This window comes from Anomalospiza imberbis, chromosome 14 (assembly GCF_031753505.1).
Source record: "Anomalospiza imberbis isolate Cuckoo-Finch-1a 21T00152 chromosome 14, ASM3175350v1, whole genome shotgun sequence".
NCBI lineage: Eukaryota > Metazoa > Chordata > Aves > Passeriformes > Viduidae > Anomalospiza > Anomalospiza imberbis.
In genome coordinates this window covers 106,190-249,035 of record NC_089694.1, presented here as the reverse complement: position 1 = coordinate 249,035, position 142,846 = coordinate 106,190, and the positions used below count along the sequence as shown (strand labels likewise).

Sequence of the window (142,846 nt, the reverse complement as noted above, 5' to 3'; positions counted from 1 at the left end):
TTTCCAAATTAAAACAATCTTTTCTATCAACACTAAAGAAATTTTGCTGAATTTTAATCTACTGTTTTGAAGGCTGTTGCATCACATCACTACTTTAAATTTCCATATTTGTCAATGCAAAATTATATTCTGTCGACATCAAAATATCTGGAGAACACTAGCTGACATTTCTGCTTGCAAGTGTGTTTGGGGAGCATTTATACATTTATTTGCCTGGAAGAAATATGGTTTTAACTGACTCTTGAGTTGCTCAGTTTTCAGAAGAGATTATCAAAACACTGGATGAGAAGCTCAGCACAAGGCTTGGAAGGAAACCAGAGCAGAATTATCCTATAGGAACTGACCTCATATATCAAATCAGACCTGCATGTAACAGCCCAAATCATTGCTGTGCCATTTGTATTTCTTTGCATCACCTTATTCTTCAGGGAGTGGGGGAAAAAGGGCCACTTTTTCAAAGAATAGATGAGCCTGACCACAAAAAGCTCCTCCCAGTGTAAGTTGTTTCGCCTGGGAGAGCTCTTCCTGCAGCAAAGGAGGCCGGAGGGGAAAGGCGGACCCTTCCCCAGGAGAAAAGGCTCCCGTGGCTGGCACTCCCCTTGTGCCGGAGGGTTTCCAGGGCTGCAGACCCGGCCTGGCACAGCCCTCCCTGCCCAGGGAGCTGCCCCGTCCCCCCACTGCCTTCCATCATTTCTGACACAAAAGGGGAAGATGCAATGTTGCACCAAGCTATTTTTCAACCAAAAGATGGTTCCTTTGGAATAAAAATAATTCTTTTCAAATCCTTTCCATCACATTTTACTTCTTATGGAGGAAAAACTATATATGAAGTTACTTTTTCTCACTCTAAGGACTAGACATCACGTTTACCAATTCATTATGAGACAACAGAGCATTTTCTCACTCTGCAATCCAGCCAGTTTTGCTATGACTACCACTTCCTAGTGCCAAAAAAGAGGAGGGGGTTTGGGGGGAAAAAATCACCTGTAAAGAATTAGGTAACAGAGTGTGAAAGGTCTCTGCTATTCAGGAAATACTTACCACTGGATTTAATTACAGATTGCAACTAAACTCCCCTTCCTTTTTCACTTTTTTTTTGAACTTCAGACATACAATAACATGACATTTATTGAATGTGGTAGTGTTGCAGTGCTTGGGATACTAAAAAGCCTGTAGAATGCTGTTGCTTACAATAAACTTAAAAAGTATGCTTTATACACAAGATTAATGAGAGCTTTATGGAGAAAGCAGGTTTCATCCATCTGCATAAGGAAGTACCAATTACAGAAAGCAGAGGCTGCAGGGAGCAGTGCCCAGACCTGCCCAGGTGCCAGGGCTGTGCTGGCAGCAGCACTCCCCAGCCACATCCTGGGGGCAATCTGTCTCTTACAGCTCAGCAAACTCCCTCCCTGCTCCCAGCACAGCACTTGGCTTCAGCCAGTCCCTCACACATTTGGTCTAAATTGCATATTTTCCTCTCAGAATCTCAGCTGAGATGAGAGGTCCTGATACAACAGTATTAAATGTCAAACGAGCAAAAAACAACGTGCAAAGCCAATGCAACTCTGCATTTAATTTAGGCAGTGTCAAAGCATGGAGCAGAAAGGAATGGCAATTTTTTTCTTTTTTTGCACATTTTTCTAAAACCACCAAATCCATCTCATATATGAGGCTCCTGTCCTAACCACCTCACCAGAGCCTATTTCTTCCCTCATTCCGTAACAATATTAAGTTAATCAGCAGTAAGCAAAAAAATCTAGCAATATCTGCCTACATTTTAGTCACTAATTACACATGAAAATGTTAACATTTTTGCTCTGCTGTGCATTTAATTTGCCCACTTTGGAACGAGACGTTAGGACTTCATTTCTAAATGCATTGATTAAATTGTGTCTCCACTTTTGCAGCCAGAAATGCAGCAGTTTTCCTCTCCGCGTAGGTAATGAGGCATCCAACGCCCTGGAACTCATTTAAAAATTTGTGTTCCATCATAATTATCTCCAGTCATTGTCCATAATAAAACAATTTGTTATAGATCAAATACTGTGCATACAGATACATGGATTTGCTATCAGGAGTATCTCTTAAGCTCACAAAAGGGAATAAAACTCAGAGTCCAGGCAAAAAAATCTGTTCCCTGGAAGATGTTATCCTGTCAGTGCTATGGGGTAATTTACAGGGTCTGCCACATATAGGAGCCTGTGGCTTGACTTTTTTGGCTTTTATGAGCTGAAGAATAGAAGAAGGGTCACTGGAGAGATTAAGTTTCCTTTCTGCACTAACATTAGGGAGGGAGACACAGAGAGACACAGCAAATAAGTGCTCTGCTCTACCCTGAAAATTAAAATACAGCTGGATTACAACTCTCATGATGCCAGCTTTTACAGGGCTCATAGACTCCCAACACAGCCACAGGAACAGAGGACTTGTATCCCTTGCATTTAACCAAACAAGGAATTGGAAATTGTTTTCTTGCCCTTTTTGCTTCTTGATTTGCTTTTTAACAAAACAAAACACTGCTCCCGTTCCTGCAGAGCACAGTGGAAATCAGCAGTAAATTCTTCTGCCGATACATTTATCTGCAAGAAGCTGGGTTCAGTGAGGTACTAATGCCAGTGGAGTAGCACGAAGGCAGATTTTTCCCTTCCTCTGTGCTACAAACAATACAAAATTCAGGTGATAATTTACTCCACAGTCCAGCACCCAAAGCAGGAGCACAGGTCCTCCCACTGCTTAAAAAACACACACGAGGGGAAAGGAAAAATAAAATTCGAGGCATATTCAATTTTCAGATATTTTCTTTTGATAGGTTATAATTGTAAATCAGAGGGGAAATCAGATTTCAAATTCTGCCTGTACTTTTTATACATCTGCATTTTGATTTACCCAAGTAACATGGGAGCAAAAGAGGCAATGTTTGCCTCTATGCCTCTGAAATGAAGAGACAAAACCTTATTTTGCAATTACAGCAAGATATGTAGGAAAAACTAAGAAAGTTTGTTGCTTTGGTTTTTTTTTTAATTTTATTTCCCCTCTCTGTTTCCTGAAAAATAATTAATAAATTTTACATTGCAAGTCTATTCTAAAGCAAAATAATATTCATTGCGGAAAGGGACTTTAACCTGATAAATCAGCTTTCTGCAGCTCTTAATTGAAGTGGTTCATGTTAATGTTTGAATGAGTTTTCTTTACCTACACATTTTTGTTAACTGGTTTAATAAATGATGGCAGATCCTTAAAACATGATCGGAGCTGTACAAGGTACAGCCAAACAGGGCAGCAGAAGGTAAAGGCACAGTATTTTACTGCTTTCAGTAGAAAGACTCTAAATTTTTTTTTATTATTATTATCATAATAATTAAATAAATAGCTGAAGTTTAATGCTCTTTAGTGGTTATTTTTCAAAGTAAACTGCAAAACCAGAAGGAAACCTTTTAAATCTAGAAACTATTTTGAACTAATTAGTTGGAAAAACTAAATTAAAATATTGTACTAATATGCTCAGATCATGGAGTAATTTAAAACTGCAGCAAAAGTGCAGGAGGAAAATTAGACAAACAAAAGACTTTTCCAACTAAATTCTTTGGGATAGTTTATGGTATTAAAGTCTCTCTTCTTTCCACACTTTCTTACAAAGCATTTGCTACCAAAACATCAACAACTTTGCATTTCTTGGGAGGTGGCTGATGGGATCAAAATGCCATTTCTTAAACCAGAGAACAAACCAGGTTCGTGCCCTGCAGTTTTGTAGGTGTTGTTATTTAATGATGGATGGATAAAACAAATGTACTCTATTGTGAACAAATTGTGAGATAGCAAAGGGATAGTCCCTTAAAAAAATACCATGTTATTTATATTTTAAAAGTAAATTTCACTATTTTGTATGAATAGTTTTATTTAGGTATCTACAGCCTTTAACATTATTGCAAAAATCTAAACTAGATATGTAGATTCTGCTTTTTTTTCTTTAATTTGGATCCATAGAAAATACAAACTAATTAGCCACATGTATCAAAATTATTAATGTAACCTCAGCTATTCAGTTTACTTGCATTATGCAATATATGATCCAATAAATTAGGCAACATAAAACCAAAAAAAAGGCTTAGGTCTCAGTACAAATTAAACTATAAAACATTGTACTCAATGCTTGAAAACACCCCATCTTTCATTTCTAAATTATTTAAAAACTAATAAAGGTGGTTTCAAAAAATAAGGAAAACAAACTTATTCCAATTTGGTGTGAAAAAGAATTGAATCTGAAAATTTTATGAAAGGACTTTGTCTAAACAGGGCTACAAAGCACAAACAGAACATAGTGATAACAAAATAGCAACAATCATCTGACTGGCATTTTACATGCTAGATGCTTGTAAAAAATTAAGATTATAAACAGAGCACCATAAACCTCCACACAGTCGAGAGAAGAAAAACCCTCAGACTCAAGAACACAATTGCTCTGCACCCTCCCTGTGCTGCAGCCTTTCACTGAGAGAAGGCTTTTAACCAAATCTGGCTACAGGACAGGAATGGAAAACAGAAGAAATACAGGTTTGTTCTGCACTTTCATCCCTTTCTCGTAGCAGTGCAAGAGGAGACCCTTGGGGTCTTGTTTGTCACAGGGCAGAATTTCTTCCAGTGCCTTGTCCTGGTCACAACGCTGAGCTGAGCAGCCCATAAACGAGGCTGTTTGTAACTAAAGCTGGTTTTTGCAATGCAGAGGGTGGCACTGTCCCTACCTGCGCCCTCCATTTCATGCCACGGCCAGCTAGGGAGAAATCCTCCTATATCCAGTAAAGGCAGAAATTCATACAAAAGGAAACAGCAAACTTCCATTTAAAAGTAGTGACAGAGGCAACAATGAATACACCAGAAAAAGCAGACAGCCCTTTAAGAATTTATGTAATTAAATTAATCTGGTGCTTATTCTCTAAAACATCACTTCTGAATTAAGAAAATCCATTCAACCCAAATCCACATTTAAAAACCTCTACAAATCTTAAAAAAATTAAATGATGAGGATTAGGAAAAAAAAGACCAGAAGAAATCCCCAAAGCAGCCTTCCCCAGCTGAATCAGTGTCACATCAGAAGAGTGAAAATACTGGAAAGTCCCATAAAGTTTGAGGAGAAATTTTGTTGTGGTGGTTGTTTAGGAACTGCGCTAAGCAAGAAAGCTATGGTAGAAACCGCCACAGTTTACGAAGGTAAGCTACCCAAACGCCGCTTTTTTCTATTTTTTTTTTTTTAATACCTTGGTGCCCCCTTTTGGTCTATACAGTTCAAGGCATTTTTTCCCTGTTTAAAAAATTAATCATAAAAATACAGTAACTTTTCACTGGTGAAGTCTTAATTGAGAGTCTCATGGCTGCCCCATCTAAATGACAGTCCACTGTCCCTGCGATCGATTCAGCCCCTGTGAGCACACACGAGTAGCAGCTAAGGTCAAAGGAACGGGCTGATTTCCATTAGAAAAATTGCCCCAGTGCAAAACCCTGCTTTATATAGTTATATTTATAGACAGTAGGAAAAAAATTTTAAATAATAAAAAAATTATAGAAAAGAAAAAAGAAAAGAAGAAAAAAGAAAAGAAAGAAAAGAAAAGAAAAGAAAAAAAGAAAAGAAAAGAAAAGAAAAGAAAAGAAAAGAAAAGAAAAGAAAAGAAAAGAAAAGAAAAGAAAAGAAAAGAAAAGAAAAGAAAAGAAAAGAAAAGAAAAGAAAAGAAAAGAGAAAAGAAAAGAAAAAAAAGAAAAGAAAAAAAAAGAAAAGAAAAGAAAAGAAAAGAAAAGAAAAGAAAAGAAAAGAAAAGAAAAGAAAAGAGAAAAGAAAAAGAAAAAAAAAGGAGAAAAAAAAGACCCATTCATTACCTTTGCTACAGTACACTCAATGGGGGAAGGCTGAGGCGGGTGTGCAGATGATAACTTTGCCTTGCTACATTTGTATGTGCAACACTGAGGAGAGGAAGGCTCCCCAGCAAGCGGGAGCCTGTGCTCAGGTCCAGATTCTTGGCATGCTGCTAGCACCCAAACCTCACCAATCTTTGAGCAGAAGAAAGCAAAGTTAGATATATATTAATTAGACCAAAAAAAAAAAAAAAGAAGTCTCATCCTGACGACTTTCATATTGCGGTGCTAATAATTATGCCACAGAAACAAGATCTTTCCACGTTCAACATCACTGTGTGAAGACGAGCTTATTTCCAGCAGGGATATTGAGTCCTGCCATCTGAAGGGCCAATCAAGTGTGAAGTACAGTATAGTTTTAGACTCAATTGAAAGGAAAAAGCTTGACTACTAGTTCATAGCATGACAACTTTCATGGATTAGCTCAGACCCTATTCTACTCCGTGAAAGGGTATCACAGCATGAAGACAGTTTTCAATGCGCTAAACTTTAATAGCTGAGTGGGGGAGCCAAAGCTTCCTTTTGGTCTCTATAGAAACAGTATAGCCAAAATTTGAGTCAAAATTAAGATTCCTTGGTTTCAGTCCTATATTTACCCTCCAAGATCCCTGTTCACAAGAAGTCTTCAGACTATATATATATATATAGATGTAGATATAGATACAGATATACACACATATAAAAATAATTATAGAGAAAACTACATACGTGCTTCTGCATGCCATTTTTCCAGTGGGAGATGAAGTGAGTTAAATACAAGTAATTAATTCCCCAGAGCCCCACCACTGCTCTCCAGTGTCCCCAGAGTCCTGGAAGGAAGCAGTGGATACAGAGAAGCACCCGAGAAGGCATCACCAGCACTCGCTGGCTTTTCCCTCCCATCCCAACTGCAAAGCTGTGCACCCTTTATATTCCCATCCCACCCTTTATATCCCCATACCACCCCTTTAGCATCCTCCAGAAAGTTGGAGATTTTATTTAGGCACCAGCTCCTCCACTGAGCATCTCCATAGGGAATGCCTGTTTTGGCTGTTGATGCCAGAGGCTTATGGAAACTTAACCTGCAGTGGCAGAGGACAACAGTGTTCAACCCAGCAGTAGAAGTTCCCTGTCTGCATTTTAAGAGACACACTCTCATGATGAAATTAAGTTCTGAGAACAAGGGATAAAACACTCTCCCACAACAAACTCTTCCCCCACTCCTCTTGCAGGAGCGGGGAGGGTGCAGGTGGGTTCCTGCAGGCATTGTGCCTGCAGGGCGCACGGGATACAGGGCCAGCCTGTGCCACAGTGGCTGTGCCCATCACACAGGGGTGCAGAGCTAACAGAGCCAGCTCCTTCACAGCATTAACCTCGTTCCTCAGTTCACACTTAGCCATGCATTTCCTAACTACAGTTCCCAGCAAACACTACCCCTGCACACCGACATGCAGGCAAGCACATTTTCTCTTCCCACCTCTCTTTGCAATCCTTTGATCTGTGCTGTAGGACCAGGGCTGGGCCTCCCCCGGGATGTGACCTGCAGGTACATGCACACCATGCTTTCCACCCGTCCTGTTCAGGTTTGGCACCTGTGCCTGGGCACTGGCAGGGGCAGTCTGGCTCCTTCTGTAAACCTGACTGGGCCACAGATGCCTCTGTCCCCGCTCTTCCCTCCCCACACCATCAGTGCCTCCTATGGAGAGTCTACATTTCACTATAATGCTCCTACCCTCCCTTTCTGGAGCACTAATCCTGAGTCACCAGAGCCAGACACTTGCCTTCCTTGGCTAGAGAAGTGATTCAACACCCCCCACTTTAGGTCTGAAGTTAATCCAGCTCTGGGCAAGGTCTCTCCACAGCATCCATGCTATCAGAGCTGTGAATTTCTGCACAGATGCAGGTTTTGATTGTCAAGGCAGGGCCATTCCTGGGGTTCTAACAACCCTGACCAGCCCTCCTTGGCCATGCAGAGAGCCAGGATCAGCCCAAGGCCATCTCCTATTGGGCAGGGAGCTGGTGTGGGAGCATGGACTTCACCACAGGGATTGCAACTGGTTGCACATGGAGGGGTTGCGCTGCCCCAGCTGCCCTGCTCTTTTCTCCCAAGGGTCTCCCAAGGACCTGCTCTGCTGTGCCCTGGGAGTCCCACAGACCCTGGCATCACCCTCCAGACCTCATCTCAGCAGCATCCCAGCAAGATCCAAGACTCCCCATAAGGCTAAGGAAAGTCCAACATCACCTGTCTTCTTCCAAACCCCTCCCTGAACACACTCTACCATGTACATCTGCTAAAGGGGTACTGCAAAGACAAATTTTGAATAAAAAGGGCACCTACTCACAAAGAAACAGAAATTGCACATTACTTCTTTAAGCCAGCACAGTTCCAAGCTGCTGTATCTTCTTTCTTCACTGTTGCAGAGAGTCACAATGTCCTAGGACCAGCAGCTTCACTACTGTCCCAGAACATGCACTCAGAGGTGCAAAGAGCTGCTTGCTGTGAAACACCCCTCTCCTTTGGGAGCCTCTGTCCAACTGTTTCCAGGTGAAAAGTGAGGTTCTGGGGCCACAACGAGCAGCCAAAATCAACAGACACCTAGATGTCCTTAAAAAATTTCAGTCATAAGCACATGCCATGTAGAGCCTGCCTACTTGGGCATCACTTCAGAGGTTGAGTGCAAGGCTCCAGTTTTCTGAAGATCCCATCTGTGTGCTCCAAGGAATGCTGACAGGCACCTCACAGGTGAGCAAACACCTGCACCCAGGAGAAAAAGCATCAGCACCATTGCTGTGTGACAAACAAACTCACATTCCCTCCTGTAGGAGACACCTTCTGACCAGCCAGGCCTGCTCAGGTGCTTGCTGTAAGTAAAGGCTGTGGTGGCACACTGGGCAGCTGCTGGAAAGCTCAGCAGTGTGCAGGCTGGAGGGAAAGTTGCCTGGTCACAGCCCTCATGCTTCAGACTGGACCACAGCCTCCAAGACCATCTCCATCTGGAGAAGCCTGGACTAGCATCAGCCATCTGGGGGAAAATCTGTCCTTAGAAAGCAGTGCCCTTTCTTGTCCCCTGATAAAAGGGATGAAATCCCTGTGGTCTCGGCCTCAGCAAAGTTGCCTTTGATGTTCAGACCCACTCATCATTAGGACTGTAAGCAGAAATTAGAGAGACATGCTTATGGTTAAATACTATTTCCTCTGTTGGTTAAATACTGCCTACTTCTCTCTCCATTAGGAACAACATTTCCAAAGCCCCGGGGTGTAATAATAACCCTGAATGGAGACTTTTTCCTTTGTGCAGTGCTCAGCTATGGAGGGAAACAATTTGCAGTTTAAATTATTTCATTTCAACAGATTGGAGAAAGCCATGCTGCAGTAATTACACACACAGTGGACAGGTCCTGTACCCCCCAGTCACTTCCTGAGCAGCCAAATATTTTTCCAAGGCTTGGATCAGGCCCAGTGCACCAAGACCAGTCATTTTTGCACAGGACAGGAAGACCAAAACATGGTCCATGGGCACACACTGACAGCTCAATCGATGGCTGGGCTCCTGCCATCACCAGTCACGTGCACGGGTGGACAAGTCAATGGTCTCATTGAAACCTGCTCCGGGGCCTCGGGCCCTGCATGTGTCACTGTGGTACATGCCATTGATGCTGCAGCAGCTTCCTTGCAGGACATCAAAGCATATCGGAGCAAACCCCTCATGTGTGAAGGGAAAGCCAGCCTTTTGCACTGAGGAATCCCCTCTATTCAGCCCCAGAGAGGTTTGTGTTTGGAGTCAAACCAGACAGACACCAGTGTGGCCAAGCCCTACAGGCAGGGCGAAACAGCCAGCCTGAGCATGCCACTGCCACCCAACCCCATCCCTGGGCACACATCGGAAGAGGAGGATTTGGGAGCTGGCAGCAGAAGCTTGCCTCTCTGCAAGCACCCAAAGGGGAGGGAGCCCAGCTAGGCTCATGCAGGATGGGTGAAAGTTGGCAGTGCCATCCCCAGAGCAGAGCAGGGACCTGATGCTGGGAAAGCCCAACCTCTCTGTTTCTCCAGCCGAAGCAAAGGCAGTGCCTGCTCAAGGCATCTCTGCCACTGGCCTGGCTCAGCAGAGATGTCTGAGAGCAAAAACCACCCAGCACCACACAAGTTCTGAGAAAAGCCAAGAATGGTTGATTACGGCCATAACTGATTGGTGCTAGCTGCCACGGGCACAGGAAGGCACTGGACCTCACTACAGGAGTGATGCCTATGTCTTGTACCTACAGGTACATTTGCAGGTCTTGGTTTGGTGCTATGAGACACTGCACTGCCTCCAAGGACACCTCTGTGCCAGAAATGAAACACTGTTGGAAGTCTCACTCTGCTGCAGTTTTTCCTCCTCATTCAGCTGCAGACTCCTAAATGGCTCTTAATCTGATAATCCTTTTGTCCAAGGCACATCTGCTTCTTGTGTTCTCTGTTCGATCTGCAACCCAGCCTTCCCCCACGTGGAATCATCTAAAGGATCTCTCACACTTTTTGCTGCCCAATTTTTGTGGTATTTGAGGCATAAACTGTTTGATAGATTCTGAATGGTTGCTTTTGTTTCCCCAAAAAGGTGCTATTTTGTTCACAAACACTCCAAGGAGCTCAGCAGTCTCTTTTCCTACATGTCTTTTCATCATTTTAACACAAAAGCAAAAGCTTTTGAAATCCCCATTTCATGTTGGTACATTAGGTATCTGAATTCCTCCCACATGTGAAGCCTGAGTCTGAACATGAACTCACCCCAAAAATCTCAAGTTTGCAATTTAGGCATTTTCCTTTGAATCATTATTTAAATATAAATTTTAATTATTAATTGAGACAGCTTAGCACTGCAATTTAATAGCCAAACCCTGCATTGGGACAGATTCTCACCTGCTGCAAATCCAGGCTGCTCCCATCCCAGCACCCCAGCTTTCCTCCCCCTCCATCCTCCACTCCTACCAAAGCACTTCATTGAATTACTTCAACAAGCTTCTCTAATTGGAGTTCAAAGAATTCAGCTAATGAAATATTTAAACATTTTTGTACTCAAAATTAATCAATTTAGAAAACACCTGGAGAAAACAAAATGATAGTTTTATGGAAAATCATGCTTCACCATGAATCTCTGGGGAAAAAACTATGCCCCTGCAGTTTAATTTAAGGAGGAAACAATCACCTATTACTTTTCTTGACTTCATGAGAAGTGGGAGATCTCTACATACGTTTTACCCTCTTTGTTCCTATATTTCCCAACCTGTTTGCTTGCAGTCATCATTCCTCCAAGAATGGAGTGATGATTTTTCTATTCCTAGCCCAGATGAGTTCATCCTTCCTCGGTGCCATGCTGCACCAAGAGCAGAGCAAAACCATTTCCATGGTTTCTCCATGTGTGGAGAGAGCCCCAAGCAAAGTCACACTCTCTTGCTCATCTGCTGTCCCACTGGGGCTGGAGTTCCTCCTCCTCCAGCTCCTTTCATCAAGGTCCGTGCTGTGCTTGCAAAGTTTAACAGATGGGTGCAAAGGAGCAACGTGCATCATCTGAGGCAAGGAGAAGGGGAATGCTACACCCACCCTGTTCAGTGGGAAGAGTGCTCAGGAACAGGACTGTGACTCAGGCTGGCAGGAGAAGGGAGCAGCCCTGGAAAAACTGCAGGTGTTGGGGTGCATGCAAGGACTCACCCTGCCTCTGTGCCCCCAGATCCAGGGAGCACAATTACAACCACAGCTAAGGATCTTGGGCACTCAAATCCAGGATTCCTGCTGAATTTGGAGTGTTGAATGGGGAGTTTCAGGGTGCTGAGTGAACTGCAGGGAAGGCAGACTGCTGCACCCAAGTGGGTCAGCCCTGCCTGCAGCAGGTGCCCAGGGGTACAGTCACCTCTGCTCAGTGGAATCTCCTACATTTCAGCACTGGAGCTCTTAGAGGGAAAAAATAGAAGACCACATGGCCTTCATACATCCAACAGCAACCTACTTCATCCTGGCCCCCAGACAAATCCCTGTTTATCCCAACAGATGAACAGGAGCCTGGATCAGCCACACCCATGCCACAAGCACTGGTTTAACATGGGCCTCTTAGCATTTCAGGCATCTACCTGATGAAGATCTCTGCTGTCCACCAGGAGTTGCTAAAGGTGATCAGCAAGCAGCTCCCTGGCATTTCCCAGGGTATCCATGTTATCCCTTCCTGGGTGTGCACTGATAGCCAGGAGAAGCTGCTGCCTGCAGTGCTGGAAAAGCAGGGGCTGTGGAAAAAACAGACGTTGCTGCTGCTGGATACCCACAGAGGAGTCAGCGGGTTGATTTATTATGGCTGTGCTTTGGGTTAAAGTCATATACTCTCCAATCCATAATTAACTGCCATGCTAAAAAAAATTAAATAATAAATTACACTAAACAAAAGCCCAGGGGCTGCCTCAACATGATGCACTTTGTGTGATTACCAAGCACAGCACGAGGGTTGGACCTCACGGGCTGGAGTCACTCATCATGTTCAACAGCACCAAATTCATTCACCCTAAATCTCCTGTCTTTCATTTCTACTCCCTGGGTTGCCAGCCGCAAAGGGATCTGAGTATGCAGGAGGGTTCGCTATCTCCAGAAGATGCAACAAACCCCCACCCTGGGGAGCACTTCCATTTTGTCTCACTGGTTGTAAAGGAGGGTTCCTATTATTGCTGCCTCTTCGTCTGCCCTCGGCCCCTGTCAGCTGCCCATGTCTGGCACTGAGCAGATATGATTTGCTCACCCTACACACACTCGCCAAAAGTTAAGGCAATTGCAGCAAAAATTTCTCTACCTGCAGTGGACACTAGTATGCCCACAGCACCTAAGAATCTGGTAAATTAGCTGCATGCAGTGAAACTGAATTTGGTTTCCTTTCCACAAAACCATGAAGATATTTATATATAATTTATCTTTCTAAGTTGTCATGTGGCAAAAGACCTCTCGCTGTGAGGCAAGCTTCTCTTCCTACTTAGAGAGAATTACGTGATTAAATAGAGACCTGAAAAGTTGTGAACAAGCATTGAAGAAGAAAAGGTTTCCTCTTAAAGCCTTAATGAAGTGGGTTCATTCCTCCTCCAACATCAACTTAGCCTTGTGTAGTTTGTTTTCACTCTGGTTAATCACTGACCAAAGCTGTAGTGCGGACCACCAGTTTCCAATAACCCATAAAAGGCAGATCAGAAGCTATTGTTCTTTTCTGTAGGGCTTAGCAGACAACAGCTGAATAAACCTGTTCAAAGTCAGAACAGTCAAGGAGGAACAGAAGCCCAGCCATCGGCTGCAGGGAATCCTGAAAAGGAAATTCATTTATTATGACATAATTGATAGCACGCACGCAAATATAGCATGTGGACCTGGTGCAGTTCGGGTAATTAAATACAGAGCAATTACTGGGTCGCAGTTAGAGATGGTGATGCTGTTGCACAGGAAAAATTTGTGCCTGCTTGCTCCTCGTGGATGCTAACACTTGGTGGGTGCTCCTGGCATCCTGTGACTGCAATTTTGGGAAAAATCTTTCCATGGGGCAGAAGAGGTGAAAAAGGGAAACCCATGCAAGTGTGTGTTTGGAAACAGCACCCCTTAAAACTGTGAGAGCTGAGCAAGAGATGGGAAGGGCTGGAATGTGCTGGGAAAAGAAAAAAGTGGCTGCTCATGGTGAAGGATTCAGGGAAGTATGAACGCACCCTCCTAAGGGAGGCACATTTGGTCTTGTTTCGTTTGGATTTGCAGCACTTCTAAACATGCACAGGGGGTTCTTGGGGTGCAAAAGTTCATCCCTGTCCTACAATCACCTACCCAAAAGGAAAAGTTTTGCAACAACATAACTATCCCCTGAAATAAAAAAAAAATCATTAAGTGAAGCACTGAGATGGTGCCTTTGCTCCAAATTTACTTCTGTCCCTTCCCAAAACATCATGTGAGAGCCTCTCTGGTGGCTGTGCCCCCTTCAGTTCACAGCAGTGACTCCATCAATCCTTTCTGCCCTGAGACATTTCTCAAGCCCCATCCCAGGCAGGGTCCAGCTGAGGGAACAAGCCTGCTATAGCAAATGTAAAGAAAGGGTAAACCAGCTGCATAGCAAGCCTGAACAGACACGCTGGTGATAACATGGTGAGGAGGAACCTCCACCCTCCAACCCACAGAGCAAGGTCCAGCTCAGCCAGCTGTTCTCTGCCCCCTTGAAAGTGGCTCATCCCCTGCACCGGCACCAGCACCCAGGGTGAGATCTCATGCTCTTATGGTGGGAGGGGAGGATTCTCATCCCTGTGTCTGAGAGGGAACCCTCCCCACTGTCCCTTACCAAGGCAAACAACAGCATCAAGCTCCCTCCATCTGCTCCAGCAGCTCCTTTTTCCTGCTGGGTGTCATTTCTATTCTCCACACTGCTGACAGTGAACCCTGCCCGAGCTGCTCTCCAGTACAGCCAGGGCAGGACTTGCCTTCACCACTACCTTTTCTGTGCAGCCCAGTACCAGCTTGTCTTTCAGCTGGGGTAAAGGATTTCCAGCAGCACTGAAAACCATCCAAAATAAATAGCAGGACCCTTCCTAGTGAAGGTAGATACCAGGCTCTGCTCTTCCCAGGGGATCATACACTCAGGTTAATGGGAAATTTATGACACACAAAACTTGTGATTTCAGGGAACATAGTAGCCATGAGGGGAAAAGCAGGCACCAGAGGGACAGGCTGAAATCCCTGTGGGGAGTTGTTCTGGAGTGATACAGGCAACAGATTTTGGACATCCCTTGGGAGAGACGTAGCACTGCTTTGGTCTTGGTGGGGGGAAGAAATAAGTGGAAAGGTTCAGGGAAAACCAGCAGGAATCAAAGCAGCTGTTCTCTGACCCTATTTCTTGCCTGAGATAAAGCAAAATAAATAAGTGAAATGTGTGGGCAAAAATAAAGATTAAAGAATAATAAGCAGAGGCTGATGAAGAGCAATTAAGTATTTGGCTGAAACAAGGATTTGTTGTTGCTGCTGCCTGGAGCAGGGAGGGAGGGAGGGATCATGGGGGAAGAGCCATGGTTTGTTGAGAGCACCACAAACTTTTAGACATAATTTTCTATTTTTCAGCAGTTTATTCCTCTCACCTGCATGCTCCATGGGGAAATATTGGTTGCTTTAATTCTAACATTTGGAGTGGAACCCATTCACGAAACTTGCTGGCTGTGTGATTCAAACGAGCCTTCTCTTTCCTCTTTTTGTTCTCACAAGAAAATCAATTCACTTGAAGAGCCTCTTAATCCCATTTTTACAATCAACAATTGCCACTTGTATATAGCTCTAATAGATTAAGAAGTGGGATGATGCGGTTGTCTGGTCTAATTCAACCCTATTCAGGTAACTGCAGCCTGAGGCACTTTGTAGTGCCAAGTGTAGAGCTCTACAGGAAGACTTTTGCTATCATAATTTCCTGTGGAGCTATGCACTGCCCCCACTGAGTAGCCTGAATTACTTTGAATTAGGCCCGACAACCACAGAGAGCAGAAATCCAACAAGCAACAATAACCAAGTCTTTGAGCATGACTTGCATGGGTTATTTTTTTTTTCACTTTTTTTTCTTTGCATTCGAACAGAAAGAAGGAATTTCAAAACGTGCATCTATTTAAATGACAGCGACCTGCCATAAATCAAGTGGGAAACAAAAGGGGAAAACAGTTTAAGTGAGAGAGAAGTTGAAGTGGAGGAAAAATTAATCAAAACAGTTTTCAAAAAAAACTTCGTCGTAAGAGCCTGTGAAAAAAAATTCAGGCCTACAGCATCTCCATGGCAACGGAGAACAAGCACATGTTGGATACCAAAATCATAAAAGGTTTGTTTTGCAGGAATGAAACAGAGACAGATGGATCCATGTTAGTTTTAGTTTAATTTTTTAAAACATTTCAGGCAATTTATCAGCCAGCATGCCCAACTAGTAAAGAAATGCCTAGAAAATAATAAATAAAGCTTTAGTGACAGTTCTGCAACATGCCCCACAAAAAGAAGCACCAGAGTGGATTTAAAGCCATAAATATAAGGCTTAAAACTGAGATGTGACTTGAAAGTCAGGCTGACATCGTATCAGGTAAACTAGGCTAACACTGCTTTTCAAATCATAAAGGCAGCTTTACAAAGGAGTAATTCTGTGTTTAGGGGGAAAAAACAACCCTGGCATATGTTAAATTGTTGTCTGGTTCCAGAGATTGAATAAATTGGATAACAGAGTTAAAAATGTGCGTCTCAAGGGGTACAAGTTAAAAATGCTCTGGGTAGCAAAACTCTGATCTCAGGGGAGTGAAAAAAGGTTTCTTTCCTTTTCCTTTTTTTCTCTCTTTTTTTTTTATTTGTCATCATCCCTTAATTATTACCAACATGGCAAAAAATGAATTAAATCTAAATAAATATCGAAGGTTTCTCTTCTTAAGAGTTTCAATCGGTATTCCTACTCTTTTACCTTTCTGTGTTCAGAAAATAAAGAGAACAAAGCAGGAGCCCTACTGGTTCAAAACTACCAGAACAGACAAACAACAGAGCACAACTGTTCCCTCATGCATGCCTGGGATTAGGATAAAAGCAGAAAAGACTTCTGAGAAAAAGAAAACAACAAAAGAAACAGGAGTGCTGACAAAACTTTTTTTCTTTCTATTGAGGCAAAAGAGAGAGAAAAAAGGAGCCCAACTAATAAAAAAAAAAAAAAAAAAAAAAAAAAAAAAAAAAAAAAAAAAAGGAGAAAGAAGGAAAGAAAGAAAGGGGGAGAAGAAAAGAAAGGAGAAAGATAGAAGAAGAAAGATTAACAAACAGAAGTAAAAGGGTTTCACCTCCTGTTTTACTTTTTACTTGTAGTCCAATCTGGTCAGGGAAACAAGGCACAGGAGGAGAAGCAGGTCCTACCCAGGGCACACGAGGAGAGGGGACGGTGCTGCCAGGCTGTGGATCTATCCTGGCTCTCCAGCCCCAGAGGCACATCCCAGCCCTGGCTGTGCTCTGCTCTGACTCTACCCACCAGGAGCAGCTCCACATCCTGCCCAGATGCTCCTATACACCAAACTCTCGAGTTTCTAAATTAACTATTAAATTTAAAAATCCAAGAAAAACCAGAATTGTTCCAAAGGGACCCAGAGGTCAAAGTGGCTAAGGAGGAAACAATTTAATATCTTATAAACTGAAAACTTCAATGAAATGAGTCAGTCTCAGTTAAGGTGACCAACATTGCAGTTGGACATCATATCACTGGTAGCTGCAACTCACCAAACTGAGACATACAACACATTTGCACTGGGACAAGAAAGACCAAAAAGTTTTCCCCAAAACTTTTTGGGTTTCAGCAAAATTTGCCTGTTGTGACCCAAAGTGTTAGAGGGGCATCACAGGGGCCTGTGGGGCACCTTGATCCAACACCAGCCACTGCACAATCAGAGTCAATAACCTTGGCCTGCCTGTGCCAGCTCACAAGGGTCTTACCTTTGTCCTAAGCTCTCAAATGTCCAGATCTTGCAAATGGCACCTTAGTGGCAGTCCTCGAGCTGTTCAGACCCTTGCTTATGGAACTACAGTTTCCTCTGGATTATCACCAGATATCCACATCTGTGTCATCTACAGATTTGAGAGCAGCAACAAGGAGCAGCAGCCTTTGAACTGCCAGACGTGCAGGCGAAAAGCAAATGCTGCCCTCCCCCATGTGCCCTCCCTGCAGTGGCCCTGGGAAGGGATGCTGTCACCTCCCTGGGAAAGGGACCAAGGCCTGCCCAAAACAGATGGTAGACGTGGAGCAGGAGGACCTCAAGCCCCGCCAGCTCCCACACAGCCCCAAACTTCTCTTGAGAGGGGAAAGACTGCACGAGGATGATGTGCTAGGCACAGCACTGAGTCCTTGGGATGCTGTGAGTGGGATACAGCAGTGCCCAGGTGGAGGCAGGCAAGGGAATTTCTGCTTTTCCCTCAATAAAAGTGTTTGGCCAGCCGTGGGGTTCTCTGCACACAAAGAGCAGGACAAGCACTTTGGGGTCTAAATGATTTCTTTGAGTCTGAGGAGAGGGAAAAACAAAGTCTTACATGAGACATTCAACTGTGTACTGTTTTGTGCTGTGTCTGAGGTCATGTCCATTTAAGCACAAAAGGGTGCAAATAAGGAAATAAAGTTGTTGGAGGTGAGGCACAACTCCAAATATAAACTGGTATCATTAGAGGCTTAACCCTTCTCCCACCTGTGCTCTGCCCTCTCCTACCATTTACCCCAAATGCCCTCACATTATGCTCCAACTGCTGAGTGCTCAGTAGCAGAAATTCAGCCCCAAAATGCTACACTAACATTTCACCCATTAGCAATGTGGAATCATGACCCAGAAGATGGAAACATCAAAGACTGCCACGCTCAGAAGCCTCTCAGGTGGGATAACCCCCAGTGCCTGGAGAGAGCTGTGCAAGTGTGACCCCAGGCCCCTCTGGGACCCAGAGTCCCAAGGTACCCGGCTCTGGTTTGGAGGGATGGCACTCATCCCGGATTAGCCCAGCTGGCCACTGGTTGTCACTGTTGCACTATTAAAATTGAGCTATGGCCGGTTGATCCCATCTGTACTTAAGGCAAACTTTAATGGCAGGAGCTCCAAAATGTTCCTGGGAACATGGTGGCATTTATTGCCTCCAGTTGTGATGCTGGATTAGGTGTCTGTGTCATGTACTGGTGCTGACATGCAACACTAGAAACACCAATGGGCACAGTATCCATCTCTCATCTTGGGTGTATCTGGTTCCCAAGGTTTCTCCTAAAATAGCATTGTGTTATGCACGTGGCAGCAGCGCTAAGATTTACAGAACCACCCAGTGCTGGCACCTAAACTTTGCAAGGTACCCCATCCACACAGGCCCCTCTCCTTGCCACCTTCATCTCCCGCACCATGGAGAGCACTTTCCTTTCACTGCTTACTGCTCCATCCTCTTCTCTCATGTTGTCCTGAACCCAGTTGATAATATAAAAATCCCTCACCCAGAATAACTCCCCTGAAACCAGCAAGACCGAAACACCAATCACAAAACCATCCAGAAGCACTAAGTCCAAGCCACACAGCAGTACATACCCCACTGCTGCCTGGAGTATCACTTGTGTTCGTGGTTTCTCACCAGGTTTACCCCCTGAACTTTCTACATCCTCTTTTCTGCCTGCATCTTTCTGCTGGAGAAAACACACTTGCTGTGCCCGTCACCAAAGAAGAAGCTGTCATAGGGACAGCAGCTCTGTGGCTTCAACAAGGTGGGCTTGGGTTTTAAGGAGTGGGGAAAGAGTGGAATAACTCTCAGGGATGTAAATCAAAATTAAAATAATTGCTTGCCAATACTTTATAAATACGACTCTGGGAAAAGCCACAGGCTCAGATCTCAGAAGTCCTGCTGCATCACATCCTATATGGGGCAATGGTTACGTTCGTGCCTTTTCCACCACAAACAAACAGTTAGCAGGTGGTTAAAGAGCAAAATTCAAAGACAGTGGTTACAATCATGACTAACTATTCCCTCTTCATGGTCCAAAATCTCAGGCCTTTTAGAAATGCTAGTAATTCTTATTCCAACAGTAGATTATTCTCTGTCATCACTCCTATGAACCAAACACATGCATGCCTTTACTTTTCGAAAGACTCTCTAGGGGCTTTTTCTCCATCACACGAGATTCCTAAAGGACTCTAAGGTGCAGGGAGGAACAACAACTATCCTGCTGTAATTAAAATAAATAAGCGTGTAAATTGAGATTTCAGTGATTTTTGCAGAAGTTATCTTTTTTTTGCAATATTCTACTTTGCTGAACTTCATACTCTATGAGCAGTGCTCAAAAAATTGGTAGGAGAAAGAGAACAATTCCACTGAAAAGTAAATATAAGGACCAAACACTGAGGCTTCATCCCCCTCCTCTGATTATCATTAGTTCATACAAAAATTAGGGAATAAAAAGTCTGTTTAAAAAAATCACATGTCAAAAACCTCAAATGTGAACTATTTTGTCTTTGAAATGTTTGGGATCTAGTCTGACAGATCCTCAACAAGTACACATGTGCATCCCACTCCATGGCTGGAGATGCTCCAGGTTCCTGTGCCACAGAGCCCTCGCTGAGCTTGAAGAGGCTGATGAGAGCAGTTTCCCACAACACCCACTCAAGGGATGAATCATGCCAGGGGTGAGACCACAGCCTGGTGCTGCCCTGACTGAAAATGCTGTGGGATGGAGAGGGGTTACAAAGCTGTACAGACAATAATGGAAAGAGAACAAGGCAGAAGCCAGACTGGAAGGGAGATAAGGCACCACAGCAATGGCTGGGCACAAAAGGGAATATCCCATCAGGTGATGACACGTTTGAAGAACATGTACTGAGACCATAATGCTGTTTGTCATTAATGTGTCGTTAAAAACATCCCTGTTCATCAAAACACGAGCATGTACTGAACTGCACCAGAGAGCTCAGTTCCAGTGCTGAAATGCTTTGCTGTATGTGGCCTGGATGATGGGTAGCTCTGGTCCAGGATTTCTGCAGGGAAAGGCCTCCATCACAATCTGAGCAGGATGAAATCCTTCAAACTTATCCCAGAGCCCATGGAAATTTCACTCACCTTTCTGTCTGGATTTCCCTAGAAAGCAAACCCTCTCAGTGGCTCATCTCCTGGCTTTTAAATCCAGTATTTGAATCACATGCACACAAAATCATGTATAACTATCAATATTAATTATGTAATCAGGCTTCATTTGGGCAAGATGTCATCTTGCTTGTACTAATATTTGATTTCCATTACAGATTTCTCATGCTGCTAAACCTCCCCCTCCAGACTAGTCAGTACAATTTGGTGCTGAGGATGTACATAGGAGTGGAGAAGGAAAACACCAAACCCCCACACCAATGCAAATTTCAGGTAATTATTTAATGCATTTACATAGAGATAGTTCTAGTTTTACAGTAGGCTAAAACACTGGACTATGTGCAGAATTAATCTGACATAATGAATATAATTTTCTGCATTTATATAGCTCATATCTCTCTGAGAGGCAGATGCCAGAAAGGTTTTCAGATGGCAGCAATGCTGCTTGGTAGGCAGCAACTGAGCACTTGTTTCAGCAATACTGATGCAGCTACAAGTGATGTATTAACTCCTGCTAGGTGATCTGGGCTTGATGCCACATGCTTCTTTAATAGCAGTAGTGTTTTTCAGGGCAAACAAATTTTACTCCTTTCATGTTCAAATATGAAACACTTTCATGCCACATAAAACTATGTTAAAACACCCAAACTTACATACTGAAATTTATTTCCACCAGAGAGGCTTCAGACACGTACAGATAAAATGGAAGGATATTTCTGAGTTGTATGTTATAAATGTTCATTGAAGTCAAACAGAGTGGCTTTCACTGACTTCAGCACACACTGGATGAGATCTTTGAAGATCAAAGGGTGCAATTATATCTTACTTGCTGCTGTGAATTTGAGTCTTAAGCAAATTATTCTGTTGGTCTGTGGTGGTTTTTTTTGTTTTGTTTTGGGGTTTTTTTTTTTTTTTTGGGGGGGGTTGTTTTGTTTTGTTAATAGCATAGCTTGTCCTGAAAAAGAAAGGACAGCTTTGGGCTTGGAAGCCTGCAAATAGCCAAAAAAGAGAGTTGCTGTGTTACCCAGAAGACATCAGTGATACCTGCCAGACTCCTTTAGGGTGGGAAAATTTATCTTTAGAGCCATATTACAGCTAAAATGCCTCAGAAAAAATGAGTTGTGGATGTAAGCATGCCCAACCACTCTCCACCAGCAGGTATTTGTATGGTAAGTGACATCCCTGGCACTCACACAGTCTGGGGACACCACAGCTGCCAGCCCCAGGGTGCCCACAAGGTGCAAGTTCTCACCAAGAGCAGCAGAGGGTGGAGGTGTAACAAGGCTCATCATCCTCACATTTGACAGTGGGTGCTTTTTATTTTGCCACCCCCAAGAGCCGCAGTGGTTTCAGCTCAGTCGACACTGTCACCAGCAGAGCTGTGCAAGAACTGCAGCCCAGCTGCAGCAGCGGCTCCCGCAGCGTGCAGGGACAAAGCCGGAGCCTTTGAGAGCTTTCAGCACTCGAGGGGAACTTTCAGCCGTCTCAGAGAAGTGACAGCTGTGCACAGGGACTGCCCTCTCCCTGACCCAAATCAGAGACTCAGTGCCACCTCCCCAGCAGACACCCTGTTAGCTGGAGCCTCTGCACTGGTGCCAGCCCAGCCACCGCTCTGCAGGGCAGGAGCAGCAGAAATCCCACCTTGGGCAAACACTGATGACAGAAAACATATATTGCAACAGACCCATATTTTGTCCCAAAATGAGGAGTGCTAGCAGCAGACTCTCAGCAACCAGTTCTCACTTTACATGTGTGGCAGCAGCCAGCACTCCTCAACCTGGCTGGTGAAAACAGAGGGCAAATCACTGACAAACAAATCAAATTAGGCAGGATTAATTAATCACCATCTGTAAAGAGGTTTGAAGATGACAAGGACTTGTAGCTGCTCTGTGTTGGACTCCAGTAGACCCTCCTCAAGGTCAAAGCCACTTTGCCATCCCCTTTTGCTCCCACAGGCAGTCCCACAGATACGACCCACAGCAGTGCTGGGAGAGCTCCAGGGGCACAGTGCCACCACTGGGATGTGCAATTGCCCAGCTGTCCAAACAGCTGTTTAAACCAGAGCAGGGAGAGCAGAGCCCCAGAGGTGCTGAATTTCCCCATGATGCTCGTTCATCCCCACATTCCCTGCTTAGGAACTGTGATTCACCTGCACCCCAGCTGATGGCAGACAGAGGCAAAAGAAATTTGCATTTATACAGCACCCTCCATCCACCAGTATTTCCGTGCTTTGATTTAAAAAAATAAACAAATAAACCCCACCACAGCAGAGATGAAAAAGCTCTGAGGAGAAGTGCAGTCAGCCCTCACAGTCCCCAGCTTCTCACAGAGTCCTTGTCTTTAGCTTTCCCACTGCCCCACGCAGGCTCACCTTCCACCTGCAGCTGGAAACATATTTAAAGTCCAGCCTTTAAAATAAAGTCCCAAAACTTTCCCTGAACTTGGATCAAATCCTGTAACTATTAAGTTTTCTGGGACGAGCACAATGAGCTTCATCTAATCAAGGAAATAGAACAATTTATTGCAATAATACAGCACCAGTTTCAGTAGAAACGTCCCCAGTTCAGAGATTTTCAGATCCAATTGTCCATTCAACAGCCAGGTTTGAAGCAGATAACACAGCTAAGATTAGCATAATTAGGTCCAAAGTAAAGAGTTCCTTGTTAAGTGCATTTTACTGCCATTGCCTTGAACTCTTTTCTAGACAGAGCCTGAACCTCTTCTTTCCCCCAGCAGGAACCCCCCAGATTGTGTGTATTCATTAAAATCCTGTCCTAATTGCTCCCTCATCAGCTATGAATCTTAAGTAGTTTAACTGTCAAGTGGTAAAACTGTGTTTACTGACAGAAAAATAGAGTATTCACTAATGATGAGACGGTGATGACTCAGGATTACTGTGGGGCCTTCACACCTAAGGTTTCAGCGATGAGGCAGTAATGCTTACACTGAGATTTTTGTCCTTAAAGATGACAGAGAGGCTTTGACTGGACTGTACAGCACAAAACACACCCTGTGATGCCACTGTGTTCCTCTCCAGCCAGGGGAGGCTGGAACAGCACCTTGCAACCCTAAAAAACATCTTCCCAAGGCACCTCCCTGCCCTGCAGGGAAGGGCCTCCACCAGCCCAGCACAGGGTGCTCCAGTTTGACAACACCTCTCCCATTTCTGGGCAATGTGCACATCAATGAGCTCAGTTTTTTCAGATTTAACCCAGCAGAAAGAACACAAATATTAGTTTAAATTTCAAAACTCCCATCCCCTGGCCTTGGCTCAGTGATGGCTGCTGTGGGGCATCAAGTAGTTGATCTATTTATGAAGTCCTAACTTCCAAAAATATTGCCAGCAGCAGCTCATAATTCCCTGATGTGTGACCTATGGTTTTTAAATACTGACCTGAGAAGACTGGCTGCTGGGAATAGATGTGTTTTTTTTTTCTTTCTCAAGTTCTCCTCTGAGACATATTTGCTGAAATACTTTATTACCTCATCACTGAGCATAATTTAAAACTGCAGTTAAGCACTCAGCATTTAAGTAAGAGCATGCATCATTCTGACGGTGTTCAGTTGTGAGGGTATAAAAACTTCACAAACAATAGTCCCAAAATTCCTTAAAATCCTCAGCTATTTGCTCTGCAAAAATGCTCTGACTTTGGCACATTCATTGACGTGCATTTCAAAGCTTTAGGTTCAGCCTTCTGTGTTTCAAGGTAACTGTTATGGATTGGCAAAACGTGTGAATTTAATTAGTGTAATCTAAACAAAAGAAGCATTTCAGAGCTGCTTTAATCCATATGAGACCAATATGCTGATTTGTCAATGTGAATTTAATTAGTGTCTTCAAGTCTAAACTCCAACTCCCTCTTCTTTTATGTAATTATCACATTTATAAAAAATATTATCACATATTCTTTGGCCTGACTGCTTTGCCATGCAGTCACACTGAAATCTCAGAGTCAACATGCACTCCTAATAAGCTCAGTATGTTTCAAGGTCACCACACTGAGCACAATATCTTCCCACACAGCCATTGCACACTCCCTCTCCCAGAGGCCCGGGACAGATCCTCTAGCATTGCATCTTTTCCTCATATTTGCCATGCAAAGTGAGATCCTTCTGGCGTAACCATCAGTTAAGTGCATCAATTATGCACCATTCTGGGGATGTCCACCACAAGGCATTCACTTATATAAGAATAATTAAGCAGAGAACAATTGCTATTGCTTTCACAACTGGTTCCCAATGGCTGCAAGGGGACTGAAGCAATTCACTCTTCATCGAGTAAACATTCAAGTCATAAGCCTGACCCAAATCTCTGCAGTAGTTAAAGATGTTCTAATTTCTCCTTACAGCCCATATTTGTTAAATCCAGCAAGGCAGCTCCCAAGGCCAATGCTTCAGCTGAAAGTGGGATGCCAGGCCCTGGGGAGTGGGCAGCCAGAGCCAGGCTGCACTGGACTCACACTGTGACCCCAAAGCCCTCGGTGGCCAAGGACCTGCACAGGAGCCCAGGGCAAAGGAGCTGCACCTCCACTCAGGCCACCCAACCAGCAGCAGGGAAGCTCTTGCATGTGGAGGGAGACAATTTGGGAAGTTCCCACCTGCCCACCCTGACCCTCCAAGAGTGCTGCACACAGCCTCCATTACTCTGCATGCCAACAGCACCAGGCTCCAAAAACTCCTTTCCATCAATTGTCACAAGTCTGCAACCTTTAGCTTTTAAGATAAGCAGACAAGCCTATATTACAGGGAGCAAAAAAATATGTACCTGGGCAAACTCAACCTGCTGGAGCCAAGCAAGGAGTGGGTGATGGCTGCACATCTGCACTAGAAGCAATGAATTCCCTTATCCCCAGCTCCAACAGCACTGCACCTGCCTTTCCCCAAAGAAGAAAAATCCTTCTGCAGGTTATTCTTAGGAACTGCAGCAATATTGTTAAAAGAGGAAAAAAAATTAGACCCAAATACTATTTTTCTTTTAAAGTTAGTCAAATTTCCCTAAATGCAACCCACTGAAGGTCATTCAAATAAATGTGTAATCAGTGATCCCAGATAATTTTTTTCCCTTCCACGTTAGAAATTTGTAAATAGCCTAAATTGTCCCCTTTTCCCCATAATAAGCAAAAATCCAGTGGGGTAAGGTCAAAGGATGGATTTCAGACAAGCCCTCAAAGCCTGTACAGCAGCAAACCATCCTTCAGGTCATCCTGCTGCCCACCCTCCTTAAGCAGGGCAGCAACTGAGCATCATGCTCAGATTTTTTTCTTCTGCATATAGTTGTTGCATTTTAAGATAAGCTGTCCTTGCTTGGTCAGGTTGTGATTATCAGCCAGTTTGGCTGATAAGGAATTTAACCACTGGACTACTGAAGAAAACAGGAGCTTTACAAGAGCAGTTGGATCAGGTTTCTGTTCAGAAACAGGCAGACAGCTCTGCCAGAAGAGTGAAATCCTTGAAATGTTCTTTGCTGCACTTTAAACTAGTGCCTGGATTGCTCATCTGAGGTGGTTGCCTTGCCTGTGCTACCAGCAGGGATCCTTCAGTCTGTGCCAGGGGAGAGGAAGAGCTGGCCTTGTGGAGGCAAACTGCAGGCCCAACTCAGAAGCTAGAGAGGAAAACTTGAAAAAAGTGGCCTGGGAAAGTTATTTAGGTCAAAATTCTCTGAAAAAGTCTTGAACCACAAAGAACTGAGGAGTTGTTGCCCTCTAGAGACCTTGCTCCATATACACAACTCTTGTGAATTTGGCCTCCCTGAAGTCAGTCTGGGCAGTGGGAGAGGGTGGAGCATTTTTGGGAGTTCACTTATACAGCTGGTACAAAGAGAAAAAGCTTGGTCCCACTTTGGATGGAGAGACTTAAAGAAGCATCCAAACAAAGCCAGATTCAACTGATGAACAGCCAAATCATTATGAAGCTTCCCAAAAACCAGTGAAACCCCAGGAGGCCAGTGCTGGGAGCAGGAGAGCTGTGCATCTTCCTCTAGCACCTGGGTCAAAGTTGCCCAATAGACAGCTTAGAAGGTACTGGAAATCATAGGAAATCGAGCTAGAAAAGATGCCCTAGTCTGTTCCCCCACTTCAACACAGACTGTATAAACCTGCATGGCTGCAAACACGCTCAGCACGCTGCTCTCACCCCACAGTGCCACAGATGTCCTGGGCAATCCCATCCTTTACATTTAGGAAGGGTTTCTCAGCATGAAGCCTACCCATTCCTGCTGCAGCCCAAACCCTGACTTCTCACCTTACCCCTTGCAGATACAGGGAACAAATTACTTGTGATCCCTGCAGCAGGGTTGGGTATATGACTGCCATGTTCCTCTTGTATGTGTGTGAGATGGGGTGGCAGGAGAGGGGGAATCTCCATCAATGACAGCCATTTTTTTTTCACGCAAAGAGATTAAATTCTGCATTTTTGGCAAAAGTGAACTTTCATTAATTCTCACAGCTGGAGGTTCACCATTTTCCAGAGGAATTTGGCCATTTTCCCAGTGTGCAAAGTCTCTGTGGGTTAGCACCAGCAGGGTTTCATTTTCACAAGATCAGACTCCAAATACACAACACAGCCTATTGTCTAAATACAGTATGAGCACAGCTCAAGTCACCTGATCAGGGCCTGGTTTCCTGGCATTTACTTTCCCCATCTGTTGGCTTTTAGTACAAATTGAAGAGCAAATGCCTACTAATGCTAGTCTCACATATGAACGTGCTCACAAAGCCATATTCTCTCATGCAGAGAATATTGGACCCAGTTCAGTTTGTGTGAAATGTAAGGCATATCTCAAAGGCAGAACTGGAATTGCTTTGAGGGCGTGCTCCTTGCCCAGACCTCTCTCTGCTGAACATACATATGCAGGAGACCTCGTTTGGAAAAAAGAGAAATGCATGTAAATGGAAGTTTCCCTCAGGCTGGCTCTGATCCTGCTTCATTTCTCATCTGACCCCCAGACACGTTCCACATGAGCTTGGACAAATCAATCGTGTTGTGTGAGAGAGACAGAGTTTTGAATGATGATGCCCCAAATTTCTCTGCATGTAGACAACAGGGATGTGCGAAGAAGCGATGCAGCAGGATGGCTCCCTGCACAGCCACATGCCATCCTACAGCCAGCCTGGCATTTCCAAGCTGCCCACAGCTTTTGTGGCCTCCAAGGATCCTCTCTGCACAAGGGCTGCAATAAACCCAAGCTTCTGGACCACGTTAAACCTCTACCCCCCTAAAAGTGCAACGGATGGGTACAGAAACCAAAGCTAGTGTTTCACCACCAGTCATTTTCAAAGGATCCTCTTTAAGCATTCCAGCTCAGTGCTGTCTTGGGAAATTAGGAGTCAGAATAGGGATTTGTCCTGTGCCCTTGACCATTTCCTTCAGTCTTCTGCCCCGTGTCACAGCCCTGTGGAGGAGGGTCCCTCGCATGCCACCACCCAGCCTCAGGGATTGCCAATGCTCATCCCTGACCCAGGTTTCTGAAGGTCAGTTCGCCCATAACCCGGGCAAGGAGGGATCATGCCCATTAAGAAGCTTACCAAAGTCAGCACCTAGACCTAACCCACAAGGCTTTTCTGGATTTGTGTGCCTGTAATTTCAATAAAGGAGCTTCTTCCATATGTGCACTTTCTCAGCATCTCAGTTTGCCTTTATCTCTTTGATTCATCCTTAAAAAAAGCTATAAAGTCTTGTGTCACATTTCATCTTCTGTTTCTCAGAAGCACCTCAGAAAGCACCAGCTCCGTTCTCAAAGATGGGCAGTGTTTGACTCCTCAGATGGAGCTCATACATTGCCATATCTACTCTTGGTGATATATCCAAGGGCAGCTTCCAGGCCTCTTCTCTTTGAGCATCCAAGCAGCAGCACTGTGCTCCTGATGGATCATGTTCAGGACATTTTTTTGCTTTCTCCACTCCCAAGAAAGTGTGCTATTTTCTACTTTATATTCCTTGGCAATTCCAGACAAGGTCTTAACCACATCCTTTCATGTAGACAGCAGACAAAACTCCCTTCTGAGCCTAAATCTCCATTCACCTGCTTCCTCCAGTGCCACATGCAAATTTTGTTCTCCGTCAGCGTTGCGTGTACATGAGAAGCCAAGCAGGCACACAGCCAAATGGGTAACAGAGGCCTCAGCAGGAGGACTGGGAGCAGGTTTGACGTGGTCCCAGGAGAGCTGCAGCAGTCAAGGGACAATGGTGACACACAGACAACAGAGGTGGTTACATCCACAAGCCAGTTTTGTGGCACTTCCAGGGCTGAGGCAGATGAAAATCAAACTGGAACTTAAAGGGAGCTCCTTCAGAGTCTTTCCCCTCCCTTCCCTGCTCCTGCCCAGGGAAGTGTTCAGGTGTATTTTTCTAGAGGAATTTTCACACTAAATCTGGAGCAAAAGGAAAAGGCTTAGGTACCTCACATCTCCTGAGTCTCTGGCTAGGCAGCTGCTTGCTCCCAGCAGCCTTAGCACAGGGTGCTATTCACCCAGAGAATAGGGCTTGGCAGGGAACGTGCTGCTCCTCCAGAGGAGCAGCAGAGGGATGTGTGTTGGAACAGTAGCACAGTTACCTCCCTGTACAGCCAGATGCTGTTCTCACCACGCACAGCCCCTGTGCTCATGTGCTGCATGAGGCACAGCCAGGGAATTGCCAGGAGTGTGCCCAGGGCACCACAGTGAACTGGGAGAAAGCTCCACAGGACCAGGACTGTTTTCCATGCCCACACAAGCTGTCTCACAGACTCCAGCCCTGCTTTCACCAAGAGCTGTTCACTAAGTGATGCCACATGGACTTTGTCCCAGCAAAGATTGTGCAAAACTTGGCCAAGCATTTCTCCGAGACAAAGCAAAAGGCTTTTTGACCTGCTCATGCCCAGGGCAGCTCCCCACAGATGGAGCCTCAGCTCTGCACATCAGCACTGGCCCTGTCTGGAAACAGTCACTGCTCTGCAAAGCCAGGAGATTTGTTCGCCAGCAGAACCCACCCCGGGGAGTTTTGCAAGAGGTATAAGACCAGCCCCAGGAGCACACACCACTTCTGCCCCTTGCCAAACATCCCCTTTAAAGCAAAAAAAAAAAAAAAAAAAAAAAAAAAAAAAAAAAAAAAAAAATACACCTCTCAAAGTACAAGGAATTGCTTATCAGTGCATCTAACACCATCTTTTAATGTAGTCAAATGGTGTGGCTGGGAGTGCAGCCCCACAGTCTGGCCCCAGCACTGGTGAGTTTGGAGATGCTGTTGCTTCGCTTCACAGAATGAGAAGAAACCATTGATTTTACTTCCCTCCAACAAATGGTTTTGGTTGAATCTTGTTGATGCCCACCACCTTTCTGACAGCAAACCAAAATCTCAGCTGCCAAACTTTTTTTTTTTAATGCTGAAGCCATAAATTCCTCCCTCCTGTGAGTTTCTTATGGCAGGGAAGATTTTGCTGGGGTAAGAAGGGGTAAAAAACTTACACCACCCCAGACCTCCTCAACTAGAAGAAAGCCACTTTGTCACTAACTCATTTCAAGATGGGTGGTTTTCACTCCACAACCCCTTGTGACAACTAATGGGCACCACAGCCCATGCCAAGGGCACAGTCAGAAACAGGCTGGGTTCTGGACGCTACAGCTGTCCTCCACACAGCAGTCCCATGCAAAGCACACCATCTAGCTGTCACCCCGAGGATCCCAAGTTCTGGTCCAGTCCTGGAAAAGATGTTTTGAGTGTTGGTAAAGACACCTGTATTACCCTGCTATGAACAGTCTCTTCAGACTCTGATGTAACACTTCTTTCCAGCACAGTAGGGGGTTGTGTCCTACTCCAAGCACCGGCAAATATTACAAGCTTTTTAAATACAAAGTGCAGCATCCAGCCCTCAGGCTGAAGTTTTTAAAATAGTCAGTGTGATGTGGGCCAATATGCATTATATTTAGATGCATATGTGTCACATATAATGAGTCTTAGTCCTTGATAATCAAGACTGAGCAACTATTTTATGAGTTTCTAGCTATGAAAACACCTTTCAAAGAGCAGCTTTGTCACAACAGCATCTTTCCACTATGGCATAGAAAGAGGCAGCCAGCAGACCCGGGACTGAATACTTGAGGAAGTGCTTTGCACACATAGCGTGCGGAGAACCCAAGCTCCTGGAAAAGCCTGCCTCAGTCAGACAAATCAGGCTTATAAACTCACCCCTTTAGGGGAGGAGGGAGTGCAGAGAGGGGGCTAATGGCTGCTTTATTGTATTAGGCAATATCTTCATTAAGGCAGAGAAGAGTAACCAAGGGGAATGTGCATGTAGCGTGACTTCTTTGCTAGAACCCCACAAACCACCAACTGGCAGCTCCTTGGCTCCTTGCCACCCAAATCCAAGACACCATCTGGCAACTGGTTCAGTTATCCCTCCCCAGTTAACAGATGTACACTAGATGGTGTGGGAATGGCATTTTGCAGAAGCAATTAGTTTAATCCTCAGATAAACAGTTTAAATTCCAAGTGGTTTGAGGAAAAGAAAAAAAAAGGGAAAAGAAAATCCAAAAAACAAACCAAGTTGTTTCCACTTTCAGTGAGAATAACTAATGAACAGCCAATACAGCTGGTTTCACCACCAATGTGTACTCACGGGGCTTGTTCCTATTTCCAGCTTCATGTGCTGGACAACACAAATCCACCAGATTTATTTTGAGGCTGCAAATGCATGGCCCCCACTCCCACAGCTGTGCAATGGCTGCACCCACTCTCCCACAGCCAAAACCCAAATGGGTAGAGGCTGATCTCTGAAACACAGCTCTTTCCTGACTTCAGCTCCTGGTCTGGCCTTGGGCAAATCATTTAACCTGGTTAAATCAATTTGGCTGGCTCACACACCTCTCTGTCTCCAGAAAATGAGGTAAATTATGTGGTCCTGCCACAGGGAGTAGTAAGGTGGAATCAATTAGGGTTTGTGAAGCACTTGGAGAGTTTTGAATAGGAGAAATTATCGAAACAGAGAACATCCTTATTAATTACACTAACTGATTAATTATTATTAAATTAGAACAATTTTGTTCTCTTGAGAGGAAAAAAACATATTTTCTAGCCATTTCTTTTGCTCACATCCTTGGAAAAGTGACTTCCAACTGAAGAAGACTGAATAAGGAGCTTAACCCAAATAAAATAAATTGCCAGTAATTTCTGGTATTCCCTATGCCATTATTGAACAATTTGCATTTGAATCAAGGCTTTTTCTATCACAATCCAGCTTCACCTGATCCTGCTCTATAATCACCATCCCCATTTATGAAATCCCAGCATGTTGCCATAGAAATTATGTCACAAATTCATCATTATGACTTCCCCAGCAGGAGCAATTGGAGCTGGAGATTGGCTGTAAAAGTTGCTTTCTTACCAGTCGTGCTTTAAAGATATTTTAATTTTTTTTTTAAGGTAGGGAAGTGAGATTAGCTACCGTGTGGAATAGACAAGCATGCCATGAATATCCCAGGGTACAAGATTACATCCATAAGTCACAGGAACCATAAAATATGATCGAGACTTTATGGAGGATGATCTTTGAAATTACCTCCTAATCACTGAGCAGTTTACATAAAATCGACTATTAGTTTAAAAAAAAAAAGTGATTCAAAAGTGAACCCGACTAATAATAGCGAAGTTGCAGCTATTCCCATCAGGAAGGCTTATCTGTCAATTCACTCCAAACCCCCGGCTTATAGGCTTGCACACTCCTTTGGTGACATGATAACTGGTCAGGTACTGTGGCAAGAAACATTCAGAGAGTAAACTTTTGAGGTAAGTTATTTATATTTAAATATTTTAGACTTTTCTTGTGAGGCTACACTCCTCCCACTGCTGCTTGTCAAAGGCTGGCATGTGCTGCATTTCCTAATGAGAGCTACTGAGGAGTCTTGACACAGGAAAACCTCAAAACAAGGACTATTTCTGATACAAGTAATGCACTTTGCCAGCTATTGTCTTATTATACCTCTTAATCATTGAAAAAAAAAATCAGAATAAAAGCCTCTTTTTATCAGCATTAAAACAGAAAATAATTCAGTGAAAAAATAGCACCTTATAGAGAGTGTAACACCCAGTCTGAGGGCCCCACACATGAGCTTGGGGCTTGTCTGGATGCATTCACACTTTCCCTCCTTCCTCCCACACACCCATCCCTCCACGCAGCTGGAGCCCACCGCTCCTCTCAGTTCTGGCAGTGAAGCCTGGGTGATTCAAGAAGCGCCTGCTCCTGTGGCTGAGGAGATCAAAGCTGCCATGTGCCAGGTCCTCACTGCATCAGCTATTAACTCAGACTGCCATCAGTTCTCACTTGGGCAGACACAAATTATGGCAGCTGGAAAATTACCCAGCCATAAATCACCACCGCTTGGTTGTCAACCAAGTTCTCCAGTTGGATGCACAGAATTCTCCTCTTCTCCCCACCAGCTTTGCACCTTTTCTAAATTTAAAACAAGCAAACTAGGCAGCTGATATGTCCTGTATTTAGTTAGAATAAATGGTTTTGTAATGTTGTTGAGTAGTCTGGCAGGTTAATTTGTTCTCGGAGGTATCCTAGAGAGCAAGGTTTGACTGGTAAGGGAGACACCATCCATTTTAAACCAACTAAAAACATTGAGGATGAGCAAGAAACCACAAGATTTTGCAAAAAACAAACAAACAAACAAAAAACCACCAACTGAAGAAAAGGCAAGTATGATACAGACAGGGTCTTATGCCTCCCCACGTCCCCAGAAGAGCAGCTCTACAAGCAGAGGGGAGCAACCACCAACCTGCAGGTAAATAACAAGATCATTTAGCACCAGTAAGCCTGTTACACTGCAACTGAGCCCTTCCACTTCTCAGCAGTGACAGGCAATAATTAATTAGTAGCGAACACTCTGATAGGTACTTGGTCCTTACTCCAGCAACTAGACTCTTTCAGCCAAGACATCTGTCCCAGGGCAGCACAACTCATTAAGAGAACGAGCAAGAGGAAACTTGGGAGTCATTCAGGGCTGGAATAAGAGGGAAGTAAAGAAGCAGAGACATACCTGGTTCCACACCTCCTGTGCCAAGATCCTGAGGAGCTGGGTAACTGGATCACACTGGTGTGTCGTTTTCTACCCAGGGAGCCTGTGTCTGAAGCCTGGTCACCTCTGGACAGTATGTAAGGAGCATTGCATGTAGTACACAGGAACAGTGGTTTAAAGTTATTAACAATATGGGAAGGCACCCTGTGCTTCCTGAAGGATACCTGCATTGGGCCAGGAAAGCATGGCTGGGCTTACAAACTACACACTGAAGTACCTGTCACTCAAAGAGGGATCTGAAGATAAAAGCTGCCCACTGAATCTGATCCACATGCCATGGACCTATTCAGAACCTCTAAGAAATCTTCCCTAGGGTTAAGTCAGAAATCTGGGGGGGGGGGCAAAAGGTATCCTTCTCCCTACATTACGCAACACAATGCTGTCCTGCAAGGTCTGTAGGAGATCTTTGTGTCCACAGCCACCCCAATCAGCCCTTTCACAAACTCCAAACACAATAGAGACATGTCTGCCCTAGCCACAGCACAGGCCACAGTGTGACAGCAGAGGAGCTGAACAGAATACATGTCCTGAGAGCCTTTCTTGGGCAATCATAGGCTGGCCACCCATGGCAGGGACAGGCCTGTCCATCCATCTCTGTGGGATAAACATAGTACCAGGGACAGGGGCCACCCTCCTGGTTTTATACCCAAGGCACAGAAAAACCCCAGCTGATGGAAAGATGACGGGGCCTAATTCCCTGCTTTAAATGTCCCAGTTCACCATAAAACACTTTGGTCTCAAGAAGCACAGGACAACTCATTGCCCCAGCTGCAGCACCAGAGTCCTGCTGTTTTCCAGACAGCATTTATTTGCCAGCTCTTGGAGAGGTACATAGTCTGTGGAGGACAACAAGCTTGTTTTGACAGCAGCACCACAGCTTAGGGGCACAGCCACCATCCTGCCAGCCCCCAGACACTCCCTGCCCCAAGAGAGCCTCAGAAGCCAGCCCACTTCTGCCCAGAAAACCTTTACCCCAAGCCAATGGCATAACAATTACTGCCACAAACACCTCCCTTTCCCCCCTCTGCCCTCAGAGAGGGGAAGTTCAAAAATTGTGGATTTTTTAACTGACATCTTTTCCTTGTTTGGGATCGAGGAGCAGCAGACACTCCTTCCCCCAGCTCCCTCATCACCACACCTGAAAGCCCTAACAATCCCTGAAAGTCACCGGTTTTGCTGCTTAACTACCCTCAGCTGCACAGGCAACACGAGTTCACTCAGTTCCCTCCTTTTTCAATGATGCTGAGGTTACTGGATCTCCCCAGCCTGTCCTGCAGGAAGCTGCCCCTGCCTCCCCCGAGACTTGTGCTAGATCTGCTTTTCCTCTACCTCTTCTTCAGCTTCCCCAGTCCCCACAGGACTTCTTCCCTGAGCATAAGCTCACCCTGCAGGGCACAGAGGATGATGGGCAGCTGTTTTGGATAAGGCATCTGCCTTTTTCTTTTCTTCCTTCTTAACCAAAGCTTTCCTGCTGAGGCAGCCTCCAAAGGAGGTGTTTGGAGAAGAGAGGCAGGAGGAAGATGGAAGCCAGCTGAGGCTGTGTGGAGACCAAGGAATCACAGTCAGCTGTGTCACCCCACTTCCCTGAGTCTGGCAGGGAGCCTCCCACTGCCATCCTGTCCACACCTGTGCCAGAGGCATGCCTGGACAGATGCAGACATTTCACCCTGCTTAAACATCACAGGAGCCTCGCAAAGCTAACAGTACTTCTCTTTCTGCTCACAGACCACTGCCATTAAGAAACCTGGAGGGATTCTGCTGCTGCCTGGGAGAACCAGAAAAACTCTATTTGCTGCACCCCACATGTCTGTGGCATATGGATGACTGGTCTAGAAAGAGTAGCTGTAACAGGCAGGATGGAGATGGTCCTGAGACACGCAGTGCCAGCAACAGCAGGAATTTTGTTGGAAAAAGTACTTCACGCTAAGCTCAGGGAAAAGCATGCTTTGGTTCCTTCCATTCTGATGGATTGCCTCTTAACTGGGACAAAGTCTAACCCCAAGTGCACATCCAGACTGTACAAATCAACAGCATGAGCAGCATCTGCCAGATGAGGTGAGCTAAGTGCAGCCACAGGTTCTGCAGTTTGGGAAAACCCCTTTCTGCTCGTCACCCCACCTCTAAAGTCACAGTATTTCTCTACAACCCCTCCCAAAATGCTCAGATGTTACACTGGTATTGCAGAAACCCCCAAGAGGCAGGGCTGGGGCAGCCACAGGGATCTCAGGACAGTGGTGGGAAGAGGTCTCCAGGCAGAGGGAATATCTTACTGAGCCAACCAAAACAGCCAGGACACTCAGCTCTGGGATGTCCTCCCCAGGTCCATTCCACTGGCCAGGCTCTGGCCTATTTCTCCCACCTGCTGGGGTCTGATGTGAGCCACCTAGCTCCAACTTTCCCTGTACAGCCATTCCGAGCTGCCTTCTGAACAGCTTCTTTAGTTTTATCTCTTTTTACCTGCAACCATCATCCTTTGGGATGAGCATTTCTGAGGTGCTGGCATCCCACTGAGAGCTCCAGCAGTCTGGGAGCATCAACTCTTGAGCCACTCACTGGGATTTCCTCTATTGCCATTCTCTAGAAGTTGCAGCCTGATAAAGAGCTCAGTTTTATATTGTCTCTTCTCTATTAACAGAGGGAGATAAACATCTGCTGGACAAACAAATATATTTCTTCTCCCATAGACTCCAAAACCTTTTGCCAAGGCACCCAGGACTCTTCTACTGCTGAGTTTGTCAAGGAGCCACAGGGAAACAAATTCAGAAAATATGGGAGACACATGTGCATGTCTGATTAACTAATAACTTCACAGAAAGTCTGCAGGTTTGCTCTTTGTGTGAGCAAAACTAATTAGTGTGTGGAGCTTGTAACTCAGAGGCATCAAGATGAGGAAGATGAAGCACCAAACTGGGAACTCCTGAACTGTAGCTACTTTGGACACCAAAATAGATGGTGACCCTGTGTTGGAACTCATCCTCATACAGGCCCCCAATTGTTGGTGTTGGTACCAATCGATGGTGGAAGGAACCTGTCACTGTTTGTTTATTATCTTACTATAAGACTTTCATACCTTCTCTCTGTGAGGTCTCATGGGCAGTTCCTCACAGCACAGACTCCTTTTCTCTTCCTTCTGCACAACTGGCTGACTTCTTCCTATCCCTTGCACAAATGCCTGACCCTTTCTGTCCCTAGCAGACATAGTAACCCTTACTGTCCCTAAAATGAACACCTGACCCTTTCTATCCCTAGCAGACACACTAACCCTTACTGTCCCTAGCACAATCGCCTGACCCTTACTCCTCACAGCAGCACAGCCAACTGACTCCAGCTCTCTCTTAACCAACCCACTCTTTTATAACACCCATCCTTATTGGACCATCCTTATTGGACACAGCTGTGACTAATAAGGGCAGGCCTGTTCCTACTCTTTGGTAATTAGTCCAGCTGCAACTCCTCAGGGGCGAGATTGCCTTCAGCACTATCTCTATTCTCCTACAATCCATCCTCCCACAACCCTGACCTGAAGTTTTTGGTTGGGGGCTGTAGCATCTCAACAGAACATGAAAGAAATCCATTCTGCTATTATCCCAGCAAAGTCAAAGATACCCCACCCGGATGCAAAGAAACCATTCTAAGAAGGAAGAACTGTGCCTTTTGGAGAGCTGCATTTCTGCTTATTATCTCAGGGAAAGACTAGACTGTTGTTAAGCCTTTTCCCACTGTCTTTGCCATATAAAAGTCCACTCTCCACAAGGAAATCACACTGTGGGCAAATTATGACTTCAGCATTAATGAAGGAGCCAAAATGGTTTGACCTCTTCTCATGTGCATGAGCCCTCCAACACCTGCAGGGGTTGTGCCCTCCAGGAACTGCTCTGGGCTTGGTTCCTGCAGCAGCGCACTGGAGAGCTCTGGGAAATGAAGTCAGATCCTCTTTTTCACATTTTTCTGACAAAAGGAGCTCTTCTCAAGGCAAAGGAGTTGCATGAAAGTGAAAGGGAAAATAGAGGCCACAAACCCAAATTCACCCACATGGCCCTAAATATCTTTTCTAAAAATAATGTTGTGCACACAATTCATATTTAATGAAAAGTAGAAATATTGAAATAACTCATCTCCACAACTTAAGTTTAGCTGACACTATTTTTAGATTTAGATTATTTTATGAATTAGAAAAGTCATAGTTGCAGGTGAAGAGCACAGCTTCATCTCTCCATTCTTAAGCCTGGAGGCACCAGCAGCTGCTCTGTAGAAATTATTTCAGTCCTGCTTTGCAAGTGTAAATGCAAAGTGGTATCACACTCAGCAGAGAAACAGCAACACCTGTGGTGAAATTTACTGCTCCATTTCCATTAGATTCAGTGATACAACTCATGAGGATAGGACTGGACAGCTGAACACCTGGTGTAAGACTATGGAAGACACCGCACAACCAAGAATCGCTCTTCACAGTTTGTGACCAACATGGCCCAACTTTTTCCATTTGCTTCAGCAGTCACTGGACTTGGTCCTAATTATTATGATGCAAAAGGTGCGAATATTCTTTTTCTTATGTGTGATTTTCAATGCTGGATCTTCACATGGTGAGTTTTGTTAAAGATCCCACTCATAGGTTCCAAAAGAGATCCCATGTCTGCATTAGCATTTAACTGCAGGCATATTTGGGTCAGACCCCCTCTCTCCCAGTCCTTTGACACAGATCTCTGTAAACATTTGAGCTATTGGCATAGCAGACTTAATTAGGAGACAAATTTTAAACATGAACAAATTTTAAATGCGGACTCAAACAAAAGCACAATTGCTATAAGGGACATCAGCAAGCCACTGAAGTCAAGCTTATTGCTGCTCATTAAACAACCTTCCATCACAACTTGTCAATGTGCCACATCTTCCCAGCTCCCCCAGAGCAACACTACTCATAGTCCTCAGGAATGTTCACACAGGGGTGGGCATGGATCCCACGTACACACCACCCCCAACTCCCCTCCTTCCTGCACATGTGCATCTTGACACTTCCACTCAAGAATGATGCTGTAGCTGTTCAACACTGTTCAAGAAAGTGGAATGAAATGACACCTGGCACCTTTTCTGTAGTCAAAAAAAGATGCCAGAAAATTCTGAGGGCATATATTCAGATTCTCTACAAAACAGCACAAATCTTAGATATGGAGACAGCAGAAGTATTTGGATATAGAGGACCTCAGGAGGAAAAAATGGGTGGTTGTCTCTTTGGCAGGGGGAGTGCAGCAGCAGTAGCAATCTCACACACACACACAAAAGTTCACTGATAACAGTTTGAGAACAATCATTTTACTTCATGGCTTTGGCTCTGGACTGACTGGCAAGTTTCAGAAACCTGTTCAACCCACTTTCTATGTTTTAGCTCAGTAGTAGTCACAGTAAAAGCATCACAAATACAATTTAACAACACATTTTACTTTGCCTCTTGTAAAATGCATATTTATTAGTCTGGCAAAATTTCCTGCTGGGAGTTTATGGCAATTGTAGCTCCAAATTCTCTCATTATTTAATTTCCCTTTGTAAAATTTAAAAGCAGCTTCATGGAACATAAGTATCCAATAAAATCCCTCCCAATTTTAAATATAAAATTTAAAAGGAAGGACCTATATAAACAGAGAAGCACCAATTCCAAGAGCATGAAATCTCTAATAGAGTGGTGCTCTTGAACCAGCTGATAACCAACCACAACCTGATTTCTCTGACAGCAATGCTGTTGTTTTCCACCTCTGTCAGGGAACAAAAGGGAAACGGAGGTTTTTCTTGGTAGGAGGGGAAAATATCTGTGAGGCCAAGTTGCCATCAAGAGCATATCTGAACCTCTTTGGTAACTATGTTTACTGTAGCCAGCTCCTCCTGCTGTACCAATGCTTGACACTTTTTGTCTACAGCTTCATTTTTATGCCACAGGTGCTGTTCAAAAGATGTGGCCTGGCAGTCATCCCACCTGAGCTAGGTGATCTGTCCCAACATTTCAGTAACCTCGAAGGAACAACTACACATAGAGATGAGACTTGAAATCCTCATACCAAAGATCACACTATCAAAAGGATAATAAACATTAACTGCAGTTACGTGGTGTTTACATGACTATGAAAAGATACAGAGTCATTTTGGGTGTTGTTAAATTGTGGCTTTAGGTACTGAAAAGTAGCTTCCAGTGATGAACGTTTCCATATGCCATTTAATAAGCTTTGAGTATTTCACCCATTAATCTGAGTGAATATCCCCCTACTCATCTCCAACAGCATCTGTAACACAGCCACTGGAATTATACGTCTGCAGTGGCTCTGCTCAGATTCCAGAGCCATTCAAGATTTTGAGGAGCCTCTTTAAAACTCTGACATTCCTGAGAGAAGAGCCCTTGCCATCTTACAGCTGAAGAGGCTATTAAGATGTTCCATTCCATGCAATCCAGCATTGAAGCATAAGCTCTGCAGGGGAAGAAAAATGCTTCACCTTTATGAGACACCCATTTCCAAGCCCACTAGATTCATGTCTAAATTTCTCAACAAGCTCAATTAATCTTCACAGGATGAAGAATAAGGAGACATATGTTTCAGATGGCTACAAGAAGAAATAGGGGGTAAATCTTTGATAGAAAGTAATGGTTTGCCCAGCAAAAAGTATTTTGGGGTAAGCTGGAGAAAGCACAGAGATGACACACAGGTGCAGAAGCCCATGCCCATTCTACAGCAAGATTCAAGAGACCCACCAGTCCTTGCACAATCTGCACCAAGGCCACAGTCAAACTCTTATGAACAATATAAAACTCAAAACCAATCAACTGGTCCAACTAATATGATCTGTGTCCAAGTAGTGAAGACCTAATTAATAAGAAAGGAAACACGTCAGCTGGAGTTGTGCAGTTTTATTTGAACAAAAACCAGTGTCAATATTTTTAATAAAGTCTACATTACACTAAATGCATGTACACTTGTAAGAAGATAACCTAGTTGTAAAGAAGGTGCAGGATAATATGTACAATCATAGTTTAGTTAAAAAAATTCACATTTTACATAGATTTACTTGACAGTCCTAGGCTTTCATGGTATATAAATGGTAACCAAAAGAGGTAACAAAAAAACCCAAACCCTAGTCACAAGGAAATGCAGCTGGAGGACTGCAAAATGCACTCAATTTTTCAAATAAACTGTTTCACAGAATTCTTATTCGTCCTAAATCAAATTTTGGATATAATTTTTGAACTACTAAAATGAACATGTTCAAGGAGTATACTGATGTAAACATTTTTGTTTATATCAAAATGGCAATGGTGCCATTTTCTTCAATAAAAATCTGCATTTTATGTTGTGGTCTGGTCTTCCACTTTTACAAATTAGAATAGTTACATAGGATGTTTCTCAATACATGGTAAAAATTATCAAACAGCAAGGAGGATATGTTCAAAAGACACTTTGAAGCTTTTCAGTCCACCTTCACAACGCTGTAAATCTTACTTACAAACCAGAAGCAGGCAAAAAATCCAATAGTCCCTGAAACAAGAAAGTAAAAATGGTTAGTTTATCTCCCAGTTTGCCCTGAGAGAGAAATCTAACATGTACTTCCCAGCTGGACAGAATATAACACTGTCATCCAGCTAACTACCCAGAAAAACACCACTTCTTAAATTTAACAACAAACATTCATCCTCAGGCTAGGTTATTGATTTAGATCAAAGATGACTTTTAGGGACCAGGCTGCTTCACGTACATTTAAGCCGCCGATGACCATGTTGCCATCACTATGAGCAGGGCCACAAGCATCAATTCAGAAACTGACTTTTATAAACACGCCAAGCCAGCCCCTATCTGATTTTTTTAAGTTTACAATACTTCATTGCTGCCTGTGAATTATGACACATAAGTAGGCCTTGGAAAAATTCACCTGTCCCAGTTTTATATTCATCGTGCTCTATTTATACTTGAGAATAGAAATTTCTTCTTCTGTGTATCCTGTTGCTTCCTTTTGGCAAAGGAATGCTCTGTGTGCTACAGCAGCAGGAAGCAAGCAGCAAGTGAAAGCAGCAGTGACAAACCAAAACACTGAATGAGATTAGTATATAACAATTTTCTATTTTTAAACTGACGAACAAATTTGTGGTTTTCATCGACAGTCACTATTACTGAGCAACTGCAAAGACACTGTGTGTTGCCTTGTTCTTTTGAGAGTTTTAAAATTCTTCTAAAAGTTTTATATACCTTCTGATGTTTACCTATTTCTACTGAATTTTCTCACACAGCTCATGTAAATAATGATTGTTTTGCATTCTTCTTTGTGGGTGAAGAGAATTGATGGACTGTTGGTTGAACCAGTGTGGTTGGAGAAGTGGCAATTTCATCCTCCAATCCACTGTCACTTTTGACATTCTATATATAGTGGAGTCAGAAAATAAAATCCTCTCTTTTAGTTCTTTTTCTTCCCTCTTTTACATAACATGCGTCTCTGAGTTATTTCGTGCCGTAGTGTAACAACTGTCCATCATGTTTACTTTTAAATTACTTTAAGAACTTCATATGCAAGGAGACAGTCCCAATTAATTTAGTCTTCAGCCTCTAAAGGAAGCAATGCACTGCTTGTCACACGTTTACCTAGTTGTAAACTGCCCAGAGATGTTAACCCTGAACAGACAAAGAAAGGGAAGACCTCAGTTGCACTGAGGTCCCTCTCAAAAACACCGCTACATGCCAGCCCTGGGACAGCGCTTCCCAGCTCCACTGCAGGCAGTCGCAAGATTATGCACTCAGCTCCTTCAGCTTTATATTATCCTCTTCTGTCTGTACAGCCCATGTTTAACATCAGCTCCAAACTCTTTCACTATTGTGACTGAAGATTAATAACTAGAAGATTCTTTATGAAGCATTCGGGATTTTTACATGAGTTACATTTCTGTCCTTCAGACCACATCTACACATTTCCCAAGCAAGCAACCCATCTTGGGATGCTTATTATCTCTATGCCAATTCTTACATTCCTCATGCTACCATGTATATTTTCAGTTAAAGGCTTTTTGACAGACTATTATTATATAACACAAATTACCCTTTCCTTCGAAGTTTGCAGTTGTTGTTCTCTGAAACAGTAGGAGACAGCAGATTTATGGCTGTTGATAGGAGATGAGACAGCAACCACACAAGGAATGTAATTCCTTTGTAGGCTTGACATCACTAAGTCTTTGCAGTTCATGGTCATATCTCACTCTTTCCTACTGTGTCAAATACTCCAATATTTTGTTACTCTACACCTTACTCTCAGAGTTTTGTTCCAATAATGGTTCTCAGTCTCTGCTGCCGGGTTGTTTTTATAAAATAGCCCACTCCAAGCCTTTTATGGCTTTGAAAGCAGTTTCTTCCAAATGTTTAACAGATTAGATACCTTAAAAATTTATCTGCTGTTCTAGAACAAAAGTGTACTATCATAACAAAAATGTACAACTATCCTAAGAATGACAGCTACCATAGTTTTCTGAGCATGCCACAACTTAGTATGGGAACACACTCTAAATCTACATATTTTCCTCCGATACTTGTTAGTCTGAATCTATAGAATACATCAGTTTTCTATAAAACATTGCCTCAGTCATAACAGAACTTGAAGACTTCACACTGTGAACAATCATTTTATCTATAAACAGATTTTCACAGGTTTCAGTAACATTGATTTTCAACTCCCCCTCCTAAAAAGTCTGTTTAGCAGATCAAAGACCAAGTACACCCTGCTCATTTTGCAAACTTTATCAAAAATTTTGCCAATGTAATGGAAGCAGAGTAAGACACTTTTTAAGTGGTAATGTTTGTCAGATACCAGATTTGAATCATATATTCAGGAAAGAAAGGCAACACTCATCACCAAGACAGAGGTAGTCAGAACCTTCTCTGATGAGCACAGATTCCTTCTGTTGCTACCTCTACATCAGTAACTGGGGCTAAACAGCACCGTAATTTCTTCTTCCCTCCCATGAACAAATATATCTACAAACTCCATATATGGATAGCTCTAAGGACCAGAAACATCAAAAACAGAACATCATACTAAAGACCCCATCATCTGTCAAAGGTACGTCTCCTAAAGAACCACTTGATGCTCTAAGACCAGAATGGTTTAAAGGTGCTGGCACAAAATAGGTTGAAAACTCGTTTTCAACTAGGTTAAAAATTCAACTGCAGATTTAGGAGTGCAAATGAATCACACCAAATCAACAACTGCACATGGGCCAGATAGACTAGAAGCTTCTAAAGGCTCAGGTCAGCAGAGTTGTGTTGACATTACAACCAGTATTACTGGACAGAAATTAACATAAGGTAAGAGAACATTATTTATAAGGTTCTCCTGAACAGTAGCTTTACCTACATGATTGCTTATGTTAGTGCAAAAAAAAAAAAAAAAAGCTAATTTTTTGCCTCTATTTTTAAGAATATGAACCACAGCACAGCACCTGGTTCCACTGAAATTCTGTGTTTTCCTCCTCAGCCCTTGGGATGCTTGTGATTCCATGAACACTATAAGGCCCAAAAACGGTAAAGCAGTAAAATTGCTTCTGATTTCCTACACAGCAATAAATACTCCAGTCAAAGGGATCTGCAAATGAATAGCAAGTGGGGAAAAAATAGCTCTGAACTAGTGTGGCTTCTTTGAAAATTCTAGCCAGAATGCTTTCCACATTTTCTGTGTTTTAACCCATTTCACAAATTTGTCACTTGTTCCAGATTTGAGCACTTCATACTGAATCTTTAGGCTGGTGCGGACAAGTACCACAGGTTTTCAGATTCTCCTTTTAAATACTTTGACTAAAGCCATTCTTAAAACACAGATAACTGCAAACTCTCTTTCTTACACCCCAATCTCTACACAGTAGAATTGCTATTATTAGTGGCACTAGTTAAAATCCAGCCTTGCCATATCACATTGCATGGCTTGAAATGTATTTTCTTGAAGAGCATAGGTAGCACTTCAATCTTGACCATTTTTCTAAGCTCATCTTGCACCAAAATTAAAATCATCCCTTATTAAAATGAGCCTCTTATTAGAACAGGAGAAGTATTTAGGTAAGGTTTAGATAAGACCATACCAGGATGTTGCTTTTATTTGTCTCTTTCAAAACACATTCAAACTGAAACCCAAGTTTTGAAGCACTATCAACAAGAAGCACACCTGTGCAGCTCAGGCTTCTCTGACAGACACCAATGAACAAAACATTACAGATACCCAAAGGCATTTTTGGGAAAGCTGTTAAAAAAAATCCTAACACTAAGTACTTAAAAAAAACCCCACCAAAAAACCACAACAACAAAAAAGACCCAAACAAAGCAACAAACAAACTAAAATCACAAACAAATAAGTAAAATACCCCCCTAGTTGCAAGAGTTGAGACCATTACATTTTCTGATTAGTCTAAACTCCTTTACCTTTTAAGGTTTTTACATCTTTCATATGCACATCTCTATCAAACGACCCAGCACCAAACCTAACACCAATTCCTCCAATGAGTCTTTATAATCCGTTTGTTTAGTTTAATCCAATATAACACATTAGTTTCTTGGCTAGTGTTTACTTCACCCAATCTTAACTATTCACCATCTTAAACTGCATGTAAAAGCACTTGAACGGTCTGCATTGAAGAACTCACTGCTGTGGGATAGATCCTTATTTTTCCCCTAAGGAGGTGACCTGCATATTTTAAGATTCTACCTTTTAAAATAATCCCTACTAGCCTAGGAAAGTGATGCCATCTCAGTGTGCAGCAGCTCGCTGCATGTCATTGACCATTCTAGGGAGGTAAAGGTAAAAGACCTTTTGCAGGAGCCATTTAAAACTCACAAACCCAAGACACTTCTTTAGCCAAGAAGCAAGGTATGTCCAAAAATCCCATTATAGGTAGTGGGGAGACATTGACACCTCCATTGTTTTTTGATGATCTTGTCCTCTGCTTTATATTCTGCTGAATAGTCTGGTCTGCAATATATACACTACCATTTTCTGATACACAGAAACAAGATGCTATACACAAAGCCAGCATCTGAGTAAGGGACAGTTATTAGTAAACCAGATTAAATTCAAAATTAAAAACAAGGATTATTGCAAAGAATAATGTTAAAATACATTAAGTAGACTCTTCTCCTCTACTCATCTCTTCTAGCTTTATTGTTTAATGAAGAAAGAAGAATTCAAAGCACGAGCAAATTGTAAGAAAGCAAACAGAAAAGCACTCTGCACTTGGCTGATACTTCTCATGTACTTTAAAAGCTCTCTGTGTCATACTGGTTTCAATCACTGCACAGTGGTGGGTGCTTCAGAATCTCAGATTCGAAACACAATCTACCCAGAAGATCAAAACTCAATTTTGAAAATGGCATTAACTCACAAGTGAAAATGATGTTCAAAAATAGAGGTCACTGTAAAGGAACATGCTTTGACTATGTTCAGGATTTTTTTGCCTCCACAAATAAAATACATGTAATAATGTAGCTACCCCCACCCAACCACACTTGTTATTTCTTCAAAGATTAGCTGCACTTTGTACATTAAAATCCAATTGTCTGTTTGGGTGTGCACACCATCAGATTTCACTAGTCAAATTGTATTACTGTTGGTGTTGGTATACAAGCATTCAGTTCCTATTTACTTATTCATTACGATCCCTTTTGAAATGTCTTGGGTAACACAATGCACTGCCATGGAGGAGGTGTTAACACTGCCCCTTATATTTCTGTCAGTGTTGCTGAGACCTAGTAGGCAAAAATAGAGAAAACCAAAATATCTAGTGCTAATTTAAGTGGAACAGATCAAGGTCCCATTTTTGGAAGGCTATTAATACAAACCATGTGTAACATTACATTAGCAAACTCTTTCATGTCCAGAAACTATGAAGGACTGAACCCTTATTTTCTAAAAGCATGCCTGCTAAGGAATATTTTACAAAACAAAGCATAACTAGGTGTCTACAGTTTGTGCCATTTGTCTAGAACAGCTTACACTTCAGGCCCAAAATCCATCACCTAACTGAATATGGAAAAATTATCACAGCATTTTACATTAGCAAGGATTTATTATGCACTCCGTGTATCTGTTGTACCCATTAGCCTTCTAGTGACTAGCTGTTCTATTAAATGTAAAAAAACAAAAGGAGGGCTATGTAGTAGCTTTCCTCATGAGCTACAAAAACAGCTTAGGGAGCACCATTGTGGGTTTTTTCAAAAGAAAAAGATGACGCTGCAAAAGTAACAGCAGCACAGTTTATTATTGTACTTCAGGGGCCTCACTGGCCTTCATACCAAGAACTCCAGGATGAGCAAATCTGAAGCTTTGATTACCATTTCAGCAGCTGCCATGACAATTTCAATTATCATTTTATATATATGAAAGGGACATTTTTAATTCTACCAATTTGCATATTATAAGTGGTATTGAAATTGGCAGGATAGCAACTAACCTATGCTAAAACCCAGACACATAAAAGTAAAAAAAAACATTTTAGACTATCATTTTTGGGGTTTTTAAAATATAGATCAATATATATATATTATAGAAGACATCTGGAGCTTGTCTGTTTCACCACAATTTAAGCAGAGGTTTAACTGGCAATATGTAAACTTCCAAGTTTGCCTTCTAATAATTACAAAACAGAAAAATTGAATCCTCCTTGTTTTTTTCCCCCGCTTCATTTGAGAACTTTTATTGTCCTCCTTAGAAGAGACACATTTCTAAAGAACAAAAATCAGCAATAAGTGACAGTTACTATTATTCAATATCATTTCTACAGCATAACTGCTTTGTTCAAACACATACAGGAATTTTCTTCAGGTTTTTATGAAAAGTGGTTTTTTTTGCCTTGTGTCAACCAGTACTAGGAAAATTAAATACATAAGGATGAAAGAGGTCCTTCTCCCTGTACACTGACAAACTTGAAGTCTGTCGCTAAGACTTATCTTCATTACCTATTTCAGCCACTCTTTTTCAACTGCATTTAACTAAGAGATGCATTTCACAAAGTGAACACAAAGTAATCACAGCAGCTTTCAACAAACAGGCAAAAGAAGTTAAAATGTAACAATATAAACTACCATGCCATCCACAGAGAAATCCTCTATTACAAATTTTTGGACTGACTATCACGGCTGTTTTCATCCACAGCCCATCATATGTGAACAAGCATTTTCTCTATTTCTGCCATTGCAGTATTTCATGAAGCCAAGCAGTGACCTAAAAGATCTGACTTCATGTGTAAAATCTACATATACAACAGCAGCAGTACTTCTCATCAAATCAGCCTCAAAATTATTGTTTCAGTCAAGTGACTATGAACATTAAAATAATCCTGTGGAAGATACTTTGTCTGCATGATTTACATCAGAAAAATTGGACAACACTGGAGAGCCATATTTCAAACGGGTTCCTCCAGTTAAGGTACATTTCCATCATTATGAAGTGGTTTAACAAGCAGGTAAGACAACTCTAACAGTACTATCTTGTCAGCATTCACTTCTTCCCCAGCACCAGCCTCCTTCACTTGCTCATTGTGAAAGCTGAAAATATCTTTTATCCTCCATAGCAGAGTGAAATTATCTCTATAACTACAGAACTTCTAGAACCAACTGTGAAATCCAGAATCAAGTTAATACCCAAAATTAACAAAAGAAGGCCTTTGAAAATATAAAGGTTTGATATTCAATAAAGGAAAATTAATTCTACCATAAATAAATGTAATTTCAAGTTAGGAATAAAGTGTAAAAAAAAAAATCTTACTGTGCTGTGTGGTGTCACAAACCATGTAAGTAACACCACCTAAAGAGTCATAAATTGTATTTAATATTTCATGTAATCTAAATTTCACCTAATGTTTCTCATTTCAAAACCAGAGCCCTCTATATTAATTTTAGTTTGAACATTGTACTTACCTGTGAAAAGGAAAAAAATCAAGACCATGATCATTGTGTAACCAAAGTATAAAATGGTGCTGGCAGTTCCTGTGATTTGGAGTTTGGAGAAGAAGTAATGGACTGCATAGATAAAGAGATAAACTGCTGTAAAGCTGCTGGTCAAGAACGACCTCCACCACCAGTGATAGTCCTGAAACAAACAATAAACTGCTCACTAAGAATCATCATGTAGGAAATGGAATATAGGAAATGGAAATGGAATATAAGATGGTGAAAAATTAACATTGTCTTATGAAACACATTTAATTCTGTAAAATTTAGCTCAGAAAAATTCCAACATGACGTATAGATATTTTCTTTCTTCAAAGTCAGCTGCATAGCTTCCACTGGGAAGATGACACCACTCTAAGATCAAAGCTGTTTAAAGCAAAAGGCACATTTCAGAAGAGTGGCTAAGACAGGCATGCCAAGGCTGAACATGCAATCAGTTCACAGTGTCCAGCACTTCACAGTGTATGTGAATACCTCACCTGTATTTCTAACATCTTCCAGCTACCAGTCATATCTACATCAGAACTGCAACTTTTACCTCTGCACACAGGTGGAAGTAGCACAGCAAAACTGTAGCCTCCGAACATGTAATTAGAAGAATTATAAAAACTAGGAACAGGAATCCAAACATGTAATACATCTGATGAGACCTAAAATTAAAAAAAAAATAAAAACATGAATCTCATTTTTGGTTGAAGTTCTGAGTTAATTTATAGTATCACATTACCAGATTCTGAGTTAACTTTATTGAGTGAAGGTGACAATTACTGCACTACAGGATTTGACAGAGGGAGTATTAGTTGCATACTCCCTCCATGCTTCCCTTTCATAGGATAAAGAATGAGAAAATTTAAGAATTTGCTAACTTCAACTATGAAAGTCCACAATATACCTGTTTGTCAGCTGAATATGTTTTTCAGCACAGCTACATTACCCATTTAGAAAACTGTTCTGTAAGATCACTCAACCTATACATGGTTTTAGATGACATCATAAAAACCTGGCACCTTTAGGATAATATTTCCCATTGAACAACAATGTATTAGACATTTCACATTTACATTGTGAAACTAATGAAAGATTGCACTGATTTAATTTTTCACTCACAGCTTGATTAGGTCTTTCAAGATTTAGGAGTGGAGTGGATTGTTCATAGGGAGTGGAGTCTTGTTTTGCAGAACATGGAATCCCAAGACCTTGACCTGATACTGATCTACACAGTTGAAACTGCTAGATCACATTAATTTCATAAATCATAATATAGTAACACAATGGATTAGGCTCTACCTAACCACAACAGTATGAAACCACATTAGTGCTGTACAGAGCCAGGAAGATAAAACAAGGAAATAGGACTCTCATATAATACTTTGAAGTTCTCCCTAAGAATAATTAGTTTTGTCAATTCTAAGCACAGAAATAAATATAAATACTCCGGAAATTCCATAAAATCTGCAAAATTATCAAAAACTTTCAAAACTGGTTTATTCCTTATATTATTTGCTTTGGGATATTCAAACTCACCATGTGTATTATCAAACCTGTATAAATAGAGGGGAAAAAAAAGTGATACTCACCAAATGCTATTCAGGATGAAAAAAAGTTGAATAAAAATACAGCCAAAAGGTAAGATACCACCCATGATGATACCAGGCAATGGCTTTGTGAAAAATGACTGCTCTGGAATTTGGCGAGGAATCTGGTTTGTACGCACTGGATGTTCAATAGGCTGCAGAAAAAAAAAAATAGAAGATTAATTATTACATCATAAATAAGATTACTTTTCCCTAGTATTAGCATATAACAATTTGATAAACATAACTATATTTTCATTCATAAGCCACCACAAATTATCAAATAAAAAAACCTACAAAGTTGATGTCCATCACTAGGAAAAAGCACATGTGCTTTAGATATTCCATCTATGGGCCAGTAATCAAAGCAGAACACAAAGGAAATAAATCTGTTCAAACCCTAACTAAAAACAAAATAAAATTTTAAAAAATCCAATAACATTGCCTTTTTCTTAGCTATCTGGCATTACTTCAAACTACTGAAGTAAAAAACTGAAGCCTCTCAGAACTCAAACTCAGCAATATTACCAGCAATACTACTCAGCAATACTATTACTATTGCTGAAGCACAAAAAGCAAGTAAGAGCTCCAAGAACGTTACTAAAACCTGATTCTAGTGAATGGACTGAAAAAAATGGTTTGGTTTGGTATGACATTGCAAATACACACTCTGTTTCAATATCAAGACAGTAAAATATCATTTTACAATCATGGGATCACAGATGCTTCAATCCAACCAGACCCTGTCAAGAACTCTTGCTTAGAGATTCAATGGCTCAATTACAGAGGACAGGTGTATTTCAAATCTGTATTCAAAGGGCCATACCTTCTCTTTGAAGCCAAAATAGGCACCAACAAAGGTTAGCGGGACTGAAATTCCAAACCACATAGCAAGGATAGCAACCAAAGTGCCAAAAGGGATGGCAGCTGAGGAGCCTTTCACCCACAGAATGAGATTCATAATGAAGAAATCAGCAAAGACAATCCTGAAAAATAAGATCAGAAAATATATTAAAATATTCAAGAAAGAAGAAATATCACTTAGTATTACAAAATGTAAATTAGTTAATTAATAAATGTAGCTTCTTTCAATTTATCAATTTCCCAACAGTCCTAGTTTTTTTCACCACTGGTGCAGGTAAAGTAAAAATGCCTGCACCAGCCAATGCTTGCAGGTACCAATGGTAAAGCCATTATTTAAATAAAGACTCTGTACATAACACCAAAAAGTAACAGAATCATGCCACTGAAAAAATCTATAAAAAGAATGGAAAAATATAGAATAAATGTAAAAACTCCTTATCTGTACCTTGTTTCCTATTAAAACCATAAATTTTTTTTTTATTTATGTCCCTTATAAATAGTAAATTCCTTCTGAATAAATACAGTAATAGCAAAATCTCCTACTTAGGAAGCCCCATGGACTCTCACAACATGGACTCCAATGTGCTGCTGCAGTTTGTGTCACAAGGGGAAGGGGGGATTAAAGAGGGCTCTGCTCTACAACAGAAATATTTGTATAAGCATGGAGTTACACATACTAAGTAGCCCATGCTTCTGGAGAATTTAAATAAAGAGTGCATCAGTCATGATTTGTCTCCAGACCTGCTCTTCCCTCCCCCGTTAAACACATCTGCCTCATTTTCAAAATATCCTGGACAAAAACTAGAAACAACTCAGAGACAAGAATCAAGGTGTTGCTGAAACAAGGTGAGATGAAGATTTCAAACATCCCATTCTGAAAACAAAGCAAAATGTTCATTCTGCAAAGGAACCCCATATAAAAAAAGCTTGTGCTAACTGCCATTATTCCTGGATTCAAATATACACCACAGAAAATTCAGCCTCAGAAAAGGTCCTGTAAAGTGCATCACAGTCTGGGTTTTGTTAAAAAAGTGTAACTGTGACAGAATTTAAGCTGCCCTGAAGTGAACACTCGCCCTGTATTTAATTTAAAAAGGAAAAAGGAAAGATTAAAGCAATAGACAGGCTCTTTCTTTTCCCTAGGAGTGGCCTGACACTTGCCAAAACTGCTTGGGGGAACAGACTTGTTCAATAAGCACACCCAAGCGACCCCTGGTGTAAGCATCTTGTTGAACAAAAAATAAAAATCAAATCCATTTTAGAAGTCTTTCTAATCTTTATCATCTATCCAGGCTCATAACACAGACCTCACTTACCCCCTCCACAAGTATAAAAAATACTGCAAATATGAACTCCCATCAGTCATCTGAGATTAAAAAGGCCTTGGGCTGTTTATGATATCATGCAAATTCACTGAACTAGCACAGTGTAATCAGGGCATCTGTTCATATTCTGTCAGCCCCAGTCATTTTACTTCCTCTGTGAAACTCAATTTATATGGGAGTTTAACTGACTAACACAGTATTCCTTCCTTCAATATATATTTTCTTCTCTCTGCTGATAACATCTAAATGACAGCAGGGAGACTAAAGCACATTCTGGTATGAAGTAAGATTTCTCACAGAAATACTAGACTTGGTTGTTACTGAGTACATTACCTTTCATTCGATGAAATTCTGTTTTACTTGAAGCCAAGTCGTGTTTTATTTATTCTGAGGTTTTTGGGGGGAAGAAATAACCTTAAGAAACTTATAATCTTTTCTTCCACTTTTGCCAAAAATATTTGCCAAGGGATGACTTCATGTACTCAAAGTTGCATCCAAGAAACATGGAAGACTTGCAGAAGAAAACAGTTTCTGCTCCCTCTCCCCACTAATTCTCACAAAAGGTCATAAGAGCTAAGAGAAAACAAAAGATTGAAGTGCTACTGACCTTCCCAAGCACAGCACTGCCCAGACTATATACTGTAATACACACTACAGCCACATCCCAGACTTCATGTAATGTTATAGATACATATTATAATACTGGCTTTTTGCAAATATTAAAATGTATTCTAGATGTGTGGTGTTAAAGTAACTTTGCTATAAAGATATCACTTTTATTTCTGTTGTTAATTAAACTTAGACATAGTATTGAAATAGCTGATATAAGTATGCTTGTGTTAAAATGCTGCTTGGATGGGATAACATCCAATGAACATATGAGGAGGACACCTGCTACAGATATGCCAACTATCAGCACTCACCCTCTGAAGACAACGTGCACCAAGGCCCAAACTGGAAGTGATAAAGAGAAGGAGCCAAAACCCCAGCCAAGAAACATGCATGCTCTAAAAAGATGGACCCAAAGAGGGGCCATCTAAAATAGCTCCTGGAACATGTAAACTAGTTTGGGGAAAAGTTTACTATGCATAATTGTTTATGAATATGTAACAGGCTGATGCAATAGAAATACTATATATAAAGGGTGTTTTCCAAAATAGCAGGTGTGCTCTTGGCCGAGTGCCAAGACACACCCAGCGATAACATCTTTATTTATTGTTTTTGTCTCCTATTGTCCTCTATTGATCTTTCTAAATTTTTACAGGAGAGTGAACTGTGTTTTTTACATGTAAGAAGATCATAACCAGAATTACCTGGTATCGCAGTACCAAACTGGAATTACCCCAGCACTGTGCCCAGTGTTCTGGTGCAGTGATTCCCAAAGGCTGTGACACAACCTTGCAAGAGAGTTGCCCCATTCCTTCTATCCCCACACCTGACAACAAAACAAGAAGCCAAGAAGCTGTGTTCTAAACTACCAGGCTCCAGCTCCTCAGAATTCACTTTTCTTTGTATTCACAGATAGGCAATGCACAATAGGAACAGCAGCTTAGGAGTACCATAAACAAAATCACAGAGACAAGCATCATAACAATTGGCTTTTCCCAACTCCTTCCCATTTCCGATTTGTTTACACTTTAAGAATAAAAGAAAGAATGAGGGGAAACAATACTAACCCAGGGCAGAGCAGAGCTGTAAGCAAGACATTGGTCTTCCACTTCTCACCTCTGAATGCTAAGGAGAAAAAGTAGAAACAATTTCAAGGTCAAGACCATTTCCAACTGTTTTGCAGAATGGCAGCAAGAAGCAGGATATGCTGTCTGAGACACCAGCTCCAACTGGAGGCATATATTCAGCCCAGCAATTCTGAATTTAACATGTTGTGTCACATTAAATAAATGCATGTACTTACTCTTGTACATTCTAGCAGACACATAACCAGCTGGAGTTCCCAGTAAGACCCACAATACAACTGCACAGGTCATCAGAGCACCACGGTTGGCAGGAGAAAGGAAACCAAGGCAGGCTAGGACTAAAGAAACAAAAAGATTTAGTTATTTGTGGACACACGTCAAAACATCCCTGTAACACAGATCACTGTGAAGGTTTATCCCTTTCACTACCACATATTTAAATGAAGGCTGAGTGCATAAGCTCTTGTACAACCTCAACACATGAACATACCCCTAATGACACTGTTTCATTCAAATGCATTATTTCCACCTCATCTCTTAAGTAGAAAACTTCTCATAGCCAAAACGCTGAAAAATAAAATGCCACCATCCATCATAAGCATTTTCTCTTGCCACCAATTTCTTTCTATACTACTACACTGATTGCACAGGAAACTATCATTGCTAAGCAAGACACAGAGTTATAATCAACACTGATAGACAAGCCTATCAAGAAAATTCTAGTAATCTTACAGTATCATGCAATAAATAGAAAAAAGCAGCTCCCCTATGAAAGACCAAAATCTGAATTAAACCTGGAAAACAAAATTTGAAAGATTCTTCTTTTGTACTAAGAATCAGTGTACTTTCCAATTCTACTGTACAGTAAAAAAAGAAATGCTCATAAACTTTACAGATAACCAATAATAAAATACCATCTTGTGACAGGTTACATAATCACATGCACATACAGCTATTTATGGTAGGCTGTCATTATCTCAGCATTGTGTCAGTACTATTTCACTGGTGTGCATTCTTGCTTGTACTTCTGCATGTCAAACATTTTGGACAGAAAGAGTTCCCAGAACATTAAAGCTTTGATTACATCTTTGAACTTGCATTAATGGACCCTTAGATAATTTACACCATGCAAAACTGTGTTTTTTAAAAAGAAACTTGTAAGAAGGAAGTTTGATTTCTGAATTAATGAAGAATCAGCATAAGCCCAGATATTATAACATCTTCAATGACAAGAATTACAACGGCATTACTAAAGCTATCTAATTACTGTTATGAAATTGCCTTAATATTTTATGTTACTAAAGGAAGAACTTTATTTCCAAAAGAAGGTTTCTATAATTTGTTTAATAATATTGCATCTTTCTTACTACTATTACACTACATACACATCACCTTAATGAAGTTACTTACATAAAGTAATAAACGTCATAATGAAAATTTGGGTTCCTTGGCCCAAAAAGACAGACAGTAACATTCCCTTCCTTGGAGGTCTAAACACATCTCCATGAACCAGCTTCCAGCCAAATTCCTCCTGGGCATCTTCCTGTATAAAATCAACAATGTCTTTAGCAGCAATACATAATGCAGTAGTGAATTAACACAAACAAGATGCAAAACACATATTTAAAGTTTGATAAACTTCCAGTTAAGATCCAAAGCCAGACTAATTGCATCTGATTCATCACTCATTGATTTTATAACCTCCTAATGGTTCAGTGAAAAAGGCAAGATTTATCAAGAAATTTCTCATCTCCTAAAGCAAGAAAAAGCAAATGTAATCAGTCAAACCATAGAACATCATTCTAAATTTAAACTAAAACAAAGCATTCAGTTTAGTTTTAACTCCAGTCTAGTTCATGCTTTTTTTTTTCTGTTTTGATTTCAAAGTCCATTGGTCTCAATGACAATACTGGAGAAGAATAAACTGTCTCTGTACTCCAGCAGGAAGTTTGCACCCTGGAATCGTGAGGGACAAGTACCAACACTCTGGCTGGCTCCTGCCAAAGGTGAATGGATGAAAGGATGGAATGGGGGGGGGAAGCCTCAGTCCAGTGGCTCTAAGGAACCACTGCTGAAGAACAAAACTTGAGTTTTGAGTGACAATAAAGACACTCAAAACAGACACCTCCTCTCACAAAAAACAACAGACAACAAAATTAACACGCACAACCGCAGATAATCAATCCCACAAGAAGACCCTCTACTCCTCATGAAGTTAAAAGCTACAGGTTCCATTCAGTGTAGAAATAATAAGTTCAGTTCAAAGGACTGCTTATCACTAGGATTAAAGCTTGACAAAAAAGCAGGGTAAGAAAGAAAGCAGACCACACCTGTGAATGACATAGAGCACCTTAAATTACAACAGATTATATAACTTTTCTTCTTCTTCTGGAAGACAGTCTTTGCTTTCCCCATACTGATACCTCTGCTTGCTAGAAATGACTCTCAAAAGGCTGATATATGAATACAAAAATTGAAAACTATTAAACACAAGATAACGCTGATTAAAATACAAAACCATACCTCACACCTGATAGAAAACTATACCAGATATCCAGGTATAATTCCAACATATCAATGTTCTTCCAGCAAAGAAAGATTTGTTTGGTCAAAGAAGCATAAATACAAAACTTCCTGTTCGTTCAAGTCTGAACTTGAACTAATTGTGATAATGAGGAGAAAATCGTTGAGGTAAGACAGAAGAAAGGTTTTTCCCAGGTAGTTGTAAGTAAGGAATTAAAGAGTTGCAAAGGTTACCACCTGAAGCAAATCTCTGTTTCCAAAATGGTGAACACTAAGCAGGAACAAATGCTCAGTACTTCACTTCCTGAGAGAACACAGAAAATGTTTACAGATTTGAAATGACTCATACAGAATTCTTGTCAACAATTCATCTGGGAAATGCACTCAAAAGATACCTTCTGGTTCTAATGCGAACTTTAAAACAAATAGCTACATAGTAATTATCTTAATTTAAGAAATAAAGGGAAACCAAGTCTGGCAGATCGAGACCCTTGATTTATCCCGTATAAACCTATGCACCACAGTTTGTCTCAAAGCTTTGTTTTTAATTAAGTTCTTTCATTACTGGCTAATTAGCTGTGAGTCAGAGTATTTTTCAGATTTCTGTTCAAAAAATTCAGCAGTGTTTCATATTGCTAACCTTAGAACATAACGATAAGAACTGTACAACAGAACAAAGTAGTAAGCTATATTTTAGAGTTTCAAGAAATATTAGAACAAAATTACTCTAAACTTTTCAAAGGTGCAGTAATCCTCATCTTACCCATTAATTTAGCTTAGTTCTCAAAACATTCTAACAAAGATTTAAGTCCCCTACATTCAAGCAGTCATTATCACAGAGATTTTAGGGGAAAAAAAAAAAAAAAAAAAAGAGGAGTGCTTTACACTGACATGAGTTCTCTTCAGTTCAGGAACCAACTCTTAGTCATAAGACCCTTAAAGTAATCTAATGATTTCTGAACACTTCACTAATGAATGTCTCACTAAATCCACATCACACTAAAAGCCAGCTAGCATCAGTTGAAACATTAAATGCACATTCTGAGACCACAGTCATTGGCTGGTGCATCGATCTCTTTTGAAGTACAATCACTAGCATCCCCTAAATGTGAGATACTACTTTGCTTCCCTGCATCTTCTTCAGGCCATGTCCTCTTCTGCACCATTATTTCACACCTTTTTAAATAAGCTCCTTGAGCTGCAACAGAGCTTTAAGTCTCTCACACCTGGCAAGAAAATAAAAAACTGTGGCTTTCTGAAAGTCACACCTATCCCTGCTGTTACTCATGAAAACTAATCAAGCTTCTACCAGTCTTGCTCTTTATCATATTAAGAATGATCAACTAATAAAGGCAACACAGTATAAAATATTGAACACAATTTAATTGAGAGATCAAACAAAAGCCTCACAAAAACTATCAGTTAAAGGATGTGAGAAAAATCATTCCACTTTAAATCACTGTCTGGATTTACATTAACAAAAGATATTCAATATTAAAACCACAAAGAAGAACAAAAGTATTTTCACACATAATTCACAGAAGGTTGTTTTAGTTTCAATATGAAACATTTTTGTGTATTTTGAAGCATTTCTTTAACCAGATGGAGAGCAACAAAAGTGAAAATTCACATCTTTGTTGCATCTGACATTACTTCTCATCTTTGAGCTGCAGATACCACTTTTACCAATGAGAAAAAGGCTGAGTAAAAATCACCCTCGGTCTACTGCTCAAGTATTTCCAGCTCACAATCAGTTATATTCTTTTCCACTATAGAAACCTGCAGCTTTCCCATTTTAAGGAGTACATATCTCAAAAGAACTCACAACAGGTTCAGTCAGATGGTAATTTAAACAAACTAGACTCAGTTTAACACAGCGATTACCACGGGAATTGTATTTACAAATAAAATAAAATATCATTTACACATATACCAAGTAGCTCTAACACAGCTATAGGTCAGAAGTTGTGTTGCACATGAACCGCAATATTATGATCTCCTAACTGAACAAAGTGATTCCACCACAGTTTCCAGCCACAGGTTAACATCAATTTGTATCAGCCTATGTTAATCAGAATATCTCCAATAATTTTTAACCCCCAGAGACATTAGCATGTATCAAACTCATCATAGATATACATCTCTCTAGACTGTACTCAAAACTAAGAGACAGACACCACTACGGACAGAAAAATGTGCTCATGTAAAAGCTGTAAATTTTACTCACAGAAGAGTCGATCTGGTTGTATCTTGCAATATCTTTATGAAGAGTCCTCAGAATGATCATAGCCACCATGCCAGATAAGAATAGAACAATTACGAGGGAATTCATTATACTGTAGATAAAGAAAAAGTCAAACTTTGAATCCAGTTATTCCCGTTTCAGGAGATGTACCAGTTCATACTACATGTATACAACTCAGATCTGGGGAAAAGCCTTAGATATACAGACCTTCCAGTATTTTCCCATGTGGAGAAGATAAAGGTACACAACTTAAAAGTCTGTGACTTCTTAGGAGACAGAAGTGAGGAAAACAGTATTTCATGATACCTTGCTCATTCTGAACACAGTAACATATTGCTTTTCTTTTTTTTTTTTTTCTTTTTATAGCTAAGAAATAATCTCCCTGGTGAAACAGCAACAGTTCTTAAAGCAGACTGTCAAGTAGGTTTCATCCAATCCTATCAACCAATGAAATCGATTTTGTGCCATTTAATATTTTGTAGAGAACAATTTATTTGGATTAGTCTTTTCAAGATTTACATTGCAAAACATTAACACTTCAACACAAATTATATACTTACTAAGTATCATTCCCATGCTATGGAGGGATATAAAATAAGCAAGAGCTTTTCACATACATCTTTTACTCATAAAAAAGACCTTTTTACTGTAAGCAGCTGCTGAGCACAAAATACGCATTATGTATATGTACCTCTCACTTGGCAGTCAAAGCCAGACAAGTAACAGTAAGAACACTGTAGAGCTGCAATGACTCAAAACTTCTCCAGAATGGAGATGATAAAGTAAAAAAATGCAAGCTGCTTTCCTTTTCGATACTGATGATGCATTCCTTTCACAAAATGCTCCCAAGAGATGAAAATTTAATTTACATATGAACGCAAGAAATTTTCTTGACTGAAAACCTACAGACATTGTTCTATCTCCCTAGAAGTACAACTAAGAATTGCTCTCCCCTGCAAGGTTACTCACTGAATAAATGCAACTCTTACCTAAACCACTGGATGTTTGTATGTGGCATGGACTCCAAAATGTAGTCCCACCTGGAAGCCCACTTAATATTATTCTTTTCCTATAAGGAAATGAAATAGTAATTAACAGAAGCAAGTACAAGTTTGTTGCAGTCTCCAAGAGGAAATAAGCATACCATACCTCTTCCCCAAACCCTCCAGTCAGCATTCATTTCTAAGCTTGGTGTCCACCCTGGATGTAAGACCTGTCTCTTGCATTAAATAATCTCTAGAGACTCTAAAAGAGTATATTTTCATTGAAATCTCCTATGCACATCTTCTACCTTTAAATTAGGCTTCACTAAGCCTCACCTTTCCATGATTTGGCATGTAGCTGCCTGCAGATCCCAACTGCTGAAAAACAATTATGCCATCACTAGAAGAATGTCCCAGCATAGCACACTGATCTTGAAATTTCAACTTTGTCAAACATACTCCAGAGAAAAATTCCAGGGGAAATTAGAAATATGTTTTTCTCATCACTTTTAATGGATTTAGCACAGGCTTCCTTGCTCTCTGCAATAGTGTTGGCTGACACAGACTATTTTCCATTCTGATTCCTGGCAGACAACTTTCATTTCCAGATATTCCTGTGATGGACCTTCACGTCTACAACTGAGGACTCTTTCTGACCCACAAGCCTTGTCCTCCCCAGTTGTTCTCTTTGGATGTACACACATGTTGTCCTGCTACTAAACTCTATCCCCTGACTGGCATGAAGTTCTGCTGATCACAAGGTGCTAAGTTTGTACAGCTAAGTACCAAACTCGTCTCATACTTGCATTTTTGTACACTTGTGTACTAAACGTTAGAGACATGATGATGTATGCTTTTCACACAGTGCTAAATACCTTGTCCATGTCAGTTAATTAAAGCAGACACCATAACTTTCTCATCAGAAGTCAGCTGCCATATTAGAAAGGACCATAAAACAGTTATATATTTTACTGCTTTATGTAGTCAGGCTTACTTAAAATGATGTTTTCCTATTTAAAAACACTTCTCACTGATAAACACTCCACTTTCAAGTTATTTCAAAACTACTAATAAAAAGTAAAACACACAAGGTATTATTTCAAACCAAGGCTTATGGATGACAAAGAGAATAAGCAGATTTGAAGTGCCACCTGCTGGAAGTATCCAAACCCACTGGATGTGAGCCATACCTGCTCCACAACAGGGAGAAAGAGTGTGGGTACTCAAACACCTCACCCATTGCGTGAGTAACCAGACAAAGTTCATACTGAAGTTCTGAATCATGATTTACCTCAAGATTTAAACATAAATGTTCATGAAAGAAGGCTCATTCATGTAGGAAAATCAGAGCTGAAGAAGGATTGGGTGTCTCAAGGGAAAAGTAACAGGCTACTGAGCCTTGCACCTCAAGGTCACTGGTTCAAATCAAATTCAATTTGGCAGGATGAAAGCTGTTGCCATATCATGGCTGCTTCACTGTCTGTACAAAACAAGCTTCTGGTCTCAAGCCAAACCCTCTAAGACTGGTGTCTTACATCAGAAAAACAACTACACTTTCAGGACAGACTGGAACAGAGGTACCAAGGTTTGAAGTACATTGAATCAAATTATAATCACACCCACAGGAGGCTCACTTTCCATGCTGGGGTAAAGACTCATTTGCCAGAAAGCAACTTCCTCCTACCTCATTACAGGCTGAATAAAGCATTACTGTATTAGTAAACATTAGAGTATTAATTATAAAAAATAAATTATCACCTACTCAAGAAAAAGCCAGTGAACAAAATAAAAACCACACAAAAATGAGACAAACCCTGCAACTTCATGAGACAGAACTTACAGTCAACATTTAGCAAAGAAAACGTCCCCAAATATAAACAGTTCTTTAACTTATGTTAAAGGATCTCAGCAGCCTGACTGAAATCTGAAAGCAGAGTTTACCTCAAGAAAGACAACTCTTCCAGGTATTCAATCTGCTAATTTTCTATTAGTAATAAAACACAGGGGGGAAAAAAAGGCCTTCATTTATATTTTCATAGTGTCACTTAAGTTACAGGAACAAAAAACCTGTTAAGATTTTCAGAAAAATACTTCACGAGACCATCCTTACAGAATTTACACTGCTGTAATCCAGTTACGGCTATTAGCAAGTTATCCAATTGCTCTGATTTCATTCTTTTGTGGATTTACATATTCATGTAACAGATTTAATACTTACTTCAAATGTCACAGAGTAGGTGTAAACCAAATTCAGTTTATTGGTGAATTCTCCAGGAATCTCCATAGGTGGACCTTCACAGCTTAAGTTGTTCTCATCTGTATGCTTGTAGCTAATGGGGAAAAGAAGTTAAATAAAATTTTTAAAAACTTACATTTTCTTTAAAATCATTTAATATTGTGCTCCAACCACAAATACTCCCCCATCAGGAGAGCTTCAAGGTTGAAGCAAAGCACCTGGTCAGAGAATGACAAAATTAAGGTTATGTGCAACCTAACTGCCCCCTCGTGGTCTGCACTGCCAGGGAAAAGGCAAATTCTCATTTTTCAGCCATTCGGGATGCTACTGATAAAGGATTTGTGAAAAAATGAATATGATTGGAAAAATCTTCCTGGCACTCATGGAAGGAATAAACTGGCATAGCAAGTATAATTCACTAAAAAAACACTGTACCTTTGCAAGAGAAAAACCAAGAACAATCAAGTTATGTTGTACCAAGCATGTCTGTATGACTTCAGAAACTGTAGTAGTGCAATTTATTAACTTACTTAACTTCTACAGAAAAGGGGGAAAAGTTTAGCTATAAAAAAAACCACCTACTGTGAAATTCTATAATTGGGCTGCAGTTTTCTAATATAGATAAATACAAACTGTGCACAAACAGATTTACCAGAGGCCAAAGTAATTGCTCCAGTGTTCTTCTGACCTCTGAGTTGTTGCACCTCCACTCTGGTCAACACAAAAACTAAGCAGCTACTGTTTGAGAAAATGAGTTAGTCTTCTTAGGAAATTAGTTGCTGTCATCTGCAGTTCTGAATAGCAGCGTTAACACAGTATTTCAACTACACCTCTGTAAACAAACTTACACAAGAAAAAATACACCTGTACATTCATCCAAAGTACATTTGGCAGATAGGTAACAGATCTGACATGGGAAACTGTTACTCAGGGAAAGGATGTTTCTCAGTTTATCTGAAAACATGCATACCCAGATACAAATCAACCAAAACATGAAAAAGGCTCTGTTGTTTGGGTCAGGTTCTAAAAGTCTGCATAAGCAGCTTTCCCATCACAAGGGACTTCAGGAAAAATTTTAAAAGCAAAGTTAAATGATATTTACAGTTGTGGAACTGTCCTTGTAAACAGCTCCAGACATAAACCAGCACACTGAAAGCTTTACCAGAAGTCAAAACAACAAGTTCCTCAGAATTTATTAACTCCAATAACATCTCTAAGGAACTGTTCTCTCTGGAACTGCTGTTAGGACTCCAGAGTACCAGAACCTGATGCTTTAATGCACAATTACCTTTGTGGTCTCAGTCTTGCCATCACCAGTCTTGCACCAGGCCAGTTTTCATCCTTCCCGCTGTGGTACATGATTGTTATGTCAACGTGGTTGAAGAGGTAGAAAGTGTTCTTCTTGTTAAACTCTGACTACAAAACATGACCAGGAGACTGAGCAACTTCTCCAACAGGAGAGGGCGCAAAAAGTCAAGAACTTCCTCATGCGACTGGCTTTGTATGAAGGAGCAACAAAGGGAAACACTTCAACATTAATATACCTGTATAAAAGATCACTTTCAAGAGCCTAAGGAGTAACTGAGTTGGAAGGTCACTGAAGCCAGAGTAAACTGAATGTGCATGATAAATGCAACACCTCAAACGAACTGACTGCACTGCACGCAAGCAGCAGATCAAGTGGTAGAGCAGAGTCATGAAAAGCTCTCTCCTCACCAAGAGGAGTGCTGTCCCTCACCCAGGAGGGATAAAACTATCACTATTATCTGTAATTGTACTAGTTCACAATGGAACTCCCAGGATGACTGACACATTTCCAACTGTCAACATAATTTTCCCTGTCACAGTTATGTTTGTTATCCTTCAGCCACCTGGGAAAACCCTGACACATTTAACTTGTAAACTGTGGTAGACATGACTTTTGCAACTAGAACACAGAGCTCATTTCTAGGACTTCACTAGAAAGCTTCTATCTGATACTGACAAAAGAACATCTTGCCCATGAACATGACACAGACAAAAAATGAGTAGGTACTAGGATGGATACACATGAAATTTCAGAATAAAACCCCAATTTTTAAAGGCTTTTAAACACCCACACCATTATTTTATAGCTTTATATATTAGTCAAAGACCTGTAAGAACATTTGGAAAACTTTATCAGTGAGTCACTGCACACGCTAGCAGCACTCAGCTCTGTCAGTGCCCACAGTCTGAACATTAAGCATGTTTACAAACATATGTTTACGAACATGTTCTTTCTCAGGAAAATAAAGCTTGAAAGTAAAACCACAAATTAAACCACCCTATACTAACAAAAAAAGTTCCACCACTTACATTTATAACACAAGCATCTTTAACTCTACCATCTGGAGTAACAAAACATCCTACTGGAAATCCTGGATTACAGTATTTTTGTCCATCTTCCACATCATAACACCACGTTACAGGCATGTTATCGATAATCCTAGACAGAAATCATCAAAGAACACATCCTTAGAAAGGGGTGCACCTCACTTCACAGTGATATTTCACATTCATGTAATGCACACACTTTCCAGTAGTGCCTACAAGATGCGCAGTAGAGAGACAACTATCACACAAAAGGAAGAAAGCAACCACTTAAAACATAGCTAACAAATGTCCAAATGAAAAATAAATAAAACCAACCTCAAGCATATGTCTTGGCTTACCAGTGATGCTGATAATTCAATTGCATTCCTTTCTTCAAAAAAGCCAGTTTGCTTTTATCAGCACTGTTTCCTGGGTCATATGATCTTGTACAAACCTTCTTGCAAGTTTCTTGCTTTTTAAAAGTGAACTGTTAAAAAAAGCATATTAAAAAAAAAGTCACTTCAATTTTGCTTCAAAGATCTTATAGCATTTTGGGTTTTTTCAGGTAAAGTAGGGAGGGGTTTTTTTAGCTACTTTAGCTCATTACTGTAAGTTTCTGAAGGAGAAACCCTTAGGACTGAAAAATGCAAATTAGTAGAAAGGGTATTGTTTTTTCTTTTACCAGTTTGTTTTATTTTGATAATTCCATCATGGTCTAAAACAGCCTTTCACTACACCATTCCTGAATGTTTCATGTTGACTTTAGCTAGTTTTCCACATGACAACCAAGTTATATATGGCTGCCAAAAGCACAAGTTGCACAACATCCAGGCTTCAAGCACAGACATCACCTAACACAAACACACTCAAATTTGCATCTCCAACTTCTAACCCAGTTAATATTTACCTGTTAGTGAGCTTAAAGCATGACTGAAAATTCTAATATTATCAAGGCCCAAATGCTAACCAGGAACAGCACTTTCTAATTACTGTTGTGTACAGCCAAACAGTTGTTATAACAATTAATCTATTCAATACGTATCCAGTCCAAATGACCCATCATGCTACATATTTAAAAGCTTCTTGTGACCACTAGTCATAAGACTTAAAATTACATTAGCTCAGAGAATCAAGGAGATTTCTAAGAGCAATTCATATAAGGGAGGGGGCATCACCTACTTAACAGACTAATGAAAAGATGTGATCGGGTCCCTTAAGACTGAGCAGCAGCAGAGTCAGAAACTGCTGCCTCTTTTTCTCACAGGGATTTGGATTATCTAGCAACCATCACACTCACATAGCACAGTCTTCAGCTTCACTGGCAAATCCAAGTCAGGAAACTGCATTTGAACACCATACAGCTCTCAAACACCACGAGCGACAGTTTGACCACAGCTCCTCCATTGCTAATAACTGTCCCGAGTTGATAGCACAGCTTTTTAGATATGCTACATTTGGTCATTGCTAATGTAGGGCATGATACAGAAAAATACCACATACCCAATCCACAAAATATTTCCATACATTTATTTTACAGAAGGTTCCAAGTGATATGCATCAACACTGAAAAATCTGGTTTCAGACAACAGATGATAAGTATGTACAAGCAGAGAAAAGCTGCAAGTGAGCCATAACCTAATTTCCCCTTCCCACTCTGGAAGTTGCCCAATACTACAACCAAGTATATGAAACAGTTCCTGAACTACCACTTTATAGTCTCCAATGTTACATTTAATAAACCAATTATTTCACATCATCTAGCACACCTTACATCCAGCTATTAAATAACTGCCTAAGATACAGTTTCTGGACTTCTCTACCACAGAGCAACAGGCAAGAAGGGTGATCACTGCCTCAGTTTCCTAACTGTAATCAGCCAACCTAAGATGCCTTTGGGTTGGGAGGAGTTTTATTGGGTTTTATTACACAAACTTCATAGTGGTTATATTAAAAAATATAAACAAAAAAAATCACCCAGTCATCAAATCTTCAGCTATGTTTATGGCTATCAGAACAAAGGCTATCAAATTTAAACACAATCAACTTCAAGGGATAAAATAACCTTATATGGAGACGATGCTATTCTCTCCCCAAACAGCACTTGTCCAAGATTTTCTGATGGTCTTTTCTCTTCCTTATCTTGACAGAAGTCAAAACTGGAAAAAAGTAGCAAAGGTTCCCTTTTACTTTTAATTGACATATAACTGTAAATATCAACCTAAAACAAATTCTTAAATTATGTCCTTAATAGTTTTCATGATTTTTTTATCAGTTTAGACACCAGGAGTTAAAAATCTGAGAGCCTTTGCAAAGAAAGCTGGCATCTATTTTAATAGCAATTTCAACCAATACGTATTCCAGCATATCTTTAACAAAATGCACAATGGTTAGTTCACCCACCCTTTTCAAATGGCAATTTAAACAAACAACAGAATGTTTCATTTTGTGGGAGAAAAAAGGTACTGTGCTACAGACTTTTCATTTCTCCTGCAAAAAAAATTCTGAAAAACTACACTCCTTTCTTAAAGGAATATTTACAAATAGCATTTAACATGAAACACATTTCAAAGAAGGAAAGTGCTTTTAGTTTTAACAGTGCCACACTGTCAAACACCATTCACCAATTCTTTTCAGCTACATACAGCCTGAAACTGCTGAATGTGGGAGAATGTAACCATTCTGGCTTTTCATTAAACACAGGTAGCAGCAGGTTATGTTAAAAAACCCCAACATATCAACAAATAAACCCATACACATCTTTGGTACATAAGTGCTTTTCCTCAATCAATGGTCCTAAATTCACTGGCTTCCATAAAGTTTAATGGAAATAGAGATGGGGGATTTCTTAGCTAGTCTTTGGTCTTATTTCTACTGCTGCACTGCTCAGGGAAAGAATTAAAACACCTGCAAGTTATCTTTTCTGTGCCCAACATCAAGACTGTAAATCATATTGTTTATCATCACTTTGTAGGCCTATAAATATCTGCAAAAGCAGATAGAAGTTTTCATATAGAAGAATCAAAGTAAACAAAACCAAAACCAACAAACCAAGAATTAGCTACAGAGCTTTGGTAAAAAAAAAAAAAAAAAGGAAAGTTAACAGAGACTAGTCTCCAAGTTTCTTTCAATTATCAGGAAAAAAAAGAACTCAAAACATCTTATGCACTAGATTTGCCTAACAGAAAGAACTTTCAAATATATCAAACAGTCAATACTAAATCTTGTACTCAGCTCAAAAAAATGCACCCCTAAGAAACCCTACAGCCTTTTTTCTAACAATAACCGAGGACGGTCAGGTGGCACAGGTGTGGCCTTCATCCTTCCCACCCTCTTGTACTTCATTCCTGCCACTGAGCACCGGATTCGCTCTTCCACTCCTACAGCCAAAATACCGACAACTTTACAGTAACAGAAAAGCGCCTGTCCAAACACTTCTGGAAAACTGTTGGGATGTACTTACGCATCATATTCGTATGGCAGAACTGATTCAACAGAGTCCAGCCGGTTCACGAATAGCTCAATTAGTGACTGAAACAGGAAAGGAGGACAAAAAGCTCGAAAATACGGACTTTCAGAAACAAACGTGTGGCTGGTACGAAACGCATGGCTAACTAGCACATGCTGCTAGCCAACGCTGGAGTTACCCTTGGCTGCTGACAGGCCCCGGCCACGCCAGGAACAAGGAGCTAAGGGTCCTCCCAGCGCTGGCTGTAAAGTTCAGCGGGAAAAGGGAATATCAGCTAGGGGTGCCTGTCTTCCCGGAGCAAATGCTGCCGCCCGCGGGAGGACATCTCTGAGCAGCGGGATTGGGAACACCCCGCGGAGTCCCCTCACCGCGGAAGCCCCGCGGGGGCAGAGCGAGCGGCCGGCCCGCGTCGGGCCCGCCCGTGCGGGCGCTCACCTTGCAGCTCTCGGTCTCCTCGCTCTCCTCACAGAAGCTGACAGGCGCCAATCCGGGCAGGTAGAAGGCGGCGCCGAGATGCGCCACCAGCAAGACTGCGGCAACTAGCAGCCTCATCTTGCAGCCTGGACGGGCAAAGGCACCATGAGGCGCAGCTGCAGCCCCGAGCGCCCTGGGCAGCGCCTTGCGGAGGCGGCCCCAGCACAGTCGGAGGCGGGGGCGGCCGCGTCACGGCCGGGTCGGGGCCACAGCGGCTGCGCGGTGAAGGGGGGGAAGCGCCGGGTGCCATCTTGGGGGAGGGCACGCTGAAGAACGGGAGACGACGGGACAAGGGGGAGCGGTTTCCACTGCCAGAGGGCGAGGTTAGATGGGTTACTGGGGAGAAGTTCTTCCCTGGGAGGGTATCTGTGCGGCCCGGGCGCAGGTTGCAGAGAGAAGCTGAGGATGCCCTATCACTGGAAGTGTTCAAGGCCAGATTGAATGGGGCTTGGAGCATCCTGGTCGAGGGGAAGGTGTCCCTGCCCATGGCGAGAGGGGTGGGGGTAGTGAAATCAGATGATTTTGACCGTCCCTTCCAACCCAAACCATTCTAGGATTCCATGGTACCAGAATCTCTTTTCAGGTTTTAGCCACCAGCAAAAAGCACAGAATCAATTAGGTTGGAAAATACCTCATCGAGTTTAACACGGGACCGAACACCACCATGTCAAGCAGACCACGGCACTGGGTGCTACGTCCAGTCTTTCCTTAAACACTCCCAGGGACAGTGATTCCACCACCTCCCTGAACAGCCCAATGTCCAAGTACCCTTTTTGTGAAGAAATTCCTCCTAATGTCCAAACTTCCCCCTGCACGACTCCAGTCTTCGTCCTGTCATCCTGTCACTTGTTACCTGAGACCAGGCAGACCTTCTCCATCTGGCTACATCCTCCTTTGAAGGAGTTGTAGAGAGTGAGTGAGAAAGGCTTAAGACAGATATTACCAGCTCAGAAATTAGGGGTGGAAATCCCAGTTTTCATATAGCAATCTGGAATTATATTTGGTGTTTTTTTGATGTAGCCTGTGATGTTTGCAGCCACAACATGGCCAACAACACAGTCACAGTGGTGCCACAAATATGATGCCAAGCTCCAGAGTCAGCTGTTCAGGTGGCGATGGCAGGAGCAGTGCTCTGGGACAGCTGCAAAATCTGAGGAGCAGGGTAAATGCAAGTGATGGCTGCAAGTTCTGTGCTACCATGGCAAGACGGGTACTCACAGCTGAGACACTGTGCTAAAGGCATTGCTATCAATACTGAGTAGCAAACACCTCAATCTCTCTGTATTTCCCATTTTGGCAAGCTGTTGCCACTCACGCTTCCAGACAGTGACATTGCATTTGTATTGCCCTCCAAAACATCCATGTCCAATAATTTTAACCAATTCATCAATCTGTAGTGAATTGCTCTTACCATAGAACAGCAACAGGCAAAAGGAAAAATAATAAGGGGGTGCACAGGAATTCTCATGTCTTTTCAGCTGAGCCTGGAAATTAGAGTTGTCATTTCAGGCAGCTCCAGCTATGTCTTTGGGACCTATGATCCACCTTGTATTGCTAAAATGAAAGGAGCCACAATGAGATCCCAAATGGGTGATTTGGGAGAAGCTCATTAAGGAGTTCCAGTTTAGAAATGGTTACAAAGTCCATTCCAGAAACAGTTATTTTGTGCTGTTCTCATCTGCTCTAGTCTGAGTTTTACAGAGGAAAATTCCTGAATTTCTATAAACACCTATTAACTGACAGTGCCTAGAAAATTGCTCCTTGTTATAAAATGGTTAAGCTGATTTTTCAGTTATTAGTTTTTGATTGCATATCTAGAGTGAATTACATTCCAATTTTTATTAATTCTGAATGAATCTTTTGTGATCAGATTATTTATGTATTCAATAGTCCCCATCCCTCAGCTCTCCTAAACTCTTTATCCAGTTTAAAACCAAAGCATGATGAACTTGGTAAAAGGCCAATGTGTTTGATGAAAATATGCAGCATGGTACAGGGGAAATCCAAAACACTTTGCACTAACAAGTTTGCAGTGTAAATTCAGCAACATTGTAAAACATCCAGGGATTTATTAAAGAGAGTAACATTTTAGTTGAAAGCTATCACAAAAATAAAATATTACCCTCATGAAATGTTGTCTACCTCTCCCATCTACTAGGCTCAATTTTAAGGTTATCAATGAAAAGGCAGAAAGAGATCAGCTTATATGTATGTGGGTTTGTAAGTAACATACTTAATTGCTTTTCTTCTACTCTCAAAAATGTGATAATGCAAGGGCAAGTTATCTGTGCTAGTTAGGGAGTAATTCTCTTCTGTGTAAAGGTTGGTGAAGTTTTCCTGGTCTCCGTTTCCCCAACTGTCCCATCCAAGTCTGTCTCATATTCCATAGGGTCCAGTATAGGACCTCTTATTAATACCTAATTTCCTATCAGAAAAGTCAAAGTTGAAAGGTCATATGCAGAAGAGAATGTCATAGCTCTTCAGCCTTGAACTTCTTACTGAAGGGAAATTAATTTCAATTCAGACTGCAGTTTGTTCCCTGATGATTTCTGTAGTTTTTCTTCAAAAATTCAAAATTCAAAAAAAGAGGAGAGAATTAGAAGAATTAAAGAATTATATATCCTTTAATCCTCTAGGAAAATATCTGACTGAATTTGGAGCAAGACCATACATACACTGTGTAGTGAGAGACTGTAAATACTGTTCCAGTTTGCAATGAAGATGCAACTAAGTTTTGATGAGAAGCCTCATGAAGATACCTTTTAGAACAACGGGCAGAAGAATTTTTAGAACAATGGGCTGCCCTGATACAATGACAGCATTTATGTTCAAATGCTGTTTCAAATGTCATTATGTTCATGCTAATCCTGCCTAACTACATGTTCAGTACTGTTAACAAAGTGTTACTAAAATGAAGCCTGGAGTTATCAATTAAATATTTTACTTTAAATCAGAGCAGACAGAAAAAGAGTCTTTTGTTTGCATTTGTTTATTTTTCCAGTAGTGTGGCAGTCAGTAAATACACCATGGGTCAGAGAAGCACAGAGGCCCCACCTTGATGGAGGCCATTTTTAGCATATTTCTTTCAGGACTAACAATTTGCTTTAGTTTTCACTATCCATCCCAGAGAGGCTCTGAAGTTTAAATTCTTTTGTATTGAAACTACAATTTGAGGCTTTTCTTCATATGATAATTGGATGATATCTGGTAATGCCATTCTTTGGCAACTGCATTGGTATCACAGGCAGTGCCGCCCCACCTCCATATAAAGGTCATCTTTCCCTTTTCCCCTTCACAGTAACAGCATCCAGAAACTCTGAGCATCCACACTGGTTAGGTGACATCTTCAAGTACATACTGGAGTTTAGAGTAGTGTTTGAGAGCTTCCCTCCTTTGTGTTCTTAACACATCTATGAGCTACTCTGAGGCAATGTTGCCTTCTGCTTCCCATAGCACAAGCAGCAGCTGAATATCAGTATCTGACAGACTGAAAAACTGAAGATAAGGAGAGGCTGCTGTTCTCTTATCAGAATGTAGCAATTATGCAGCTGTACAACTGTAACAGCACTGGGCAGTGTCCTTAGAGTCCATAGACTCTGTGACATCTTCCAGAAATGAAGGTCTGGAGAACTGCAAGCAAGAACTGCAAGGGAGAACTTAAAAGACTGTATGGTGGTTAAACTGGGTGGCACTAAGAAAATAGGTCTTGATAACTGATTAATATAAATTTAGATAATATACAGGTTCAAGTAATGAAAGTTTAGCCAATTTTTGCATGAACAGGTTTCCTCCTAACTTTTCCATTATCAGGTTTAGCCAGCCAAAGAAAATCACAGTTGAACTTCGAGTACAAATAATTAACAAATTGAGTTAGTTGAACAAAAATGGCAAAACTTTGTGCCATCAACAACACATTTTAATTTTCAACCATACTTGTTTTTGTTTGCTGTTATTCTCCAAGGAAGGGGTGCTGCCATGCACATCTATTAATGAAACTAATTAAAAATGCCTTTAAGGCTGCTTTAGCAAACTGGGTTAAGCTCCTGCACAAACTCCAAAGTTAAACTGATACTAACCGTGATTTTCCTTCCAAAGTGATCTGCTGCTTCACAAAATCAGTTAGCATTGGAAGGGACCTCTGGGAGATCATCCAGTCCAAACCCCCTGACAAGGGAGGGTCACCTGGAGCAGGTGACACAGGAATGTCTCCATAGAGGGAGACTCCATGACCTCACTGGGCAGCTGTTCCAGGGTTGTGCTACTCTCAATGCAAAGTTTTTTCTCACGTTGAGGTGGAACTTCTAGTATTTTAGTTTATGACCATTGCTCCTCGTCCTGTCACTGGGCACCACTGAAAAGACTCTGGTACCACCCCCTTGGCACCTGGCTTTGGGATATTTATATGCATTAGTGAGATTCCCTCTCATTCTTCTCTTCTCTAGACTGAACAGCCCCAGCTTCCATATCTCTCCTCGTAAGAGAGATGCTCCAGACATCTAATCATCTTTGTGATGATTACTATCTCCAGTAGCTCCTTTCTCGTGCTGAGGAGTCCAGAACTGGACACAGCACCACACATGCGGCCTCAATCCTTCGGGACGAGGCGCAGCCGCCAAACAAAGCTCTACCCCTCCTTTCCCACGGCCCACTCCCGCTGTTCTCCCGCCGCTCGCGGTCCCCGGCCCGCTCCCCGCTCCTGGCAGGACGGGACTCTCCAGCCCCTGTGGCGCCGTCCCCTCCGGGCGCCGCTGTCCCTCGGCCGCGGCGGGAGCTTCGCACCGTCCCCGGGGGGCCGCGGCCGCCCCCTACCGGGCTGGGCGCTGCCGCCGCCGCCGCAGCATCCGGGGCTCCGTCCGGCGGGTGACGTAACGCTATAAAAGCCCGCAGCGCCTTTGTTCACCCCCATTGCGCAGTTGCAGAGCGGCGCGGGCGGAGGTGAGCGGTGCGGTGCTGCGGACTAGAGCTCTGCGGGCGGCACCGCGGGGCGCTACGGGGATCCGCGGCGAGAGGTCCGCGGCGAGAGGTCCGCGTGGCGCGGGCCGCGTGGCGCGCCGCTCACGGCGGAGCGGAGGCACGGCGGAGCCGGGCCCGGCCCGCAATCCCTCCCTGCCCGGCTCTGGTTAGGACGGCGGGACCCGCACCGTTGCGGTGGGACGAGGAGGGTCCTGGCGGTGTCAGGCGCGGTGTCCGCCATTTTATGTGCGGGGGTTCTTCAGCATCCCGGGGGAGGGCGAAGGGGGAATGGCGAGAGCGCCGCGCCGATGTGTCCGGACGGGGTTGAGTCGCGCGGTGGGTAAGCGCCGAGGAGGCCGCCGGGCGCGGGGACGGAGCAGAGCCACTGCCAGAGGTGGCCGCCATTTTGTGGCGGTGCCTGAGCCCGCGGAGGGTCCGAGGCCCCCCCGCTCACCGTGCCTGGAGAGCAGCTGAGCCCGGGCCCCGTGCGGCCCAGCCTGGCCCGGCCCCGCCGTGGCTCCCTCGGGGTGCTTTGTCCGCGCTCCCGCGTGTGCTGGAGCTGGCGCGGGCCTTCCCGCCATCGCGCTGGAGACACGCGGGCAGCGCTTGTCCGCAGGCGCCGGGCGGCCTGCCAGGCACGGGGGGTTTGGCTTTGTCTTCAGCTCTTGGGCTTTTTTCTTTTTAAGCCCTCCCGCCCCCGCGGCTGTAGCTGTGACATTGCTGTGTAGAAGTGCAGTGGTGGTCTGGTGTCTGTATAGTCTCTCATGTTGTGTGGGCCAGGACTTGAGCATAGGCTCCACGTACTTTAAATGATACAGAGAATGAACTTAATTTATAAATACTGATCTAAGATGCTTTGAAGAGTTAACAATTTTGTATTGCTTTGACATATTAAGTAAATTACTTGAAACGTCCGGGATTTAAAGGAAATGTGTGCTAGGATTGCCATCCAAAGGACAAAAGGAACAGCACTTCTGGAAGAGCTTTTGCATTCACCAATATTGCTTCATTTTAACAGTGCTTTGTTTCACTATTCAAAGTTCTATTTAATATCTTATAAACACACTATATAACATGAAGAAGTAACTGTTAATACTACTGCCAGTTGCTTCCATTACAAAAAAATTGTAATTACTTAAAAGTTATTGTATACCTCATATTTCTTACCTAATATCTTTCTAAAGAAAATTTGCTTGTACATTTGAGGACAGAAGTCATTTATGTACCATGAAGCCTCTATTGCAGTCTGATGTTTTGTTAATAATGGCCTCATTCTTTTTAGTAGGTCATTTACAGAACCAAAATGGTTGAAGCAGATCGTCCTGGGAAGCTGTTCATTGGGGGCCTGAACACAGAGACTAATGAGAAAGCCCTTGAGGCTGTATTCGGCAAATATGGACGCATTGTGGAAGGTAAAGAGAACTTTTCTTAAGATGGTAATAGTATAAAACAAACAACAAAATAGCTGTGATGACTTTTTGGCGTTGATCATCTGAAATGATAGCGCTTAGATGTCCTCTAAGAAGTTCTGAGCTTAAAAGGTTAAATAAAGGTTAAGTGTTCCTTACAGGGAATTACAGGGAAGGCTGATGTGACTTTGTTTCTGCAGTCCTTTTAATGAAAGATCGGGAAACAAACAAGTCCAGAGGATTTGCGTTCGTCACGTTTGAGAGTCCAGCAGATGCAAAAGATGCTGCCAGAGATATGAATGGAAAGGTAGGAATTAAAACCATTTATATGTTGCAGTTGCTACTGACCAGGACAATTAATCTTTGGGGTAATTCAACTGGTAATAAAAGTTGGAAAGAGAATGGATTAGGAGATCCTGGAGACAAGTTGTAACTTTAAATTTGACAAAACGTCTCTGTCTCCATGGAGCTGAAATCTGTTTCTCCTGTTCATGGATTTGCTAATAGAAAATGAAATCTGGCTGGCAGTCAGCTGTGCTCTTTTCTTATTGTTCCTTAATCAGTTTTTGTAGGGTTTTCACCAATCAGGTCTTCATTCTTGCATGCTTCGATAATGTTTTTTGGGTTGATTTTCCTTTTTAATCATATTTGAATGCAGTACTGTGTCAATTACACTTCAGGGAAGTGACTTACCTGAACATCAGTAACTGGTCCCTTAACGTGGGTTGGCTGTGACTTCCCTTGAGTGTTGGAGCATTGATGAGCTATCTGGTGTTCTGTGGATAATCTCCTACATTTGTGACTTGCATCATTGATCTGCTTGGTCTGTGTGAGGGGCATCTTTCCAGTTAATGTGCAATGGCTTTGCAGTTAGCCAGCAGCTGAATTTGTTCATTTTTGCCATAAAATGCAATGGTCTAGCTTTGAGAGTAATTAGAAGTGTAATGTTTTTAAAAATAAAAACACAGGAATTTGCAGCACAAGTTCCAAGATAATACAGGATAGTTTGTCAGAGAATTGTAGGCTGCTGTAATCTTTATCTTTTGTGGCATGTGCTCGAAAAGGTAGATGTAAGTTGGCAATTTTTTGGTGAGCAACTGCTTATCTTCATAGAGGTGCTGTCTCTTCAGGCAGTGAAAGCCATCTTAGGTCACTTGAATTGCAGACTCTGGTTTTCTGTGCATTATGTGAATGATTGTGTTTAGGTCACACTGCACTGGCCTTGTAAGCAATGTCTCTTGAGATGACATTCAAGTAAAGTGAAGAAACATTGAGTGACTGTGATTAATTGACACTTGGGATTTTGATATATTTGTCTTGTTAGTTTAAGAAGTTGAAGTGAAAGAAAAATGTCAGTTATTGCAGTCAGTAAGTAAAACAATTTTAGGAATAAGAAAATGAGCTTTGTGTAGTGCTCGTGAACAGAAATAGTAAAACCTCTTTTATTTGTGTTATAGCAGGCTGCGTGTTAGAGAAGGATAGTGGGTTTTCTACTCCATGTACTGATGTTTCTGGGTGCTTCATGAGAACCTTATCACAATTAGGGTTACTCTCTTAGAAGACTTCCTTCCCTATTAAGCAAGCTAGTAGTTTTGTCAAGGCAGAGAGTGGCAAATTCGGATGACGTTCTTTCTGTATCAGCCTAAACGTCTGTCAAGGTGCTCCTTTCATTGAATTTTATTTCTCCACTGTCTAGTTTGCCACAGTTCGGAAGACTTTTACTGCTGTGCTTAAATAATTAACTTTCTCTGAAACAGTCATTGAACTCTCATATAAGGTAATTTCAAGGACCAATAGGTAATTGTCAGACTTAAAGGAACTCGGTCACTGATCTGTGTGTTTGTGGAGTGCAGCTTGCAAATCAAAATCCCTCTGAAAATAATCGCCAGCTGTTCTATATCTTGAATGCTGAGGCTTGTGTGTGGTCACATTGGAAACATTTGGGAGAGTACTGCTTGGTAAATTAGCTAAATTAGACAATGTTTGTGGCTGAGGTTATGTCTACTTGTTCTGGAATGCACAATCTGCATTACTGGCAAGAAATGCTGGAAAGGACGGCCTTGTGGATCATCGTTCTCATGGGTTTATCTTCACTATAAATCTAGAAGTACCTTCATCTGCTTTGAAATTAGAACAGCAAGTAGTGTATGAAAAGAACCTCCTCAAATGGGATTTGGCCTAGAATGTCCTCTGGTCCAACTTGCTTTGACCATGGATATGAAAGATATTCATGAGGCGGTCTCTCATTCTCATCTTCAGAAAGCCTTCTGGACAACACATACTGCTTGTATTCCAAAAAGACTCTGCATTCAAGGTCTGAGGAAGAGCAGTGTTTGAGGCCTGGTGTGAGAAGAGGTAATTGTCATAAATCACAACATGAAAGTCTTTTTGTCCGTTTGGAAAAGATGGATTGGCGTGTTCTTGAGATTTTAATGCACTTGAGAATCAGCAGCAGAAGCACTGTGCAGACTGCAGTTCAAGCAGTCTGTAAGGCATTCGGTGACCTGTCTGGCCAGGGGGAAGAGTTCTGCATTGCCTGTTGCTCATTCTGTCATCCCAAAGGAATTTGAAGTTGTAGCCAGTAGAAGAGGCTGACTCCAATAGATTCTGCAAGAATGACTTTGCATTTGATTTTTTTATTTTGCAAATGTTTATGTAAATATATCCACAGTTTTGCACCAATTTGGGTGAGGGGTAATAAGTGAATAACTGTATTTCACTACTGGACAAGCATAGACTAGTCAAAGCTTGCTTGTTGAAGATAAGTTTGTCCTGCAAAAAGAGATCACAAGATAATTATTTTAGAGTTGGGATGGAGATTTCTCACTTCAGTTACTTTGTCTTCTAGATTTAATCAATGCTGTCATGTCTGAGCAGTGCAAAAGGAATGTAGAAGTACTTTATAGCAGCTTACCAGCCTTCCTTAAGAAGAATCTTAATTCATGGCTGTCAAGTCTACATCCTGATGCCACACAATGCACATGCTTACCTGGACATCAATGTGGATACTCCCGAGGCTGTAATGGTTGTTTGGTGCTGTGGGCTGTTCTCATGACCTTCTGATTCTACATCCTTAAAGATGAAATGGATAATTAAAGAGAGGATATGACCTTAAGCAAAGGATCAGGGCGAACCAAATATGTAATTCCAGTGTAGACCTGCCAAGCCAGCTGGTCTGTGTTAAGAGGATGAAAGCAGATGCTACAATCCCTACAGTGTAAACTGTACTCAGCACTACAGAAGGTTGTCTGATTGACAGAAAGTGCTTCCTGTTCTTTGGGGAAGAAGTGATACAATGTACAGAAGCTTGGCCTCTTGAGAAATGGATCTTCATTTCTTGGATATATATGGCAAAAGGAAACTCACTTAATGTGCCATCAAGGAACGTGGAGAAATGGAGTCATTGCAGCATCAACAGTGAAGTGATCCATTGAAGGGGAAAGCCCTGTGCGGTGCTAGGACCAGCTTCATGCAAGTTATTGTAATAGTTTCTTTGAAATACTTGATTTCTTGCCCCGCTCCCAAAATTATGCAAATTTCATTCATCTTTTCTGTTGAAATGTGGAACAGAAAACTGTTTGCAGGACAGTTCTCTAATTGTGTTTGGTTAAAGTTCCCTGTCTCACTTTACAAATCTGTACAGATTATTCATTCCACACAAAGGAGAGTTTGATTTCCAAACTATTACCGTTCTAAATTACTTGTAGCTTAAATTATTTCCATGTTTTTTAGCACCAGGGTGACTTCACTTTCTGGTGCTCATATCGTATTAAAAATGCTTCTATAACACTCTGAATCAAGGTTATAAAAATAAACTAATGAGTATTCATGTTGACAGCTTGTGATTTGAGCTCATTGAAAAAACTTCCTTATTCTGAGATGGGTTGTGTGACTTTTATGTTTGGTGAGGTAAGACCTTGCTTTGAGCTAAGAAACCATAAAATGTCCCCTCTGCTTTGAAATAGGACTAACGTTGACAAATATTTTATGGTTAGCAAAAGATATGTTCTTGTACCTAGTGGAAGGTCTTTCTGGACCTATGGAATGGCTTTTTAAGACTACTTTTGTAATTCAGTCTGCAAAGAAACAGTCTTTTGCCAAGGTAAGATGCTTAAGTGCAAGGCAGAAGAAAATAGGAGGAGAAATTACAAGGAAAACTGTACCTCCTACCTAACAGAAATGAAAGAACTTAAACCTAGCATCCAGGTTTTCAGAACCCATAGTAGCAGAAGGGGACAGTGTTTGCTTTCTAAATTTAAAACAAGCTGTCAAGAATATGCCATGAAATTAAGGACAGCAGTGGCCATAGCAAAGCTTAAGGCTTCAAGCCCTCTGTTCCTGCTTGAGAAGGATGAAACTGAGAGATTAATTATGATGGCAGATCAATATGATGCAAACTGAGAAGTTCCAGTCATTAGAATGGATGTTTCAGTTTGTCATGCCAAAAGGCTTTTTGAGAAACCTTCAATAAGTAAAATACTGCACTAAGTCAAAGTCAAGACCAATATGATTTTGTTGGTATTTCTTTTTTCTCCTCACAATGGATCAAGTTGAACCTGTGTATGTACACAGGTTTTCAAGCAATCACTACAACTCTGAGGTGGCAAAATACATGCACTACTGCAGTGAATTTTCAGAGAGCTAGATTTTGACCGAAAACAAAAAATATTCAGTACTTCAGTAAAATACTATTAGTAGCATAGCTAGAGACATTACTAGCAGTCATGTTTGTGTTCCTTTATTGCAGCAAAGAAGTGCAATAATCAACACTTTCTGCCTGATAATTAATTAGTTGTCATGGCAGAGTTAAATATTTAACTGCTAAAAAAGGCAAATAAACCATGTTTGCCAGGATAGGCATGCAATAACCTAATTTTAGCAGAGCTTGTGATCTTGATTCTGTGATAATATCCAAACATTTGGTGTCTTAAGATCATACAGAAATTTGATTAACTAGGTTGAATTACTGAACATGTTAGTACCTGCTCATGTTTGAGGTATATTAGTTGGCTGCAGAGTTCCTGGTATTGCAGATCAATATTCCAGCAAAAGCTTTTACATTTTTATACCACCACCACAAAAAAAAAAAATACAACCACACAACAGAACCCACAAACAAAAATACCCCAACCACAAAGACCTTCCCTGTGGAAAAGCAAGTAATAGAGTAAATTATGACAGTCACCTTGATTGAAAAACCTGCTTGAAACACTAGAAAAAAGGGGTGAAATGTCATACTCAGTCTGCTGTGTAGATGCTGAAATAACTTCTAAATACTTCAGCGATCACCGTTTTATCAGGACGTCAAGAAAAATGTGCTAAACGGCCTCCCCATTGCCAGAAATCCCAACTGAAGCTAAGTTACCTTCAGCTTAATCTTGTAACTACAGGTGCACTCCTAGTTTGGTACAAAAGTACATGGCAATTGAAAGTAAATTGTAGATCATATATCATGTTTCATTTACAGAATAAATGACGTGGGGCTGCCGTAATCATTGGACACTTGTGTTTTCACTGAAAGTCCTTTCTGATGCTGCTCTGTGTTTTTTTTTTTGCCATCAATACCACAAGAATGAAGTACTGTAGAAATTGAAATTAGGCCCAACATGCTGCTGAGTACTTGGGGACTAATACTGAAGACTGAAATCAGTTCTAGAGTTGCTCTAACTTATAAAATGGAAGCCCTATAAATAGTGAAGCAAGAGGGGCTTGATTTAAGAAATACAAACATGACTGAGCAGTAAGTAAAGCAGCTTCTTCTTTAGTCATTAGATGGGAAGGCAATTAAAGTGGAACAAGCAACCAAGCCATCCTTTGAAAGTGGTGGTAGGCGTGGGCCGCCACCCCCTCCCCGAAGCAGAGGTCCTCCCAGGGGCCTTAGAGGTGCAAGAGGCGGAAGTGGCGCGAGAGGACCACCTTCAAGAGGGAGTCACTTGGGTATGTATTGACCTCTCTCATTATACACTTCGACAACACAAGACAATCCCATTGGAAGATGACAATAATCCTACTGGAAAAAAAAAAAAAAAAGTCAAACACCTGAATAGTGCACTCCTTGTTCTTTATTAAAATGATGAAATACGATCTCGGCAGTTTAGTCAAATTTTTGATTAGGCAAGTACACCTTAAGAAAAGGCTTTCAGATGTGAAGATTCCTTTCTACAACTAACACTCCACTTGACTTATGCCTATGAAAGAAAAGCAGAACTCCTGCCTTGCACGTGAGAAAGGAAGCTTTCTGGTATTCAAGTTGAAAAAGTGATTCGCTACCACCAGGGAAAGGGAACTGCCTTTCATTCTTAATAGCAAGAGGTTTAAACTGAGAAAATTTTAGGGCTGATCCTCCCAGATCAGAGTGAGAGTTAGGGCAGCTAAACCTTTTTTTGTTGAGTTGAAGCTTTCAAAGTGTAAGGATAGTGTATTACTTGATACTGGATATTCATTAAGATACAGCTATTTATTCAGACTTTTCAGTATCAAAACAATACTCACTTAAATAGCAAGCGGTACCTGAGGTGTAACAGTAAAAGCTGTAATGCAGAAAACCCCCCCCTGGAAATAGTGAAACTTCTGTCTTGAAGAGTCTGTATAGTAGGTTCTGCAGACTCGGTAGCAGTACCTCTGTTCCCTCTCTGTAGGCTCTTCTCTAGTACATCCTCCCAGGTGGCTCTTGTCTTCTGAGAACAGTAACTTGTTAAGCATTTAAGCTGTGACTGATTACAGGTATCAGTTGTCTTTTTCCCTTGTGTCACACCCTGTAGCTTTTGGATAAGTTCTAAAAGACAGGTCTTGACAGGAATTTAGGCTGTGGAAAGTTTTGCTTTCAATTCTGCCAGTAGCATTTAATAGTGGCTAGAAGACAAGAGAAGGCTTTGAGGTCTAGTTTTAGAGGTTTACTGTTGATCATGTAGTGGTAATAATGGTACCTGTAGGTTGTTTTAGTTCAGGCTTTAAGAAAATTCAGGTGAGTATCACAGAAATAATAATTGGTTCATGGCTTGTCCTCCTAGGATCTTCTCGGGGGCCACTTCCCATGAAGAGGGGTCCACCTCCACGAAGTGGAGGCCCTCCACCTAAAAGATCTGCACCTTCAGGACCAGTGCGTAGCAGTAGCATGGGAGGAAGAGGTAAGGACTTCTGACTAAATTAATTGCTTGGTCAGTTCTAGCATGTTAGTCTTCCTTTAGGAACTGGTGCAAATCATTGATTCAGTCTGCTGTGGGATAGTGTATCGTTTCTCTAACCTTTGGTTCCTTTCATACTAGCATAATTTCGTAGCTGTTGGGAACAATTTGGTGCCGTTTGAATATGTTTCTTTTAGTGCTGCTTTAAAACTGTGCAAGCAGAAATGTAGAGTGTTCTAAATGTAGGCTCCAGAGATACTATTAAATTGCTTTAAGCTATTTACTAGCACTTGCCTTGAATGTTCTGCATGGCTAAATGCTAATTAAATGGACTGTTTCTCTGAAGCTCCTGTGTCACGTGGAAGAGATGGTTACGGTGGTCCTCCGCGCAGAGAGCCAATGCCGTCACGGAGAGATGTCTACATGTCTCCAAGAGATGATGGCTATAGCACTAAAGACGGGTAAATTCTTCTACTGTTTTATTGTAGTGAAGTGTTTTTTGTTTGGAGAAGGAGCTTGATTCCAGACCTTCTGTGGTAGGACATATGGCTAACATCTCAGTTTTTGTTCTTTGTAGTTACTCAAGCAGAGATTATCCCAGTTCCAGGGATACCCGGGACTACGCACCACCTCCCCGAGACTACGCATATCGTGATTACGGTCATTCCAGTTCACGTGATGAATACCCCTCCAGGGGATATAGGTACCTATTGTTGGAGTTTTCTCCCTGTCACTGTAGTCTTGATGTGATGTTAGTGATTTGTACTAAGTCTTAGTAGTCTTTCCTCCTATAGTGATCGTGATGGATACGGTGGTGGACGTGACAGAGACTACTCGGATCATCCAAGTGGAGGCTCCTACAGAGATTCATATGAGAGTTACGGTAAGAATCCATTTTGAGGATCATATAAATGTACAGATGCCATAACATCTGACTTTGACTAGGTTGCTTGTGTTTTAGGGGGAAGTGGCACACTTTTTTTCCCGTACAGTGAAAGTGCAGTTGTTGGTTATCATTTGGTCATCTTGTTAATAAGCTAAAGAAGGAAAGTCTACAGTTCAGAATGACACCTGTCTCTGGAAAATATGGCTGAGTTTCTTCTCTAAAATAACAAGCTGTACTGGAATACCCAGTTAAAGAGCCCGCCTGAATAAACAAACACCGTCTTCATTCCTTCAGAATCTTTAAATCCACTCACTGCCTGATACGCAATCCCCACTTAAAATACCATTAATGTGGCAGATTATATTAAGACCATCTCAATACATATAAAAAGAGTAGCAGTAAACATTTTAATACAGCAATTCTGTAAATTCAAATTTGAAATTGTTCTATATAACTTATGGTGTTGCCATATTACCTGACCATTGACCCTGCAGGTAACTCACGTAGTGCTCCACCTGCTCGAGGGCCCCCGCCATCATATGGTGGAAGCAGTCGCTATGATGATTACGGCAGCACACGAGATGGATATGGAAGCCGAGAAAGTTACTCAAGCAGCAGAAGTGATGTCTACTCAAGTGGCCGTGATCGTGTTGGAAGACAAGACAGGGGTCTTCCCCCATCCATGGAAAGGGGCTATCCACCTCCTCGGGATTCTTACAGTAGTTCAAGCCGCGGGGCACCCAGAGGTGGTGGCCGTGGTGGAAGCAGATCCGATAGAGGTGGAGGCAGAAGCAGATACTAAAAACACTTTTAAACTTTTGGACCAAGACACATTATTTCTCAAATGTGGAAGCTGTTCTATCTTTACTACCAGAGGACTACTAAAAGGAAAAGTTGTTTTTAACCTTTTTTTATTGTTGCCTGTTAAGTTTTCCCCTCCATGACTTTTATGCTTTTGTGAGAGAAAGTTGAAACAATGTTTAATATCATTTCAAAATTGTTAACATTTCTTTCAGAAAGCAGATGTTAAATGTATAAGCTTGAGCTGTGTACTAGTGTTGTAATTTTCAAAGTAAAGTTTCCCTAAAATGCCACACTTTCATCTGATTTTCGTCATGAATGGAACAAGCTGTTCTTAAGATCTTCTGCACAACATCCAACCATCTAACATGGAGATGAATTGCTCTACATGTTCAGCATCTCATTCTGAAAGTATTGCTTGTGATTTGGAGGGTGGTGGGGATGATTCCACATAAAGCTCAGTTGTGCCTAGAATTTGAAGTCACAGTATTCCCAGTACAAAATGCCTTCAGATCCCCGTGTAAAGAAAAATAGAGGATTTCATTCACTTAAACCGAAAAAGCAAGTGGATAATACTATATTCTGCCTTCCTACTGTTTCATGGGGAGTTTAAAAAGATCTCCCCTGCGAAAAAATCATGTTCATGTAAGTCAGCTACAAAATACTGTTAAAAAAACAACAATCCACAAACCATTGACCAATTCCATCAAAGAAGCTGCAAATCGATGCTTACTCACACTGTTTCAAATTTTTGCAACTCTGTAGTGTTTCACTTTTAAAGGAACATCTTTGATTCCAAAGGAGAAAATAAGATAAGCAAAGAAGTCTTTCTCTCCAACTTCTGAAAGGCTTATGGCTTCCTAAAATAAGTGAATCTTTCAGCATTCCACAGCTGATTAAGAGCAGCAAATGCCTGTGAAACAGCAAAGATGGTAAGCAAAGCAAACCAGTTTTTCAGTCTAAGTCAAAATTGAAACAAGTTACCTTCTTCTAGTACAGTAAGACAAGCTGCATGTCCTGGCAATGGAAGTGCTCTCTAGATTAAGGAAAAAAAAGGAAAATAAATTCCCCAATACATTAGAAATTCTCCAAATTCAACAATCCTTGGATAAAAGCATTTATGGCACCAGTTTTGAAACTAAAGCTGTAATGCAGCTCACTGTAGAGACACACTATTGCCATGTAGAGTGGGGAGGGGGTGTTTTGTAACCAGTATCTCTCAGTGAAGATGCTTAAAGAGGGTGCACATACAGCATATTAACAAAATTAAACCCTTGTGAAATCAGGAATTTCTTTAGATTGGGAAATAACAGCTCAACTATTGGGAGTTGGAAGCAAGAAATGCAGACTTGATGTTTAGTTGGATGCCTAACTCTGTTTATTTTGACACTACGTTGCAGGGATACCCAGGGATACATGTGGCATAGCCTGTGGCAAGTTGTTATAACTTGGGTGAAGCCATGAAGTTCAAAAGATACTCTTGAATATAGTAAACATGAAGACCTCCAACTAAAAAAAAAAAACCAAACCACAAACCCAAAACCTTTGTACTACTGTTTAGTCCTCAGTAAATTTTGTCGTTCAACTTATGGATTTAACATGGCAGTGCACCATTGAAAAGGAATGAGAATCCATAAGCCATGCAACCTTTCTCTAAGCCATTCCAGTCCATTCCAAGCCAGTGAATCCTCCACCATTTAAAGAAGTAGTAAAACATTGCAACTGAATAATCTGCAAACCAAACTTGTGCCATTGTTTTGAAATGGGGGCAATTACTGTAGGTTAGCTTGTGCTGTAAAACATGTTTTTCTCAATTTGTTGTATCTTCTCTTAGTTGCAGGGGGATAACTTCCTGAAGATACCACTGAAATAGTGCTGGTTCATCTGTTGATGGAAGATGTGAGTGGTGCCTGTACCAATACATAAGGTAAATATTACAGTAGTGTAATAGCTGTAAGGAAGTTCCCTGCTTATTGTGTTTGTAGGTTTGAATGGATGTTCTTCATGGCTAAGTGTTGTTTTTGACTTCTGTTTAAATTTTGGAGGAGGAGGCTTAAGAAGGCTTTGTAAACCAACCACTTTAGGAATGGCAGCAAGACACTCCGTGTCTGCAAAAACGGCCTATTTGGGTACAGCTAAAGAAAATCATGTTTACAACTACACTTCAAGTCATGTGGCAGAAAGTGCTGAGTATGAATTTTTATAAGAGCAGACCATAAAAATCAGAGTTGTAATAATAAATGTTAGTATAAACATTTATTCAGTTCTGCTAAATGTGCAGGATTAGCAATTAGAGTGAGTATAATCTTGGATTAGGAATTGATCTCTGCAGAGGTCCTGGGATTAAGCTGCAGACTTCAGGTGCCTCCAGAATGGTTTTAAGACTGTAGAACAGCTGTGTTTGGTGGCTCTAAAGCCTACCCTATTAAAATAATTTTTCAAGAAGATTCAGGAGCAGCTGTCTATGGATTTTATGTGAAAGTTTGACTTGCTTCTGTTTCTCTGAAAACTCAGAAAGAAAAAAGTGGAAGTGGCTGTCATGCCAATCTAGCTTTCTGGAAAATAAAATTTCTCTACTAAATAATTGCTAGTAAAGAAGTGGAAGTAACTTACAGTGTGTGCAGAATTTGATAAAATCTAGTTGAGATTAAAGGATAAGGACAACTACCTTTTCCAAGAGAAGCATTTATGTAAAGAAGCATGTGTACTCTCTTACATAATTCTTTATTGAGTCTGTAAATGCAAGAACCTATTTTGCTGTTAGTTTCAAATTCTACTTTTAAGAACCAACTTTAAAATGGTAAAAAAGAAAGAGCTGCAGTTTGTGTAGTTGGTTTATCTGACAGCTGGTCACTGTTACCAGGGAGATCCTATTTTGTGGGAAGGATAAGTTCTGTTGTATACTATGTGATGTTTGTAGCCTCAGTTGGGTTACAATTCATTCTCCCTATACAGTGTCAGTAACAGCAACTTAAATAACTGTGCAATGCCCTTGTCAGAATATGCTAGTAATGTTTTATAAATACTCCTGATAAATTGCTGCTGTTACCTTGATAATAAAGGAAAAATACGCTTTGTTTCAGATAAAATACAGAATCATCACAAGTTTTTTCTGTTCAGGGGACGCATATAGTTAAGCAAAACAGAAGCTACTGCCCTACCAGCTTTTTATTTTTCTGACGTGTGATAAAATTTCAACCAGCAAATGCTGTCCTTGTCTTTGTTTTCCTTTTAAGGAAAGGAAATGTTTCCTGTAAGGAAAGGAAAGGACTGTTGAAATACTTCAATTAGAGTCTTACTGAAAGGACACTTCACAATAAGTGTTTCTAAAGGTTAAGAAAACCTTTTTCATTTAAAAATCACTGATGTCACTAGTGTGCCACTAAAGTGGATTAGGGAAATAGGTCTAAAAGTAGCATTTCCCCTTCATTTCCCCCGCTCACCTGCAAAAAACCACCAGGAGTCAGTTTTTAAATTTATAGTTTGACCAAGATGTAGGTCTTAAATCTTCTAATGAAGAGAAGAAATGCTGTCTTTAATGCAGTGTTCTAGGAGACTTCAAAAGATATTGACAAATCATCATATAGGTTGTGTCAGAACGTTTTAAGCTTCATGTGTGTGCACCTCAGTTCTCTCTGTTAGCTGGGAAGCTGAAGCTTAATTATTTTTGACATGTGAAAAGCTTCCCTTTATTAAAAAAAAAAAAATAGGTGCTTTTTTTTCCAGTTTAGTAAATCTGTTGTGACCACGTTGTAATAAATACGGGTATTAGAGACAAAAGCACACTCTGTCAGCTTTCTCTTCAGCTTCTAAATGTTTCTAGATTATTAACAGGCATGGTACCAATGTTAAGGGAGCAGTAAATAGACCTTAACTTGTGGCAAGGAGGATAATAATAGCCTTGTGGAAAATCAGGGTGCAAATGAAATTGCCAGCCATATACCTTCCCTTGATTACAAGTTTTATTTTATTTATAACACATTATTACTTACAGATATATATATATCTGATATATATTACAGATATATATACCAGTGTATAACAGAACTCCTGAGTAGCATGTTGAGATTTATCAAGAGCTGGTGGGATTTTGTGGTGAGTAGAATTTGAAGGGGGAATACACCCAGGAATTGAGGTACTTAGTACCTGCCCTGGAGAGAGCGTTATACAAGCAGTGTGCATTAATACAAGTCGCCCTCAGGGCATTTTGATTGTTGTAGTTAGCTATTGATGTGCTCTCATACTGTTGGAACAGATCAAATACAATCCGAATGTATTAACTACATATATAAAATGATTTCAAAGATAATCTAGCATTTTTGTCTCTTGGCTTCTGAGAGGGTACTAACTTGCATTTCCTTTTTCCAGTTGCAGTGACTAGAAGGTGGCAGTGCAGCAGTGGATGTGCATTGGAAAATCAAAGGATAACAAATCACACCTGATGCAGTCTGGCTTTTGAGTGTAGTGTTTTCTGGAGGATTGTGTAAGCATTCAGGAGTTGCCTTTGAAAGTAGCACTACCGATCTCTTGGACATATATAAAATTTCTGGTGGAAGCCAACCGCTGTCTGCCGTAGCTCGCCCCTTCCAGCAGTGCAGAGTGAGCTGGTTCGTTGCTCGTTGCACACGCATCCTACAGCAGCAAAATACTTTGGTTGGCTTTTCCATGTGTGCTTGCCATTTATGCTGATAAAAGGAGCAAGTTACACAGAAGCGAATCTTAGTCCTCTTGAATACAGAGCACTTCACCAAGAAACCATGGAAAGTTCTGCTTTATTACATCAACAGTTTTGTCCCAACCTTCTGGATGAGAGAAGGGGAGTGTTGGTGTACTCAGACAATGTTAGTGATGAATGGCTAGAATAATTAGTGTTCCTCTGTGTAGACTGGACAGCAGTACATCTCTTGGGAGTAGGTACTTCCTGCAAAACTTTGTCTTGATTTTGGTGCATTTTTCTCTTACACACATGTTGATGGGCCAGTGTATGTGAGAGGAATCCTCAGGCATTGGTATTTCATGTAGAAAAATCATAAACAGTCATGGATAATAAAATTTATACTGACTTCTGTGATAGACATAAACTGATCTCACTTGAACAACCCTTAGTTCATAATGAGTAGTTAAAGAAGAAAAAGCATGCATACTTTGTCTAGAGATTTAAACTTTACGTTTGGGGTGAGGATATCACTTTGAACCTCAGTTATGGGCTGCAGATTCTAGGAGTAAATCTGTATAGCAGATTGGTAGAATTGCAGTATTTCCCAGGGCAAATAAATTTACTGTTAACAAGTATTACGGGTTTGGGGTGTTATTGTCTAATTTAAAAGAAATACATACTCTTCTCGGAGATACTTGGATGTTGGATGGTGGTCAAGATTGCTAGTATTACATCTTGGAAGGTTATCGTTGCAAAGTGATCTCAGTATCTCTTCTGCAAGAAGGAGTAACATTCTGTACTATCGGACTCCTTTTTCAGCACTATTAGCTTGTAGTGTTGAGCACTGCCGTTCAGGCTGAACTGGATCATCCTACCTAAAGTGTAATGCCAAATGGCAGCTACTGTATGATCAGTGCCTGCCTAAAATCCTAATTAATGAGAATGTACCCTGATCTACAGTATTAGCTCATGCACTGAAAGCTACCAGTTGAAATGTATCAGTAGATTCTGCAGCAGACATATACTCCAGTGCTGTTCTTTGTGGTTGAGTATTTTCCCTCTGCTGGGAAAAAAGAGTGAATTACTTAAGCATGTGTGACTTCAAGAAGAACCACTCAAAAATGGTTCTAAATATGTGACTGCTCATTTTACTTTGCTCCTGTCGCTGTGCTGTTCTGATGTGTATGCTGCCAGAGTCACTTGGGTAAAGGAAAATCACCCCCTTTTAAAATAACACTGTGGTATTTATTCATCACTGGTATAAATCAGGCTGTAAATAAGTTTTTTTCTATAAGTTGACTCTGCAAGAGATGATCGATGATTTGCTTGATTTGTTGCTGTCAGCATGTAGACAGAGGTGAAGCATTTCCAAAGACCAGACCAGACACTTCCTTCCTTAGTGGCTCTACCTTCATACCTTGGGTTTGCCACAGAATTAATTTTGGTGTGGAAGTGGGTAAACAAGCTGCAATGTGTTTAGAAAGGATTCTAAAGGATGGGAGGATGGGATTGAAGTAGCTAATCAAAAACTCCATACATTTTTGGGCTTCGTGAATATCCATATCTGCAGGTCTTCCAAGCAGTTGGTAAGTGTTCAAGATGTGGGAAGTATTTTCATTTAATTGTAGTTGCAGACATAAATATCTGCTTGACTGCAGCAGCTGCATGTGAAATAATCATAAAACTAAACCTGCCCATCTATACCAAAGGTTTCCTTTAGAGGAGGGAGTGGGTGAAGTACTTCAGTGTTCAGGTTTGTAACACTGACTTCACTGAAGCAAGTGTGCAATTCTCCCAGTGTTGGAAGCATTTCTCTTTACATCAGAAACTGCTGAGTTCTGATGAGGTGACTGAGGTGTCTTCTATATCCAAATACATGTCCCCATTGATAAATGAGCATTAGTAGTTGTCTTAGCTACCTACAGATTTGAAAAAAATATTTATGAAATTATGGATACTGTATGCATTTCCTTCTGCAAAGCAGTAGCGCTCATGACAACTGGAAAAAGAGCCCAAAACAACAGAATAGCCAATTGGTCATAATTTTGAAATATTTTGCACACATGTTTGTACCTCACCACAGAGCAGTGAGCTGTGATTGAGCTGTAGCCCACTTTATCCACAGTGAGTGCCTGCAGACGTGTGTTAAGAGTATTTCCATACTACAGAGACCTGGAACTCATCTCAAAGTCCTGAAAAAGGTGACAATTGTGTCTAACCCTGAAAGGACAGTTCTTATTTACTGGTGGCTCTTAAAATTGGTCCTTAGGTAGGTCCCAGTACCAGTCATAAGACCTGCAAAGTGGAGGCAAAACCATGCACATTTACTGTGTACAGTTAATGTCTCTGCTGCTCTGTTTTTCCCGACCCTTTAAATCATAAGTAGTTTGGCAACACTGGGTTCTAGAAAGCTGCTTTAAGTAACAGGGTAGGAATTGGCTCAGAACATTGTAACCAAGAAATTCTGGTCTCTAGGATACTTTGTTCCTGTTGAAGTCTTCAAGCCGTGATGTTCCAGCTTCATCATCAACAGAATTGCTTCATTTTCCATCTGTTCTGGTGAAAGGACAGTTATAAAGATACTGGACTTTCCTGACTTGCTGTGATACGTAGTGGTGGTTAATACTGCCCTGGGCAGGGTGGAAAACTACCTTCTCAGAGGATCCTGAAGTGGTGGTAGAAAGGGACAGCTTAATACGACAAGCAAAATAGTTGGGAATTTTATTCTCAGCTTTGGATGACTTAAATTTCTGACCTTTTTGAAGTTATCCAGATAATTGTTTTGAGAGATGATCATCTTCTAAATAACCATTTTGGATTATATGTGGACTTCTACACAGCAGTTGAAGAGAGGCATTATTTATGTGTAAAGTGTGTGATCAGAACTTATTTTCGAAAATCAGACAATGGAAAATAGAAAACTACTGTAAAAGGCAATTTTTATAACTAGGTTTGCCACATAAAGTTGAAGATCTATATTTAGTCCTACATTCCTCCAAAACATTGTGAATTCTGTTTTTACACTGGAAATACATTGTTATTTACAGTATTAAGAAATTTATTTCTTTGGGCAATAACCTTAAGTTCAGACCAAATTTATTAGGTGTTAGGATGCCAGCTGCCATAAGGAGGAAGTCCCTATGTGAAATATTTTTGGTGTAATAACTGTTCGTATAAAATACTTGCATTTTCAATAATTTTGCAAAGATGTAGTTAACAATCTGTTTTCCCTGTCTCTTGCTGAGTGCTAGAAACTATTTTATTTTGACAACAGTTTTGTACCTTAGAGTAACTTCTTTTCGTTCCTAAGATTTGGTTTCTATAGCAAGCCAGAAAAAAAAAAAAAGTAGTTTCACACTTGAGCTGCAGCAGGAAGATGTAATCACGGATGTGGGTTCCAGTACGCTGTTGTACAGGGGAGCAGCTCTGCCGGCAGAGCTCTCCACCATGAATCCAGAAGAACAGATTGTAACATGGCTTATTTCACTAGGAGTCTTAAATTCCCCTAAGAAAATAGTGGATGATCCGGAGGGGTTCCTGAAAACTTCTCTGAAAGATGGAACTGTGCTTTGCAAACTCATTAATCGGCTTCTTCCGGGATCTGCAGAAAAGGTAATGCTTTGTTGATGTGTTTTGCTATGCTGAGACAGAGCCCTGTTCAATGAAACCCTGCCCTGGGCATTCTGAGGCCTAGTAACTGGTGAGAGGAGCAAGGAGCTTCAGAGAGAGGTGTTTTACAATTAAGTTTCTAATTGAGAGCCAAGTATGATTGTATCTTTGGTTCTTTGATTTTGTTCCTACATCCAGGAAAAAACCCTGCAAGGTTGCAGTTGACTTACCCTTACCCATGTTCAGTCAGTGACAGGAAATACTTGGCCTACCAGAGATCAGAATATCTTGATTTTGAATAGAAGGATATGCAGTGTGTCAGTATGTGCATCAATATAATTAATTACAACTGTAAATATATTCACTCTTTCAGAACTCTTACTACAAAATGCTTTGTTAGTTGGGAAATGCACTGGAGAAGCAGATTGGAGCAGGAATAAGCAAATAACACTTGCATCTGTGCCATTTGGTCTGTCCGAAGACCAGCAAATCTGTTGGTACTATAGCCATGTGAATGCCTCCTGTTACAGTTCGACAAGGCGTGTATTCACAGTCCAGAAGTGTGATAAGAATCTGAAGGAGAAAAAAAAAAAAGGGAAGGAGTCCAATGAGAGATAGGAACTGGCAACAGAGAAGAGCTTTTAAAAAAGGAACTACACAACAGGTTCTCCACCCTATAAAAAAGGAGCCTTTCATTATGCAGAATTCAGTTTTGCTAGCTCCTTTTTCTTGTGGTGGTTCAGGGCAGCGTGTTGTTAAAGGTCATTAATCTCCCACTGTCACTTAGGGCACTGTCATATGCTGGCATTCAAAACAAGATGCCGACAGTTTCTGTGTGTGCATCACTTCCTCCAGTGGCTTTCTTCCTGCTTCAACAGCTTGCCTGCCACCCCCACCCGCCCCCTGAAGAAGCTTCCCTAATTCAGTATAAAAGGCACATGTCAATATTCATGCAGGCCTTCTCAAGTACAGGCAATGCAATGAGATCAGTGGATTTTCTTTCTTTAGTATTGCCTGGAGCCTAAAAATGAAGCTGATTGCATCAATAATATTCAAGAGTTCTTGAAAGGCTGCGCGCTTCTGAAAGTGGAGGTAAGTCAACTTAGATCCTTTCTTTTATTGTAACATGCCAGTTTGATCAGCCTTCTCAAAGGAAGCCAGATATCAGAGGGGAAAAGTTGGTATCAATTAATCATCTTTTGTATTAATAACATAAATCAGAGCATGGATGATTTAATACTCAGTCTGGGTAATTTGGAAGCAGTGTATTAACTCTGAGCTTACCAGATTCTCATCTTTTGAGACAAAACATGCAGCAATAACAGGAGATCTGTCTAAACAGACTTCAACCTGGACCTGTTCTTAATCCTCTTTTTTCATTATTAGAAGGAATTGCAGGTTTTAGCCCTGCTTTCATGGGAAGGTGAAGTATTCTTAATACTGCACTATTTTTTCATCCCCTGCAACTGTTGTTTAAGATTCTGCCAAACACATATTAAATTGTTCCTTACACAAAAAAAAATAATCCTTATGAAGTGAAAAGATACCTTTCTTGTGGCTGTTCCTGATCCTATCTCTTTAGATTCTTATGCTTAACCATAGCTCTTATTTGCAAAATCAGATTCTAAATGAATCACTTCAGAGTTCAATTAATTTTGCCATCAATTTTTTTACTAAGGACTTTTGTGTCACACTTAAATTCCTACAGTTAAAAAAAAACCAAAAAAACCCAAAAAAACAAAACTGCTATAACTATCTTGTTTGAAATATGCTCAAGATTATGAAAAAAAAATATTTCTGAAGACAAGTCTGCCAGAAGCAGGGACAGAATCCTTGGGCATTATACAAATATTCATGCACCACAGTGAGAAAAGTCCAACCCACAATAGCTCTGTTCCTGCATTTTTTTCCTTTGAAGGTCTAAACAAGAAAAGGGCCTTTCTTCTCTTTAGAGCTTTTTAGCTAAGCAGCATGAAAATGTGCTCATTCCAGAACTGTCTCCGTGGTCTTTTGTTGCCCAGTGATGCATTTCTTGGAGCCTGCTGCAGCAGCACAGTCTTGAGAGCATATATATAGAGATTAATAATCCCTGAAGGCCCATTGCATCAGAAATCAGTTGTTGCCGGTCTTCTGGTACTGACCATGTGATTTCCTTCATTTTTCTGAGTTTAGTTTTCTGTTTGCAAACTAATAATATAATGGTTGTTGTGGAAGGTATTTTTTACAATGGGAATCTTAAACAGCTAAAAGGTAGGACAGGGGAATAGTCCTCACCTGTTGTGCAGTGCCATCTCATGGCTTTGAAGCTTGTTCTGCAATATTGCTGTCACACTCCACAATTTTCAGATACTTGGAACAGCCAACATGGCGTGTCTCTCTCTAGGTGTTCCTCCTCTGATCTTCCATGTGCCTTTTCTTCCTTGGCTTTAATAATTTCAAGGTTTCTGGCTTTTTTTTTTTTTTTTTTCTTCTGATTTATAACCCACTTCATTATTGAAATATTCTGAACCTTCAATAGCTTCCCTTATGCTCATGTGTGCCTTTTGCTGTGAGAGGAGACTTCAAAAGCTGGATGAAAAATTGAACCTCTCTAGTTCGAGTTTAAATTTTGCAGTGAAATGATAACAATTTCTTCTTGGTTTTTTTTCTTTTCCAAAATATTGTTGTATTAGAGCACCAAGTGAAGACATGAATTTTGCTTCTTCCTAGCTCCTCTCTGTAGCCTCATGCAGAAGAAGGCTCAAGGTAGGACAGCTGAGGTGGTGGGCAAGACATGGCACAGGCAGAGTGCTTATGCTTCCTTCCGACTCTTCTCCCATGTTGCCAGCTTTTCTGAGTCCTCTCAGGCAAAGCCTCTGCCATCTGTTCCTTGTAAAAGCTGCTCTGTTTGGAACATCTTGACAAGGAGACTCTCTAAGCAGCATTCTGCCGGTGATCCTCCCTCAAGCCTGATCCCTAGTTTGCCTTGGAAAGGGCCATTGCCCTTTAGGAGGCGATTTACTGCATCACATTTACTCTGGAAGCTTGTCTGGAGCATCAGAACAGGCAGAGAACATTCTGCTTCCAAGATCTATCAGCATTTAAGTTGTAGTGATCAGGTATTGGGTAAAAGGAAGATGAGCACAGAATAGGGTTCTGTTCTGTCTCAGCAACCTAGCCTGAGGAAAGGGTAACATCACGAAAGGTCTGGGCTTAGTACATTTGAATTCTGTGACAGCCATCCTGCTTCTTATCCAAACCATGGATATGAAAATCAAACTCCAGTGGTTCTCTCAATTTCTGCCCTTCTCCAAATGCCACAGTGAACTCTTGCTCCTTAGATATGAAGAAGTACTCTATGGCTGGACCTGAGCCACTTCTGTCTTGAGACTGATGAGGATATGTTAAGGTCAAATATTCTGTTCCTGTTGCAGATGTGAACAAAGGAGGGTATCCTGAGGAGAATGAGAGTTCATTACTTACTTTCTGCATGCTGACTTGTACAAAAGGGCCTCATCCTGGGGAATCGCAGACATGACATTAGCATGCCATCCTGGCATCCCTTGGCTTCATTGTACTCTGCCTTCCATTTGCCTTTGTCATGGGTGTTTGTGCAGCTGCCATGGAATACACCACTCCACTGGACATTGCCAGCATGCAGGAGGGGTGGTCAGTGTGGAAGGTAGGGTTTCCAGCAGCTTTTGGGGGAAACTCGAGTCCCACCTCCCGCTGAACAGACACTGCTTGCCAGTCTTTCCCAGTAGGAGGGAATGCATAGAGGTTACTCTTTCAGAGCTACACATACACACTTCTCTCCTACCCTTTGTTGTCCTAGTAACTCAGGAAATGGAAGAAAGACACTGTGAGGCAAACAGCAACTTCTGTTGTTTTACAGGAGCAGTGAAACATTTGGACATAGGGATAGAAGGACACTGACCTTCCTGCTATGAGCTGGCTCCATTGAGATGAAGCCATTCTACAGGCTGGAGGTGTGAGCTGGAAGAATCCACCTCATGGCAGAGCATAAATAACAAATCTGTTCCTTAGCTTCAGCCCAGGACTGAAGCCTGAAATCTTTTGCTGTTTCATGTGTGTTAGTCCTAAAAGAGATGGCAAGCAGGGGAATCACTCCATCCTTCTAACCAGGCAAGTGTTGTAATGAGGTGAAATAATGAGACTGTGTCCAAAACTTTCCAACAGCTTTTCAGTGCTAGAATTTGATCCAGGATATAAGAATATCAGTCAACTCAGCTCTTCTGAGGCAAAGGACTAGGCAAAAGACATGGGCACTTCATTGGAGCTTAAGTGTCCTTAGAGGATTCTTTCATGATTTGGACTGAGGAGCAGTGCAGAAAACCTGAGTGTGCTTCATTTACACTGTGGCTTCAACATCTGAGCTGTCTATTTGACCCAAGAGCTGGTCCAGTGAGTGAGCACTGCTAAGGCAATGCCAGCTGGATGCAGGTGTGTTGAGGTGGAAAGTGGACAACAAAGGGTTCTGTCCTGATGGCCAGGTGGAGTCTAGTGTAGAAGAGACAGAGAAGAGATCATGACGAAAGAGAAAAATCATAAAAGGCTCCTGGCCTAGCTTGTGCTTGAGGACAAAAATGGGAACTTTGCTTTTGCTCTTGACACCAGTGTGCATATAATAACAGCTGATCAATACCCAAGCATCATCTGTAGTGAAGAAGCACAAGACCTTTGTTCGTCAGCCGCATTATATTGTTAATATGACTACAAAACTTCTGGCAAGGTCTGAATTTTGTAAACTAAGAACAGTATACGCAAGATAAATCAATAGCTGGATTAAACCTGGCTGTCCAGAACAATCATAGAGTATGCAGAGGGTAATTACCATCACAGGCAGCACAGAGGTTATTTGTGCATTTGGAGGTGCCTGCAACCTCCAACAAACTACCTGGATTGAAGGCGTGAGAGAGCAGGTGAGAAATCATCACCCTTTTAGCTTCCCATCCATGCTCTCCCAACACCTGCTCTACTTTGGCTTCACTCCAAAGTGACATTACCTCTCCTAGCTGGACAACGTCAGAAGCAAGAGCTCCTGCCCAGCACCAACCAGTACAAGCACTGGAGAATGGGTCTGTCTGCAGTTAAGAGTGGCCCAGTGTACCAGAGACCCCTGGCTCCAGGTGTGTGGACTGTTCCTGCATGGGCTTGGGACAGCTGGGCTTCACTCTGCGTATCAGTGCAGTGCTCCATTCCCTGTCCACACTGCAGCCTGCTGGTGTGCTGAAGTATCTGGTAATTTTCCTGTTCCCTGTAGGAGAATGTTCCCCAAACAGATGGGCACAGGCAGTAGAGGACACGTCTCACTGCCTCAAATGAACTGTGCCTCATCTATGGGCCCTTCTGTAGTGTTTCTCTTCACAGTGAGAACAGTAACCTTAATCCCTTTCCCTTTCTTTCCTCCTCCCCGCCTCCGGCCTTTCTCTTCTTCCCTTTCCCATCTCTTTGCTCTTTGCTATCCGCTTCCTTCTCTTCCGGGGGTCTCCCGGTGCCTCCGGCCCGCGGCCGGCGGAGGGAGCCGCGGCCGCACGGCCGCGCCGCGTCCCGCAGCGAGCGGCGGGGCGGAGCGGGGCGGCGGCACCGCCTGTCACTTCCCCTTCCCTTCTCTTCCCTTCTCCGCGCCGCGATCCGGCTCCGGGTCAGAGCCGCAGCGGCCGCTCCGCAGCACCGCCCGCGCTGCCGCCATGCCCCGGGGCTGCGCGCCCGCCCGCCCGCCGCCGTGAGTACCGACCGCCGCCGTGGGTCCCCGCGGCTGTCCCAGCCCTCGGCACGGGTGTCTCCGGGCAGCTCCCGCGGGTGTCCCCGCTGAAGGGGGGGACGGCACCGCGGCACCCGAGCAGAGCACCCGGAGACGGAGCGGTGGCTGCGCTCCGTGTGCTCCGCGGGGGCAGCGGCGCATCCGCCGCCCGCCCGTCTCGCCGATGCTGGCGGAGCTCCGGCCGCCCCGCCGCTCCCAGGGGGAGCAGCCGGGTCAGGGAGCGCCCGAAGCGTCGCATCGCTGGGGAACGGGCGGCTCTTGCCCCCGTGTTCGGGTTTGGAGGGGTCGCGGCCGCGCCGGGCTTCGGGCTTGGCACCCGGCTGGGGGTTGTCCAACTGTGAACAGCTCGGACTGGGAACACAACCCGGCTTTCCCTAACTTTTCTATGCTTCCCGTCGCGGGACTGGGATTTTGGGTGCTGATAACTTGCTAGCCGCACCCGCGCCGCAATTGAGTCCCCTATTCTCGTCTTTCCCGAAGAGCCGGGTGCTCTTCTGGTCGCGAAGCGCCGGCTTCTGCTCGTCCCCTCGCTCCCTGTGGCGGAGGCTGGCGGTGCGGCAGTGCAGAGCTTCTCTTGCCCCGTGCGATGCTTGACGGAAATAGCCTGAGTGTTTTACCGAGGGGAGCTGCAGTCTGTGATTCTGGAAGTTAGAATAGCGTTTTAATGGAGATCCTCAGATGACAGGTGTAGATTTAAATGCGGTTTTAGTTACATACACCTGATCTTCCATGTGTTAGAAGTGAAAAAGCCTTTTCTGCCTCTGTTTATCTTCTAGCTGCAGCTTGTCTTTTAGCTATAAATGGAGTTATCAATGGATTGTGCTGGAAAAAGTAAATTTTAGCTCATAAATGAGGACTTTTCTGTATGAGGATTTTATTCTGGAAACGAGCTGCAGAGTATATTTACATTACAGTAGCTGACCCCACATAGCCATTGTTCCACAGTAGCTGTGCCAGAAAATTTCCCCCTGAAGAAGTTCTAAATGTTATTACTTGCTTTTGTGCTAGAATTTTTTTGCATATCTTTCTTCCTCCCATTTTCTTCTGGACTTTGTCAGCCTGATGACTCTGAGCTTATAGCATTATTTTATGCATTGAAGGATTTGTGATGTATTTTGCTACTTTGCTCCTTAGGAAAAAAAAGGTGTTAAATCAAGGCAGAACTTTATTTTTCTGGAATTACTGAAGTGGAAGAAAAAGGATATGGATGAGAAAATGACACACCAGAGAGATGCATGCAAACAACCCAGCTTGTCTGTTTACTTTCCTCTTGTGCAACTGTAAGGTTCCATGCTCCAGCAGCTGCCACTGGGGTGAGCGCACGCCCAGCCTCTCTGTTACCATCTCCCTTTCCACGGAGATGGGAATGTCACTGCTTAGGGCTGAAGGCTATGCTTGCATGGCACTGCCTGTAGCTGCAGGGCAGGAAAACTGGTTCCATGCACCAGCTGGCAGAGGGGATGGGACTTGCATGGTCCAAAGGAGCAAACCCAAGTGAGTGCAGATGATAGATCAGCTCAGAAACAGCCCAAGGTAGGTGCGTATGTCCCTGGAATGTGCAGAGCAGTAGATGAGATCGGAGCTGTGGAGCTACAGGTTTAAATATTTGTAATGACAGCAAACTGTCTCCATGCTAAGCATGGATTAAATTTCTCTAGGGTAAAACATGTCTCACAGTATTGAGTTGCTGAGTCAATCTGAAAACATATTCTCAACAAAGAGCAGCCTTTGTACTGTCCGTGTTGGACTTTGGTGCTGTTCTGGTGTGTCTGTTAAAAGGAGGAGATGCTGCAAGCATCCAGGACTGTGAGAGAGGACAGTCCCCTTCCTATTTGAAATATGCCAAGCGTACTTAAGGAGCTAGCTCTGTGTGGAAAGCAAGAAAGGGCTGTTTTAAAGGGCACTACTAGCCTAAAGGTAATTAAGACTTGTGTCCTTATTTAGCAGGATACCCTCTTTAGTGTGTTGGAAGTGTTTGTAATTAGATGGTGTCTGCCAGGAGAGCTTTAAAATCATCTTTCTTGTTCATTGGAGTTGTGTATCTGTGGTCTCAATCATGCATTTGGGGATTAGCAGATGGTGCCATGATGGTACCAACGAGAAGGACTTTTTGTAACTCTTATCTTTGCTTTATTAATGGTAGGATTTGTACAGTCTGTATGAAATTTAGAGCATTTTTCAGGTGTTAGAGAGGGTTGAAGTGTTTTGGAAACTCAAACTGCCCCCTCACCACATGTACAAGGTTCAGGTTATTAGTCATGGAAAAGAAGCCCTTGCTAACCATGTATTTCTGTTTCAGCATTAAGGAGTAGCAACACCAAATTCTTTAGGGTGAAATTTTTGTATATAAGATAACTGGGTTTGCCTTCCTATAAAAAAGTGTAAATATACTATATATTGCAATAGCAGAAAATTCCATGTGTGTTAATTCTCCTGCAGAAAATATATGTGTGTTGATACATAGAACTGCATGTACAGCCTCAATCTCTTCAGCTTTCGATAACAAAAATAGCAACAAAGTCTTTCTTTCCCTCAAGGCCAGCAATAACCTTCTCGGTGATTTTCAGAGGAGTGTCTACTCTGCAGACAGCACTGATTCCTTCCCTGTTCCCAGCCTTATACTCCAAATGCTTCTGGGTTCCCCTGCCCTTCCCATGCTGCCTGCCAGCGGTACCCCAGGAATTCTCTGGGGAAATGGGACTTGTCAGCCCTGAATGATCACCCTTTCCCTGCAGGGACATAGTGACTACCTAATCCTCACTGTCACCCTCCAGCACCATGGGCGGCTCCAGCAGACAGTGTGAGATGTTTTGAGCTCGACTGACTGATTTCATCTTTCACAGGTGTTTGATCCACATGATCTGTACACTGGAGATCAGTTCTCCAAGGTCCTGAGCACATTAACAGCTGTAAATAAGGCTACTGAAGGTAAGAAAAAAGGGGTTCTTCTGTTGTCCTTTGAAACTATTTCTTGTGTGTATGCAGGGCTGGTTTTTAATTTTGGCTAATTCTTACTTTATGGTGGTTTCTGGAGGTTTGTCAAATTGTGCTGCTAGCACTGATGGCTTATGGTGGGATTGACATTTCAGGCTTCTGCCAACTCTGGGTTAAAATGTGATGTTTCAGAGTTGCTGTGTGAACTCTGCAGAGCTCAATTATCACTTTACACTGAGGGACCTCTGCTCAGTTTTGAGCATTAAGGGGCCTCAAAGTAGGTCAGCATAAGGGATCCTCAATGTAAATGAACATGCACCTCCCAAAATGCAAATCATGCAAATCAGATTTTAAAGAGTGTGTTTTAAAGCTGAAGAGAAAAACAGCTTCATCTGTATAATACCTTTCCTGAATGTCAAAATAAATGTTGTTGCTAGCTGCTCAGTCAATTGTATTGATGTTTTTCTCTCTCTCCTCTCCCTGGCTCCATGGAGTAGCCTCCTGGATCTGGGAAGCAAGTTGATGGCTTGTCCTGTATCCTTGGGAGTAGGAGTAGGCTGTTGAAGCAAAACAAATCACCTTATCCTGATTCCATCCCAGATACGTAGCTGTTCCCTACAGATTACTTTAAAATAATATTCAGTAGCATAGTCTGTGAAAGGAGAAGTTCAGCGGTGGAGGGTGGGGGGATGATGGTACAGTGGTGCTCTGGGGAGGGGTGAGGGGAACAGAGTCTTTTTTCTGAGATGATGAGGAGCAGGTCTGCCTGGTGCTGGGAAGAGTTCCCAGCCTCTTGTCAAACAGGTGGGTTAGGATAGACTCCTGCACACCCACCAAAGTCCAGCACCAGGAGTAGAGTTCCATTTCCTGCTTACAGGTTACATTTGAGATGGTTTAAAGGAGGAAATTTCAAAATGAAAAGTCATTACTTTCCTCTCATGGGAAGGCTTTTCTTTTGGCTTACTGCATTATGTCTATACGTTATATAAACTGGTGTATTAATTACCGTGCATATATTGTACATCAACATATATCATAATATGTATAATAATAATACATAATGTATAACAATAATAGTATATATTTGTAAACCCCCTCCCACCCCCTATGATTTGTACATACACGTGTGTCTGTGTCTGTGTGTCTGTGTATAATGCTGTTCTGAAGAAACTCAGGTTCTGAGGATGATATTCTGCAGCCAGGACTCAGCTCTGCTGACAGCTCACTCTGTAGAAGTTTGGGAATGGGAATTCTGCCCCAGCACCTCCTCAATTACCAACAGCACCTGCTGACCCTGTGTAGAAGCTCTTGCAGTTCATTGTAATGGGGGATATAAAATGTAGGTTAACTTGACTGGGAGCAACCTCTGCAAATGCTGCTGTTATGATTGATATTTGCTTCATTAATGTGAAAGCAAAAGGAGAGAGAAACTCTCTTGCCTCTGTCCTTGCCTGTTGCTGAACTGGAGGGGTGTGATGGGGTCTGTGCTGACAGGGTGGCAAGGTTGCAATGCCATTTTCACATCCATCCCCTTGTTTTACAGCCCCAGCTGCATACTTCCAGCCACCCATGTGCCAGCTCAGCCCGGGACAGGGCTTTGCTGGGGAATAGTTCCTGTCATATGTTACTGATGGGGCTATAGAGAAGCTGGGATCCTCTTGGTTTCACGGCAAACATCTGTTTGAACATATGCTTTCAGTGTTTAAATGTTAAAAAGCACAATGCCTGTGATATAATTAGCTGCTCAGGCAGAGAGCACCCTTGGGAAAAGTACAGGATAAAATAAATATGTGCTTCAAACATTTACTTTTTGGTGGCTTAGCCAAATTCCTGAGGAGCAGGAGCCTGTGTCCTACAAACTGCCACTGCAGATGGTCCAGTTTGTTTTGCCAGAGGCCACAGGCAGAACGGAGCATCAGGGTAAGCCTGGTACCAGCTGCTGCAGTTGCTGCTGTCGCCAAGGCTCTGACATGCCTGCACATCCCAACACCTGCAGCACTGCTGCATCCCAACACCCTGGTTGGAGACAGAGAGAAGTAGGTGTCAGCTAAGAAAAGGTTGTGGGAATGTATTTCTGAGCATTCATTTGAAGTCCAAATCCTTGTGTCTTCATGGATCTTTCTATGTAAATAACTGGAGGCATCATTTGTAGTGGATACACTTATAGTTCAGCAGCTGTCCATCAAAACACAACAATACAGATGCTTGATGCTTTTTGTCTGCAAGAGAGGGCAGGGGAGGAAAACCAGCTGTGCTGGATCAGACAAGGCTCATCTGCCAAAAATAGCGTAGGAATGCAAGCAGAAAACCCAGCTATTTTAACCATACTTTAAGCAGCGTATGGCATCAGTGTTCCGTGCTGGACTAGGCATAAAATAGGACACTGTCATGATGCGATATAAATGATACACTTCCCTGCCAAACTGTCAAAGGCAGTTTTACATTTGTTTCTAGGTTGCTGCAGATATTTATAAAAGCTTTGGAAGATTGGGGGGGGGGGGGGGGGCAGGGAGAGTCATAAAATCTACAGTAATGGAGTCATTTCCATGCGACTGTGGCTGATGACTTGAATAAATGAAGTCTGGACTCAGGATTTATGCCCTCCCATTCAGAAGGAATCAGGGGAAGAATATCTCACACTGGCAGCCAGCCACGCCCCTGGCCTGTGAGTCACCAAGAGCAAGCCAAAACCACTCCTGCTCAAATAGCAGGACGCTTCAGAGAGAAAAACCCACTCTGTTGGCAGAGTGGGTTTTACATGGGGAGGAATTTTGCAGTTGCCACAGCCCAGAAAGCTGGGAATTCACCATGCAGTTGTCGGGCAGTTGTGTAATGAGCAGGACAAGAGAGAAAATGGACTCACTGACAGCACACAAGGTTTATTATGGATGATGTCCATCTCTGGAGCATGGACTGGCTAGATTGGTGTGTGAGTATGGCATGGCTGGGTTTTGTAAGGCAGCAGCACCTGGCAGTCATAGTCATGGACCTGATACTCACTGTGCAAGGGTTAGGAGAGAGACAAAGCAAGTCCCTTCCCCAAGAGCTCACAGTTTGTGTTGCTTCAGGTCCAGTCTAAGGATGAGGTATTTTCCTATTGAAATAAAAATCCTCTGAGGAGAATAAAAGCCCAGCTGAGTTCCTGTAACTCCTACCAAACTTCCCCTTCAGAATGAGTTTTCCACGCTGACATTCAGACTGGAGGAGAATGGAGGAAAAGCTGCCTTGCAGTTTGTCTTTTCTGATTTCTGCACACATTCTATGGCTGTATCACCCTCTCCTCCTGCAGTGTTTTCAAGGCAGAACTCCAAACGTGGTCCCCGGACTTGCACACACAGCACAGGGATTCCTGCAGACTACTCTGTTCTGCTTTCAAGGTCCATGAACACATGTGGTCCCCACTGCAGGTGGAAAGCTGCAGCACTGGAATGCAGAAATGTCCTAAAATCCGAAAAGAAGTTACAAGACCAATCTTAAAAGTCCTTCAAAGTTTACTGAAATGATAATATCTGTTATTGTGTCTTTTGAGCACCATGAGGCACAGAAAGGAGGTGATCTGAGTGCTGTCCTAGAGTGTGGTGTGGGGTACAGTAGCAGTGAGGTACTGGGAATTAGTGGGTGGCTTGTATCCCATGTTTTTACACCTCTGCAGCATCCAACAGGATTCTGGGGTTCAGCGCTGCCAGATTCTGCCAGAGCTGGAACTGCTCTTAGCAACAAGGCTACTGACTCAGTCTCTGCATAGTTAGGACCAGGAAACCTTTTACCCTCTGGCAATTTTTTTGGTATTAATATAGAAACAAATCACTAATTACAAAAACAGATGTGTCAGAGCAGCAGCATAGCCTCCAGCATCAGATGGGGAGAAAAACAAGCCTAGAGACTGGTTTGCAAAGCAAGGAGCTCTGAGTGTGTGAAGGAGGCAGCTCCAGGAGCTGCTGGGATGATCTGAGCCTTTCCATGGGCAGTTCATCTCCTGGGGATGACACTCCTGTCCTTCTTTGGCATGGTTTGAATCCTTCTCTCACATGACTAATGGCAACGGTCCGTGAACAGCAATCAAAGTAGTGCCTAGCCTCTTTCAGCTGGATGATGAACCCAGAAGGACTCCTCTAAATAGAGAAGCCGATTGTGTTGACCAACTGTTCAGCATTCCTCCCCGCTCAGCGGGATAGCCCACACTGCAGCTGCAGAAGTGACCTAAGAGCACTCACTGGAGAGCTAAACTTTGACACACCTTCAACATCTGATCCCAGAAACACCCCCTGTGGGAAATCACAGTATTGAGTACTATTCTACTTTTCTAGAGTTTTAAGGGGGATTTCAAAGAAATACTGCAATTAGATGTGTGGCTGCAGAGCTTGCACAACCTAGGAGTGCCTTGGGATGCAATTAAACTTCTTCCATGATGGAAAGGTTATCCCTGCCCAGAAAGCCACCCTCACTGCTGACTGGGAGTACCCACACTGCAGATGCCATGCACTTGCTGTCTTGCTGTCATAGATGTTCTTTGAACTGTTGGGACCTGTTCCTGTTCTATTTACAGGCTTTACTCTTTGTTTTACTGTGATGTGGAGGGATGGTGGACAGCTGAGTAAAACTCAGATGTTGTTTTGTTTCCCCAGATCAGCTGTCAAAAGGGCCATGTTCACATCTGTCCTCTCTTAACTCCGCGGCTGGAGACCCCCAGAGTGATTCCAACGGCACAGCTTCCCAGTCAGCAAGGGTGTTACGGAGGCAGTCCAAGCCTGTGGTACCCTTTATTTAATGTGTAATCGTGGGTTTGATGGCCTTGGGGGTAGAGGAGTATGATTGGTATCTCTGGGTCAACACCAAAGGTTTTCTCCCCTGATCTCCATCGTGGGTTTGCTGTCTCAGCTAGAGTGAGTCCTGCAGCTTCTCCAAACTGCAGGGTTTCTCTGTGTGACATGAGAAGAGTGATTCTTATCTGCCACCCATTGCACTGGAAAACTAAATTAATGCTTGGGAGGGACCTTGTGGTCCTCTGAATGGAGCGTTTACACAACAGCAACATATTATTGGTTGTTATACAGAGCAATTCTGAGAAAACAGCTGTCACAACAGGGAAGAACAATGGCTTGTCCTAGTTGTTTCTGCTTTTTTTGACTATTTACTGATGTTTTTCCATGTTTCTTTCCTTAGGAGATGACCGAGAATGGCAGTCACCAGCTGGTGGTAAAGGCCAGGTTCAATTTTAAGCAGACCAATGAGGATGAACTCTCTGTTAACAAAGGAGACATTATTTATGTCACTCGAGTTGAAGAAGGGGGCTGGTGGGAAGGCACCTTGAATGGAAAAACAGGCTGGTTCCCAAGCAACTACGTCAGAGAAATCAAATCTACCGGTAAACAAATTGCTTCAAGGGCTGATTGAATGACAGTGGCATAATGCAGTGAGGACCCTCGTGCCTTTGGGAAATTGCTGCTATTTATTAAGGACTGTTAGTGTACTTCAGGCAGCTGGGCTAATGGAAGGATGAACGGAAGGGTAAAGCGCAGTGTTTCGGATTAATTGCTTGAAAGCTGCTTCACCCTCTTCCCAGCACATTGTGCCTTTCTCTTGCTCCCCCCAAGCCCCAGCAGCATGGAAGCAGGGATATTGTCAGAGGATGAGGACAGAGATGGATGTGGGTCCCCTTTGTCCCAGATAGCTGTCAGGTCATTCCAGTGTCTGAGCTCAGAACTAGCTTTTTGTTAGAGACCTTGGTCAGGCAACGTATTTGTGTTTGATCCTGGCTTTTCAGGCATCAGTGGAATGGATGCTCACCATCACAGTGTGGAATCTGACAAAAACTGCATGGCCACAGGGCATTGTCAATGTTTTGGTCCAAAAGTGATGGTTGATTTCACAGAGTACATTTTTCCCCAGATGCTTCTGCTGCAATATTGAGAAAGTAAGAGAGGGGATGATCTGTCTGATGACATCTGTCTTTATTGAGCTTTGTCTTGAGTGTCCTTAACATTTTCTGCAATGTGGGTGTACCCAGACATAGGGTGGTGATGATGTGAAGCCCCTGGCCAACTGCCCTGTGGCATTACACATCCATTCAAGCAGCTCACCCCTGTCCAGACCTTTGTGTGAGATTAAACTGTTTTTTTGCAAAATGCAACTTGACTCCTTAGTGTGCCTTGAGCACTTACCATAGACAGAGACCAATTGTGTGCTTGGTGCTGGTTCTGTGGCTCAGGATCTGCTCTGGCCTCAAACACTGAGATGCCAGCAGGGGTCTGTGAAGTAGCTGCAACATGTGCAGCCCCTGTTAGACACCCTTTCTTCTACTCTTGCAAAAATAAAGCAAAGGAGGGGGAAAAATTTTCACTATAGAGTGCTCAGAATTAGGTTGGTTTTTATTTGATTCTAAATGAAAAAGACATTGTTAGGATATCTCATCTCCCACTGTTTCCCTCTGGGAAATGATGTCTGAACTGGAGCAGGAAGTTGTAGCAGGGATTGAAGGCTTGTCTGGCACAACTCGGGAATCACTAATTAACTCAGTGAGGGGAGAAGACAGATGTTTTAAACAAAGGAGAGCAAACTTGAGTCCTAAAGGGAAAATCAGATGGGAGCTGCATGACATGAAGTGCCAGTTTCCCATAGTTCCTGATGGAAGAGCCCGTGACATTTTTCTGTCTGCAGAGCTTTTCCCTCCAGATCCTCTCTCAGCACCATCTCATGTGGCAGGAGGGTTCATTGCCCTGGTGTCTGCGTGCTCAGGAGATGTGTCTATATTGCAAGTGAGGAGGGAGGGACCATCAGTAAACCCTCGCTGCCCCAGGAGCACTGCTGGGGCTGCAGCCAGCAGGGAGCTGCTTTTCCCACCTGCACAGTGTAAGACTTCAGACAAACTCTGAATGGAGTTACTTGTTTTTCAGCAGTGTTGTACCTCTGCTGTGTCCTACATCCCCTTTGGGAGGAAATACTCTGTGGTTCTGTGAAATAACTGTGGAGCTGAGCTCCTCTGAGCCTTTAGCTGGAAGTGACAGGAAGCACTAAAAGGACAATATTTAGACAGTACATAAAGAGACTAAATTTATCAATTTCAAGTTTCTCCCCTGCTATCAGTGTGAAAGTAATTGCCTTGTGTGAGAGATTGCAGGGAGCCAGGAGAGCCTGGCTGCTCCACGTGGCACAGAGCTCTTTCAGTATGTGCAGTGTGGCTGGGACTGGGGCAGCCTTGCACTGCCTGCCTGTCCCTGTCCAGAGGGAGGATGGAGTTGCTGGGAAAGCCATGCTGCTGGAAGGGAAGGGGCTTCCTCAGTGAAGGAAAATTGGAGCAGGGTTTTGTCCGTGTGTGTGTGTTTGCACATATGTACAGAGCTGGAGGCATCCACAGGGATTTATCAAATGCAGAATGAGAATTGATTTCCAGAGTTTTGTGAGGTTTTCATTTAAACTACTTTCATTTAGAGAAGGATTTTGCATCACAAGTGACTGTGGGGGTAGGATTGATTGGGGTTGGCTTCAAGTGCCTTGTGAATCACCTGGAAAAAAACATAGTATCTGTCATTTCTGACAGACACTCAGTTTTAAAACCGAATTAGTGGGCCAGGTGAAGCATCACTGTAGTTCCAGTATTGACTGGGCTGCTGCCATGGATTTTGGAGCAAACCTGGACGTTGGCTGGCAGAGGCTGCATGAAGCTTCTGGTGTGACTCGCTTGGCCACTGTCAGTGTCATGCATGCCACTGGTTTTATCCTAGTTTTCTTTGAAATGGGGAAACAAACCCTGCAATTGAAGTTTTGTGGTCAGAGGGGTGAAGTTGTATTTGCTGGACATAATGTGACAGTGTGTCTTTTCCTGATGGAATAATGAGAACTGTGCACTGTAATTTGTTCATGTTTTTTTTCTTTTTTTTTTTTTACAGATAAACCACTCTCTCCTAAAGCATTAAAAGGGCTAGAAAACACTCAGCTGACAAAGAATTATTACCCTGTGGTAAGTTTTAAAGTGCTTATCATACCTTTTAATAAGTACCATGTTATTAATCTTCTGAAGTAGTTCCTTCCCTTAAAAATAATTGATGCAATTTGTAACAACTGGGGATGTGACTCTGTGTTTAAATGCAGCTGTTCCCATTCCCTTGATTCAAGGCCATTGAGACAATAAACCACGAAGGGAAGTGGCTGCAAGGTGTCAAAAGTAGTGACTTGAAGTAGACCACTGAGATGATTAAGGAGAGGTGGCAGCTTCCAGATCAAGTAGCTTTCAGATCAAGCAGGGAGAGAAGGCACAGTATTTCCTGTTGATAAAGATGGGAGATAATGTCATGGTGTAAGCAAGCGAAATCAGGGCTCCGGCCCCTTTCTTGGCTTTGGCTGGAGATGTTACACCCCATGGTGCCTGTCCTATGCCTCTGCCAGCAGCTGCAGCCCTCAGAGAACGGGCAGCTGTCACAGGTCATGGCCCTCACAGCTTTGTAACTGCTTTGGGCCTGGCTTTGGAGCAGCCTGCCAGGCAATGAATTGCTGCTGCAGAAGGGTTGGGGAAACATCCCTTCCTTTACATATTGCTTCCAAAGCAAGGAGGTCTGGTAAAGTCGGGACAGCTACCACAGCCCCCTGTGTCCAGGCTGTGGTGTAAGAGTGAAGATGCCTCATATGAGTATTGTTGGCTCTCAGTGCTGGAGCTGAATCCTGCTCATCAGTATGTCTAAATATATATCAAGCAGAGCAGAAGCAGTATGTCCAGGGAGCTGGAAACCACCTCCACCATCTCCAGAGCTTATCCACACTGAGAAACTGGTGTGCTGACTGGGAGTGTGCAGGCACTGTGTTTGTCTGCTGTGCAGCCAGAGACAAACCAGCTGCTGAGATGGGTTAGCAGATCATTACATCTCTGAAGTGGCAAATGAGGTGTGCCTTGCTTGATCTGCCACAGAAACCATCCTTGGTGCAGCTTTTAACACCTGCTTTCCAGGCCTCCCCAAGTTTGCTAAGTAAAATCTCAATATTTGACCACCAGGACTTCCCTGAGTGTTCTGGGTTCTGCACTAAGAAATGTAATTTCTGGACTTAAAATACACTTCCATGCTTTTCCAGACTTGGAAGCTGATGTCATGTTCTTTTGACTAATTTGCTAGTACAAAGATCTTTTCAGTGTTCTGTCTCTCACCCTAGGTGTTGCAAAATATTCTGGAAACAGAACGAGATTATGCGAAGGAACTACAGTCACTTCTGGGAACTTACTTAAGACCCCTGCAGTCTTACGATAAGTAAGATATAAGGGCATCTGAGGTGGAGAGAGCACTGGGGAGCCTTGGGGTGTCATGGACAGAGGGCACATGTTTAGACATTGTCCAGTCAGGAGAGATGGGAGAGTCGTATTTAAAGCCTCTGTATTTCTGTCACTTCTCCCTTCCCAAAATCTTCACGTGGGAAAATTTTTTGTGCTCTCAGCCTTGTAGGCCTAAATGAGGGTGTTATGACTCTTAGGATGACAGAAACAGGCACATTAGCTTTGGAAACACCCAACCTCACTCAAGGAACAAAGAAGCCCCTACATGCTGGACCTTCCTCCCATAGGGAAACCCATGGCAGGAATCCCTGAAGACAAAACTCTCTTCTGTGCACACACCTTCCTCCCCACCTCTGTCTGAAATCACATCTGTCTATGTATATTAGACAGCTAAAGATCTGAGAAGATTTGTGGGATTAAGTGATTAAAATCCAATTAAGGTAATCCTTGCAAGCAGATTTCTTCCCTAGGAGACTGTGGTCTGTAGCTCATAGATCATGAATTTTGTGTTCTGTCCGATGCTGTATCTGGGAAAGGAGAAATTTTGGTTTCTTTTTGGAAGGGCTGTTGATGAATAAAAATGGGATGCTCCTGAAAGCAGCTTTTCTTTGATGATGACTGGTGATGTGGCTCTTGCAGGCTCAGCACCGGGGACATTGCAGCACTGCTAGGAAACATGGAAGAAATCTCAGCTTTTCAGCAAACACTGAACCAAGCCTTGGAAGAAGTTGCAAAGTAAGTTTGTGTCATAGCACTGAGGTTGTTAAACTTTTTAACTGTAGCCAGAAACAATAGAAAGGCATGTTCATTAATGTTTCTCCTGACTACTGTCTTAGACTTGTTAAATATAGAAGAAAATAACAGGACTGAGAAAAGGTTGCAGGCAGTGCTTTGGCAGGAGGAAAGACAGAAGGAACTCTGACATTGCTGGTGTTAAGGCATCTGCTGAATGAGTGTCACTAGACCTGACACAAAAGTGTGCCTAACCCAAGATGCAGGCATATGCAGGGTGGGAGATCTGGCAGGCATGAAGATGGGAATTGCCAGAGAGCAAAGAGCAAATTATTAGAGGTGATAATTTCCTGCAGGGAAGCTGACAGACATGATTAGCCTTAGCTAAGGACTGAAAAGAGATGGGGAAAGACTGAATATTGAGAATATATTCAGGCTGTGGCTTCTCCTTCTTTCTCTGTCTTTTCATATTCGTGGGCTGTCCAGAGAGTGGTACCGCCCTACCCTCTCACTGCCCTTAGTTCCAGCACATCCTCATCCTCATCATCCCAGCTGTAGCTCTGCTGGTGAGACATATCAGGTTGAGTCAAAGGTTGTCTGAGGCTGATAATGGATTGTGATGCTGTCTGTACCACAGGAACCCAGACCCACCTGAGGATCCCCTCTTCCTCCTCCCCAGGTGGCAGGTGTGGATATTTTGCTGAGTGCTACAGTTATGAGGTGACCTGGGAACATCCCTGAGCAGTGGGTAGTTCCTGGGCAGGTCCCTGAGAGTGCTGTAGCTGCAGGGTGCAGACCCAGAGGCTTAACATGGCTGGTGTGTTGGTGTCTCTAGGCTCCCTGACAACCAGCAGCGTGTGGGAGGCTGTTTCATGAACCTGATGCCCCAGTTCCGCTCCCTGTACCTGACATACTGTGCTAACCACCCTTCAGCAGTGAATGTCCTCACACAGCACAGGTGAGTGATGGAGAAAGAGATTCAGACTCCTTTAAAAAGTTAACTTTTGTTATTAATACTTGGCCTGGCATGGCTGTTGACCTATGTTTTGACAATAGGTCAGGAGTATTTCCTGCTGCTGGGACTTCGAGCTTTTCAGCAGGGCCTTTCAGCTTCAGCATGGTTACAACTCACACCGCTCATGTTCAGAGCTGATCTCACAGGTCCTTTTTGCACAGGACTCCCACCACGGGTCAAACAGGCAGCCTCAACTCTGGCAGTAGGATCTTCTGTGACTGTTACTTGCTAAACAGCCCAGATGCTGTTTCAGACCCACTGCTCAAGTGCTCACACACTGACAAATGGGAGGGAGTTCCCCTGTGGCACCACGGTGGGGAGCACATCACTGCAGAAGGAGAATGGTCATCAAGTCACCCAGTTTATTCACTGAGCTTCTATTCAACCAAACGGTTGATTTTCAGGGTCATTGGTAGATCACATTAATAACATTTTTCTTCAGTGTGACCCACATGAGTAGATACTTGAATTTGTGTGATGTCCTGCTCAAGAGTGTGCCAAGCCAAGATGCTACCTCTCTGTCATCCCTAATGCAGGTTAGCTGTCTTCCCTGCAAGGGAAATCCAGGACCACATCCATAGTGTTTAAGTCTTCCCATTCTGCAATGGGAACTCACAATGTATTTACTTACCTGCTGAAATCCAGCTTTAATTCAGTGTAACAACAAGCCTGGCTCCAGCAAATGACTCATTAATGTGATTCCTCAGTCTGATCTCTTTTCCTAAATCAACGAAAGAATCAGCTTTGGCAAATGTGCTGACACACAGAAACCATGCTCTCTGGAGCAATGTACATGCAAACACCTCCATCACAGCTTCCAGCAGGGTCCCAGTGCATTACTGCAGCCTCCAGCACATCACCAGTTTATGCAGCCCCTGCCCCTGCCTCCTCCCCATCCATCTGATACCTGACCCTGTGCCACCTTGCTGTGCTGGGGGACCAGCTGCTGGCACCCATGGAGCTGTGCATTCCAACACCTGTGGCCACACGACATCCTCTCCTGCTTTCCAGAGGAGAAAGGTCTTGTTTGGGTAGAAGCCCCCTGCCTGTTCCATGGTGTGGGTGGGGGGTGCTCAGAGGGGAGTTTGTGCTGCCTTTAAGGAGGCCCAGCTCAGAGTAGAGCCCTGGCCATCAGGAGAGCATTGATAAAACACAGCCCTCAGCTCCTTGTTGGTTTTTTTTTGTTGTTGTTTTTGAGAGCCCTCCTTGTTTTTCTTTTTTTCTTTTTCTTTTTTTTTTTTTTTTTTTTTTTTTTTTGTTGTTGTCTCCTTTTATAGTGATGAGCTGGAGAAGTTCATGGAGAGCCAAGGTGCATCCAGCCCAGGCATTCTCATCCTGACCACAAGCCTCAGCAAGCCCTTCCTGAGGCTGGATAAATACGTGACACTGCTGCAGGAGCTGGAGCGGCACATGGAGGTAGCTGGGGTGTGGGGCTGCTGGGCAGGCTCTGCCCCTTGATGCTGCCAGAGCTGCTCCCTGAGCTTCAAGAGACACCTCTGCCTCTTGGTATTTGAGCATCATGGCTAAAAGTATTTACCACACCTTCAAGGAGATGTCCCACATCCCCCAGACATTATCCACCTTTCAGATTAAGAGTGAGAAACTGGTGGAAGAGTCTGAGAAATGTTGTGGAAACACATTGCCTGCTCTTCACCCCAGCCCTTCCTCAAAGATGGGCCATTTCCAGCACAAGTAAAAGCAGAGTCTAGGGTCGGGCTACAGCTGCTGTTTATTTTCACAGCCAAGAATAAATCTGTGTTTTTGTTATCATTTGATGAGATTCCTAAGCCTGGCCACTCCTGTGGCTCGAAGGTACATTCCCACCCCTCGCCCCAGGGTTGTGCTCCTGGGTGGAGGCAGAGCTGCAGAGACAGATATGGATCTGGCAGCCACCACAGACACAGGGGTGGAGAGCAAGCCCCTGGGAGCAGGGAGAGCAGCCAGGGGCACAGAGACTTCCTTGGCAAGAAGCAAGTGTGCTTCAGGACATTTTTTGCCCCAGGCCCCAGGGAGATCTCTGCTACTGGAGCTCTGCTACTCACTGCTGGTGCACTCTAGCTGCAGGAAGGCAAAACTTAGGGGTGGTGCAAGGAGCTGAAGAAAACAAAAGTAACAGTATGTTTTTAAGCAAGTTTCCTTTTTCTCCTCATCCAGTTTTAATTACCAGTTAACTCAGCACATTTATCTATAACCTACAATCAAGCCAAAGGATTAAAACTTCTATGCTTGAGCCAGGGATATTCCTGCATAGGAGAGGGCATGAGAGCCTGCAGGGTAGACACACTCCAGACCTACCAGTTCCCTTTCAGCTGGCTGAGCTGAGCTGCAGGGACTGAGCTGAGCCTGGCTGCAGCCACAATGCCCATGCAGGGATAAAGTGCTCTTTGCAGGATATGCATTGTTCTCTTTGCCTGCTCCTTGCAGGCGGTTCAGCAATGGGTTTGGGGACACACATGTCACCTATTTGTCTTGGTTTCTAAGCTGAGTGTGGGAGTTTTGTTGCATGAATCAGTAGGCCTGAGGTTTAAGCTGTGATGCTGTGGGATGAGGATGGCTGTATGCAGTGTGGATGGACACCACAGCATTCCCTGCACTGCTGCAAAGCTGCTGAGGAGGTAGGTGTGTTCAGGGCAGCCACTCGTCCCACATTCCAGATGAGCAATGCCAGGCTACAGGGGAAGCTCCATCACAACCTAGACACCTTATGATTTGCTTGGCATGAGGACTTGGTGGTGAGGAACAGGGCCTTAGATCCAAGAGAACATTCTGGAGAGTACTAGCATACAGCTGGGGTCACAGATAAGGGGCACCGTTCTGCTTTTACTTGGCCCAAGAGCTCTCTGCTCAGACATGCCCTCCCTTAAAGCCAGAGGTGAAGCCCCCACCTTGATGGTGGTGGATTTCCACCCTTGATGGGGCAGTGGCTGGAATATCTGGCACTGCAATGGAAGTTTCCTTCCTGAAGGTGCACTCTGCACCACTGCCTGTTTTCATTGATTTTTCTTTGCAAGTCAGATTTGTTCTAAGTCCAGTCATACCTACTTTTGCTCTGGCCCCTTCACACTCATTAAATTGGTATCAGTAAATTGCATAGCTGTCTTTTGCCATGCCCTGTTGAAGTGGATGGTGGGGAAGATACCTCCTCCTGAAGCCCATAGGATCTCCTATCCTCAGCCCTGAGTGTACTGGAACAGTGGGTGATGCTCAGGGTGGGTTAATGCTGAGGGTGCGTGCTGCTGCTGCTGATGGCTGAGAAATTTGCTCTCCCTTCACTAGGAGGCGCATGCAGATCATGAAGATGTTTTGAAAGCCATCACATCCTTCAAGTCCCTTGTGGTAGGTGGCAATTCTTAAAATAGAGCCCTCCATTTCAGGTCTGCATATCATGAAGAATGAGTCAAGCCTGACATTTGTCTACTCATTAGGAAAAAAGGTCTTTTGGAATGGAAAACATGGGTTACAAAGAAACTTTATTTCACATTTCAAGCCTAGAGCTGCTCCTCTGGCTGTGGCAAGTACATGTTGGCTCTATGGTGCCAGAGCAGAGATGGTGGATCTCCAAGTTTCTCCTCTATTACTGAAAGCCACGTGTGGACCGTGGTGGCAGCAGAGTCCCTTTCATGTTCTGTTGCCTCCAATCTCTTAATCACTTTCCTCCTGAAACTAGACCAACCACTTGCTCATTGAGCGAGGTTAGCATGGCTGTGACTGACCCAAGTGTTGGTGCCAATGGGAAGTTCCCCTCTGAGCCCATGGAGTAACTCTTGGTTTTGCTGAGGTTTGCTCCACGGGCAGCAGGAGGCTTGGCCCACATTCCAGTAATTTGTGGCTCCAGGTGCCATGGCCATCGGTGGGGAACAGAGAGAATGGGTGAGTCAGAGATAACAAACCCATTTCTGTGAACTCTGTCACCTGCACCCCTCAAAGTCCTGCTGCACTGAGATGAAATAGAGGCGGAAAAGCCATCCAGATGCACAAAGCTTTTACCTGGAAAAGCTTTTTATGGAAAAAAGCTCTAGTCTCTTTTGCTTTGTAGCCACAGAGAACCTTTCACTATAACCACTCCAGATATGGTCCAGCTTCCTTCCTTTAGCACAACAGATGTCACCCGTTTGTGACAGATGCAAGTGTTTAGCAGTGCAGATAAAAGATGGGGAAGAGAAAGTTCATAGAAAACAGGAAAGGGTAATCATGTTACATTTACTTAGAAACTCAGCACTCTTTCCATTTATTCTGGAAGCTAATAGGGGAATAACTCATTTAAATTACAAGGTGTCATTAATCTTTAGGAAATCTCGTAAGCGCTGGATGGTTTTACTTGAAATGTGTACTTGGGTGATGAGTAATTTAATGTCATTATGACACAACTAAAGAGGTTCAGTGTGAATTTGAGGTTAGACAAACAGAGATGCCCCCTGTGATGGGTATGTGATCCTGTTATAGGACCAGGAAGGCTCCCAAGCAAAGGCAGGGAGGGACCAAGGAGCCACTGTGATTCACAGCGGTGCCTCTGCACAGACTGTGATGAACTCCTGTGGATTATATTTGCATTTTTATCCTGGGAACATTGTGGATTTGGACACTTAGGGAGCCATCGAAACATATAATAGTTGTAGAACCAGAGTAAACCCCAGTTTGGTTCAAATGTGTGTGGTTTCAAACTAGACTCAATGCAGCTTCTCTCTTTGGAGAGCTGAATAGTCAGTGAATTGGAAAGGAGGAAAATCTCTGTCAGAAAAAGGAGTTTGGAAAAAGACAAGCAGTTGGTGAAAATAGCCCTGGTTTATCTTTGCAGCATTTTTCCTTGTTGGCAGAGGCATCAGTTAAAGAAAGTATTGCTTGAATTTGCAGGACTCTTTGTTCAGACAGCATAGTCCTCTCTTGCTGAGAGCTGATGAGATACTGGTCACTCCCTAGAGCTTCTCCAGTCCCCAGCAGCCCAGCAGTGGTGCAGTCTTTTCAATAACAGTACTTTCAGAAGATCCTTTTTTGTGCTAATCTACAGCGCCACCTAATCCTGCTTTTGGGTTCCCAGATTTTGATTAGAAAATATCCACCCATCTGACTTGTGGGGACTTTGCAATGCTGCAAGTTCAACTCTGCTGTTTGGACAAAATGGGCAAAATCCCTCTAAGCAGTAGCAAAATTAGAGACATTTAACTGTGCAGCTGTCTTGGTTTGGAAATTGTGACCCTGAACTCTCAGAGATAGGGCTGGTTTGGAAAGAAAAGTTTGCTCAGTGCAGTTTGCAATTTCCTTGACATTTGAATGTAATCATTACTTCTTAGATCACTGGGATGTGATTTTTTTAACAGACTTTATGTAATGGAGCCAAAGCAGGCTTTCCTGGTCACTGACATGACCATCCCATAGCCCACAGGGCTGTGTGAGTTGTTGCTGGTGAAACTGGGATGGTTTGGGTTGGCTTCTGCCCTTCAGCTAACAAAGCTCTGCTGTGATTCCCAGTCACAATGCCAGGAGCTGAGGAAGAGGAAACAACTTGAGCTGCAAATCCTTTCTGAATCCATCCAGCGCTGGGAAGGAGAGGACATAAAAATGATGGGAAACGTCATCTACATGTCCCAGGTCATGGTGCAGTCTGGGGGAAGTGAGGTGAGTGTGGTGTTCCTTCTGCTGGCTGTAGACCTCATGTCTGAATACCCACTTGCTCCCAGGGTAAGTGATGTGAGGCAGTAGTTCCTCTCCTTCCAGGCCACAAACTGATGACAAATAATGCTGATAAATAATTTTACTTTGGGAAGAGCTGTACAACGGGACTGTGCACATCTTTGGAGTGAATCAGGCACCCTGTAAGCTTAGCTTCAGGCCTTTGGTGACCCACTTTTCAAGAGAAGTATCTCAGTGTCATATAGCACATTAATTTCCCCCTTTCTCCCCTGTGACTTACTCTGAGAAATGAGAGTGACTAGAAAATGTTCTATGCGCATCACAGGGGCTGCTCTGATGCCCCACCCCAGAGCTGATTGTGTTTTGGAACTAACTGGAGTGATTCTTGTCCTGCTAGTCCTAACTCATCACACCAGTGCCTGACACAGACCTTCCTCAGGGGTGCTAAAGCCATAGTGCTGCATGCTCAGAGTGGGAAAGTACCTGTTAGCACTGAATTGCTTGCTGTTGCAATTTTTCCCTGGGAAAGGAAGACCTGTAAAGTAAACCCATGCAGCATCTAGTTCCAAAAGTCTTTCTTGTTTGGGATGTGGGATGCTGGGGAGAATAAAGCCTTCTGAGCCACTCCGCAATGATTGGAAGAGGATTAGCAGGATGCAGGCAAAAATCTCTGCAGGGAAAATTGGTACATAAATGAGATGCTGTAAAGAAAATAAAAAAAGCCAGAATAGTTGGTTTGGGGGTGTTCTCACAGGCTGTGATTCTAGCTGCAACAGGTTCAGTTTCTTAGAGGCAGATGCTTGTGATGCATTGCAGACTGGACTAACTTAAATCCTTATCCCCCCAGGAGAAAGAGGAGCGGTATTTCTTGTTATTTTCCAATGTTTTGCTGATGCTGTCTGCAAGCCCACGGATGAGTGGGTTCATCTATCAGGTAGGCCTGCTGAGTTTGAAGTTGCAAGGCGTTTGGTGTAAAAAAGCAAAACAGATAGTTCTTATCAAGTTCAAGTCCTCTGCATCCTTTGAACTCTCTGTTGTGCTGCAAACACCCCAGGCTGGGAATGGGGACTTGGCTTTACCATGTGCCAGGATAGTCAATGCCTTTGTCCTGATAATTGGTTAAGCAGCATTTGGTAAGTGAATGCTGTGAAATTAAAAAAAAAAAAAACAACCTCAAAACCTGTTGTTCTACCTGCTGTTTCTGAGAGTGGGGTGTGTGTGTAAGGTGTCCTGACCCAGCTGTAGGGTTTTGACCAGCCAGCTGGCTCTCAGTTTTGTGACATCTCTGGAAAATACTTATAAAACCCACTGCAAAGAGCATGAATATGCCATTCCATGAGGTACTACATATAAATCTGCATTTCTTGTGTTTTACCATTTTCCATACCATCCAATGGCTGTTGAGAGCTTGGCTTTTCTCCAGCTGTCTGAAACCATCAATACTGCCAGGAAAAGGATGCTCTTGTTTTGATGTGTCATTTGTCATAGCAAGGGAAATGAGAAAGATTTGGGAAATATTTGGCTGGGTTTTCTGACTTGACCCACTGGTGGGAGTAAGGTGAGCAGGCAGTTCGGCATGCAAATCAGAGGGATGGGGAAAGCTTTCAGAAAAAGCCAGGGGAAATTGATCCTTCTGACTTGACTGTAAAAAAGGTTTGCACTGAATGAAGGGAAAGGGCGGCAGATGAGCTGGGGATGACTCAGTTGTCATGGGAGCCTCATCTCCAGGGTTTGACCTAGTTGTGCAGGGAAATCTAGTTCCATACATTAAAGGAGACTCTCCATGCAGTCTGAAGCCTTCACAAATTAATTTTAAATGGCGATTTCCAAAGAGAAAGGAATCAGCAGAAACAAGCAGAACAACACCTGCAGACACTGACTGCTCTTCAATTATCCCAGGGAAAGCTGCCTTTGACAGGAATGATGCTGACAAAGCTGGAAGATGCCGAAGGGAATGAGCACATGTTTGAAATCACAGGTCAGTGGGGCCCTCTGCCTGGGGCAGTCCTCCCAGTGCAAGCCACTCTTGCCACTGGAAGTACTGGTCCTCCTTCCACTAACCCCCTGCCATGATCTTCCTCCTGCTCTTTTACCATGTGTTGTCTGAGTTTCTAAGCACCTCTGTCCTGCTTGAGGCAATATCCTTCAAATGCCCTGGAGCTCTGCCTCTGGCTGCCTTTGGAGACCATAGTGTTTTGTATGGGACAAATCTCTCGCCCCAGGAGCACTGCTCTGCACTGGTGTGCCCTGTCTGCATCCAGTAGCCATCCCTTGTACTCTGAGTACCTCATTTATTGACAGATACATGGTTCCGGTCATGAGGGAGCTTTCATCCCATTTTCCCCTTCAATTTTTCTCATTACTTGTAGGTATACACAGTCATTTCATTCCCAGTGCCGGGACTGCAGTGCAGCTGTTTGTGCTGGTGGTATTTGGTGTCAGGATCCTGTTAATCATGGAAATATTGTGTTTAATGACCTTCAACATTATATAATCCTCACACATTCATCTCACCAGCTCCCTTAGCATTTCTTGCAGCTCCCACACTGTCAGTGGTTTCCTGGAGCAGAATGGGGAGTCACATCATCATTGTAGATGAGATGCTTAGGGATGTGGTTTAGTGGTGCACCTTGCAGTGCTGGGTTAATGGCTGGACTTGATGATCTTAGATGTCTTTTCCAGCCTTAATGATTCTTAATGATTAATGCTTCTATCTTTGCCCTGGCTTTTTTGGAGCCACTGGACTGTGCAAACTGAGGAGCCATTTCCTGCTGTGCTGAGCTGATCTCACCCTGTGTTTCCTCCTACCACTTGCTCTACCACTTGCTAAAGACAGTTATTTAACCCTCTGCCACAGGGAACACGATGGAGCGGATCACTGTGTCCTGCAGCACCAGCCAGGACTTGCACGAATGGCTTGACCACTTGCAAAGGCTGACCAAAGGGACTTGCAGCACTGTCTCCAAAACACAGTCCTGGAGCCCTCATTCGGTAAGTGTCACCTCCTGGCCTCTGCTGCCTGGGTTCCTCACTGCTGCCTGAGCTCTCTGTTTCAGCAGCACCCTGACTCAGAGGTAACATGACAGCTGTAAGACACGTCTTGCCCTTTGCTTTGTAACCATGTTGTGCTTGTACTATTTTGCATGTATCCTGCCCTGTTTTTGTTGCAACTTAGGTGTCTCAGTATCTCAACACTTGTCCATCCCCCTGCACTTCTCTGCCTTGTTTGGTGATTAACAGTCTTGGTTTGCTTCTCATCTATTTTCTCAGACATTTAGTTCAGCTGGGCAGATCCGTGGGCCTCTGGAACCCCCCAAAATCCTCAAGCCCTGGAGCTTGAGCTGCCTCCGTCCTGCTCCTCCACTCAGACCTTCAGCAGCACTGAGTTACAAAGAGGTAATAATCCCACCTGCCTATCCAGGACCCTGATTTCACACAGTCCCTAGACCTTGTGTCCAAGTTTCGTATCCCACAGCAAGGGCACAGAAATGTAGATCCTTGGGGATGGTGAGAGAAATTACTCTGCCACTTTGGCCCCAGTCCTGTCATGGATGTAGGTCACTGTCCTGGGCTTTGTGCTACATGGGACTTATGAGTACCTGTGTTTGCAGGCTGGATGTTAGCTGTTGGCTGCCATAGCCAGCACTCTCAGCTGCTGGATTTCACCAGTCCCACACCTGGGTGTCCCACTGAGCCCTGTCTTTTGGAAGTGCCATGGTGGAACTGCCTCCTCTCCTCCTTCCTGCCTTGGTCTGAGCTGTGGACAGGGGCCTGCTCCCTGTTGGAATGTGTTCCAGCTCCAGCTGTGGCAGCAGCTCAGTGGTACAGGATTGAGAAGCAATAGTGCACCACGAGGAAGAGGCAAAATGCCTGCCCATGTTTCCTGTGTCTTCCACCCTGTTTTGGTGGCTGGAGCAGGATGTGGGGCTTGACCCTCCTTTGCCACCCACCCAAGTGTTACACAACCAGGTCCTGCTGGGAGGCAACAGCAAGGGATGGCTTCACCTGCAGGAATCCCAGCCTGGGAGCTGGGAGTTGGTGTGGGAAAACCCAAAATACAGCCTAGCTCTGTTGTCACCCTGCGCCACAACTGTAGTGCTCTCCTTCCCTACCTCATGTTAAATTTCTGGAATTACCAGTATCTCAGGTAATGTTCCTCTTATTGAGTGAGCACTCTGGGTCTGAGTCAGCTGCCTTTCTTGGTACAGCAGCCCTGAGAGTGTTTCTGCCCCAATAGGGATGGTGACAGGGAGGGGGCTTGGATCCCTTCAGCCCTCCCAGCACTTAGGGATGGAGAGTCTGGCAGCTGGCAGAACTGTGGGTCTGCTGCTCCAGGTAGAGGTTTTAAGTAGCCTCATTGCATCTTGTTGCATTTGTTTCTTAGAATTTGTAAAGACATTTCAGTTTGGGAATTAAATTGTTTAAATACCAGCTGAACAGACTGAAAATGACCCATAATCTTTGCATGTTCCAAATTCCTAATGGAGGCTAAACCATTTCTTGCTTGTGTGGTGAATTAAAAATTTAGCTAGAGACTTGAGGTAAAAGAGAAATTTTTCTGTGAGAAAAACAACAGATTGAGTGATATCATTAATACCATGGTCCTTTGCAGTTTCTTGTTCCCTGCCACTCATAGCAGGAATTAAACTCTCTGTGTCGAAAGCGGGGAAGAGGTTTTTGCCACAGAGGCCTAGCCCACAGTGAGTCCCAAGAGATAGGATGCTGGATGGTATCTTGCACGATGTCATAGGACCAAAAATGTGGCTTCTATGGGAACAGGCTGTGCTGACCATGTCGGTAGAAACCCAAAGGCCACCATGTCCAGCAGATTTGGGCAGGCACAGCCTGGTACTCAGTCAGTCCTGCCTGGGCCTGGGGAGAGACACATGGACAAAAGCCTGTGATGACAGGTGGGGAATAAGTTTGGTTGCTGGCCCAAGCAGATCCACGTCTGTCTCATCTCTCTCTCTGGGATGCTTAATCCCTAAACAGAATCCCTATTTCAATGTATTTTAGGTTTTTTTAATTTAAAGTAGAGCACAAAATAAACAATGCTGACAGCTCCATGCAAGCACCTTCCTATAATGAAGATATAAGGAAGGAATACAAATTTGAAAGGGTACTTGTGGGGAAGCGAGTGGGACAGTTTGGTTAAATGAGCTGAGATTTTTAGACATCCAGTGTTACTTTACTTGTCTTCTCATAGTGTATGATGGGATGGCATAGTCTTGTACACTTCCTTGTACCCAGCTCAGGAAACCTCAGACCCTGCTTGTGTATGGCACCTCACTCTTGTTATTTCCATTGAAATTGGGTATTTTTCCTGTTCTGTTTCCAGTAATCATTTGAAATGACAGAACAGGTAAGTTCTGTGGGTAAAGTGCTGTGTCTGGATTCAGTTTAGCAAAGGGAAAATGATTTACAGATTGTTTCTTCTACTACTTTTTTTTTCTTTTTTTTTTTTTTTTTTAACTGGCTGCTTTGCATTAGGGGAAGGCTTTATAACATCAGGGTTCAGGACTTTGCTGGGCAGACCTGCAGGAGAGCCTTGTGGCTCCCTGGATCAAGCACCCCAGGGATGGGATCCAGGGATGGAATCCTCCATGGGATGTGCAGGGAGGTCTCCATCCCTGCCAGTGAAGCAGGGAGGTGTTGCAGTGCTGATGCCTGACATGGTCAGGTCTTCAGTGTGGATGGAAGGTCCCCTTTGAGAAGATGGAGTCCCAGGAGATTGTCACCAGGTTGGGCAGAGTGTCCTGACATCCTGACGAGGCTGGGTTGAGGCTCCTAGGGTTGGTGTTGAGTGCAGGCCCTGAGCGCTTCCTGGGACTTGGATGGAGCCAGGCACATGGGGCTCCTGCAGTTGTAAGCACCAGTTTAGGCAACCAACATCCACAGATACCCACTACTAATCAAGGAGGCATGTTCTCTGTGTTTAGAGTGTATTAATGCCCACTCATCGTGCATCTCACATGTAAATTTTCGGTTTTGCATGACACGGTGCTCCTTTGCATGTTGATAGTGCTTTAAAACCAGTACAGAGGGTGTGCTGCATTAATCTCAGGACTAACACTGAAATGTGGTTTAGAATTGTAGATTTAATGGACTTGGTGATAAAAATCATCAGTCTCTCACACTCATCTTCTCTTTCTTTGCATATTCATTGTAGAGGATGTCTTATATCTTAAAGGTAAGGGTAGATACATCTCTTTGGCTTGTCGTGGCACAGAATGCTTGTTCCTGTTAATGCTTCTTGTGCTTGCATGACCCTAATTTTGCCTCGTATCAGTAAGTTATTATCAGAGTCACTAGCAGCTGGCAAATATATTTTAAGATAACTCTCAGAAATTATTTAGTGTTATGGTACTTAAATCTCCTGGCATGCCTCTTCTCCTTTAAATCCTTATCCCATGTAACCTACTAATACTCTAATTGTCTCCAAATCAGCAAGACTTTTAACTGAGTGAAGGAGATAAAAATGTGTGTTTCTTACTCATGGAGTCATAGCAAACACTAACTTTATGTGTGTTTGTTTTTTCTCTGTGTATATTTTTGTGTGGGATTTATACTCTCAAATTGTGGGCATTTAGAAGCAGAGCTATTTGCCAACTCTTTTATATTAGAAATTAAGTCAATAGAATAAACCACATTTTAGGATTTTCTAGCACAGACCACAGAGTTCATAAGCAACTAAAAGTGCTATGAATGTATTTGAATTCTTTGGCTAAAGGATTTTAAAGAAGAGTTGAATTTACTAGAGGAGCCTGTCCTCGCCCAAACCTGCAAGTGTAATTCCCACTGCTATTCCAGGGAGCAGTGGGCCACAACTGGTACATGTGAAGGGCAAAAACTATAATTTTCCCCAACTTTGTCACTGTCTGCTTTGTAGCTTTCTAAAGTGTTGTGTGTAGCATGGGTAGCTGCACCCATCTGTGCTGCTCCACTGTTCCAGCTGCCTTTGGTTCTGGTTAAACACAAGAGTCTATTTCTCTGTAGGATTCCAGCAAAAGTCCAAAAACAATGAAGAAGTTTCTTCCAAAAAGGAAAACTGAGAGAAAACCATCTGATGAAGAGTTTGTTATTCGGAAAAGTAAGTGTTGCCCAGAGATGCTTTGGCTGTCCCAACCCTGGAAGTGTTCAAGGCTAGGTTGGATGGGGCTTGGAGCAACCTGGTCTGGTGGAATGTGTCCCTGCTCATGGCAGGGATTGGGACTAGATGATCTTTAACCCCAACCATTCGGTGATGCTATTTTCCTTTCATTTCTGGAGATTTCTGTGTTCTCAGTGATCTCCATGGGACTTTGAAAACATCCTTTCTTGCAGTGCAGGATGTGACAGGATGCTCTCGCTCTGAGCCTATATGCTCCTGAGCATGGGAGACTTCTGGAAGTGCACTGGTCCTCAGCCTCTGACAGATTCCTCCTCCCCTCCCAGTTATGACTGCCAGACATGCCATCACCCTCCTTGTGATTGCTAGCACAAGGTCATGGGTTGTGGGTGGTCTTATTCTGTGTATGAATCCAAGGAACTACTTCCAAGTAGTTAAAAATTGCATTAAACTGCACATCAAATATATCTGACAGCTGGGACAAACCCTTACCTGGCCATGCCAGCACGTCCTAGAGCAGTGTCCATGGGGAATTAGGAAACAAAAAGGTCCCTATCCTGACAGGGGTGTTCACCTGCAAAGAGGGGTGTCCTGAGAGCTCCCTAGAGCCCACTTGGGGCACATCTTGGGGGCTTTACACCAAAGGCCATGGTCATCATAGTCAAGCCATGGTCATGCTGCCATGCACAGCTCCACTATTAGCTCTCTCCCTTGAGAAGATGGCACTGAGCAGAGGCTGAAAATTAACACTTCATGTTTCCAAGTCCTGCTCTGGTGCTTCTGTACCAGATCTCCCACACTAGGGCTGCTTTGCCTGCCCATCTCCCGGTGCTGCCTGCACCCAAAGTAGGGCATCACCCCCTGAGTTTTGCCAAGATGAGCAACTAGAAATAAGTTTTCACACCATTTGGTCATGGTGCTTGATGCCACAAAGCCCAGAAAAATGTAAAGGACCACAAAACAGATTGGCCAACATCCCAGAGGCAGTCAGCCAAAGAAACAGCATGATCTCTTAAGGGGCTTGAGAAGAAAAGACTGGGAGAGACAAGGCCAGAGTGCCTTGTTTTTTGTGCATGCTGTTGTTTGCAATGTTTTACAGGTACTGCTGCTCTGGAGGAGGATGCTCAGATCCTGAAGGTGATTGAGGCATACTGTACTGGGGCAGGCTTCCAGCAAGCTCTCAGCTCAGGTGGGCACACAAACACATTATTTAGCTCCTACTCTGCCCACAGCACTGATAACCCCTTTGGGAAAAAACAGATGTTGCATCATACAGCAACGAGACTCATGCTAGGAAACTGTAGCATTCAATCTTCAAGATAAGGAAGCTTCATCTGCCTAGTGGTTTAGTTGCCATTGTTTTTCTTCTAAACACAGAGAATGAAGCAGGTAGGAGGGCAGATGAGACACTGCTATTTCACCAGTGATTACCTGATGATAATCTCAGGTTGCTTATAGCTTTAGAAAGGAAGCATGAATATTATCTCTCAATCAGCTGCATGTTTAAGAACAACCTGCTTTCATAAGAACCTATCTAACATCTTCACCTCTGGAAATATAATTATTTATCATTGCTGGTGAGATGTCAGCCAATTAAATCTCTGAACTTTAATAATGGTACATAGAAAAAAGGGAGGCCATGGTTCTTTGGGGAGCTCTTGACCCTAGTCGAATGGTTTCATTTATAAGTCATGATGTAACTTTAGGTGTAATGAGTACTCTTGAAAATTTTCCACTTGCTGCTGTAGCTCTGGGTTAGTGGGATGTAGCTGACATCTCCAGCCTGCCCCAGGCTGATGGAGCAGGAAGAATGAGAGCTTCTGTCTCTGATATAGCATGGGCACCAGGGAAGATTACCTCTTTTCCTCCCTCATGAATATTTCTTGTACACAGGCTCCCGTAAAGACTCCATCCCCCAAGTCCTTCTTCCTGAGGAAGAGAAAATCATCATAGAGGAGACACGAAGCAATGGACAGACGGTCACGGAGGAAAAGTAAGTGCGGCTGCTCTCCACTTGCAGATAGATCCCTGTGTCATTTTTTGGAAGGGCATTAAAAACCAATGCCCTCTCCCTCTCTGCCCCCACCGAGGAGCAGGCCTGGTGTCATTGACTAATGCCTTAGTTCTGGCAAAGAACCACCAGACAATTTCAACTGCTATTTTGTCCCTTTTAAGGACAGGACCACCCTCCCACCTGCCCTGACATGGCTGTATCCTTCTGGGAGTCTGGATCCCCATTTTATGGCTTATGCAGATGTAGGATAATGGGGTCAGTGAGGACAGAACCGAACAAGTGGCTCTTATTTTTTTAACTACTGATGTACTGGGCTGTTGCTGCCCCTCAGGGGCCTGCCTGGCACCTGCCCGTGAGTGCTCCCAGCCTATTCTGTAATTTGTGCATCTGAGTGACTGTATTGAGCCTCTCTCTTTCCAACCCAGTCAGTGTGTTCCTTTCACATTTGATTTTTTGCAGCACAACCTCAAGGAATCAAGGCTGCTTCACAAAAGGTACTCAGGCATTTCCACCTTTAAAGTCGTTGTTATTTATTGCCATAGCATAAACAAGGAAGCCAAAGCCACAGACTTTTGCTGATAACTCAAAGCACAGCAAAGTATCAAGGTTTGAGAAAAGAGCCCTGAGTTTTGGACCAGTGGCCTATAAATGCTCCTGGGCTGTGTTTCCAGAGTCCCCTCCCAGGCAGCAGCCTGATGCTTGGGAAGCAGAATCTGGCTGCAACTTTCCTGTCAGCCCCTCCCATACTATCACTGTTTTCCTGCACGCCAACTCTAATTTCTTTTTTCTTTAATTTATTTTTTCAGAAGCCTTGTTGACACAGTTTATGCACTGAAAGATGAAGTCAAAGAGCTGAAGCAGGTAATTTGAGTGGGATTGTTTGTTCTGGGAGTTGAGTGACAGCCAACCAATCTGTGCTGGGTCACGTTCAGCTGGTCGGTGCCAGGAAAAGTCTTGCTGATCCTGGTCCAATCCTGCAAATTCCTGGATGAGCATTACTTTTTTTCTGGTTTACCTCCCTGGATCACAGAATCATGAATCTTTAAGCTTGGAAAAGACCTCTGGGATCATGGAGTCCAACCATCAACCCAGCACCACCACTATGTTCACCACTAAAGCATGTCCTGAAGTGGCATACCCACACATTCTGTGAACACTGCCAGGAATGGTGACTCCACCACTTCCCTGGGCAGACTGTTCCAGTGTTTGACAACCCTTTACATGAAGAAACTTTTCCTAATATCCAACATAAACCTTCCCTGTCGCAGCTGGAGACCACTTCCTCTCATCCTCCATGCTTGAGTGCTAGAGAAAGCAAGAGGGAAGGAGTAGTTGGTCTTTGTGGTAACATGAAACTTTCCTCCTATTCCAAAAGCTCTTTCATCCTGCCCGCTCATTTTATAGGGGTCTGGTGGGCACCAGTTCTTGTAGGCTCAGAGGAAATATGTCCTCTTTCCTCCTGTCCCAAGTCTGGAGGTGGGAGAAACCATCAGAAGAGAAAATGGTTCTTCAACCCAGGATAAAATTAGGTTTCCAGGAGGATGTTTCTGTCTGCCCAAAGTCAGGGAACTTCTGTCAGGTCTGTGAGGTAGTAAGGGTCTGTTTGGGTTACTTGTGCTCTGATCCACTTATGTTCTTCATCCTCACAAACTCCTATCAAATGTCTCTGTTATTCAATCACCTCTGAGGCATCGGGCAGAAGATGCATGCAAGTACCTCACTGCATAAAGTGCATGGGCATAACTGCATCTTTATGCCTTTGTTTTTCACGTTGCAGGAAAACAAAAGGATGAAACAGTGTTTGGAGGAAGAGCTTAAATCCAGAAAGGACTTGGAGAAGCTGGTGAGAAGGCTGCTGAAACAGACAGATGAGTGTGGCAGGGAGGACACCGGGCGCAAGTCATCCCTGATCGCCTGAATTCATGGAGAGGCTGCTGGCAGTGGTGTGTGACCTCAGGTGTATTTTTGGGAAGTGGAACTGGGTCCTTTGCCTCTTCTTGCTCCTTATTTTGTTGGTTTGGGGTATTTTGTTACCAAAAAAAAAAAAAAACCCAACAAAAAAGTCATAGAGAAAAAAATAGTTTTTCTTCCATTCAGTAAGGAAATAAAGCAGAAACAATCAATCACAACTGAACCAGTAAGCAAGCAGTCCACGATTCACAATTCATCTGCAGCAACTAATACCTCATTGTACCTGCTACTGGGAGCAAATACAAACTCTGCTAGTGATTGTTGCTCACAAAAGCTTGGGCAGCAATTTCCTAGAAGAAGCTTAAGCACTTTTTAATGCTTTCATTCTTTCCAAAAGCACCAGTACCTATTTATTGAATGAAAATGTTACTGAGGTGGCATTGAGCAGAAACCAAAAAACCACCATGCTCTTCTTTTTAGATAATCACAACTGGGGAAGCTTTTCCCATTCATCTTCTCTTTCCCCATTAGTTGACTGTAGCGAACTAGAGCCCAGCAATACTGTGGTTCCTGTGTGGCCTTGATATTGATTAAAATGTGCAATTAACATGAAGATGTTTGAACTCCTTGGGGGAAGCCAGATCTGGAGCACCTGTCAGAGTGCATAGGAAGGTATTTTGCACAGTGCTGCCTCCTTACAGCTCGTGATTAGCACAGCAGGTAACTGCTGTTCTGCCCCCATCCCTTTTCATATGCATGATGTAGAATTCCTACTGTCTGCTTTGTTTTCACATTGAGTGTCTAGGTATCCTAGGAGATTATAATTTTGCTGAGCTTCTTCTTGCAGGACATGCTTTTCTCCATATGAAATGTAAACACTGCTTGACAACAAAAAGCAACCCCAAATGTGCTGGTCCCCTGCTCCCTTCTGCCCCCTTCATGCTTTCCATCACTCCTTCCCAAAGGTTGGCAACATTGCCAGTGGCCACTTCTCCCCACATCACCGCACAGGGACTTTCTGCTAGGGAAAAGGAACTTTCTCTTGATATAGGGAAAGTATTTATGCTTTGACAAGAGCTGGAACGCTCCTGAGGCAAGGAAATGCAACACCCTCACAGATCCCTGCACAGCTCCTTGAACATAGCACATAGGCAACATGCATATGTATCAGCTCTCCTTATCTTATTTGGTGTTATGCCCTAGTTTAGAACTGGTGTTTTCATTCCTTCCTTCCTTAACAGCATTATAAAAATAATCCTCTGTTTAAGTTAATTATGTCTTATTTATCTCACAGGGCAGCATGGTCCCAGGGTGTGCAGAGGCACCACAGCTCATTACAGTCACACCATTATGTTGGTTGTGAAGGACATAACAGAGGCAATAATTACAACTCCCTCCTTGCCATTAAAATTTAGCCAGGACATTGCAAATGGTGTTTTGGGAGATATAGACTCCAAAACATCTCAAGGAGTGTATTAAGAAACTCTCTGTAAGCTATTTCTAGAGCAAAACAGAGGTCTGGCTACATTTGCCATCCCCAGAGCATCCCAGCCAGATGGCAGCTCCCCACATCCCTCCCTGGGCACACAGTTGAGTGATTTGGTCAGCAGTCAAGTCCTGCAGTGCTTGTGAATTGTTTTCCAGGAGCAGGACCTTTGCTGCTCTTACTGCTGCTCAGGGAGGCCATGCCCAGACCCCTCGGTAATGCCTGGCCCTGCTTCCTGCTCCAAGCCGGGCTGGGGACTGGGCTGCTGACATGCAGAACAAACCAAGGGCCACTGACACTGCAGGGAGAGGGTGGAAATGTGTCCTTGCTGCCCCCAGGCTCAGTTGAAACCTGTGCTATGTACATATGCATGTTTGTGAGATGTATTGTGATGAAGGGCACACTGGGACTTTTTGGATCAAGTGTTTGTCAAGAGCTAGAAGCCAAAAAAGACAAGAAAATAAAATAAAAAGGAAAAGAAGCCATGCCAGATGGACAGCAATGTTTCCATATTTACTTTGTTTACAGTGTTTTGTAAATAGGTTCCAGTGAGTCTGTCTATAGATGGATGTTGTGTCAGCTGCCTTCCAGTGTATCTTTGTCATGTAGGTTTATTTACTGTAAACTACTTATGCAAGTTAACTTTTCTAACATGTTTTTATTTTGAACAGTTTTTTAATTGACATTTTCAACAAATAAAGGATAAAAGTCGCTTCTTAGCCCTTGGAGCTGCTTCCTGTGTTTCTACCGTGAAAGCAAAGCCAGTGCTTGCTCTGGGCATCACTGATTTCCTCAAAATGCCATGGCAGCATCATACCTCTCTGATTTACTGGTGGGAATACTGGTGTGAAAGGTGATGCTGGCACTTGAACTGTTGCTTCCATCACCACTCGTACCTGCAGCAGGCCAAGGGTGCCTGGTCCCAGGGCAAGGGATGCATTTCCATCCCTCAAGCCCCACGTGCACTCTATTCACAAGGATGCTTTATGGAAAACAGACTGCTCTGCTGCACCAGGCAGTTGCTGTAGATAAATGACTTCCTGCCTCTGTTTCAGATTCTATTTTTTTTTTTAGTTAGTGTGTGTTTTTTTCTGGCAATTAGGTGTGGTGACAGGATTTCCTCTGGTCTACCAGCACTTGGACAAGATGTCTCCTGAAGGTTGGGAGTTTTTTAACTCTTTTGTAGAGGTGTGCCGCAGCCTTCAGCCCACAGCAGAAGTGGAGGATTGAGGGCAGGAGGGCTGGACGCTCCTCTCCTTCCCCAAACACAGCACTCAGAGTAGGAAAAAGAGCAAGGGAAAAAAGAAACATTAGCCTTGGGTGCATCATGTCAAAACACTGAAGTCCAAAACTTCCAGAGGGCAGGGTTAGATGGGATATTAGAAAGAAATTCTTCCCTGTGAGGGTGGTGAGGCCCCGGCACAGGTTGCCCAGAGAAGCTGTCCCATCCCTGGAAGGGTTCCAGGCTAGATTGGATGGGTCTTGGAGCAACCTGGTGTATATATATATATATAAATAATATGTATATATATATATATATATTTTTTTTTTTTTTTTAATGAGCTCAGTGTGTATTGAAACATGCAAACACCTCTCCCAGCGGATGCCTATGCTGCTGCTTGTTCCTGCCACTGCTCATCCATCACCCCCTGTGCCAGTCCTGCTGATGTGCCCTGCAAACTCATTACCCTCTCAACCCCTTCTTAACTCAGAACAAAAATAATTTTGAAAACGGTAAAATCCACAGCCTGAGGACTGGCATAGAGGCCTCATGTCAAAAATCAATGTATTGACAACCTTTAAACTTTCCATGGGGAGAGGAAACAGTGCCAGCTACAGCAACAGGCAGGGCTGGAGGAGGAGGACACGGGTGAATGGCAGCAATTGCACCTTGTTCCCTCTCCTCACACGCCACCTCACATCTGAATCCCACGGGCTATTTTTGGCACATCAAGAAACAGAGGCAAGAAACAAAAGCCCTGAGAAAGGCAGCCATGGGGGCAGGGGCTGGGGCTGGTCAGGCAGCCCACAGGCAGGAGAGGTGACAGTTGGCATCTGCTGCCCTTGCTGCAAAATTTATGGATTTGTTTAATGACTGTTTTTCTCCTCCCCTCTTTAATTGTTTTCCTCAACCATGCAATTTGCAGGTCCTAGATCCCTGCTCAGTGATCTGGGCTGGGCGCCACAGCAGGTTTTCCACTCCTTGTTTTTGGCCACACATACTCTCCTCACAGCTCTCTCCTCCCCATCCACTTGCTCCAAGCTTCTCCCCCTGTGCTAGTTTGCACCATCTTTGGTTTCTCCTGTAGCTTCCACCCAGACTCCCAGCATGACTGAGCACCTCCACCTCCCCTGCAGAGGTTTGTGGTTCTTCAGGCAGCCCAGCACTGCCTCCAGGAGCCCGGCCCACAGGGCTGGCTGCGTTTCAGCTGCAGCAGGGACATGGTCAGACCCACACCACCACGGGGCACCCTGGGAGGCAGAAGCTGCCCAGCTGCACACACAGCATGTGCAGCATCCATCCCTCTGCTCTGAAACAGAGACATCCCTGCAGGCTCCATGACCTTAGGACAGGCAGGAATAATCCTCTTTCAGTCAGGTGTCCTAAATCCCATTAAAAACTAGTCCCCACCCCTCTGTTTCATAGCTATGCTAGGGGCTTCAGCCTTGGTGTCTCACTGCTCTCCTAGGACAGGGGCTCTCTGCTTCCTTCTGCTGCTAAAATGTCCCTAGTGCTGCCTGGCCCTGGCACCTCAACATGCCCCAAGGAGCCCCTAGACGCTTCTGGGACTGGTTGTCCCCATTGTGACCCCCAGTGCCACCCCACTGCCTTCTTGATCCCCAGACCCCAAGCAGGACCCTGTGAAATCTCAGCCTGGGGCTGGGAAGGGTGAGCAGTGTTCAAAACATACAGAGCCACCTATGTCTGAATCCATAAATTGTATTAATTGTGGGGTGATCAGTGGAAGAAACTCCACACTGTGAAAAGGGGAACCACAAACACTGAATTATGCTGCAAAACATAGCATAATGCACAGTCCTCTGGCACTCAGTCTCTCTGGTTACAAATATAAGATGGGTTTAGTTAAATAAATAGTCTTCATACAAGATGTCAGACAAGAGTGGTCCATCCCCAAAGAAAGTTAAGTAGTTTTGGACAACAGCCAAAAATACATACTAAATTGTAGTGAAACCAAACAGTCCCTGAGCTATTGACTTTGAAGGGGGCTGTGCTGGGCACCCAGCTCTGCAATGAGCTGTGAAAAGAATGCCCCTTCTATTGCACCAGTGGTGGCATTTGGGCACTGTGTTAGGACTAGATCTTCAGCCTCCAGCACAACAAAGCCTAAAGACTGTCCAAATCTGGAAGCTCTTCCATTTGCAAACCTGTTGGCATCCAAGATTATCTCCAAACTTTGACTCTCTGTGACCTTTATAATCAAAACCCCCAGGCTTGTCACATGTACCATCTTCAAATGTTTTTTAAAATGTAATCAATGTCCTTGTGCCCCGATCACCTTCCCTGCAGACCAAGCTGGAGAAAAGGGTTGGGAAGACCACAGTGTGCAGTGTCACCCAGGTACCCCCTGCCCAAGAGGGCATCTGCACAGTCCTGCTCTCCTGGAGCTCTAGGAAAATGCCCCTGTGGACATGTCCTCACTGAGGACAGCCAGAAGATGCTCTGCACATGTGCCTTGGAGGGAAGAAGTGGGTGGGCCTACCAGCCCCGTGGTTTCCTGGTCCTCCTCCTTGGGTAGGAGGGGTGTCAGAAGAAGATGCAGTTCCAGTTTTGATGGTGGTACCCGGTAGTGAAACTGTCCACAGGCAAAGGTTCCTCTGCCTGCAGAGGCGGGAGGACAGTCTGGTGAACAGATTCAGGTCACCAAGAGCAGACCACCACTAGTGCCCTACTTTCTCTCTGCCTTGAAATCTGCAGTCCTCCCTCAGCCACCAATCACCCCTCCGGTGTGGAGCGATTGTCACCAAGTATGACCCCAGCTGAGGCAGTGCCATCCTGAGGAAGTTGGTTGAGTTTCACAGACAGACATGGATGGAAAAAAAGGGGGTTCTCCAGATACAGCAGACAGTTGGAGTGGCAACATTGCCTCACCAGCAGCTACCATGTAAAGACAGTGCTGGGCTTACTCATTCCTATAGAGAAGATGTTCCTAAGCCTTTTTATGTTTCCATTGATGCTTGTAAGCAGATTGGTCCTGGAGGTATGTATGAACCCCGCTTGGCTGAAGTGCCATGAGCCATCCTACATTTCTAGGAAAGAAACATTGATGGCAAAGTTTGGTAAACGAAGCTCTTATGACATAACAGGGACAACGACCCTGCCAGGAACATGGGGTGTGGTGGACCCAGACACACGACACCAGCCTGTACCAAATCACTGGCTGCGAAAGAATAAAAACTGAAAGCAAATAATAACAGCTTCAAACTTTGTTCCATTTGTGTTATCAGGGCCCTTTGGCCCTCATTAATAAATAAAAAAAAATTATACATATAAATTTTTTTACAAATTAAAAACCAAGAAAAACAGAGAGGAAGAGGAACATAAATAAGGGGAAAAGGGAAAGGCGCTTTGCTCAAGAAAGTTGGGCTGGATTCCCAGCTCAAGACAGCCCTTTCCTCGCTACAGCTTGAAGATGCCAAAGTAGGTGTTGCCGTGGCTGTACCTCACTTTTGTGGAGTCTGTCACATTGACAAAGACCATGTCATCTTCCCGGAGGTTGAAGACACCTCCCACACGGATGGACTGGAGTTCACAGAGGGTCTTCAAGTGTCCTTCTCCATGTGTCTTCAAAGAGCTCTGTGTCTTTTGTCCTTTCAGCAAGAGCCGGTCCTCTTCCTTGGGGATATGTAAATAAATATAGAGGGTGAAGGGTGCCAAAGACACTTCCGTGGTGCAGAAGCTGACTTGGGAGTAGATGTAGTAGAGCCCTGCTTCCTCCACCTTCAGTTTCCCCTCCTTGTTGGATATCAAGCTGTTTGTGGGGCCATACATGGTCTCCCTCCACTCCAGCACTGTAGGGAGAGAGCATGGCAGGTGAGCTCAGAGAAGGAGATTTCCACTTTGGCAGGCTGATTTGAGGGGACACCCACAGACATCTGGCCTCAAAGCCTCTGTCTGTCCGTGGGGAGCAGTTAGTGGGGTAACCAGCCCAGGACACCATCCCCAGCCCAGGGGAGCAGGGACCCTTCCCCAAGGCCGGAGCAGATTTAACCCATGTTGCTGATTACTGGCTTTGTCAGCCTTGACTGGATATGTGAGTGGAGGTACATTTAGCTTTCTTCATCCAGCCAAGTGGAAATGCTTAAGGAGGAGGCTTGTCTGTGTTTACTGCAGCAGACCAAACACTGTGTCACTTGCATTTGCTGCCTTCATGGACTTCAGTGGGACACCCTTCAAGCCCTCAGAGCACTACCAAAATATGCTGCAACTCTGGTCTTCAGAGCCTCCCATCCCAGTTTTTCCCAACTGGGGGCTGCCTTTCCTCCAGAGTCCTTCCTCCTCTTGGCCTCTGACGATGGCGAGACTTTACCAAGGAAGTACAAAAATTAACATTGCACAGTTGCTATCCCTACCTGAGTGCAGAGCTGCAAGGGCTTAGCACAGTGAGTGCTGCTTCCCATTGCCAGGACCATGGCCCACACAGATCAGGTGATGCCATGGATTTTGGGACACTTTTGGTGTCGTCAGAGTAGCTCATGTGGTTAGTGCAGATAAGCCTATACAGAGACCTGGAAGCCACGGATGTAGGGCCTGAGCTCAGCTACAACCTCTGGAATTTGGACATCTGCCTTCCCCAATCTACAGAGTCACCTGGAAGAGCAGCCAGGGGGAGCAACTTGGCTCCAAGGGGGAATAATGAGTTCAACTGCCCCAGCCCAGAGACAGTGTGCCATGGGTAGTCCTGGAGGAGCCACACAGCCCATGAGCCATGGCCAAGCATCCCACAGCGACATTTCCCCGCACAGAGTTGAGCTCCAGGCAACTGCTGCTCTCTGCAGGCTCTCTGAGCCTGCTTTATAGGCTCAACAAGTGTTTGAACAGGGAGTTTTAAAATACAGTGAGTTTCTCACTTCTCTGATCTTATCTAACACTAAGCTTTCCACAGGTAGACTGAGCACTGGGTGAAATGCTGCGTCAGAAATGGAAAGAGCAGTTGCCAATTACTGTCAATTACTCCAGAATTAAATCAGAAGTGCTTAGATTGTGAAATCCTTGCAGATGGAGTGACTGACCTTGCAAGCTCATACTCACTTTGGTAATCCTTGCTGTTGTGGGAAGTCCCTCAGCTAAGGCTAAGCCAAGGAGTAGAGCAGCAAGAGCAACCACAGTCGATACAGTGGCATGCACAAATGCAAAAGGACTCAGGTGTTTTTCTGAAACCTGATGTGGCCATGGCTGTGAATAATTGCACCTTAACTAAACCAGTTTGGAGCCCTATGCTGCGATTGTAAAGCCCTCAGCCAGCCCATCTTACTACCAGGACCACTATGGGCGAGAACAGGATTAAATCAGCAGACACAAATGTAAGCAGGGCTCTCCTGCAGAAGCCACCATAGCAAGAGATGGCCAGGAGAGCAAAAAGGTCTATTTTAAGAAGAAAAGTGGGAGGTTGTTTTCCTTAAATACAAAACTAAGAAGTTTTCCACTCATAAAAAACACTGGAAAGTTTAAGCCCTTGTGGTGCATTTCCAGGATGGGCACACATAGACATAGGGCTACTGAGGACAGTTGGGATGTGTGAACCCCACATGGCACAGGTGCACGTGGTGATGTGACCACTGGGAGGTTTGCTGTGTTTTGGAGACACACTTTTGTGCTGGAGTTGTTCTGTCCCTTTCCCTGCCCTTAGAGAGCCGCAGGGCAGGACTGGGAATGCACACTGCTGCGTCCCTCTGGCTCCCCGGTTGAGGTAGGACCAAGTGAGTCTGTCTTACCTGAGCCTGCCTTGTTGCTCTGCTGACCTGCCAGGTGAACTGCAATTGGCTCCCTCTTCCCTGCTGCAATTTAGAAAGTCCAGTATTATTGATGCCTTGGCACTCACTGTTTCCCCAGTGCTCCTCTGCTGGGACTGCAGCACCTTCCACCCTTAATGTTTCTCTACAGGCCAAGATTCTCTACATCTCCAGATTCCACCCCCAGCCCAGAGTGAGGCAGGACTCCACTCAGCAGAGACCTGCAGGTGCTTCTGAGGGGAAGCCTCTGATGGATGAACCCTGTGTAGGAGATGATGCCACCTTGCCCGGTTGGAACAGGACCTGGATGTGCCCACACCTCACCTGCCACAGATGTCTCATTCTTGTGCGTCAAATGGAGATGCTCATGGTGCTCAGGACCTGTGATGTGAAAAGGCCGCAGATTTAATTTCAGGCTCAATTTCAACAACCTCAGACTGTCTACGCTGGCACCTAGAACCGCCTGCCCTGGGGAGACAGCCATGCCCAGTGTCCCCCTCTTCCAGCCCACACCAAGCTCAGTCCTACATCCATGGGGATGCTTCAAACCCCAACTCGTCCCCTGCCTCCACACCATGCCCTGAGAAACTCATGGGCTGTTGAAGGAAACCCCTTCCCAGGCTAAGGAACTCCTCCTGCCCCAGCAAGCCATGAGTGCACCAGTTACACCAGGAAACTCACCTCTCTGCATTTCAAACTTGGGCTGCTCTTTGGGGGTTCTGTCCTGCTACAACAGAAAAAATATATGGGTTTTCTTCAAAATCAATGATTTTGAAAATGTATATATAAAAGATGCTCTGGTCATTGCTGGAGTTGGTGATATTTGGCTCCAACAGCCCTGTCAGCTCGTGACAGAGGATACCTGAAGCCAGAGAGCCCCTCTTGTACTTTCCCCAGCTTCACACATGACCATGGGCTGTTTGCAGCAGGGAGTTTATAGGCTTTATGGTCTTAGGTTTATTCAATTAAAATGATGGGTAAAATTTATTGAAAACAATAAGATAAACAAGAAAAATCTCCTTTTCCTGTGGGAGAGCCATGATGCAAGTACTGCCAATGTACATCCCTGCCCTTCAGTTGGAGTTTTCAGGACTGCTGAGCACAAGCCTACCTCAGACATAATTTTAGGTGATCTGTTGGGTACTGTTACAAACCTGAAGATTTAGCTGAGGCAAGTTTAGCTGAGGCATTTGGTGTCATCAGGCAGTGACAATGAGGAATAAATGTTCCTCTCCTGTCTACTCTGGCCAACAGAGCCACTCCTAAGCAGTGAATTCAGGGCTGAGCAGGATGAGAGCACCTCATTGCAATGCATGTTGCAATGCAAATTGGCTCTTCTGCATACAAATGTGATCATGCTCCTCTTCACTGGTTGCCAGGAGCTGTTTCCTTGCCCAAGCCTTGCACTGTCATTGATACCTGGGCAAAGTGGGCGAAAATGTGTTCCCAGTGGCAGGTGGCCACTAGCATCCTCACAGCCACCCAGCACAGGATTGGAGCAAGGTGCCAGACAGCAGAAAATAAATTCTTTTCAGACTGGAATCAGGGAGTAATGCCAAGGTGGCTGTAGCTCCATCCTCCCCACCACGAGCCCCAAACACACCATGGCATGTTACAGCTGGATGTGCTCTGATCAAGAACATTTTAGGAAAACATCAACGAGATTTTTCAATAATATCAATATAGTGTAAAAATAATACAGTATAAAAAAGGGCATGTGCTACACAGCCCAAAAGTAAAGGGCACCCATGGTTTTAAAAAAAGCTTGGGGTGAAAAAAGCTTGTGATGTGTGACTGAGAGCCCCTCTCCTTCTTCAGTGGGCTCTTTATCCACCTAACAGCATGTACCTTGCACTGGATGTTCTGGAAGCCCTTTATAACCTTTTCACAGTCCAATAATGTCGACTTCTGACCTTCTGCTGTCTGACATTTCTGTACTTTCTTCAGGAAGATGTAATCTTCATTTAAGCTCAACACCTCTTCCATCTGCCGACAGAGGAGAGAAGGGAGGGTCAACAGGATGTTAGTAGGAAACCTGCAACAGCTGGCAGCAGAGCCATGCTGCATTCCTACCACCAATAAATCCATGGAAGTTCAGGGTCAGATGTTCAGCACTGGGATGAAGTGGGCAGACAAACCGTGGGCAGCAAGAGCTACCACCAGACACCCAACACAGCATCTGTGCCCTCATCCACTGAGAATTGAACCCATGGAGCTCACCCCGAATGACAATGCTAGGTGACAGGAGGATTGCTCAGGATCTATTTTCTATCACCTTGATTATTAATTTAAATGTCCATCTCTGACTTTTCCTAAAGGCACAGAAATCCCAGTGGGTGGCTCAGGGGCTCGGGCTTTGCAGGTCCTTCCCTAATGGCCTCAGCAGGCAGCTGGGATGCTCATTCAGCCCCTCACTGCCCTGTCCACACAGAGGGGTTTTAACTTTTTTTCTGCTCACTTATTGACTAAAAGTGTTGCCAGCAAAACAAAACAACATGTAAGTTGGGGCTAAATCGTGCCAAGATCTTCAGATTAAAAAAGAAAAATCAGAAAGCCAATAAGAAAATATTTAAATGCATCCAAATAACTGATTTTTATATTTACACCTGTTTGGTTTTTTGTTGGTTTGTTGTTCCTTGTAAAAACCTAACATTCAGTCAAATGGCAAAGAGAAAGTGCAGCTGGACATGAGGACACACAGCAGGGCAGAGAGCTCAGCCCAGGTAGCACTAAGATATGGAGGATCAGATTTGAAGCCCTCCCACAAGCTCTGAAGGCAACTGAAATCTTCTTGCCACCTGTGACTGCATTTCAGCTGCCTCTGATCCTCAGCCTGTAGTCACATTTCCCTCTGCCAGAGACCCTCTACACATCCCTTCATGACAGGCTCCATGCAGTGAAGTCCCCTGCCAGCCCTCTGATATTAAAGCCCCTCTAGCTCAACATTGCTCTCCACCCTTGTAGATCAGAAACCACACATCTAAATTTCAATTTAATTTGAAATGACACATGTAAAAATCAGTAACCTCCACCATACCACTGTATCAGGTAAGAAAAATTCTGGGTTTTAGGCACATATTTCTTTAGCTGGCAGTCATTTCTGACTTGAAGGATAGTAGCTTTAGATTGGTGATTTTAGGCACCATGCAGTGCAGCTGCAGCCATACCAACCTCAAAAACAGCTTTCTGGACTTTAACTTTTTAGTAGATATCGTCCCAAGTATGGGACAGGATCACTGCTACTGTGTACCTTCAAAAATGGAGAAAGTACTAAGGTAAAGTCTTTTCTTCCCTAAACTGAAAGACAGCACCTGAAGTGAGATGTTGATAAAATCACTGAAACATGAAAAAAAAAAAAAAAAAAATTTCTGGACCTTTCATCTTCTCAGTTAACGTCACATTGCTAATAAGTGCTACAAAATCAGAAAAACCACCACCAAACCTAAAACAGCCATTTCCATGTCTAAACCACACCCTCTTGTCCTCAGACTAGCCATCAGCTAGAAAACCTTCTCTCTGCTTACCTTATCCATCTTCATGTGAAGATACAAACAGAAGAGCACGGTCCCAATGGTCTGCACTACAGTAAATACAGTGAGGAAGCCCATGAACATTTTCATGGTGCCAGGAGACGTGTTGCTGATGGGACGGGGTGCCTCAGGGCCATAGGGTTCATTCATCCTCCGTGCACGTTGCTGGGGCTCCTCCAAATTCTCTGCTTGCAAGTAGCATGAGAACTGTTGTGCTACCGCCTGCTGCTCAGGGGATACAGGGTACAGCAACCTACACTTCCTGGAAAAACTCTTCGTAGTGGGTAGGTTTGTTCACTACCATCTCCCAGAACAAACAGCAACAAAAAAGTTGCTTAGACTTTCTTCTCTGTTGCACTTCCATGCTTTTTCCTACTGTTCCACTAGAAACAGAGAAAGGTTCTTGTTTTGTATATTCATATCTGCCCTTGAATCACTCAAAAATATTCCCTGATGTGTGTTTTTTACAGTTGTGGATGAAAGTTTTGCGGCAAGTTGCCTTAAAAGAAATGTAGACTGAATACAAGTACTGCTGAGCAGTACTGTGGGCTGCCAGGGGCTGGGAAGAACTCAGAAATTTGGTTGTTTCTCAAAAGGGGAAGAATAGCTTTTTCCCTTTTAATTTCCTTTAAGAGAAGGGTGATTTCTGCAGTGAAGATGCTTGGCCGAGGCAGGTGGGTTGTGCTGGTTTCTGCTTTCCCTTGTGCTCCCCCTGGGTGATGTCTCTGCCTGAGTAGGCTGGATGATCTAGGAGAAAGGACCATCTGTACAGACGCTGTAACCCTGGTGTGGGCACAGCATTCATGCTCCTCACCAGGCAATGAGACTTCGGGCTCGGTGCTTGGCCATCAGTTTGGAGAGACAAGTTTTAAGCAGCTTTCTTGATACCCTAGTGAGGTGCTCACCCTGTACCCAAGGGCACAAACCATCTCATACCCTGCCCCATTTACCCCTGTTACCTGTAGCTATGTACCGAGGCATGAAAAGGGCTGTTGGGAACGCAAGATACTCCAGTCAGCTTCTGACCTCCCAGCATCACTGCCATGCAGCTTTGAGAAACCCCTGTCTCCTCTACACCCTGACCCCTCTCGAGCTGGCTGCAGGGAGGTGAGGTCCTGCCCCCCAGCTCTTCAGGAATCCAACATTCATGAGTACATATAATGCTGCTAAAATAATTTGCCAAGTAAATACCAGGGGGTCCTCATTGCTTGCAACGGGGGACAGACCTAATTTTCTCCATGTAAAGAGAATAAATGTGGGGGTTTGTTGATATGCAGAGGAGGGGGGCTGCAAGAATGTGTTGAGTGGTATGCTAGAGGAGATGTTCTTATCAGATGTGCACACAGCCAATACAGGGGTGGATCCTGCCAAGGCAGGGGGGTGTTGAACAGATCCTGCTTGCCAGCAGCCCCAGGAGAGGAGGGTACACAGTGCCTTTTGGGGCTGCTTCAAGCATTGCAGGATGGAGTCCAGCATCTGCTTGTCCTATCTGCCTTCTCTCCCGCATCCTGCCCTGTGTGGTTAACATGCTGTGAGCTGCAAAGGCAAGTGCTGGTAACAAAGCACAAACACCTCTGCAACTGAATCGGGGTTTGAACTTAGCAGGTCACTGTACTCCTAAATATAACATCCTAATCACAAGTGTGCGATGGCTCCAGGGTCTTTGTGGGCAGCATTTGAGTAACAGGACAGAGGATGCCTTGGGGCTGAGGCCCCGGCTGGTGCTTTGGAGTCATGTAACCCTTCAGCTTGCCAGGACTGTCACACCTCTGCAGTGAGGGGTAGGGCTCATCCTTTGGGAAGAGGCTGCCAGCTCCGAGGTCAGCTCCCCTTTTGTCTTTCCAAAGACATTTCTGTAGAGCTATCTGCTTCACTGAAATGAGAAGAACCTGTAGGAAACATTGAAAAGCCCAAGCATGTCGCTGGTCCCATTGCATGCTCCTTGATGGAGGCTGAAGCCTTGGATGGGCTGGCAAGTTTGGTGAGGAGGATGGGGAAGGGCTCCAGTTTTGGGTACCCAGCACAAAACATCACTGGTTGGCCACCCATGCTGCAAACCAGGAAATGGAGTTGCTCCTTGGCAGCACCCTGATAGGAGAAACCAGGTGGAAAATATGACAGTGGGGATCCTGGCAGAGGTTCAGCAGCAGCAGCGCCTCTTCAGAAAACCCTTGCTCCATACCAGCAATCCAGCCGCTTGCTGCTGCAACTGGCAGGGAACGACCCTCGTGAGCTGTCCACTCTGCAGCACCTGGTCCTGAAGCTTCTATGGCTCAACCTGGACCACCACGGCTGCTCTGCCAGGAGTGTTGGATCAGACACGAGGAGCTGACCAAGTCCTGTGGCAGGCAGACCCCCAATGAGCCATTCTGGCACTGTTACTGTTCAGAGCCAGGCAACCTAGGGACCTGCTGCAGGGTATGTGGGGTCATTGGCCCCTTGGGACATGCTCTGTTGCCACCTCACATGGATAGTAGGGATGGTGGGGGGATGCACTTCCTGGCTGTTTGGCTGCTGTAGGAACATGGGGGAGCATAGCAAAGTGGGGAACACAGTCTTAGGGAAAGTGGGACATGATCCAGAGAGATGATGGGCAAGGAAGAGAGGACCCAACACCAGAAGGAACAGTCTGCCTTCATGGGATAATCCCAGGGAAGATGAAGTCACATCCTCACCTGGTGATGAGCCCAACACCAAAAAACAAATCAGGTTTTCTTTCACGTCCCAAACGCTCTGAACGTAACCATACCCACCCACTTGTGAACCCAAACTTGTACAGTTCCTCCAGCCAGATAACCCCTGGGTGAGACAATGGGAAAATGTGATCCACTGCTTGCATTCCTATTGCCCT

The 142,846-nt window shown here is 43.3% G+C and overlaps 4 protein-coding genes and 1 non-coding gene across 13 annotated transcripts; 3 read left to right on the top strand and 2 right to left on the bottom strand.

Annotated features, from left to right (window-relative positions):
* Positions 1-40,417: 40,417 nt before the first annotated feature.
* Positions 40,418-68,376, bottom strand: LOC137482277 (transmembrane 9 superfamily member 2-like). Its single transcript, XM_068204511.1, has 17 exons — positions 68,168-68,376; positions 67,727-67,794; positions 66,329-66,422; positions 64,626-64,753; positions 64,270-64,399; positions 63,221-63,348; positions 61,915-62,026; positions 59,703-59,782; positions 58,696-58,804; positions 55,356-55,488; positions 54,164-54,283; positions 53,928-53,985; positions 50,889-51,048; positions 50,066-50,217; positions 49,027-49,138; positions 48,456-48,627; positions 40,418-41,057 (listed from the first exon to the last, which is right to left on the bottom strand). Exons 1-17 carry the CDS (start codon positions 68,282-68,284, stop codon positions 40,990-40,992), a joined length of 1,941 nt encoding a protein of 646 aa, XP_068060612.1. The 5' UTR covers positions 68,285-68,376; the 3' UTR covers positions 40,418-40,989.
* A 4,643-nt stretch (positions 68,377-73,019) lies between these two features.
* RBMX (RNA binding motif protein X-linked) lies at positions 73,020-88,669 on the top strand. 4 transcript variants are annotated; one of them, XR_011003981.1, is made up of 10 exons: positions 73,020-73,141; positions 74,442-74,571; positions 74,769-74,875; positions 80,334-80,505; positions 81,579-81,695; positions 82,039-82,153; positions 82,270-82,395; positions 82,487-82,575; positions 85,220-85,306; positions 87,748-88,669. XR_011003981.1 is itself a non-coding variant. In XM_068204533.1 (9 exons), the coding sequence occupies exons 2-9, from the start codon at positions 74,463-74,465 to the stop codon at positions 83,378-83,380; spliced, it is 1,143 nt and encodes a 380-aa protein (XP_068060634.1). In that variant the 5' UTR covers positions 73,021-73,141; positions 74,442-74,462; the 3' UTR covers positions 83,381-83,672. The 4 variants fall into 4 exon arrangements, 3 of the variants coding, with proteins under 3 accessions (XP_068060634.1, XP_068060632.1, XP_068060633.1); XM_068204533.1 differs by lacking the exons at positions 85,220-85,306; positions 87,748-88,669 and adding an exon at positions 83,073-83,672 and having other exon boundaries at positions 73,021-73,141; XM_068204531.1 differs by lacking the exons at positions 85,220-85,306; positions 87,748-88,669 and adding an exon at positions 83,073-83,672 and having other exon boundaries at positions 73,022-73,141; positions 82,472-82,575.
* On the top strand, positions 74,624-74,695 carry LOC137482795 (small nucleolar RNA SNORD61). Its single transcript, XR_011004212.1, has one exon. It is a non-coding gene; the product is annotated as a small nucleolar RNA SNORD61 (small nucleolar RNA).
* A 2,756-nt stretch (positions 88,670-91,425) lies between the features above and the next one.
* On the top strand, positions 91,426-128,225 carry ARHGEF6 (Rac/Cdc42 guanine nucleotide exchange factor 6). Of its 6 annotated transcripts, XM_068204519.1 has the most exons (23): positions 91,426-91,648; positions 92,654-92,737; positions 94,355-94,390; positions 100,253-100,337; positions 104,969-105,096; positions 105,507-105,708; positions 108,230-108,300; positions 109,482-109,576; positions 110,239-110,334; positions 111,167-111,289; positions 112,624-112,762; positions 114,623-114,682; positions 116,813-116,959; positions 117,822-117,908; positions 118,874-118,952; positions 119,832-119,965; positions 120,245-120,370; positions 123,144-123,164; positions 123,971-124,064; positions 125,182-125,271; positions 125,976-126,075; positions 126,903-126,957; positions 127,874-128,225. In XM_068204519.1, the coding sequence occupies exons 1-23, from the start codon at positions 91,484-91,486 to the stop codon at positions 128,012-128,014; spliced, it is 2,358 nt and encodes a 785-aa protein (XP_068060620.1). In that variant the 5' UTR covers positions 91,426-91,483; the 3' UTR covers positions 128,015-128,225. The 6 variants fall into 6 exon arrangements, with proteins under 6 accessions (XP_068060620.1, XP_068060621.1, XP_068060622.1 ...); XM_068204520.1 differs by lacking the exon at positions 123,144-123,164; XM_068204521.1 differs by lacking the exon at positions 94,355-94,390 and having other exon boundaries at positions 91,427-91,648.
* A 4,191-nt stretch (positions 128,226-132,416) lies between these two features.
* On the bottom strand, positions 132,417-140,411 carry CD40LG (CD40 ligand). Its single transcript, XM_068204509.1, has 6 exons — positions 139,990-140,411; positions 138,314-138,451; positions 137,147-137,189; positions 136,790-136,846; positions 136,448-136,510; positions 132,417-134,524 (listed from the first exon to the last, which is right to left on the bottom strand). Exons 1-6 carry the CDS (start codon positions 140,143-140,145, stop codon positions 134,133-134,135), a joined length of 849 nt encoding a protein of 282 aa, XP_068060610.1. The 5' UTR covers positions 140,146-140,411; the 3' UTR covers positions 132,417-134,132.
* Between the last annotated feature and the right edge of the window lie 2,435 nt (positions 140,412-142,846).

What these genes read in the sequence shown, in the direction of transcription:
- LOC137482277 (XM_068204511.1), bottom strand. Translation starts at nt 68,284, where the DNA reads ATGAGGCTGCTAGTTGCCGCAGTCTTGCTGGTGGCGCATCTCGGCGCC. An exon ending in TTCATCCTGAATAGCATTTG is followed by an intron (nt 49,139 to 50,065) that starts GTGAGTATCACT and finishes TTTTAATTTTAG; the next exon opens with GTCTCATCAGATGTATTACA. An exon ending in GATTTTTTTCCTTTTCACAG is followed by an intron (nt 41,058 to 48,455) that starts GTAAGTACAATG and finishes TTCTTGTTTCAG; the next exon opens with GGACTATTGGATTTTTTGCC.
- RBMX (XM_068204531.1), top strand. Translation starts at nt 74,463, where the DNA reads ATGGTTGAAGCAGATCGTCCTGGGAAGCTGTTCATTGGGGGCCTGAAC. An exon ending in TTCAAGAGGGAGTCACTTGG is followed by an intron (nt 80,506 to 81,578) that starts GTATGTATTGAC and finishes TTGTCCTCCTAG; the next exon opens with GATCTTCTCGGGGGCCACTT. An exon ending in TACCCCTCCAGGGGATATAG is followed by an intron (nt 82,396 to 82,471) that starts GTACCTATTGTT and finishes AAGTCTTAGTAG; the next exon opens with TCTTTCCTCCTATAGTGATC.
- ARHGEF6 (XM_068204519.1), top strand. Translation starts at nt 91,484, where the DNA reads ATGAATCCAGAAGAACAGATTGTAACATGGCTTATTTCACTAGGAGTC. An exon ending in TGTAAATAAGGCTACTGAAG is followed by an intron (nt 100,338 to 104,968) that starts GTAAGAAAAAAG and finishes TTGTTTCCCCAG; the next exon opens with ATCAGCTGTCAAAAGGGCCA. An exon ending in GCACATGTTTGAAATCACAG is followed by an intron (nt 118,953 to 119,831) that starts GTCAGTGGGGCC and finishes CCTCTGCCACAG; the next exon opens with GGAACACGATGGAGCGGATC.
- CD40LG (XM_068204509.1), bottom strand. Translation starts at nt 140,145, where the DNA reads ATGAATGAACCCTATGGCCCTGAGGCACCCCGTCCCATCAGCAACACG. An exon ending in TTCACATGAAGATGGATAAG is followed by an intron (nt 138,452 to 139,989) that starts GTAAGCAGAGAG and finishes CTCTGTCGGCAG; the next exon opens with ATGGAAGAGGTGTTGAGCTT. An exon ending in TCCAGAACATCCAGTGCAAG is followed by an intron (nt 137,190 to 138,313) that starts GTACATGCTGTT and finishes CTGTTGTAGCAG; the next exon opens with GACAGAACCCCCAAAGAGCA.